Here is a 130,354-nt window from a genome sequence, read left to right as displayed (position 1 = left end):
ATCATTGAGTGGGTAAAGAAAATCTGGTATATATATACCATGGAATACTACTCAACCGCAAAAAGGAATGAAATCATGGCATTCACAGCAAGCTGGATGGAATTGGAGACCATTATTCTAAGTGAAGTAACTCAGGAATGGAAAACCAAACATCGCATGTTCTCACTTGTAAGTGGCTAAGGAGGGCGGGCGCGTTGGCTCACGCCTGTAATCCCAGCACTTTGGGAGGCCGAGGCAGGTGGATCACGAGGTCAGGAGTTCAAGACCAGCCTGGCCAAGATGGTGAAACCCCGTCTCTACTAAAAATACAAAAATTAGCCTGGGGTGGTGGCACGCACCTGTAATCCCAGCTACGTGGGAGACTGAGGCAGGAGAATCGCTTGAACTCGGGCAACAGAGGTTGCAGTGAGCTGAGATCACGCCACTACACTCCAGCCTGGGCAACAGAGTGAGACTCTGTCTCAAAAAATAAATAATAAATAAATAAATAAACAAAAATAAGTGGCTAAGCTATGAGGATGCAAAAGCATAAAATTGATGCAATGGACTCTGGGGACTCTGGGGGAAGGGTGGGAGGGGGGTGAGGGATAAAAGACCCCACATGGGGTACAGTGTACATGGTTCGGGTGATGGGTGCACCAAAATTCAGAAATCACCACTAAAGAACTTATCCATGTAACCAAACACCACCTGTTCCCCCAAAACCTATTGAAATAAAAAGAAAAGAAGAATAAGACAAACTTGCTTTTCGACAGTGTGAGTGAGAGATTCATAAACCAAAACATTGCAGCATTTGAGTGTTAATGCAGGAAATCTATATTCAAGCATATGGCAGAACATATGGCAGGTGCGCTGGGGATCCCTAAGACCGCTCAACACTCCCAGGTCCAGTGATTTGCTTGGAGGACTCACAGAACTCAAAAGTATAGCCATCAGCATGGCTGTAATTTATTACCATGAAAGGATATAAAGCAAAATTAGCAAAGGGAAAAGGCACACAAGGCAAAGTCTGGAAGCCACCAGGGGCAAGCTTCCAAGAGCCTCTCTCAGTGGAATCACACAGGACACGTTTAATTCCTCCAGCAATGCGCTGTGACAAGTGTGAAATGTTGTCCATTATCAGGGAAGCTCATTAGAGACTCAGTACCCAAAGTTTTTACTGGGGGCTAGTCATGTAGCCAACCTCTGCCTAGCATGCACCAAGATTCCAGACTCCCAGAAGGAAAGAAGGTGTTTCACATAAGCCACACTGTTTGCACAAACTGTCCAGGCACAATGAGCCACTCTTATCAGGGAATCATGGGAACTCTCCTGAAACCCCAGCTCCTACATGGCAGCCTTGGAAAGGCCAACCTTCACAGCAGGGCTTTCTAAGGTTAGCAGTCTCAGGCGTGCTGTGATAACTCTCCCCTGCACAGTAGAAATTGCTAAGTGTAGCCTGCAGATACTCAGGAGGTGATGAGAGAAATGATGCTTGGAGTGAACCTTGAAAGCTGAAAAGATCATTAACAGTGTGAAACGAGGAGAAAGGGGACTTCCAGCAGAGGGAAACTTGTTAGCAAAAGCAGAGAGGTGGGAACACCCAGATGCCTTTGGAGAAATGTGTGTAGTTTGGAGTGACTAGCACGTGGATATGGATGGCACGTGGGTGTGAATGACAACCACTGACCTGGTCCAAGTCTCAGTTTCCTCATCAGTGAAATGAGATGGTTGATGTGAATGACCTCTAAGGTCCTTTCCAGCTCCTACTTTTCCAAGGAAAATGGGAGTAGCTGAGTCACATGTCAGCAGCTGAGATAGGCATAGAAGATGTGACTGGACCTAGAGCAAAGAGCATGAATTAAATCTGATCCAAACACTCTGCACTTACTTGATGTGTGACCTTAGGCAAATTGCTTCCCTGAGCTTCCTCTTTCTTATTTGAAGTTGTATATTAATCTATTCTCACACTGCGAATAAAGACATACCCAAGACTGGGTAATTTATAAAGGAAAGAGGTTTAATTATCTCACAGTTCAACATGGCTCTTGAGGTCTCAGGAAACTTACAATCATGGTGGAAATTGAAGCAAACACGTCCTTCTTCACATGGCAGCAGGAAGGAGAAGTGTCGAGCAAAAGGAGAAAAGTCCCTTATAAAACCATCAGATCTCGTGAGAACTCACCCATTATCACAAGAACAGCATGAGGGTAACCACCCCCATGACTAAATTACCTCATACTGCCTCCCTCCCATGACGCATGGGGATTATGGGAACTACAATTCAAGATGAGATTTGGGTGGGGATACAGCCAAACCATATCAGATAGTAATGATATTTTCTTCACATAATTATTTTGAGGATTCATGAGATGCCCTATAGAAGTTTCTGGCAGAGCACCTGACAGTAGGTGCTTAAGGAATGGTGACTGCTAAAAAAATTTGTTAACTTCATTTTGTCCATAATTCAGTTTATTATTATTATTATAATTTAATAAGACAGGGTCTTGCTGTTACCCAGGCTGTCATGAACTCCTGGGCTCAAACGATCCTCCTGCCCAGCTTCCCCAGTAATGACTGCTAAAATTGTAATATTCAGTCTTTCTTCCTATACAGTTCAAGCTCTTGTTGCTGAACCAGTCATCAATGCCTCCAGCCTTTCCAGTTGTAATCTCCAGAGGAGGCTAAAGCACAGCTAACAAATGGTGCGGTCAAAGGGAGGCTCTGCCCCCATGACCAGGCCATGTCTCAGAGCAGCCACAAATGACAGCAGGTCTCCAGATCAGCAATGTTCTGAAAGAGAGGCTGATGGGGATTGTGGAGAAAGGCTTCCATCCCTCAGGGGAAAGGAAGCCAGAAGGTTGACAAAAGGACCCTGTCTCGGTTGGCCTGAAGCAGAGGTGAATTGAATTGAGGAGGACACCTTGACAAGGAGAAAAAAAAATCAAGTCACAGATGGGGCAATCTGGGAGGGCTGACAAAGACAGCCCCATAGTGTGAAGTCACACACATTTCCTCAGGAAACCATCTGTTTGAACAGTAAGTAATGTGTTCCTAAAATACAAAATTTTGCTTCTTTAAACAGAATTTAATGTTTTAAAATATATGTACCACATTCTGTTTGTGAAAATGTATTGATCTGTACGTGTTTTCTGAGTGAATACCATATTTCAATTAAAATGTGTATATATATATTTTAGTGTGCATATATATATATATATATATATGCCAGGAGTGCCTATAATCCCAGCACTTTGGGATGCCAAAGTGGGAGGATTGCTTGCACCCAGGAGTTTGAGACCAGCCTGGGCAACATAGTGAGACCTCACCTCTACAAAAATTTAAAAATTAGCCAGGCATAATGGTGCATGCCTGTAGTTCCAGCTACTCAGGTGGCCGAGGTGGGAAGACCACTTGAGCCCAGGAGGCTGAGGCTGCAATGAGCCATGATTGTGCCAGCACACCAGTCCAGCCTTGGCGACAGAGCAGGACCCTGTCCCTCAAAAAAGAAAAAAAATGCCAGAATGGATGAATATATGGGTAATTATTAATGAATATTTATTGCCAACCCAATAGTTATAATGTCTTATGGAATTTAAATATATGTGTAGAACCAAACATGTATAACAACAACACAAAATGAGGAAGGAGATAAATAAAACTAAAGTTTCCTAAAGTATTAAATGTTTTGGGAACTGGTAAAAGTAATAATTTGTATTACACAGACATAAGTCAAGATTGCATGTTGTTTAATCTCTAGGATAACAGCTAAAGAAAAAGAATATGTAACAAAACAATGTATAACTAACAAGCTTGAAGTAAAGAATAGAATGATAGAAAATATTTTATTAATCCAAAAGAATGCAAGAAAGAAGAAAAACAACAGGAAACAGATGGGTCAAGCAGAAAACAAATAGTAAGAATAAATCTAACTTTATATCAATAATTACTTTACTATTATTTAAATAGACTAAATAATCCAAATGAAAGACTAAGATTGGCCGGGTGCAGTGGTTCATGCCTATAATCCCAGCACTTTGGGAGGCCAAGGCGGGCAGATCACAAAGTCAGGACATCAAGACCATCCTGGCCAACATGGTGAAACCTCATCTCTACTAAAAATACAAAAATTAGCTGGACGTGGTGGCGTGTGCCTGTAATCCCAGCTACTCTGGAGGCTGAGGCAAGAGAATCACTTGAACCAGGGAGTCAGATGTTGCAGTGAGCCAAGATGGCACCACTGCACTCCAGCCTGGGGCAACAGAGCGAGACTCTGTCAAAAAAAAAAAACAAAAAACAAAAAACACTAAGATTATCATACTGGATGAAAAATACAAAACCTAACTCTATGTGACTTCTAAAAGAGACACTTTAAATACATGGAGATAGACGATTAAAGAAAAAGGATGAGGAAAGATAGACTATAAAAGTCTAACAAAAGAAACCAGGCATTCTATAGCAGTATGAAGTAAGATTTTGAAGCAAAAAGCATTACTAGAAATTAAAAGGTACATGTCATAATGGGTCAATCCAACAAGTAGATATCAAATCACAGATCTATATGTACTTATAACTTCAGAATACAGAAAGCAAAAATTAAGCAACTCAAAGAAGAAAGTGACAAATCCACAATCATAGTGGAAGACTGTAAGACACATTTCTCGGTAACTTATAGAACAAGAAAATATAGTAAGGATCTAGAAAATTTAAATAACGCAACTAACAGACTTGACTTAGTTGTTACATATATATATCAAATTCTGTACCCATAATGATAGAAATTTATTTTATTTTATTTTATTTTTTAAGATGGAGTTTTGCTCTTGTTGCCCAGGCTGGAGTGCAATGGTGCAATCTCGACTCAGTGCAACCTCCACCTCCCAGGTTCAAGCAATTCTCCTGCCTCAGCCTCCCAAGTAGCTGGGATTACAGGCATGCATGAATTTACTTTTTAAATATACATGAAACGTATCAAAATTGATCATATGATGGGCAATAAAGAAAGCCTCAACAAATTTCAAAACATTGAAATCATTCAGAGAATGTTGTTTGACCAGAATAAAATTAAGTCAGAACTCAATAATAAAAAGATAATCTCCACTGCCTAGAAATAAAAAATATATTTCTAAATAACTCATAGATTAAAGAAGAAATCCAGACAGATATTAGCAAATATTTTGAACTGAATGTGACCCCATAAAAGACATAACTTCTAAAAACTCATAGGATGCAGCTAATGTAGGGACTAGAGAGCTATTTATAACCTTAAAAATGTATATATTAGAAAAATGGAAAGGCTGAAAGTCAATGATTTTTTTTTTAGTTTAAGAACAAAAAGAACAGTAAGTTATATCTAAGGAAAATAGAAGTAAGTAATAAAGATTATAAATCAGTGAAATAGAAAACAAATCTGCCTGGCGCAGTGGCTCACGCCTATAATCCCAGCACTTTGGGAGGCCGAGGCAGGCGGATCACGAGGTCAGGAGATCGAGACCATCCTGGCTAACACGGTGAAACCCCGTCTCTACTAAAAATACAAAAAAATTAACCGGGCGTGGTGGCGGGCGCCTGTAGTCCCAGCTACTCGGGAGGCTGAGGCTGGAGAATGGTGTGAACCCGAGAGGCGGAGCTTGCAGTGAGCCAAGATCATACCACTGCACTCCAGCCTGGGTGGCAGAGCAAGGCTCCTTCTCAAAAAAAAAAAAAAAAAAAAAGAAAGAAAAGAAATAGAAAACACATATACAATGGAGAAATATCAACAAAATCAAAAGTTGGTTATTTGAAAATATTATTTATATTGATAGACTCCAAACAATACTCATCAACAGAAACAAAAAAGACAAATTTTCAATATTAGAAAGGAATATCAGTACAGATCCCACAAATATAACAAAGATAAGAGAATATTATTGTCTTTACACCAAAATATTGACAACTTGGATAAAATAGACAAATTCCTTGAAAAATACAACTTTCCAAAGCCCATATAAAAAAATAAAATCGGAATAGCCAATATCTAATAAATAAATGGAATCTATTCAAGAACTTCTCACAAAGAATTCCAAGCCCCAGATGGCTTGCTTCATCAGTTAATTTTTTCAAATATTTAAAGAATAATACCATGGGCTGTGCGTGGTGGCTCACACCTATACACCCAGCACTTTGGGAGGCTGAGGTAGGAGAATCACTTGAGTCTAGGAGTTCAAGACCAGCCTGGACAATATAGTGAGGCACCGCCTCTACAAAAAATTTAAAACTTAGCAGGGCATGACAGCGTGCACCTGTAGTCCCAGGTATTTAGGAGGCTTAGGTGGGAGGACTGCTTGAGCCCAGGAGTTCAAGGTTATAGTGAATGAGCTGTGATGGCATCACTGCCATTCCAGTCTGGGTGACAGTGAGAACCTGTTTCTGAAAAAAGAATAATACCAATCTTGCACAAACTTGGACAAATTCTACCAAAGAACAGAAAAACAGAGTATACTTCCCAACTCTTTTTATGTGGCCATAACCTTAATAGAAAAACTGGACTAGGATATTACAAGAAGAAAAAATTACAGACCAATGTCAATCCTTGTGGTATGAGAAAAAATAAATATTCGGGTTTTGTCCCTGGTTCCTGGCACATGGCTCCCAAAACTCCTGAAATCTCCACAGTGGCCAGAGTGTCTTTTGTATACTAATGAAATGACTAGTGGCTGGAGGCTTCTAGGTAGTTCAGGATGAAGGGGTCACCAGAAAGACCTAGACAATAGCTCTTATTTTGCATGCCAAGAAAAATAAATAATTTTTTTAAAAAAATAGCAGAACTAGGCATGATTAGAGGGTTGGAACTTTTAGCCCCACCCACTGACTTCTGGGGAGGGGAGAGGGACAAGGGGCTGGAGATTGAAGTAATCACCAATGTTCAAAGATTCAATCAACCATGGCTATGTAGGGCTCATGCCTATAATCCGAGCACTTTGGGAAGCCAAGGTAGGTGGATCACCTGAGGTCGGGAGTTCGAGAGCAGCCTGGCCAACATGGTGAAACCCCTTCTCTGCTAAAGATACAAAAATTAGTTGGGCATGGTAGTGTCCACCTGTAGTCCCAACTGGGAGGCTGACGCAGGAGAATCGCTTGAACCCGGGAGGTAGAGGTTGCAGTGAGCCGAGATGGTGCCACTGCACTCCAGCCTGGGCGACAGAGCAAGACTCCGTCTCAAAAAAAAAAAAAAAAATCATGCCTATGTAATGAAATTTCCATTAAAACCTCTAAATGATGGGGTTCAGAGAGCTTCCAGGTTGGTGAACACATCAAGGTGCTGGGAGAGTGGTGTGCCCAGAGAGGGTAGGAAAGCTCTGTGCTCATTCTCCCTTGCCTTGCTCCATGCATCACTTCCATTTGGCTCTTCCTGAATTGTATCCTTTGTAATAAACCAGTAATATTAAGTTAAGCACTTTCTTGCATTCCAATAATCATTCTAGCAAATTGTCAAGCCTGCGGGAGGTGGTCATAAGAACCCCCAATTTGTAACCAGTTGCCCAGAAGTATGGGTGGCCCAGGACTTGCAACTGGAGTCTGATTGGGACAGTCTTGTGGGGCTGAGGCCTTAAATCTGTGGAGGCTAATGCTAACTCTGGGTAGTTAGTGTCAGAATTGAATTGAATTGTAGGACACTCAGTTTGTGTTGGAAAATTGGTTGGTGTCAGGAGAGGAAAAAAATCCTCACTTGTGAATATAGATGCAAAATCCTAAATAAAATATTAGCATTTTTGCTAAGGAATTAGAAAAAATCAAGCATCCGTCTAGGGTTTATTCCAGGAATACAAAAGTGATTTAATATTCTAAAATCAATCAAGGTAATTCATCACATTAGTAGGAAAAAATAAGATCATAAAATCATATTGATATATACATAAAAATGATGAGTTGATAGATACATAAAAATGGTAACTTCAGAAAATGTGGTTTCAAGAAGTAACATCAGATTCATTTTTCTTTCCTCCTTCAGAGTTCTGTCTGTCTAGTCTAGATTGATTTGTAGAAGAGAACGGCAGTCTGTTCCACGCCTAGCCTGAGCCATGGCCTGTACTACCTGTTATGTTGTAAGACATAACAAATTTGGTTTATAATGCTTCAGCTTGGGACATGCTTGGGTATTACTGGGTACAGAGCCGTAAGAGGGAAAGTCCAGCAAAGAAATTGGATTATGCGAAGGCAGGACCAAAGGCCACTTCACTGCCTGTTTTATTGAAGTGGATCTAAATTGGTTTCTCTCATCTGGTGTAGCATCTTGAGCATATGTACTGGATCTATGAGTAGCTGCAGCAACACTTAAAGCTGTATTTCTGTGGCCTTTTAAACCCAGGATGTTAGGAAAGCTCTGCTGTATCTCTAGGTCCTTCCAGCCTGAGGACACATCTTTCAGAACAAAAGATCATGTGGATCCAGGTCCACGGGCTCTTAACGTCAATCGCTGTGGCCTACCCAGCCACCAAAACAGCTCATCCTGTTTACCTCCGCCTGCCTGCATCCAAACACGCAGGGATCCTGGCTGGGTGTTCCTTTCCCTCTGGGTGCTTGGGGTATCTAATTGGTGCTTCTGTTGCCAACTATCCCTTAATTTGAGCCTCATGAAGCCTGGCTTCCATATCTCACAAGCAAACATGCTGAGGACAGAGGAGAAATACAGTCTTCTGGATTAAGGACCCCAAGGCTTAGCTTAGGGTTTTGCAAATAGCTTCAAGTCCCCATCTTGCAACAAGGAAACATTCAAAGGTTTTGATGCTAGGTGGCATCACTGAGGCCCAAGACCTGGAAAGGCAGTCAGTCTTGTGTCCATATAACTGATGGTGCAGTGAGCTAGCCCCACTGTCACTGCAGCAGAAAGGGGCAGGGCATTTCTGAATAGAGACAGCCACCAAACCAAAGATACACATTTGATCCAATGTTCCAAGGGGGTCTGCCTACGGCTTAGCTATCATACCACCTTTACAGCTCCCATGTCGACGTTTTTTTAAATCACAAAAAGCATCATCCTAAGTGATCAAGAGGGCGCTAAGGGCATGTCTCTAGGTAGAGTGAATCACAATGATGCCCAGGATCTCAGCTTCCCCAGCGAGATCACCAACCCTCCCATTTTCCTTGGACTCATGGCTCCCTGTCACATCCCACCCCACCCCAGCAACAACATTCTGGCTTGTGTCTTCCAATAAGCGTTTCCAGCTCTGGACTGAGAAACGTGTTACAGGCATCTGAGGACAAGCTCGCGGAGCACAAAACCAGCCTCACCTTTTGGCGATGATGAGAAACAGTGGTGGACATTTCCTGAGGAAGAGGTGCTACAGTTCTGCCAGAGATCAGTTGCGTGTCCATTGCCCACGATCCATTGCTAGAGAGCATCAGATAGATATCCTGAGTCAGGGAGGGAGTGAGGAGTGAAGGAAAAGGGGAAGGAGAAAGGCCCAGGGATGGCGAAAAGCACCCTCATCCACCTAGCCACCCCGCCCACCCCTGCATGGTAAGAGCCAATGTTTTATGACTTAAAAGCACCTTGTAAATGGAGAAGTTCCACATGCACACAGAAACGATTATGTGCAGAGATGTTTACTGTAGTAGAAGGAGCCATGAACTCAACCTAAGACACCTGCGTTCAAGCCTTCTCTCCTCCCAGCATCTCGGGATCATTCCCCAAGCCCGCCTCTCTGAGTCTATTTCCTTGTTTATAGCTCCTGTCAGTCTGATATTATCATCACCAGGCACAATGGAGATACTGTGAAGATGCTTGTAAATGTTAAACTAAGTCACAAATCCCCAACATAATTATTTCTCACAGAGACTAGAAAATCATGCTTACAGGCCGGGCACGGTGGCTCACGCCTGTAATCCCAGCACTTTGGGAGGCGGAGGTGGGCGGATCATGAGGTCAGGAGTTCGAGACCAGCCTGGCCAACATAGTGAAACCCCGTCTCTACTAAAAATACAAAAAAAAAAAAAAAAAAAAAATTAGCCGGGCGTGGTGGCGGGCACCTGTAATCCCAGGCTGAGGCAGGAGAATGGCTCGAACCCGGAAGGCAGAGGTTGCAGTAAGCCAAGATCATGCCACTGCACTCCAGCCTGGGTGACAGGCTGGAGACTCCGTCTCAAAAAAAAAAAAAAAGAAAAGAAAACGAAAAAGAAAAATCGTGCTTACAATGTGCCTTAAATTAAGAAGTGAAAGCCACCATTGGAAAACTGCCTGAATGTCTGTTCATCTTCATCGCCAAGAAAATAACTTTAAGATCTAATGGGCTGGACAGTTTTGTAACAGAAGTTACTCTGATGGCCTGTTCCTACCAGTGGAAGCTTTACTAACAAGGTGTTGTGTTCATGCCATAAAGCCGACATGGGACCTGTGAACTCTTTTCCAGAAAAGCCCATTTTAACTTTCCAATTTCATGTCCTAAAAGGGTGTTTTATAAATTAATTCACCCATCTGACTATGGTTTGGAGGAAAAAAATCATAAATACTCCTCTTCTTCAACTACGCTGCATCAAGAAAAAAAATATTAAACAATCTTATCAAATGAAGGTCGGGGACCCCTAGGTCGGCTCTGAAGTTATTTGGCTTAAATAGAGACCTGCGCAGCTAACCCAGCCCGGCGCTCGCTTCGTTCCTATCACTGAATCTGCTCTCGTTTTCTCAAAGCAACTGGAAGGGGGCAGATTGCCAGAAACTTCCCTGGGACGTCTGAGACTGTCTGCAAATAATACAGTCCTGAACCAGAAGGAGCACGGGCTGGGAACCCAGATGAGGAAGGGCGGGCCGCGCAGGGAGCCTCCCCTCCAGGCACTCACGCTGACGATCGTGGAGACGAACAGCAGCACCAGCACCGCGACGTGGAGGACGATGATACTCAGCAACAGGAGGAGCATTCTGGCGGCAAGTTCTGCTCAGCGGAGTTTCTGCCTGGGGGGAGAGCGCTGGGCGTGAGGCCGAACGCACTGGGCCGAGCGAGGGAGGCGCGCGCAGAGGGAGGGTCCCGCTCACTAGCGGAAGGCCGGGCCTGGCCCAGCGCCCGCAGCCCGACCGCCCGCGCGGGTCAGGAGCCTTCGCGCCGCCTGCCGCCGAGTGGGGGCAGCAGCCGCCTGCAGGACCCGCACCCAGTGCCCAGCGCCCAGCCGGGCCCGCCTGCAACGGAACATCTTTTGCTTTTGGAAACAAAACAAGTGGTTCGCACGTCTAAAACCACCCAGGGAACAGAGGGGTTTCCAGAAAATATGAGCAAAGGCCACTGCACGCTTCCACCCACCCCAAGCGCCTCCCGGCGACCTCCCTGGAAGGTGAGAGGTCAAGTTCTCCGAGACCCCGGTTCGGATGGTGAATTCCCCTATGGGGTGGAGGTAGGGGTGAGGGGAGTAGGCGCCCAGATTTCCGTCTGAGACCTGGAGACAGCCGTGGCATGCGGTGGGGGAGACAGCGGCGAGGAGGCTGGTTTCCCAGACCCCAGTGCTCTCCGCATTCCGTTCGTCTCCAAGTTTCCACCCAATTCTGCTAGAGTAGAGGAACGGTCCCGGCCCCAGCTCAGCCTCGCGCAGACTCTGGCGGCTCTGGAGAGGCGGTGCAGAGCCAGAGTAGTGTGGAAAGGAAAGAATGGCTCGGGAGGGTTGCCTGGACCCAGCGCTTCCCGTCCACCGCGCGCTTCCCCAGGCAGCCCCTGGGGGCAGGGGGCATTCTGCTCCTGCGCTAGACCCACGTGCTCTCCTAGGGGTCCAGTCTGCACCCCAGGCACTCAAAGCCAGGACACGGACCCCATCAAGCCTGAGCTCCGGTCTGGGCGCGGTGGGACAGTAGCCCAGGAGCCTGGACCGAAGGGAGTAGATGTCCAGCGGACGGGAGAGAGAGACAGAGGGTAAAAGGCTGAGTCCGAGAATTTCAGCCGGTCAGAACCGGCAGGACATTTATCCCAAGTAATGCGGTCCTCGCCCCTCATTTTAAACTTTGGGGGAACTGAAGTCTGGGATGACCTGTTAGAGGACATGCATGGCTGTGAAAGATCTGGCTGAGACTCTGGGGACCATTTTAGGCAGAGTCTTGGGCCAGGGAGACAACGTTTCAATAACCCAGTTTGGAAAGTACCCAATCCCAGGCCCCTCCGTTCCTCTCCACAAGCATCACATTCAAAGAAACTCTGGAATGCACTGGAAGAAATAAACAAGGATTTCTGATGACTCCCAGAGGGTTTGAATTAAACCGATGGCAGGAGGCTGGGGAACTGGGGAACCACAGGAGTCCAGCACTCTCGGGATGTCCGCCACAGGGACTGTTTTGCCAGTGTGTCCCAGAGTCAACGCCTCTTCAGCAAGGCGAAAACTGGGCCGCCCTTATCCTCTATCCAGACACCAGCTCCATCACCCTTGCCCTGTAAGGTCTTACCGACCATAAAGGCTCTCCTCGTTGTATTACTCCAAGCCCCATTGGAGGGAAACAGGACACACAGGGGACCCTGTGCCCCTAAGCAGAAGCCCCAGGGAGCTGGCCAAAGCCCCGCGCCTGCTCTGCGCTTTCTGGCACCCTCACTGGAAGATGCCCACGTTTCTCCCCCATCTCCTTCACTCTCCCCACCAAATCACTTACAGCCCAAAGGAACAGCTGTCCCGATCCTCAGGGTGGCCTCAAGCACAAACTCGGGTGCGTTGGCTCCGCTGCTGGCGCCGCCAAAGCTGCGCTGCAGGGCTGCGCGCGCGCGAAGCAAGGGGCAGTGGGAGGCTCCTGGCGTTCCCCTTTAACGGGAACAACGCCCTGTTTGCGTCGCTGCAGTAGGGTGTGTCCCTGGGTCAGCGTGTGCGGGAGGGCGGGACTCAGGGAGGAGAGGGGGCAGGAGAGAGGGAGGGCAGGAGACAGTTACTTGGCCTTAAATGCGCCTCAGGAAAAAGTCGGTCTCTGCAAAACCGCGGCGACTTTTACTCGAAACCAGTGGTAGCTGAATTTTCTCACCTCCCACCTCCCTCCTCCCCTGGCCCCGTGGAGATCATGGAAACCTAGTGTTGACCGAGAAACTGGCTCCTCAGCCCACTCTGGGAAGACCCAGCCAAATGTAGCTCAGCGGATGCGCAGGACTGGGCTTCGGGGCGCGCCGACGCCGACCGCGCCCGCACGGGGCTGAGGCTGGATTCCTCTCCCACTAATAGAGGGCAGCGGGCGCTTGAGAGCTGGAAGAAGTCCCTTTCCTCTCGGGTCCTGGAGCCCTGCCCTGTCCTGGAGTCTTAGCCGGGCACTCCTGCCCCGCGCCGGTCCCCGCTATTACTGTCTGCACCTACGAAGCATGCCGGCTTCCTAGGATTGGCTGGGATTGATCTAGCGGGCTCCGCTTGGGTGCGAATTAGGGGAAGAAAAGTCCGGCCGAATACTGGATAGCATGGTCTGGAATTGGGCTCCTCCTAGCCTGGGCAAAACCAGACTACCACCGAATAAGCTCCAGGCAAAGTGTTCCTGCAGCAGTCGGGCTTGGCTGTCAGCCTTGGCTGGCGTCCTGGGGGGCGGGTGCGAGGTGGCCATTTGAGGTGGGGTTGGAGCAGCCAAGGAAATCAGCTGATTCATAGCCTCCTAACGTGGGCCGCCCAGCGTTACAGGGAGAGAGGCTAGCCCTTCAGTCTCGGCTTGGCAGAGGCGCGCCCAACTGAGACTCCCGTGCGCAGGCCAGCCTTAAGGCACGGGACAGGGAACAGTAATGTGGGTGTTAAAGGTTTTTGCCTGAAAATGCAGCAGTTCACACACGCGCGCGCACGCGCACACACACACACACACACTTCCCTACTTCTAGTGTACTGTGTCATAGAAGCTCATCACTCTCAATGATTCAAATAATTCTATATTATTTTACGATTTGAAAGGAGCTGCTCTTTTAGCTAATTGTATATTCTTACTGTAAGTAAAAATAAATTTGAAAAATCTTCAAACGATGATCTTTTTAAAACTATCGTGTTATCAGATTAAAATGAAGCGTACTTGTAAAAATTGTATTTACAGTGCCTGTTATATGCCAGGCACTTTGCCTGGACTTCATATGCATGGTCTGTGAGAGGCAGTATGGTGCAGTGGTTAGGCACTCTGGATCTGGGCTCCGACCAACCTAATCACCCTGCTTACTTTTGTTGTGAATTTGGGCAATTTCTCAAGTTCACTGAGCTTCAGTTTTCTCAGGTGCAAAAGGAACTAGTAATGCCTGCTTTAAAGGTTTATGGTGGTGATTGAAGGAGACAATATGTACAAAGCAGTTAACATCGTGTCTGCAACATAATAAGGTCCCAGTGCCCAAACTGCCACCACTATTACTATATCACATTTAACTCTCACATCAACCCTTCAGGGAAGACCTGACCACCTCTGCACTGAAGTAGCTTATAACTCTGATAGGTAGGTAGGTAGATAGATAGATAGATAGATAGATAGATAGATATTTATAAATGAAAGTGCATATGCAAGTAGAAAAAAAAGTCTAAAGACATGGAAGTGTTTTCTTTCCTCCATAGGTCATTTTATAGGTTAGATTTGCTCTAGAAATTATTACTTTGTTTTATGCCATTTGGACATTTATTTATTTAACCAACACTTATGTGATCACAACATACTCAGGACTGTTCTAAGTAAGCACTTTACAAATATTAGCGTATCTAACTCAGGGTTTTCTTTCCCTTCCTTTGTGATCTTCAAATAAACTTTTTAATAAAGTCTAATACACATACAGAAAAGTGCATATATTGGGTGCTACAGCTCGCTTCTTCCTTTCTTTTGAACCCAATAGTTTAATCAATAACCACCCAGGTCACAGCCACACCATACGCTGCCGGACAGGTAAACCCAACCCATCTGTCCCTCACTGCCTCTGGCCTCTTGCCTGGTTCTCAATGGTGGGAGAGGAAATGCTACTGAGTGCCTGCTGACCGGGCTTGCCACACCCAGAGCCCGGCTGGCCAAGGCTCTGCCACAAGTGGCAGCTTCTTCCTAACCTGCTTACCAAGGCCACCTGCCAGCTGCGTGTGCACAGCTATTTTCCATGGGGGAAAAAGCGTCTAGATTCCTTTCTTCCTTTCAATCTGGATGTATTAGGGTTTCTAGATGCTCTCAGATGGCCCCCCACCTCCCCAGCCAGAGTGTATATCCACCTCTTAACCAAGGATATAAAAAGCCCTCTGAATCTCCAGTCAATTCCAACACAAATGCACCATCTCTCCTGCAATCCTTTTCATTTGCAGCTTGCAGGGGGTGGGGAATTAGGCAATTCTTGTAAAGCATAGGCACACATCACCCAGAGGCACAGTTTGCCAATAAAACTCACCTGGCCAAACAGCGTAACCCCTTCTTCCAGGCAGATTTCTTTGCAGTCAAATGCAAGGGATGCTAAGGCAAGACCCTCCCCACAGGGCAGCCAGAGACCCGCAGCCGACAGACTAAGCCTGCGGCTTCCAACCAGGCTCCCCGAGATGTTCCCTGGTGGTGCTCCCTGTAACTGAAGCCAGACCAGGAGTCTTTCTAGTTTATTCAGGGGCTGGGCCAATGCTGGAATATGTCATGGTGGCCTGAGAGGTTCTCAGCCTCTATTATTTAAAGAGACAGTGTCCAACTTTGTGTGCTTTCCAGAATACAGTAATCCCAAGAGGCCCTGCAGGTCATGGAGAAACTGGAATCAGAAGGGAGAAGAGCTTTCAGTATGCCTGAAGCCTGTGATGCCAAGGCTGTTCTCTCTGGAAGTGCCAACCTGTGTAATAGCCAAGGGGTCCCACTCTCCCCTCCCCTCCCAGTGAATTCTGCAGAGATTAAATATACTGTGTGAAGGATCTGTGTCCACAGTGTTACATATGTGCAGGTAAGTTTTCTTTTAAATAAACTTCATTTTAAGGAGCCCAAACATTGCACAGCTAATCTCTCACAGCATCACAGCAGTGAGCCAAATGTCTCAAGAGTCACCAAATCAAGCCTGCTTTGTTCCAACCCCTGGTTGGAAAGACTCTCCGTTACCTGCCCTGTCTGCCTAGACCCCATCGCAAATGATCACATGTGTTGTACATTAGAATAAAACTTAGGGAAATGGGTTCTTCCGACTCTGTCTTTAATGTGCCCTAATCAAGCTGAGCTTCATGAGATAATTCAATGCAAGTAAACAAACTCCTATTGAAAACTACTGAAAACTTTCTAACCTGTCAGGCAGGATAGGCTGGAAAAGTGGTTGGAAATTCTTGGCGAGGGAAGTAAAGGAAGTTATGGCATATTTAGGTTCTTTGCAGCGTACCCACGCCAGCTCCCAGAGAGTCCTCCATCCGTTCAACCGCTTCTAGCTGCAAACTCTGACGCAAGGGGACTGGTTTCATTGCATGAGTTTCCTGGAATTCTGGCACTTGGGGCATAAGACTTCCTCTTGTGTCAGGGATCCCCAGTCTGGAGAGACCTGCAGAGTTTGGAGAAGTCCCTCCCTGTCACACACTTTACATTTGGGTGGACTCTCCAGTCACAAGGGCCTCTCAATGGCCCTCTCCCCTGTTCTACCCACAGCCAGCATCTGCTCACAGCCAGCATCACGGCCAGTGCCAATAAAACAGTTTCACCTTTCTCTCTTTGCTGAAATCAGTTTTATTTTTCACAGCAGTGGTTCTTTAGAATCACTCGAGAGATTTGCGAATGACCTAGCCTGGGCCATGGGCAGAGAAGCTGACTCAGGTGGTTTGGGATGGGGCTCAGGTGTGGGTAATTTCCAGTGTCTCTCCCCCGGCTGGATGTTTCGTTGTCCAGCCAGGTTGTCATGTGGAGTTAGATTGTCGCTGATTTCCTTCCAGCTCCCTTCTGTTGTGGAACCCAAATGGAGATGAGGTGCAGTGTGGGCTGCTGCAGTATTATGCAAGTTATAGGTCTGTTCTGCCAGGCAAAACGGGGTGTGTGTGTGTGTATATCTGTGTGAATGTGTGTGTGTGCATTTGTGTGTGTGCATGACAGAGAGAAAAAGAGAGAGAGAGGAGCCTCCCTCAATCCTCCTCTGACATGGTCTGTACGGGGACTGGGAACAGGGAGCCTCTCCAGACAGCCTTTTCCTGGGAACTGCCATGATCAGCTCCAAAGGCTACATGACAGAGGCTGCTGTCCCTCAGGCCAGGATCAAGCCTGAAGACATCTAAGATTATTTCTGATCTAAGAGCTGAAGATTCAGAGGAAAAGTGGTAGGGCCTGGTGAGTGTGGGGCATGGCTTCCGGCCAGATAGGACCAGTCTGATGAGCCCTCCCTCTCTCCTTCCATGAGCTCCACATTCTGAGACCTGCTCTCTTGGCCTCACGTGTCTTTTGCCCAGGTCCTCCATCTCCAGCAGCCAAACCCTGAAGTCCCTGTTGGCTGTCAGCACCAGAGCTGGTCACTGTTGTGTGTCATTGGCCCTGTCTACCAGATGCCAACACACTTGTCTTTACTCATCTGGGCCAGACTCTCTTCCCTTCCCAGAGTCAGGTGAGGAAAACTCCTTCCTGGTCCCCTGTCTCCCATTTCCAATCACCCTGTTCTCACCCAAAAGGGACCCCTATCCCATGCATCTGTGTTGAGCAATGTCTCTGCAAAGCTGTAGGCAATATCCCACTGAGCCTCTTGCAAAATAAACACATAGAATAGTCACCAAATAACATTGATTATTACTTGCTATCCTCCCTTCCATTTATGGATAGGAAAAATGAGAATCGGGATTCTCTGAGGAAACACAGTTGAGTCAATGAGACTGGCTATTTCCAGCACCTGAGCTGTTCTGCTCCACCACGCCCCATCGGCTCAGTAGCATCCATTATCCGCAAGTCCTTGATAATGATGATAACAGGTTATATTTACTTCGTGTTTAGCATATGCCAGGCACCATCTTGAACATTTTATATGCGTCAAATCACTTAATCCTCACAACCATATGAAATAGGCACCCCATCATCCTCTTTTAGAAGAGGGAGAAACTGAGGCACAGCAAGATGTTCAGTCACTTTCTCAAGACACACTGCAAAGAAATGACAGAGGCGGATTCCAACCAGGCATTCTGGCTACAGATCCCGTACTCACAGCCTGGGCTATCTCACATTCTGCCGTGCCCCTAATTGTGCCCAGCACATTCCTAGCATATCTTCTCATCACGCTTCCATAGACACTATCATTTAATGTCCTATTCGTATGAAAGATATTCTCACATTATACATAGTTATGCATTCATGTTTCTTTTTCCATCAGAAAGTAAGAACATATCCTAAGAAATCCATTTGTTTTCAGCACCAGTCACATTAGTACAGCTTTCAAGAATCCTGTCTCATCCTGCCAACAAGGCTTTGTGCTCCTGCGGGGACATTTGCATTCCATATGTCTGTATAGCACCAGCACTGGCAGAACCCTGCCTGTAGGTGACAATTTAATTTCATAAGAATGAAATGTTGTCCACGACAGTGGAATCCCAGCAGACTCTTGAAGAGGGAGGAAGCCCTTCTGCACTTTATAGCTCATAAAATGCTGTTAACATATAGCAGTATCTTATTTAAGGGGAATCATTATAATCATTTTCTATGTGAAGAAACTGAGGCTTGGAGAATTTGCAGTGTTTCCTCCAGGGACTAGCTAGTGAATGCCAGGGCTGGGGCTTAAAAAAGTCAGTTCCTCTGACTCCCAAACCTGTAATTTTTTCACTATGCAGGCTCCCCAGAGAGAAAACCAGAGGCAAGTCTGAATTTGGTGTTTGTCCAAGTGATGAAGTTGTTGTTGGAGCATCTATCCCACCAGGTGCTCAGTCAATATCTGAAAAGTGTTTACACTAAGAATGAAGTCTTTCCTGTGTCCTCATAGCCAGCAGCCTGTGTGGGAGTTCTTGGCCAGCCCTGGACACAGCTGGCCTGGAAGGGTCCTCAAAAGTCAGTCCTGCCTCATCTAAACTCAGCTAGACTATTTTGATGTTGAGTGAGAGCAGCTTGTTGAAAGAACAAGCAAGGCAGACAAAGAAGGCAGAGGGGAAGGAAGGAAGGAAGGAAAGAAAGAAGGAAGGAAGGGAGGAAGGAAGGAAGGAAGGAGGGAGGGAGGGAGGGAGGGAGGAGGAGGGAGGGAGGAGGAGGGAGGGAGGGAGGGAGGGAGGGACGGAGGGAGGCAGAAAGAAAGGAAGGAAGGAAAGAAGGAGAGAGGGAGGGAGAGAGATATAGATAGGAAGAGGGGAGGGAAGAGAAGGAGAAGGGAGAGTAAAAGGAACAGAAGGAGCCAGTTTGACTTCTGTGACAGAATCTTCCACAAATAAGCAAGTTTGAAATTATGTCAGGTCCTAATCCCTAGAAGATATTCTTTATGAACAACATAGATGCAGTCAGAAAACAACATAAAGACACATAAAAAAAACTCACATTGGCACAGGACTGTTCCCTAAATGACATCTTTAAAATACAGAAAGGTATCTTGGAGTAAATTGTATCTTTAACTCCTTCACCTGTGGGAGAGAGAAATCACAGAATTATGTTGTGGCAGTGGGACCAGACCAAGTACAAAGGATTCTCTGTTCACAGATGCATTGTTGCTTAGGAAAGCCAGATTCCACAGAGGCAAGTGGAGGGGGGAAAGCAGTCTTTTCTCTGACATCTCATGAGCTAGCAGCTAGAGGATTCGGGAGCAATTTAAGCAAGAGTCAGAAAGGGATGTGTACTTGGGATTGCAAACTCTAAAACTTTTCTAAGACTGTTTACTGCTAAGTGAAAATGCTTCTGCTCCAGTAGGGCATAGGTTCAAATAAAATGGGGAAGCAGAGCGATCTTGCCACACGGGAATGGACGGAATGGGGAGGAATGCAGGGATTTTCTAGGCCACTGCAGACCAGGCATAGCAATGTCGAGAAAAGCAGCCTTGGCTTGTTGTGAGAGATTGTCCTTATTGAGAGAGGTGCACAGGAAGGCCCATGTAACCCAAGGAAATGCTTGCTTCAGGCAGTCGAAGCCACACCAAGAAATGGGGCATTAATCTCCATCAAGGACAAGGTGAACACGAGTGGTCCTGGATGGGACCCTGGGAGGACAAGCGGCACGATGCATCATAGTCCCCACAATGCATCATTCTGTGTGCACTTCTGAGCCGAGGGAGCACCAGTTGTACTTAAAATGAACTGGAGGCCAGATGTTTTCTTCATCTCCGAGTTCCTGAACCACTTATCAAGTGTGAAACCTCAGCTAAACCAGGGAAGTTCATAGACAAAGGTCAAATCCTTTCGAGACATTCAAGGGAAAGCTGGGCAAAACTTCAAGAATGTTTACTCTTCATTGTTAGACTAGGAAATATCTAATCTAGAGGATTTCAGTGGTAAGCCTGGGCCTCATGTAATTGTTTTACTTTAAATTTTGGGCTCAGAAATTAAAATTCTAGAAATGTATCTTTAGAAAGTCATGGATATGCAAAAATTTGGCTATAATGGTATTTATAGCCAAATAAAGGTGACACGTTTTATAACAAAGAAAAGTGTGAACATCCTAAATCTCGAAGACTAGAGGAATGATTGAGTAACTTTTGGTATAGTCATAAGATGAAATATTATGTAAGTATTAAAAATAATGTCCAAGAAGAATGTTTAATGAAATGAAGAGCCATTTGTGATGGATACAAAATAACACACCTATAATTTGTTGAGCACTGGCTGTGTGCCAGGCACTGTGCTAACCCTCTCATTAAATACCTCTAACAATCCCATGAGGGGAGAACTGCCATGACCCCCAAGACACCCACACAGTGAGAAAATGGTGGAGCCAATATATAAACTTTGACCACTTGAAGCCAAGATCCTAGGTTCTTGACCACTAAATTCCACCAAATGTACAGTCTTTGAGTACCACTGTGACAAAAATGAAAGTAAAACTGAAAGAATGCAAAGACTGAAGAATGCAATACGACAGAATTTGTTCAACACTGTGTTTCCAAGTTCTAACATTACATGGGAGAAACAACTGCATGGAGCTGAACACATAACAGGATTCATTGTGACGAGCGATCGCACATCTCAGCCTCGTGCCTCCATCATAAGGAGTCTGTGACTCTGTAACTTCAGTGTAGGAAATGCACACTGCATCAACCCCAGGGAGGCACTGGGAAGGCCATGAGCCAGGTCTTGCTTCATCTTTTGCACTGACCCCAAGTGGAGTCACTCCAAGCACAGAGGTGGTATGGCAGTATTGGAATGAGCTGTGCATCTTACAATGTTGATGGTAAAATGTAGGCATTTATATAGACCATGAGTTTAATAACTGAACCTTGTACTTATTTAAATACATTGGGAGATTAAGAAAAATAAAAGGAAAAAAGAGAAGTGGTTTTGAAGTTTCTTGATATGGAGGAAGCCTGAATGAGCCAACAGTTCATTGGTTTAGGTATGTGACTTTAAATATGAGAATCCCTCCAACCCACAGCAAGAGCGTGGTCAGACATGTGGTTCGGATGAGTAAAACTGCACTGATATTTATGGTCAATTTGACCGAGGGAGAAAACTCTCGTGGTTGCCAATGGTCTATCACCTACCGCATTGCCTTCTTTCTCAGAATCCCTCTCCCTCTTGCTTTCCGTACCCTCCCTCCCTTTACCTCTTTCTATCCCCTTCCATTTTTTTCCCTCTCTCTTTCTCTCTCTCTCTCTCTCATGTTCCAGCCTCACAATGTGAAACCGTAATGAAACCGCAATCACTTGACTATCTGAATTCTATGATTCCATGACCATAGAGCCTTGTGGCTCTAAGACCCCGAGCTGCTATGGCCCTTCAGAGCTCTCTGACCTGGAGACTCCTCACCACACTGCTGAGTGATGTTGGTATCACCTAGACTAATAAGCCCTGTCTCCACATCCCCCTGCCCCAGGAGTTCCCTTTTCTCTTTAGCTTTCTGGATAGTGGTCCCTGGAAGATCCCCAGCTGTGAAGGATTTTTCCCATCCTGAAACCCTGTCCAAGGCCCACCAATAAAGTTTGTTGTAATTTATTGCCTCTTGTTGTCTTTTTTTCTGATCAGACCCCCTCCTGGAACAAACCCCCACGTATGGACCAGGAAGGGTGGGATGCAGAGGAACCTGGAACTGGACACAGAAGCCCAGCAATGCCGCTAGGATCTGTGCATGAGGGAGGGGCATGAAATCCTCCAGAGAAATGGAAGCATCCTGGTGGCCTCATTACACAGGCCTTCCCAGCTTCTTCACATCACCCAGGGAAGAGTATCTTCCAAAGAACCCAGGGGAAAGTGGTTCATGTGGATTGCCAGGGATACACCCCCAACTGGAAGGCCTTGTGAAAAAACCTTCACCCCAGCAAGCTGAGAACGAAGACCTGTGAGGAGGCTGAATGCATGGACTGCTCAGCCTTGGAGCTATATCAAATAACCTGGTGCCTCAGCCCGTGCATAAGCACAGTGGCAGTCCACGTGATCTGCTCCCACTCAGGGGACTGAGAGACCCATTTTCACCCAACAATTTCAGCATCTGATTATCAATCCTTACCTTTTCCACGCAATGTTATATGCGAATACCTCAGTAGAACCCAATCTGGCAGGTCTCTTCTTAATAATTGCACATTGAAATGTCTATTCATCATCTACGCCAGTGGTTTCTTGTATAAAGGAAACAAAAGTCATATAATTCCTTTTACTAAGGTCACTGACCTTTGCAGCTTCTTCCATGATGAGAGAGTAAACAGAAGATGACTAAGTGTTTTTGACATCCAAAGTCACCCACAGCCAGAACCAGAGTCTGGGAGAAGTGTATTTTGGACATTGTGACCTCAACTATGTGAAAGAAAGGAAAGCTGAAGTCCTCTTAAAATAATATTCATTCAATAGATATTTATTGAGCAACAGCTACAGGCTAAAAGCAAACATCACACAGCCTCTTCAGTCTTCATTAGCATGCAAAAGTAGCCCCAAATGCTCCCCATCCCTGTATGCATGCCCCCTTGCAATGTGGCATTTCTGCTTCCCTCATCAAGAGGTGAAGTCTGATTCCTCCACTCTTTGAGCTTGGACCTGGCCATGTGACCTCCTTTAGCGAATGGGACATTAACAGTGTGACACAAGCAGAGGCTTTAAAAGAACATTCTCATTGGGATTTGCTCTGTTGCTCCTGGGGATCCTTCCACCATCATCTGAGCAAGCCTGGACAAGCCACTGGGTATTGAGAGGCAACACTGAGAGAGATCTGAACTGCCTGTGCCATCCCAGCTAAGGTCCTAGACACATGAGCCATCACAGCAGAGAATAGCTGTGCCTGACCTAGATGAGAATGGATGCCAAATAAAGCCCAGCTACCCCTCAATGTTGTGAAAAGGAGTAATTTGTTGTGTTAAGACACACTAAGTTTTGGGGTGGCTTGTTACACGGCAAACACAAACTGATACATTAACAATCCTGGACTTGGAATTAGACACCAAATGCATTAGATTTACAAATAGGTCTCTATGCCAGCAGGGGTAGAGGTGATTATCCCTGGCAGTAGCAAATTGACTTCCACTTGTTCCACTGGTTGTCTGGGACCTGAAAATGGATTGTAATAGTTGGCTCAGTTTCATCTCTAAAGGAGGAGAGTGGTTAAGGCCAGAGAGATTGAGAAGATTCCTGGAATTCTTTGGGAGTTGCTTGACTCTATAGAGACTCTCAGGCATTTTCTGAGAGTCTTGTGGTTCTCTGGAGAATGCTATGGATCTGTAGAGAGTCCCATGGATTTGTGGAGTGCTCTGAGGTATAGTGTCGAGGAGGACTTCTCAAACCAACTGGGGTGAAGCACCATGTTTGTTTGTTCTTTATTTCTAATTCATCACAGTCAGTGACATGACATACAAGTGGGCCATGGGAGATGGAACATGCCCACTATCATGCACTTGGATGCCACGACAACATCAAATTTCTATCAAGTGTTCTAAAGTTTTATTCTCACTGTCTGTACTCACTTCACCACAGCCCTTTAAAAGTTTGTGAATTGGCACTGGTCCCATGTGGGGACAACACTTTGAGTAGCTTTGCTGTAGAAAGAGTTGAGGTGGGTCCTCTAAGTATACAGCCCCGGTCCCAGAACCACAAACTCCCAAAAGCGAAATGAGCTTGACCGTTAACATTTTTCTTTGAACACTGAACCAATATGGCATTTCTTTAGTGCCCAGTGCAAGGCCTATTGAAAATCAGATAACAGGTGTATTTGTCTGTTTTCATGCTGCTGTTAAAGACATACCGAGACAGGAAAATTTACAAAAATAAGAAGTTTATTGGACTTACAGTCCACATGTCTTGGGAGGCCTCACAATCATGGCAGAAGGCAAGGAGGAGCAAGTCACATCTTACGTGGATGGCAGCAGGCAAAGAGAGAGAGCTTGTGCAGGGAAACCCCCGTCTTTAAAACCATCAGATCTCGTGAGGATCCATTCACTATCATGAGAACAGCATGGGAAAGACCCACCCCCATGATTCAGTCATCTCCCACTGGGTCCCTTTCATAACATGTGCGAATTATGGGAGCTACAAAATGAGATTTGGGTGGGGACACAGAGCCAAACCATATTAACAGGAAAACTTGTATAAAGAACAGAACACTTACTTCGGAAGGGCACTGAGTAATAATAATAACTCTCATTATTTAGCACCTCATTGGCTAGAAAAAGTAGTTGGGGTAGGAATAATTGTCCTGCAGCCATCCATGAGCCACAGTCTTTTTTTTGGATAATATTTTTAATATATACTATTCTTTTGAGTGTGGATATATTTGTAATCCATACAAATGATATCGTGCTCTAAGACCTCATTGTTTTTCATTTTTATTCAACACTGCTTCTGAAATCTAACCATGTTGCTATGTGTACATCTAACTCAGGGTTCTTTTTTTCTTTTTTTTTATACTTTAAGTTCTAGGGTATGTGTGCACGAAGTGCAGGTTTGTTACATATGTATACATGTGCCATGTTGGTGTGCTGCACCCGTTAACTCATCATTTACATTAGTTATATCTCCTAATGCTATCCCTCCCTGCTCCCCCCATCCCATGACAGGCCCCGGTGTGTGATGTTCCCCACCCCGTGTCCAAGTGTTCTCATTGTTCAATTCCCACCTATGAGTGAGAACATGCGGTGTTTGGTTTTCTGTCCTTGCTATAGTTTGCTCAGAATGATGGTTTCCAGCTTCATCCATGTCCCTACAAAGGACATGAACTCATCCTTTTTTATGGCTGCATAGTATTCCATGGTGTATATGTGCCACATTTTCTTAGTCCAGTCTATCATTGATGGACATTTGGGTTGGTTCCAAGTCTTTGCTATTGTGAATAGGAGCCACAGTCTTGATGGCAAGGTTGATCAAGTGCCAGTTTGTCCCTGAAAGCTGGTACAAGGAGTGCTGCTGAGGGCTGCTCAAGGAGCCACAGGAATGACCCCCCAGTGCTGGGTGGAGTTCTCATCCACTTTGTTCTCTGTACTCCAGCTGAGCACTTTCACCAATATGGCTCTACCCTCTCTGGGCTCCATGGGCCACACTAAGTACTTGTCAGGGAGGAAAAAGGCCCATTGCAGGATTTGTTGATAAACATATAAAAGGACTCCTAAGGGTCTAAGAAGTTGTGCAATAAAAACAACAAAATAGAACAAAATAAAAACCTGTTTATGGCCTGTTTCTTAGCCAATTAAGATCCTTTTTCCCTGTAACCCAAAAGGTAGCATGATGGTGCTTTGAACTATGTCCCAGTACATTTTCCCTTCTAGGTGATGGGTAGGTTACTACTCACAGTTTCTCTACCTTCAGACCCTGGCACTGGTGTTCTAACCCTGGAAATTCTCTTGTGACCTCCATCTGCTCTTTATCTCCCTGACTCTCATTTGTCCTCCAGGTCTCAGGTTGTTATTTTTTGGAAAGTTCTTAAACTCCCTGAGAGGACTGGTTACTAATCTGTCTCTTGTATTCCTACAGCACGCCACGCTTCCCCACAAAAAGCACAGTGTATTAGGCCTGAGTTGTCTTTTTCTTTGTCTGTCTTCTGCACTAGTCTCTAAATTGGGCAAAAACACCAATTCTGACTCATACCACATGCTCCATAGATGGCTGCAAAATCATAAAAGTAAATTTTTACCTTATAGTTCTGGGCAGAAGGTAAGTGGCTCAGCATGTCACAGAAATAAACCCTTGGCCAAAGTTTTGTTGCGTGTGTTTTCATCCCACAAAACTGCAAACATCACAATCCTGTCACCTGACATGAAAGAGATTGTGTGCCTGGGAGCCTGTGCCAAGCTGTTCTTCACCCAGAGGGAGCCCTCGACTGAGATGCAGTGGGGGACCCCAGGCTGACTGCTGACCTCAGTCATAGCTGGACCTAGAGGACTGGAAGTGAGTGAGATGGAGAGAGCCTCAGGTCGCTAGGTCAATTTTATAATTCCAGTTCAGGTTCAAAGGTTTTTTGTTTGTTTGTTTTTGTTGTTGTTGTTGTTGTTGTTTTAGACCGAGTCTCACTCTGTTGCCCAGGCTGGAGTTCAGTGGCGTGATCTCAGCTCACTGCAACCTCCGCCTTCCGGGTTCAAGCAATTCTCCTGCCTCAGCCTCCCAAGTAGCTGGGATTACAGGCATGTGCCACCACGCCCTGCTAATTTTTGTATTTTTAGTAGAGATGGGGTTTCACCATGTTGGTCAGGCTGGTCTTGATCTCTTGACCTCAGGTGATCCACCCGCCTGCACCTCCCAAAGTGCTGGAATTACTGGCCTGAGCCACTGCACCCAGCCCTGACATACCTATGAATGTCATTGCTGGAGATTTCTGGTTACATACATTCCACCTCTCTACCTAACTTTTTCAACTTGAATTCAGTTATACTAACCACTTTAATTTGCTTGTCTGCTAATTCTGACATCTGTGTAAGCTCTGGGTTTGTTTCACTTGATTGATTTTCTTCTCATTGTGGGTCATTTTTCCTATTTCTTTGCACGCCTGGTTATATTGATCAGATGCTAGACACTGTGAATTTCACCTTGTTGGGTGCTGGATATTTTTGTTTTCCTACAAATATTTTTGAGCTTTGTTTTACAGTACAGTTAAATTACTTGGAAACAGTTTGATCCTTTCTGATTTTGCGTTTGAGATTCGTTAGGCAGGTCTAGGGCTAATTATTGCCCACTACTGAATCAAGGCCTTTCCGACTAGCCTACTTAATTATGAGTTTTTCCAGTTTGGATGGTGGAAACAGGTATTACTTCCACCCTTGTGTGAGCACAACGTATTGTTCCCTCAAATTCTTTTGACTGGTCCTTTCCCTGGGTCTCACGTTGTTTTTGTTCTTACACAAGTGGACCAATCAGTACTCTATTGAGTTTTCAAGGGCTCTCTCTCTCTCACTCTCTCTCTCTCTCACTGTCTCTCTCTCTCTCTCTCTCCTCTTTGGTACTTTGGTCCTATGACCCCTAGCATCCTTAGACTGCCCAAACTCAGCTCTTTCTCCTCAACTCAGGGAGTTCACTGAGTTCTTCCTGGATTTCTCCTCCTTGAGTCATGAACTGGAAACTCAGTGGTGTGAGCTGAGGCTATTATAGGATTCATCTCATTCATTTCTTGTCTCTCAGAGATCACTGTTCTTTGTTGTCCAATGTCCAGTGTCCTGAAAACCGTTGTTCTGTATATTTTGTCGATATTTGTTTGCTTGTTTGTTTTGTTGTTGTTGTTTCCGGCCAGAGAGTCAGTCCAGTCCTTATCACTCCATCTTGGCCAGAAACACAAGTTCCTTTGGTTTTTCAGCCTGTATTTTCCAAACAGGTCAGGCACTTTATTAACACTTGACCTTAGTCAGAGGGTTAGCACGTGACTTATCTTCCAAGAATCTGATCCAAGACCACCTCCTTTATGAATTGTCTCCTGACATCTTTCACCTACCATTGCACAAGGCACATGGAATAAAGTTTATCCTATTCATGAGGGCTACACTCTGAGCACTTCATGATTTTCCATGGTGGTGTCCAATACAGCATTATTCTTCCTCTCAAAATGCTTCTGTTTTCTGGATAAGAGCAATTGCTTCCTTAGAAGAATTTAATTTTTCCTCATTTCCATCATCAATAGCATCTGGCTTTTGTATCAAGATTGTTTCTTCCAGACAATACTGAGAAAGTATTTTATCACAAGAAGGCAGCTGTGCTGGTGGCTACCATGGAGAACCATGCATCTCTGAGACACGGGCAACGAGAAGTCAGCTGGTCTGTTTTTGTTTGGTGCCTTGTTTCTGCTTATTATTCTCAGCCCATCAGTTCATTCAGTGCCTCAGCAGAATTAAAATTACCGCACGTCACTGCATGACTGCTCACAGACTGCTGACATCATGAATACCAAATCGAGTTGTTATGGATCTAATTATGCTTTATTGAATTTATTTCTTCATTTATTTCTTTACTGGACTCCTTCTAGGCTATATATATGGAGCCCATCGAAGGCTGGGACTTGTCTTACAATTTTTTATTCCTCTGCCTAATTACAGTCTCTGGCATAAAATAGGTATTTGCTGAATGAATGAATGAAAGCATAAGAAGAAAAACGTACAAATCTCCAAACCTCTGTGTATTACTAGAATGCCTGCACTTTGATGACCCTGTGTTTATATTTGTCACATTTTGGCTGTTAAAACATCACTTTCGGCTGTTTGACAACTCACTTGTTTATGTTGCTTCAAATGTTTTAAATTTCTAACCTAATGGCTCATCTAGTGTCATTCTGCCACTTAGACTTCAAGACTAGAAAACAAGAAAGAGTGCAGCACGGTAGTATCATAGAATGTCTCAAGAATCCCTAGTGCAGGGATAAACGCCTCTTAGAAGAGCTATCAGGACATTATCATTTTACCACCATCACCCCTGAGGCTTCCTGAATGCTTATTATGTGCAGGGACTTCCAGAGCTTTACTGTGGCAAAGTCAATCCCTTTTTGCTTTTGAAACTGATAAAATACTTAGAGGCCATGCACCAAGGCACATTTCTTTTCTTTTCTTTTTTTTAATTTTTTCCAAAAAAACATTTATTTTTATTATTTTTATAATTTTTGAAGCCAATATCCAAGAGCTGGTCTGTGAAGTAAATATGGGAATAAATGCAACTAGCTTCTCAAGTCCCCCCTTTTCCCTAGAAGTCCTGGGAAATGATGTTTGATTTTCTAGCTTTTTAGAAAGAGGCTCTGTCAATATCTACTTAAATCACCTTTGGAAAATTATTTAACATCTCTGAGATTTATTTTCTTTCTTTTTTTTTTAATTTTAAATCTTTCATTTCCGTTTTCACGTATTTCTTCTTGCTTCCAAAAGGAAAGGAGTGAGCAGCTCTGTTGCCTGTACATGGTCCACAGCCCCTGGGTCGGGGCGGGGTCCCCTGGGCCGCCCGGGGGTCCACATGCAGCCCCTGGGGTGCCGGCGCGGGGCGAGGTCCGGGGGCCGCCTTACTGCTGAGGTCCGGCCGGTTGGGGCCACCGCTAGGCGCGCTGGCTGGGCAACTCCTGGGAGATGAAGTGACGCAGGCGCTCCAGGTACAGGCTGTGGAGCTCGATGTCGTTGTGCCCGGCGTCCTCCACCCACAGCGGCTCCACCGCCTTGGGGCAGCTCTCGTAGAGCGCCAGCCCGTGCGAGAAGTCGATCACCTCGTCCTCCGTGCCGTGGATGATGAGCAGGAGCGACGTGATCTTGGACACCTTCTTGATGTTGGGGAAGGCGTCGAAGCAGCAGGTCTTCTTGGTGTGGGGGAAGGCGATGCGCATGCCCGAGGTGAGCGGCGAGTGCAGCACCACCGCGGCACACTCGTAGCGCGAGGCCAGGTCCACGGTGGGCACCGTGCCGATGCTCTGCCCGTACAGGATGATGCTGTCCGGGCTGATGCCGTACCTGGCGGCGCCGGAGCAGGGTCAGCGGCGGCCTCCGACGCGCACGCACCCTTCCCGCCAGCGGGCGTCCCCGGGCCCAGCTCCGGGTGCGACCCTCCAGTCTCCCCATTCAGCCAAGTCAGTGGGTCAGGCCCAGGCTCCACACCAGTCCCCCAACACCGCGGCAGTGGGCGAAGCCAGCAGCCCTGCCCTGTTCCCTGGCGCTGCCGTTCACTGGCGTTTCCTAGCTAGGATCTGCAGGGATCCTGCCTACGGAGTGCCCCTGGGGCGGGTGTAGGGGAGGCCCTGACGCCTCTCCTCCTCCTGGTCACCCCTAGGTGCACACTGGGAACTGTGTGCCCCCCACATCCTGAATGCTTCACGCCTTTATGCCCGGGTTAGAAAGCCGTTCCTGGTGCACTGGCCAGGACAGCTGACACTCTTCCTCCCTGTAGCCCTTGCCCACCCCCTTGGCCATGAGGAATTCAGGCAGCTGTGTCCCCATATGTCTCCACCCAATTTTGGACTCTTGGAGTCCCCACGCCCAATGAGATGCCAGTGCAACCCAGGTCAGCATTGAGGGTGGTGGCTGCAGAGGTGGCACCCCCTCCCACCAGCACCTTCCCTTGAGAGTGGACAAGACTTCGGCCACCTCAGCACCACCAGCTCCCACCCAAGGCCACCCCCACCCCCAGGTCACTGGTGTGTGGCCCCTGACCCAGCTGATCCAGCACCAGTTACAAGGCCTCCTCGTGCCCAGTCCCAACCACGCGGGACCCACCTGCCACCCTGCCCATGCTGGGACCCCACAACTCTCCTCCCACACATTCCAGGCTCTGATCCCAGGCAGATGCCCTCTTGCAAGGCAGGAGCATGGGCAGGTGTGCGTCCCCTCTGCCTGGCATTCGGACTCCACCAGCAGGGCTGTCCCCGTCCCTGGCCTGGAATCCCAGCCTCCCGGCAGCACTCCACAGCTCACCACTCACCCATGCCCCAAAGGATGCTGCCTGGCTTGTGCCTGTGGCCCCAGCTCTGCCTCAGCCTCCCTGGCCTGCTCCCTGGCAGCCATGGTCAGTAGTGTGCTGAGCCAGCCCAGCACTGTCACCTGCTACAGGCAGGAGCCCCCAGCTGCCACCTGGATGTCACCACTCAAACAAACAGGACACATCCCCAGTGGAGGCCCTGGGCACACTCTGGCCTCCCCCTCACAGCTCTGGGCCTAGGTTCCTGCAGGACAAAGTGGCAGCAGGACAGATGGCCGAGCAGACAGAGCTCAGAGCTGGCCATGGCGGGTGTGACTCTGCCAGTGGCCCGGGCAGTAGAGACAGGAGGGGCCGAGGAAGTCGCATGAAGTGGTGGTTGGTGTCAGCGCCCCACACTGCCGGGAGTTCCCCAGAGCCAGGGTGGTGCCAGGGACCAGCTCCCAGGCCCACAGCAGGGACTGCCTGCGATATCACCAAGGCAACGAGGACCCCACCTCCCCAGGGCCTCTGACTTCTCAGAGCTGTGCCTGGTCCCTGCGGGAGCAGGTCAGACCAGTGGGCTGGGCAGGGCCAGGACGAGACAGCCCCAGTGGATGGCAAGCAGGAAAGGCCACCAGAGGCCTACCCGGGTCTCCTCGTCCAAAGCAGCACTGGCCCGGGCGGTGCTCAAACACCGGTGAAAGGCCCAGGCAAGCACAGGGCTGGGGACCTGGATGACTAGGAGCGCTGGATCTGGAATTGAGGCTGGCCCAGACCTCAGGTGTGTGCTGGGGGTCTGCACCTGACCCTGCAGGCCCTGCCCCGGGATGGCCAAGCTCCACAGCCACAGGGCCTCATGGGCCAGGCCTGGGGACCTGGATACAGCAGCCTCGCCTCACTTTGCCCCAAGTGCTGCCTCGGCCGATGGGCTCCCAGCCACACGTGCACAGACCCCCAGACACCACCCACTCCCTCCCGCCGGGTGGCATCCAGGCCCCTGTGACAAGCTCAGCCCCTTCCCGTCCTCAGGCCAGGGGTTCCCAAGGAGCCTGGCTCCACAGGCCAGGGTGTGGGAGGATCGCCTGGCCACAGCTCAGCCATGTGGAGGCGGCACCCGCACACCCAAGCTCGCCTGTCCGGCTCTCTGGCCCTGTGCATCCACTGTGGCTCCCCTCCTGCAGGGGCGCCCACCTTCCTCCCAGGGAAGCCCGCCCCCCGGCCCCAGGCCTGGTCCCCTCTTGGGTGCGCCCAGGCTGAGCTGCTCCCAGGGTCGCCCTCACCCGGTGCGCAGGGCCTGCCAGGCGGTGTCGATGTCGGCATAGAGGTTCCTCTCGGAAGGCCTGCCCGAGCTGGCACCGTAGCCGGAGTAGTCGTAGGAGAAGATGCTGCAGTGGAGGCGGGAGCCCAGGCCAATGTAGAAGCTGCTCATCTGGCCCAAGTCCACGGCGTTGCCGTGCGAGAAGAGGACCGTGTACCTGGCGCCAGGCACGCAGCGAACATACATGCAGGAGACGCGGTTGCCGCAGGCGCTCTTGGTGGGGAAGACCTCGATGGTGTCCAGCTCGCGCTGGCTGTACTGGAAGTCGGCGTGTTCCGTCAGTTGCAGCTTACAGCGCCCGGGTGCGCCCGAGGAGGCCCGCAGGGTCCCCAAGGGGGCGGCCCCGGCCCCACAAGGCCCCGGCTCGGGCTCAGGCACCAGGGAGTAGGTGGCCTCCGGCGGCAGGAAGGCGAGCTTGGCAGCGATGCGGCCGGGGCAGGGCGGGCAGCAGAAGAGGCAGCAGAGCTCACTCAGCGACAGCCCGTTCTTGGCGGGCGCCGCCCGGGCCGGGCCTCACCGGGGCCCCCGCCAACAACGCCGCCCGGCCTGGCCCGGCAGGGGAGGGGTGGGGGTGCTCCGAGTCGCGGGCAGGGGGGAGGGCGCCCCCCCAGCTACAGCCCCAGACGGCAGCCCCGTTAGGAGGCCAGGGCCCAGCCCCATCGCGGTCCAAGCCGAGCCCCAGGGAGCCTCGCAACCACAGGTCTCCATGCCGTGCCGTGGGAAGCCCTGCGGGGGAACAGTGACATGTGGGGTCCTTTGGGGGTGCCACAGTCCAGCTGGGCACCCCCGGGAGGCGGGGCATCCACCCGTGCCAGGGAGTGGCATGGGCCCGTGGCCTGTCGGTCCCCATCCCCTCAGCCCTCCCCACGGCCTGTCAGGCACTGCACCCTACAGCTCAGGGGACCCCAATTCAGCCCCCTCTCCACAGGAGGAAGGAACCCCCACCTTTCCTGAGCTGGCGATCACCACCTCTTGCCACGTGAGCACAGCCATGGGGTGCAGGGCATGCAGGGGATATGACCCCAGCCCCCCCCTCCGCCAAACGCCCGGCTCCAGCACCAGGGAAACCCCATGCGCCAGGAGTCGGTCCGCACTGCTGCCCACTCCCTCCCCCGGCCCATCTCTGCCACCCTACGGGTGACGGGCCGCTGAGGCAAGGACAGAGCTGGGACTGAAGGGACCCATGAGGGACCCAAATAGGCCCCACTACGTGAGCGCGCACAGGCGCGGGGCCCCACCGGCCTGCAATGTCTGGAGAGGGAGGAAATATAACAAACAAAGGCTCTAGAAACAAAGGCAGGATACATCCCAGGCTCCTAGGGCCCCAAGAGCAGCGACAATGGCTCTTCTCTGTGCTGGGGCCAGGCCTGCTGAGGGGCAGGGGAGGTGGGCTGGGGTCAGGGGGATCTTCTCCACTCCTGACTTAGGGTTCCGTGACCTTGGGCAAGTCACTTGCCCTCCTGAGGCCTCAGCGTTCTCATCTTAAGCGCAGACACCACATACCCCACAGGAAGTCAAGTGAGCGGGGAGGGGAGCGAAGGTGCCTGATTCAGAGTGGAAACTCGGACCTTCTTCCTTGCTGCAGAACGTCATGAAACGCATTAAGTCGACAACAGCTAAGTTGCTAAAGCAACCATGATAGTGTAAGGAGCTGCCAACAGACAGATGTGAAGAAAACGCAAAGGTCTGAGACATCTATCTACCGACCATGCTTCTCCTTCAGACTGGAGCGAGGACGGAGACACACTCACAACTCAATTTCAGCAGCAGAACACCCTGGAATGCTCGGCTTTTGGGTCACAGCATGAGAAAACCGTGGGGCCAGGAAGATGAGGCTCAAAGGCAGATGTGGACACAGATGGACATGCAGGCAGCTGCAGGCGCCACAGACACGGCTCGTGGGGACACCCTCACCACCAAGGAGCAGCCCCAGGCCCAGAAACACACCTGCTCCCTCGGGACCTGATGTGAGACCCACGTTCCTGTGAGCCCGACTCATGGGCACACAAGGAGGAGAGGAGAGAGCTCTGAAAGCCAGGGTGGGGCAAGGATGGCATCCCAGTGCCCCCAGACTCCCAGGCGGGAGGCAAATTGCACATGCAAGCACTTTTCAGGGGGGTGGTAGACTGTCAGGCTGGTTCTGCTTCTCAGATGGAGGCGAGTCTCCCCCTGGGGACACCTGTCAATGTCTGGAGACAGTTTTGGGTGTCACCACTGGGGACTGGGTGGAGGCTGCTTAGCACCCTGCAGTGCCCAGGACAGACCCACCCCAAAGAATGATCAGGCCCAGCATCCACAGCGTCGAGGTTGATGTCAGCTTTTCAACATATTCTCAAAGAGGCCCAGGCCCTACCGCTGCTGCCCCGCTAGTGCTGGGGACTTGGAGGGCCCTGTAGTTTAGGTGGCATCCTGCAGCTGGGTCCTGAGAGCCCAGTGGGCAGTAGCAGGCCCCTGGAGACCCCGGAGACGAAAGGGCACACCGAGATGGCCAGGGCCCCACTAACTATGCCAGAAACAAAGATGTTATCCTTGACACCTCCTTCCGCCCACTGGATCTGAGCCAGTCCGTCACCAGCCCGGTGGCTCTGCCTGTCTCCCATCAGCCACCGCCCGGTCCCTGCCTCCATCACCTTTCACCAGAGTCACAGCAACAGCCTCCCTCCTTGCAGATCACCTGCTCCAGGACATTCTCCCACAGCAGCCAAACAATCTTTCACGACACAAATGCAATGGAGCCACTTCCCTCTTGGGGTGTCCTGGGGGGCCTCCCGTTATTCCCTGGGTAGAGATCAAAGCCCTCCCCACAGCCTGCCAGGTCCGAATTCCGGCTCAGACCGACTTCTCCAGACTCACCCATCTCACACCCTGCCACCCCTGGTTCCCCCAAGACAAGCCACATTGCCCCTTCCTGCCTCTGCTCCTCTGCCGGGAACTCCCCTCCCCAACCTCACTAGACAACCTTGCCCATCCCAACCACCCTTTGCACCTCACTGCCAACGCTCTCAGAGTCCTCGAAGCTGGGACAGGACCCCTTACACGCTCTTTCCACAGCTTGTATTTTTCACACGTTCGGCCAGATCTCCCCCCACCTCCAAACCAGAAACTCCATGAGAGCAGGACCATGACCTGCCACTCACTAAAGGAATGGGCAAGTGGTAGGCAGCAAAGAATTAAGGAGGAAGCACAGGAGGAAAAGAATCCCCAAGCTCCGCCAGCTTTGACAGGGAAGGGAAAGTCTAGTCTCCTCTCCTCTCCAGCCACAGGTACCTGGAACCTCCTTAGTGTCACTAATGGGCGTGGACTGGGGAGTGCAAACCCAGACGCCTCACTCACTGGGCACACACCCCTGACACACTGAATCTCACCAATTCCGTTCCCACGCACTTAACTGGGCACTCCTCTGCAAGCTAGAGGTGTTCTGAGGACCAGCAAGCAACCGAGAAGCCAAAATACTGGAAGATGACCTACATATGGGAGACGGTGACTGCACCTCACTCAACCAGTCAGGGTGGGAAACCCGCCTCGGGGGAGGCGCGGCCATATCAGAGGGCAGACAAACGGGCCAGGGGACAGGGGATGGGACAGAGGGACAAGCAGGGGCAAAAGCCCGAAGGTGACAGAGCAGACTCCTGGCTAGAGCAGACCCTGGGAGGAAGAAGTGAGCAGAAGGGTCCCAAGACAGAGCCTGGGACGGGTGAGGTCGCGCCCCCGAGAGTTTGCACTTCATCCTGGGAGAAATGGCGGGGCCACGAAGTAGTCCCGAGCAAGCGATGGACAACATAGGAGAAGGGCTGCATCCCGGAGAACGGACGCAAGCGGAGGCCGGGAAGCCTGCCCAGGAGTCAGGGCGGCAGGAAGAAGCCTGACAAGGGAAACAGCGACTGGGAGCTGCTTGGGAAGCAGGGCTCGGGAGGGCCCCTGGGAGCTGCCATGGGGGGCCAGAGGACGAAGAGTTTGTCGGGCTGGGGGCAGTTTCGGGGCAAAAGAGCGGAATCCGCGGCTCGGACGGGCGCTCCCCGAAGGCAGGGGCTGCGTCCGCAGGAGGGTGGGAGCGCAACCCACGCCGGAGGGCTGAATGGATGGGGACAGGGCTTTCCCAATCACAGACGTTCACCCGCGGTCCGCGCCCTTGCTCTGGGCTCCTCGGGCAGGACCCGCGGCAGCCCTGGGACTGCAGGGGTCTCGGGGACGTCCAACCGGGCTGCCAGGCCCTCGAGGCCCGGCCCGGGTCCCCAAACGGCTGCGGCTGGGACCGAGGCCACCCCTCGCGGCCGCGCCCGCCCCCGCCCCCGCCCCCGCCCCCGCCCCTGCCCGGCACTCACCACCCCGGCCAGCGCCCCCGGGCCCTGGCCAGGGCCGCGCTCCATGGCTCCCAGCCGCCCGCCCGTGCATCCGTCTGTCCCTCCGCGCCCCGGCCCGGCCTCCTGCGCCGCCCACCAAGGCACATTTCTATTATCACACTTGGCCCTCCACCATATCAATGGGTTCCACATCCACAGATTCAACCAACTAGAGATTAAAATGTTCAGGAAAAAATAAAATAAAATAAACCAATACAACAATAAGTAATACAAATAAAAATATAGGATAACAACTATTTACATAGCATTTACATTTCACTGGGTATTACAAGTCATCTAAAGGTGATTTAAAGTGTACTGGAGGATGTATATAGGTTGTGTGTGAATACTATACCCTTTTATATAAGGGACTTGAGCGTCTTCAGATTTTGGTATACACAGGGGGTCCTAGAATCAATCCCTGCAGATACTAAGGCATGACTTTTTTTGTTTTAAACATCAGGAAAATGAGGATCCCAGTATAAAGAAACTTTATTAGCAAAGAAGACTGGAATTGGACCCTCCTGTGTAAGCAGTGTGGTTCCAGCAGCTCAGTGTGAAACTTTAACTCTCTCACTGGTTCGCTTTTATCTCTGAAGGATAAACTCTCCAAGGTGTTTGGTTACTAGAGCAGTGGATCAGATAACTCTTCACTGGCCACTGTCTGGGACAGGATCAGGATTTAACGTGAACTATTTGAAGGCCTCGGATGAAGGGCCTTGCAGCCGAACATTTAGTCATGTTCAAAACATCTGAGGGACTGAACTATGTTTATCCAGACCTGGCAATTCCTGCGTCCAAAACCATTTTCCTGGAGCATCTTGGAGGATTAGTCTTTGCCAGAGAGCATTCCTATAATCTTTCTCACCATCGCTACCCTCTACGTGCAGATGATGAGATGGCACCTGCCTGTTTGGCTGCACGCAGGGACCGGAGCACAGGGACATCAAAACACACAGTTCTCATCCAAATGTTTACAGACACTTCTGCACAGCGCAGCCCTCCCAGCATGCATATGGGGACACTATGGCCATTTGAAGTCCCTGGAAGTCCAGACTGGTTTCTGGAGAATTCTGTGGCTGTGACACCTGGGTTCTATGGCTCCTTTCTCGGTCACAAATTCCAGGCACAGGCCACTTGTGGTTGTGCATGCCAGCTCTGGTCTCAGCACATGTGAGCATAAGATTCCATGGCAAAATACCCATGGCCATATTGTAGGGCTTCCCCCTTGTAGGCATAGAGGAGTAGGAGGACCCAAAGGCTTCCATCCCTGGACAGACCCTTTATGCCTGAGATGGGTTGTTAGTTTTATCTTAGTTTGTGAGTTTGGTTCCCTGTTGCTGTCTCTCAACTTTTACAAAAGACTATTTTATTTTATTTTTATTTTTATTTATTTTATTTTATTTTATTTTTTAGAGACAGGGTCTCACTCTGCCACCCAGGCTGAAGTGCAGTGGTGTGATCATAGCTCACTGCACCTCAAACTCTTGGGCTCAAATGATCCTCCTGCCTCAGCCTCCCAAATAGCCGGGACTACAGGGGCGTACCAACACTCCAGGCTAATTTTTAAATTTTTGGTAGAGGCAGAATCTCACTATGTTTCCCAAGCTGGTCTCAAACTCCTAGGCTCAAGCCACCTTGGCCTCCCAGAGTACTGAGATAATAGGCATGAGCCACTGTGCCTGACCCAAAAGCCTATTTTAAATGTCTTCCCACGACCATGCTATAAGACATCAAAAGAAGGGTCATTTTTTTATACACTTTGTATGAGTTTGCTAGGGCTGACATAACAAAGTTCCACAAATTGGGAGGCACAAACAACAGAAATTTGTTTTCTCACAATTCCGGAGGCTAGAGTTCAAGATCAAGGTGTCAGCAGGGCTGGTTTCCACTGGGCCTCTCTCCCTGGCCTGCAGATGGTCGTCTCTTCCCTGTGTCTTCACATGGCCTTCCTGCTGTATGTGTCTGTCCTAGCTCGTGGTCTTATAAGGACAATCATCATACTGGATTAGGTCCCACCCATATGACCTCATTTTCCCTTAATTGCCTCTTTAAAAGTCCTATCTCCAAATACAGTCACATTCCAAGGTACTGAGGGTTAGGACTTCAACATACGAATTTTGTGGGACACAATTCAACTCAACACTTTACTACACAGAAAGTGTGGTGGGACCTTAGCAATTAATAGAGGATCTCCAAAGGAAGGAAAATTTCAAAGAAAGTCTGGCTTCCCCTCCCCAAAAATAGATCATCCTTCCAGGGCAGCTTGGAGTTTCTGGTTTCCTCTTTATTCATAAGAATTCTATTTCTCTGCAGTCTATCTCTTAGCCAAACTCAGTTTCAGCCAAACCATATCCCACCCATACCTAACTCTCCTGCCGCCCTGAGCCCTCCCTTTTTCCATAGACCCCACACAGAACAGCTCAAAGTGTCTTCCCAAAGCACAGCTCCATCCTTTAATGCCCTCTCATGGACTGGTCATTGAAGTTTGAATTACTCCACCATATGCCCCAGTATTCGTTCCCAGCCATGTCCTCCACAACTTTCCTGGATCTTTTTTAGTTGGGTTGTTTCTGTTTTTTGTTGTTGTTGTTGAGTTGTAGGAGTTCTCTATAGATTCTTGATATTAACCTCTGATCAGAGATATGACTTGTAGATATTTTCTCCCACTCCATGAGTTGCTTTTCAGTCTGTCATGCCCCTTAATGCACAATAATTGCTAATTTCCATGTCGTCCAACTTATCCAGTTTTTGTTGACTGTGGAGTTGCTGCCCCTTGGATGTAAGCCCAGCACCACATCCAAGTTGTTCACTGCTGCCACTGTCTTCTGAGTCACTAACACTAGTGTCTACTAGAAGAAATATTTTTCTTTATCTTTTCATATTTTGGCCCATAGAAGAGTAGATTTTGCTCTCTCTCCCATCTAGAGAAATGGTGAAGAGAACATATGCAGGCTTTCCCTCTCTTTCTTCTTCCAGGGTCCTTCCTAGGGCAGGAGAAGGGACTGTGCGACTCATCAAAACTTGACATTCATTGATTCTACAGGCAAACAGGGCCATGGAGTCAGAGCAAGTGCTCATGTGCCACCCACCTTTTCTGGTGTTTACAGTGGCTTCCTGAAGCAGGCCATTTATCGCAATCCTGAGTGATAAAGTGAAAGTGTTTCTCTGTTGCTTAATGAGAGTTTTGTATATATTCCAGCAGCAGAAAGAGAGAATGGCCTCCAAACCTCTATTGGTGCCATGGAAATAGATAGAAAGTTAAAAGGGAAGGAAGGTCAATTAAATGATTGAGGTAGCTCTTGCATAAAGTGGGAAAATGTAGTCAGGGGTATTGAGAGGGACATTGTCTGATTGCACAGAGAAAAAAATCTGGTTCTCTGGAGATTCCAAGTTTTCACCTTTTCAGATTATACCTCATTTTCTGAGAATCAAAAAGGTAAGGTCCTATGCATGATCTATCTCCAGGGATATGGAGTTTTGCTTATATTTTTTCACAACACAAGATCTCTGGGACACATAATCTACTTCGCCTCTAAATACTTTACTCAGAGATATTCTAAATTTAATTTCCTGGTATATGCCTTCCCAACCCACTTGCCCAGTGGGAAAACATTTTCTGTTGAACATTGTAGAAAAAAATTGGTGTATTTTAAAATCAACTTTTGTCAAATATATGCATTCTCTACAATAAAGTCTACCTTAATTCATTTAGCACAGTTTTATTTTCTTTGCAAATAATTTCTTTTTTTAAAAAAAGTTTCTTTATTTTGTTGTCACTATTCTGTTGGTGATGAGCAGCAGCTTCACCTCCTTTGTGCTTTCGGTTAGCCCTGCGTACAAAGGGAAGGAATCTGCCCGTGTTTTTGGTGCAAAACAAAAATTATAACCTAAAATCAGACCCCACACGTCAGCTATTCACAGCATGAACTCAGGACTCAAAAGTGCCAGGTGAGGTGTTTATGACAACACTCTCCGGAGACATAAATGGAAATTACTAAAATTATAGGTGACTCGGTTATTTAGGGCAATTACACACATTTCTAAATCTGAATGATGCTTGGGTAAGTGGAAGCCTTTGACATTCCAGCAGCCCTTCTTAAAGCCACATGATAGTAAAGATAGTTTGGGCTTAAATAAATAAAGCCAGATCATGTGCCAGTATTTGTAGTCCTAAGATTCTTAAACAAGACTACATTTCTGAGCCTTGGAGCTCTCGGACTTCAGCATTAGAATATTTACCCTCCTGGAGTAGCTGCAACATTTTAGATGAGAAACCAAATGTTTATTCGTGGAATTTAGCCTTGCCCACGGTTTACCAAAATAACAAAAAAACTTTCTATGTCTGAATTACATTTCCTTCCCATCACAGTCTTGTAATGCCAGGAATATATATGCCTCAGTAAAAGGACTACATAAGCATATATTCCTAAAAAAAAATACAGTTCATGAAAAAAGTCAGAAAGGTTTTACCCCAAACACATAACAAATAAGAGATATGCTGAATTTATGTTTATTCCTACTATTGTCTAAAAGTCATAACTACCAACATTTGGTTACTCTCATTGCTAAAAATTTTAGTGGAATTTATATAACTTTGTTTCCATTTGAGGCAAAAACAGAACAATTAAACCTACAATTTGATTTCTAAAATGATACACTGAGACCACAACATGACACCAATACAAGCTTCTCATCTGAACGTCCACTCTTCTGGCATTCTGAGATGATTTGTGAAATTGACTAACCAAGGTCTTAAAACACTTTTAAGAAACAGAGAGAGAGAGAAGGAAATGGAGTTGGGGTTAATGGACAGTGGTTAAGGCAGAGCAAGGAGAACACAAGGATACAAAGAGAAATGCTAATAAGAGAGAGAGACACACAAGCGTGAGAAATAAGAGAGAAAAGAAAGAAAACCTTGCTTCCCTCCTGGTTCATCTTCCCATTTCAGAGCTCCCAGACCAAAAGGATTCAAAACTAGCATGCTTTCTACACCATCTAAACATACATTCCAGGTGATTAAATGCCACTTTTAAACATACAAAATAATTAGAATAAATTATAAATAAATTATCTTGGGATACAGAAGTGCTTTCTGAGCATAATTCCAAAGGCATAAATCATACAGAAAACATTGACACATTTTTACTTCTGTACTTTAAAAAACCATAAACAAAATGTAAAGGTAAGTAACATATAAAGAATATATGGTCAGTACATAGGACAAAAGTGTCACAGATGAAGAAATACAGTGGGCAAGGTGCCTGGAGAAGTGGGGCAGCGGGTGTTCAACTCCAGGTTCAGGGGCTGGGTGAACTGAGGAGTCTCTCTGAGCATGGAAATGCCTTTATGAAAGCAATGCTCAAGTAATGAAAGTTTGAATTGGAGAGATGAGAGTGTAATAAAAAGAGACGTGCAGAACACATTATGAATTATGCATTATGAATCACAGCCAAGCTGGCCCTACCTACTATTGTTCCAAATGCACTCTGTATTTCTCTACCTTTGTTTCTGATCAAATTACCCCAACTACCTCATACCCAATGGCCTTTCCCCTTCTCACTGTGGATCCTTTAAAGCAAAACTCAGAAACCACCTACTTCGTGATTCCTGACTGCCTCCGAGAGAATACAGTCCTCCTTTCCAGCCCATTCGGATTACACATAGAATGACAAGAATCACACCAGTTATCCTTTTTACCTTCTCTACTAGATTGATTATATTTCTTCATATCCTTCCCATAACCCAGACGCCTAGTAAATAGAAAATTAAGGTTTGGATGCAAACAAAAGGCTTTCCGAGACAGGAGGGTGGTACATTTCCATCAGCATAATCCTTTAATAAGTGACTATATTAGCACTTGGTTCAAATGCTGAGACAGTGCTGTGGCTCAGCCTTAACTTAGGGTTATCAAAACCACACCCGGTGGGGTCCCCAGCAGAAGCCGACCAGCCGGAGGGTGTTGGGTAGCTCTTGCGCATGCTCATGCATTTTTCCTGGTCGATGTACAGGGAATTGGCTTTGACAACTAGGTCATACTCGAGGGTGGCTTTGGTGTTGACCAGCCCCTGCAGGCTGTCCTCTGCATCCCTCAGGCACTGCTGCAGGGTCTGGATGGTGTCGTCAACCTCGTGTACCTCGTTAACAAGGCTGCAGCATAAAGGAATCAGCGTGGTTAGGTCAGCATGTAGCTTACGCAACTCCAAGTACATCACATTGTAACCAGTGATGCAAAGCTCACATTTTCTTTACTTTAGGATATATTTATCAGCAAATGAGAGGTGCATGAAATTAATAAAATATAAAGAAATATAAAGAAATATAAAGAGAATGGTGACAATGAACCAATGGGAATGTAGATGTCCCAGGAGATAGAAAAGCATTTCATAATTATAAAAAAATATCCAGACCATTTTAAAATCATTATGCCAAGGCAATTCTACAGTTTCACAGAAATTCACAACTGGAAAACGAATTTAGAGAGGTCACCAAGCCCAGCTTCCTTGTTTTACAGACTAGGAAATAGAGCCCAGGGGTTCATAAGCTGCCCTTTCCATCGACACAGGGCCCACATGTGTTTGTAAGCTGCACCTGCTTATCCAGGAAGCTAAGAAGGAAATACAGAGATTCTGTGGCCATAATAAGAAACTGGGTCCCATTTCCTGGCCCCATTCCCCTCTCAGCTCCATGAGACAGAAGAGTAGAAGCAGAGACCCAGGAAGACCCATCTCATCATCCGCAGACACATCCTGGAATATGTTTGCAATTTCTCGGACCTCAAGGGCTTCACTCTTGCTGTCCCCTAAGCTCAGAATGCTCCTAACCCATTCTTCATCCCGCTAATTTATCCCATCCTCAAATCCTAGGTGAATTAACACTTCTTCCGGAAGTCCCTCCCTTAACCCAGAGACCATCCGCTGCCCAGTGTTGTGACTTCCAAGAGGACCAAGCCTTTTACGGCACTCAGGGTCTTGTGATTGTCTGCTTGCAACATCTGCTGTCCTTGCCCAGGGCTGCATCTACAGCCGCTCCTGCAAAAATACAGGCGTGCAAAAATTAGTTATTGGGTGAAGACCAACTTTCATGCCCTAGGTGAAACGGAGGACGTCTTGGGAGGCAGGGAATTGCCCAAAGGTCTGAATCCATGGGATCTACTAAGAACAAGACCCAGACCCAAGGCAATAAAAAGGAAGGAAAGGCAGGACGGAGCCTGGAGCATTCGCTTCCAAGCCACTTCTAGGTGGCCTAAGAAGAGGAAGGCGCTGGTAAAGGCCCCCATGCGAGCTGATTGAAGCAACAGGCCATGGGAACATATCCACGCTGTGCAACACCTTTCATCTTACAAGCTCTACTGTCTCCTGCTTTCCAATGGGGAGGGGAAGAATTAAAGTTTAAGTGCCAAAGTTTGGTTTTGTCTGGGGACGGTAAACACAAAATCTGAGAACTCATCAGAAAGCAAATTTCTTGTTATTGTTTAGGTCAAACCGAATTAAAAAAGAAAGGCTTTTGAAAGATCCCAGGGTATAAAATATCACTAGCAAAGAAACAGATCTTCGGCGAGGCTGCTGCAGATGGCTGGTATTGGGATTTTTGATGGTGGATTGTTTACAATCACACGGGGCCTGCCCCTTGTCTCCCACCCTCCCTGGCTTCAACAGGAACCCTGAACCCCAACGTAGGAAACAGAGCAGGATGATATATGTGTCTTTACTCCTTTCAGCCAAATACGAGTCTAGTGGAAATTTTATCTGGGAGGGAATGTTTGAAAATATACATGTCAAAACATCGATGCTAAAAAAGAAAAAAAAATCAAGAGATATAGAATGTAGGCAGTTAGAATACTTGTTTTCACACTGCTGCATGGACACAGCTAGGGAATAACACGCTTCCACTTCTCTCAGCATTGATTAGAAATGTATTTTTCATCATCTTCAAGGCCCTATTTCACTCCCAGTTTCCTTGTTCTTGGCTGATTGCAGACAGCTGTTCTGCTGAAGTCACTCTTTCTCTTTCTTTCTTCTTTTTTTTGGAATTACAGAACCACAAAATGTCTTGCATTCAAATACAAATAAAGCTACCACAGTTTATATATATATATATATATATATATATATATATATATATGCATATATGTATACATAAAGATTATTTAAGCAGAGCAGAGCCTGGTCTGTCTGGCCTGCCACCAAAAATGCCAAGAATGTTTAGAATCACTTTTGAAATAACTCGTTTAGAACATTTTTAAATAAAAGTGAGTCTTCAAATGAAAACAGCAATTTTTCTCAGTCCCCACTCCCCTTAGTTTATGATCTTTATTTTTTCTAAATCTAGACCGCCAAAGGGCTGCTCTCAGAACCATCCATTTAAAAAGGAAAGTAATCCCCTCCCCCAATAATAATCCTAAAGATTTTTGGCAAGGATATTTTAACCAGAAAACTTGACAGAAACAAAAGTAGGTTTTGTTCAAAAGTCAGTAAAGGAGCAGAGGAAATAGACATACCATGAAGTCGGCAGGAAGTGAAAGAAGCAAATTCTGTTTAGCAGGAAAAGGAAAAAAAAAAAAAGAGTAAAAATCATTCAGCTCCTCAGGAGAAGCTGTGAATGCCTCATTGTTTGATAATTCCAAAGTCCTATTAGACCACTACCCAAAACCCATTTTAAAAGCAACCCTGTGTTTGTCTAACGGCAGTATAAACAATTTACTTGTTCCCATCTCCACTTTTGATGACTCTGCAGAGATTTTTGGAGAATGAAACATCAGCTCAGCTTCTCCTAATAACATTTACATAAAGTCAAAACTGGTGATCTAACTCTAATAGGCCAAGTGGGTGTGCGCTCACTGCTGGGTTCTTCTAAAGCAGAGAGGTGCCTCCAGCTGGCTGTCTAGGGGCCCATCTAGTCTCTGGAGTGGAGAGCTGCTTATCCTAAATAATGAGCTGTGCGTGAAGAGGGGTTCTATGGAACCCACTTTGAAAAACATGCAGCCTGAGTGATCTCTTCTGTGGCTATGGCCTAGATAACAGCTCCACCAGGAGAAATACAACTCATCCTAGAAATGAAGATCCTGTGCGTACAACCTAAAGCACGCTTCATGGCACTCAACACAGACAACATGCGTGCTATACACGTAAGGTGTTTCATCATAATGATCTCTGTGACCTTCAGTTTCATCCTCTGTGTGAGAGAGAGGAGAATGCAGCATTTACTTTGCCAACTCTTCTCAAATGAGATCAGGTACCTGACAGTGGGATGGTAAATGCATTACATGACGTAAAAGACAGGAGAAAGAGAAGCAAATGGCTTGGTGGAATAGAACTCTGGGGTGAGACAGGCAAAGACTCAAACTGCAGCTCTCTCACCACTAAATGTGGCCTGCGCCAAGCCACTCACCCACTCCTGCCTCGGTTTCCTCACTTGTAATATGAAGGTAATGAACGAGATAGTATAAAGTGCTTAGGGCAGTGCCCAGCATCAAGTCAGGTTAAGAGATGGTAGCAGCTGTTATTATCATTGCATTGATTATCCTCATCATTATCTTTACTATTATTATCATCATCAATGTTGGCCTCACAAGATCCCCCTTCCTTCCATTTCAGGAAATCCACTGTCTCAAACCACCACTTATTTCTTTATTTTATCCTTAGGATCAATCCTTCAAGATAAGAGAATTTTATTGTGGAAGCAGAGCAAGTGGCATCTCCCCACTGCACCAGAAAGGCTTCTGGAGTTCACGTACTGCCACTTGGCTCCTCCCGTTGCTATCAAGCTGATTTACTTCTGCATGGAGCATTTTAGGACCTAAGAATAGCAATGATGAAACCCAGAAAGAAAAGGCAGACTCACAGGTATTGGGAAATTGGAAATGAAGCCAGATTGTGGCGGGGGTGGGGAGGGAATCTTGGCCAGTTCCTTACAAGTCCATCCCAAAATGAATCTTCAAAGTGAAAATAATAATAAAATCCATGTAGTGTTTAGTAGATAAACTGTGGGGTCAGATTCCTCCTGCTGTGTATATATAGGAGCTGTGCTCGATGAAGACCAGCTGGCTTTGATTTCTACTGAGAATGAAACACATTGAAATAAACTTAAATGAGACCCTCAGTCACAAAGACAGCAAATGAGTAGATAGGAGTCAGTGGAATTGGTACTGAAAGTCCCTTTTCTGTTGCATTCCCCATGCTGAGAAATACACAGAAAGTCACAAACTGCTGCTTATAAGACAGGAGTTCTGGGAACTCCGAAGACTCCAAGGACGTGCGAAGGAACCCGAACACCACACTGGCCTCCCTGAATGAGTTAAAGGCTTAATAGCACTTTTTTTGTGTGTAGCGTTGATGTCCTTTCCTTTTTTAAGGATTTGTGGTAAAATACACATAACATAAAACTTTAACCAATCTTAAGTGTACAGATCAGTGGCATTAAGTACATTCACACTGTTGGTGCAACCGTCACCGCCATCCATCTGCAGGACTGTTTCATCATCCCACACTGAAACTCTTCTGCATTCAACATCTCCCCATTACTACCATTCTCACAGAAGGCTCCTACACCATGTGTATGGCCAGAAAGCAGCTTTCTAAAGAGCCTGGCGCCACAGTCAGTCTGGTGGCCCTCCGAGCGAGCCCCAAGCCGTCCCCTCCCACCTTACCGTAGCTGAGCCATGTCTCGGCACAACTCAATATTCGGCCACCGCGTACGCTCGTCCAGTCTGGTCTGAGCCACCTTCAGGAAGGCAGTCTTGTCCTTGATGGCCTTCCTGATGGATTCTATGGCCCTTTCAGTCTGGAAAACCACTGGCTCGGTCTGTGACAAAGAGAAGCAACTGCCTGAGGCTTTGGTGTAGTCCCTTCAACAACCCGCCTCCCACTTCTTGCCTGTCCACTCCATGTCCAGCACCTGCCTCGACATCGCTGATGAGGAGGTCGCTTCACCTATACCCTCTATGCTTCCTAGTCCTGCCCCAGGGAATCCACGTGTCTCACTGGAGCTGGCATGCACCTGCTCCAGAGAGCGGGCAGCACCTCTCTCCCCAACCCTAGGCTCAGCGACCTCATTCTGGTAGCTGGAAATCAGCCAGGGTGGGAGTATTTCAACCAGAGAAATTGGCAAATGCTACAAATCAGGGGCTCCCTGCAAGCCGCCCCCAATGGCCGTTGTTAATTACTGACCAGCACACATCTGTGTTCTGATAAAAGTGAGGCTTTGAGTGGCCCTGATCTCCCTCCTCACATCCGTCTGTCCGTGCGTCTCTTCCCACTTCCTCTTCCTACCAACTTGAGCGTTGCTTTCCTCCTCACAGAGGATTTCCCTTGCAGCAAATCAGGCTTAAGTTTCAGGGTACCTCACTTGCAACAGAGGAGCTGGCAGTTTTGTATTCCTGATTTTGTATTCATTTTTTCTTAAAGAGGCCACTACCCCAAATTGCATAAACATGGATCCCCTTTTGGTTCTCCCTCCTCTTTCTCTGTAAAGAGAGTCCCTGTCCTATGCTCTGAAAAGCCTCCCTTCTCCTCGCATCTTGATCTCTGCACTCCCATAGCTCCACATCCTCCCCATTACTGTCCCTCTTCCTGGGTTCCCTTCCGTGGCCTGGAGACACAACCAAGAATCATCTTTTTTCTTGAAACCCTATGTTTTTACCACCACTCTCCCATCCAGTCCCAACTGAGTCCTCTGCCAAATGTATTCAACCATGGCTGTGCCCACTCCCTTCACTTCCCACCCACCCAGTTTCTCAGTGGCCCCTGGATCCTGTCTCTGGCCCTAGCTGCTATTATGAAACTTCAGTTTCAAAGCTGACATCGAGGCCTCTCTGACACCTCCCTCTCCTTGAGACCGTCATCTTGTTTTCTCTAGCCAAGTGCTGTTCCAACTCCCTCCTTTCCAACTACTCCTCATTCCCTTCCAGTGCCAGGCTTTGTCCTTGGGTGATGTCTCTGCAATATCCTTTGTACACTACAGAGACCTCATGCAATCATAGATTTAGCACTTGTGTCATCCAGGCACTCTTCAGTCTGTCACTTGAGCTTTGACCTCTCTCCCAAGCTAAAAATCATTTCACTGTTTCTATCACTAAGGCCTTCTTCAGATACTGTGTGCTCCACGAAACCATCTTGATCTCTTGCCAGTGGAAACAACTGCTCCTTCTTGTAAACTGTGTTCACATTTCATCTGTGTTTCCAAGTTCTTTCTACACCTTTCTGATGCAACTTCCCGTTTTCTATGTGCATGTCTTGTCTCTAAGACATGAGATGTATGTACATCCCCGAGTGCCTAGAACAATACCTTGGGTGTACCTGTTAGGGCTGAATAGTGCCTCTTCCCCCAAAATTCCTGTGTTGAAGTACGAATCACCAGTGCCTTAGAAGGTGACCATATTTGGAGATAGTGTCTCTGTGGGGGGTGATTAAGTTAAATGAGGTCTTTAGGGTGGCCCTAATACAATACAACTTTGGTGTCTTTATAAGCAGAGGAAATTTGGACACAAACACACACAGAGGGAAGATGATGTGAAGACACAGGGAGAAGGTGGCCATCTACAAGCTGAGGAGAGAGGCCTCAGAGAAAACCAACCCTGCCGGCACCTTGATCTCAGACTTCCAGCCTCTGTTAATTAATTTTCTCTCTCTCCAGTGAGAAAATTAATTTCTACTGTGTAAGCCACACAGTCTGTGGTACTTTGAGTTAGGGCAGCCCTAAACTAACATATCAGTAAATAAAAATTTGTTGAAGAAGGAACTCTGTCACACCGGCCTTCTAAAAGGCCTTTAGAATGTCTTGTTACAATTGTCTGACCCCATTGACCTTCTCATCAGCATCTTCTACAACCTGTCTTCAACCTACTTTTCCACGTTCCTCTTCCAGGGCACAAACCATCTACACCAGCCACACACCAGACTCTTTACAGACCTCAACTCATCCTCTGATTTGCTGTCTCCAAGGCTTTCTTCAAGATGTGGCCCCACCTGGAATGTTCACTTCTCCCTCCAAACCCCCAAAACACTTTTTTGTATTTGTTATTTGATAATCATGATTTGCAATATTCTGTTTGTATTGTTTATGAGCTTTTCATATGCAAGTATTTCTTCCCTGTAATGTAAACTTCCTAAGAACAAAAACTACATTTGATGCTTCTCTCTGCCCTTCACAGCATGGAGCACACTGTCTGGCTCAACTAATATTTGTTGCCTAAAGCAGGCACCATGAGAAGGAAAGGCAAATCACTGCAGCCTGAGAAAATGTGGCACCCTCAACTGGGTAAAACCATCATAGGCAACATGGCTCACGGTGCAAGGTTCTTAAAAATAAGAAACAGCATTGCTTGCTTCAGCAGCACATATACTAAAATTGGAATGATACAGAGAAGGTTGGCATGGCCCCTGAGCAAGGACGACATGCAAATTCATGAAACGTTACATATTTTTTACTATAGGTAACAACACTACATTATATAGTTTCAAATAGCTAGAGGGAGGATACTGAATGTTTCCAACACAAAGAAATGATCGGTGTTTGAGAGGATGGATATGCTCACTCATTACCCTGACCTGATCACCATACATTAAATGTATCAAAACATCACTGTCCACCCATGAATATGTACAATTATTTTTTTGTCAATTTTAAAAAATAAGACACAACAAACTATATGTAGCATAATCCACAGAAACAGTAAGAGCTCCAAGACTGATATTAAGGAAAGGAAGAGCTCCTTGTTTATCTTGAAACATATGAATTCTGCTGGACTCCTTCATTTTATAGTCATTGTAAAACTCTTAGGCTTAGAGCACTTAAAATTTTTCAATATCAGAAACACTTTGAACTACCTAACAGTTTCCTGTATTTGGTTGTGTATTCCAGAAAAGGGGTCTGAAATAATTTAACAGAAAACATTTCTACCATACGTTCTAATAATAAATTCACTTCCTAGTTATATACACTGATTCATTAAACTTTAATAATAATATTTTTGTTTCTATTAAAGACTAAGAACCTTTCATTACATAGTGCATTCTTTGTGTTCCAAATACCAGTGGATTCCAATTTCATTTTGACACCTGGCTACCTGGCTGAAATAAATGGCATGCTTTGTGCTGTTTTAAATTTTTCTTGCTCTGTGTGGCCCGGCTGTCACATGCCTGTGGTGCCTCTCTGGGAGTGATGAGAGATTTGTGGTCCCAGAGCACACTGCTCTGTCCAGGTCAACTAAGGGGTACCACTGGCGGTTGATTTACCTTTGCTAAGTGCATCTGAATCTTATTCTTAGCATCTGCAGTCTCAGCAATGCGATTGGTGAAAGACAAGTTCACTTTGTTGAATTGACTCCACACCTCATTGGCAGTCACAACCAAGAGGTTTTCAATGTCATCTCAGAAGCTTAGTGGAAGCTGACCATTCACTCTGGAAGCGGAGTATATTGTCATCTGTAAATTTGGCCCAGGACTCGGGCACTGAGACACTGAAAAAGAGAAGCAGAGGCAGACGACGGTGAGAGTGATGAATCAGCCTACAGGATCGCTAGGCAACTATTTATCCTGTGAGAGAGAAACCCCCAGGTCGCTGATCCTAGCTTCATTATATAAATGTAAATATCAGAGTGAGGCTTATTTTAAACTTTCCTTAATTATTCCTTATTTTACTGCTAATCAGTTTTCTATATATCTAAAGCATAAGCTAGTTCTTCTGCCAGTTTCAGGGGCAAAAGGATTAATGAATGATGTGAATGTGTAGGTTCATTATAAATGTGTCACACATCACATCAATAAGCATATGACAAAATACTCAACCTCAGGGGTAATCAAAGAAGCATTAATGAAAACAGCCTACTAAGGAAATATTAGCAAAAGTAGACAGAATGATCATTTGCAGTGCTGGCGAGCATATTTAGGAAAAGTTTCTCTCGTATCCTACAGATGAGAATGTTGAATTGGTACAATCTTCCTGGAGGGTAAAGAGGCAACACAAACCAAGAGCCTTTCATTCAAATGTGGAAAACCCAGAAATTCCACTTCTAGAAATGTATTATAAGGAAACAATGTACCCAAGGATATACGTGTGAGGATATTCCTTTCAGCCATATTTATGCTGATCCCTGAAAAACGAGAAACAACCTAAATGCTCAAAAGTTTAAAACAAAAAGGTTGATTATGGTACATTCAAAAAAGTAATCCATATACCAGGCAAATTCATGTTAAAGTAGAATATTTATTTTACAAACAATGTTACTGAAAAATCAGACAGGCTATATTTCAACTGTGTGCATTGTATGGTATGTGAATTTCACCTCAATCAAGTTAACTTTTTTAAGGGACTGGCTGGAAGAGACCATGGATCCTGCCCAAAATTGCTTCCAGGGGCCTGGCAAAGAAACCACTGATGGGGTAAGTTGAACAAGCTGTGGTAGGAAAGGTATCAAGCTGTTTTCAGCCTGTATCCCACAGCATCCAGGGCATGCTATACAATGGCAATGTGTGGCTTGTCTGTGTTTTTTTTTCTTTTTTTCTTTTTTGGAGACAGAGTCTCACTCTATCACCCAGGCTGGAGAGCAGTGGCACGATCTAGGCTCACTGCAACCTCTCCTCCCAAGTTCAAGTGATTCTCCTGCCTCAGCCTCCTCAGTAGCTGGGATTACAGGCACCCACCACCACGACTGGCTAATTTTTGTATTTTTAGTAGAGACGGGGTTTCACCATGTTGGTCAGGCTGGTCTCAAACTCCTGACCTCAACGGATCCTCCCACCTCAGCCTCCCAAAGTGCAAGGATTACAGGTGGGAGCCACTGCGCCCGGCCTTGTCTGTGTTTTTCTAGGACTTCTGCATCAGGTAGGGTTATTTTCATAGTTAGAAAATATAAACAACAAATATTCCTTTACAAAAGAATCCAGGATGCAATTATCAAGGCCTGACCACAGAACGTGCTTGCTTACTGGAGACTTGTCCAAAGCTGGGTGTGTTTCTCATCTTCAGATGTCTTACCATGCTTTCCCTTCTAACCTGTAAGCTGTGTGCTTTCGAAAGGAGAAAGAGTTAAATGACATCGAAATCATGGCAGTGGCACGTGCCTGACTTAGGTTGCATTGACCCTCTCCACTCCGCGGAAGTAGCCGACACCATCTGACGTGTTGTGCAGGTGGTGGCATTTGTTGTCGATCTGGTAAGCCACTGTTTGTCACTCAGGTCGTTCTCCAGCTCATGCTGGGACGCTCTGTCGGCCCTGTAACACAGAGTCAGGAAGTGGAGCTTCACACTCACGTGACAATGTCCTGCAAGGACACATGAGTGCCCTTCCATATTGGGACCTCTCTCACTGTTGCTCTCACTATCTCTCCCTCTTCACACAATGTTCAATTTCTCAGTCAAAACGAGTACTCTCTGGACATGCCCATCCATGTACGTCGCTGGGACCCTAACTCCCACCTTGTCTACACTTCTCCTTTCATAGGGTGGGATGGAAGTGGGTAAAGCAGGTGAAGATAAACAGGGGTCCATGATCTGCAGCCCCAGCTGGGGCCCATCTTCCTAACACACACAAACTCTTCCAGACAGAACATGGGTTCAAAGTAATCTGTCCACATCTGTGCCTTCCATTCCTTCCTTTTCCTTTTCCTCTTCTATATCTCAGCTCCCTTTTCCTCCGTTATTTGAACGTAAATCCCCAAGAAATCATGAGGCCTTTATAGCCGAGCCTCCTGCCATCCATTGGTAATCTTGGTTTGTGGTCATGCTATGGCTAAGAAGTTTGCCAGGAGATAAAAAACAAGGATCAAAATTAACCTCCAGGGCAGAAGTGAGAGAGGACTTCAGCAGAGATCGGGAGCTAATGGTCCACCCAGGCTCACACACTCCAGCAACCACCCTGCTGGAAGGAAGAGGCCTCGGTGAGCTCTGAGATGTGTGGTCTTGCCTGTACTGCCAGGCAGACAGGGGACCCATGGCTTATTACCAAAGACAGACCCTGGGGGCAGGCATGGGTGACAGGTGAGCCACGTGGAAGACTTTGTTGGACAAATAATTACTGAGTGCCTCCTATGTGGCAGACACCATTCTGCGAGCCCAGGATGCATCAGTGGACAACACCAACATCTCTTCTCTAAGGAGCTGACATGCTTCTGGGAGGAGACAGCACATTCAATGCATCGGCAATTTGTGTGGTTCGAAGAACAATGCTAAAAACAAGGCAGGAAAAAAGAGACCAGGACTGTGGTTAAGATTTTAAAGAGGATGGCCAGAATAGGTCTCAGTGACATTGAGCAAAGACATAAAAAAGGGGGAATCAGATCATGCAGGGCCCTAATGGACATGGGAATGAGTCAGCTTTTCCCTTGAGTAAAATTGGAGGCCATTGACTTACAATTTAAAAGGATCATTCTGGTGCTGGACTGAGAACAGACTGCCGGAGGCAGGAAGACCCATTAGGGGGCCACTGCAGTTACTCAGGTGAGAGATGAAGGCAGCTTGGACCAAGAGGATGAAAGTGAAGGAAGCAAGAAGAAGTAATAGAACCAAGAAAATCTCCTACGAAATTGAACACCAGTGAGAAAAGAAAAAAAGAGCTTGAGTCGTTGGAATAATGGAATTCCATCGACTAAGAGAGGGGGTTGGCTGGGGAGGGAGAAGCTAGGGGAGAAGATGGGAAGTTCAGTTGACATAGTAAACTTGAGTGTTCACTGAACATCTACATGGGAGACATGAAGGAGGTTGTTGGAATTTGAAAGAGAGGTCTAGGCTGGAGATAAAAAGCAGGGAGCCACTGGCAGATAACTAGTATTTGAAAAGGTAGGATAGCTGAATGAGCTTGGGAATTTCTATATTCTCAGCATCTAAAAACGGTTTTGGTAAAGCAAAGCCGTTCACTCAGTAAAGGCTGCATTGAATGGAATGAGTCAATTCTAGCTGCAGTTTCCCTTCAACTTAGCCGGTGCTTTCGAGCAAATCACTTGACCTCTCAAAGCTGCTTTTCTTATTTGTAAAGTGTAAATGAGAGTAGCAGCATGCAAATGATCTGCACTTTGTGAATTCTAAGACAGTATACATGTGCGAAGGATGAAAATGAAAAAGCTCCCTTCCCTTGCCACTTCTGTGCTGAGACTCTTGTCTTAGGTGATTATGTTGAAATTCTAGGACTAGAAGGCCTTTCTCCTTTGGTCTGGGACCAAGACATCCCACAAGCTTCCTGTCTTAAGCTGAGACCCTGTTAGAGAAGGGGCTGAAATGTTCATGAAGCATCTGTTGTTACAGTTCACCTCTTGGGAGGTGGGGCTTGGGGAGGTGGAATAGAGACTTCACAGTCTTTTACTTCCCATCACCTCAAGGGAAAATCCCTTCTTGTGCACACTCCCAGGTCGTGGCTGGAACGGTGGTTGAAAACACATGCTTTGAGAGTGTGGAACGATGAACAGTGGGACTCAAAGGAGGTGAGGGAGGAGGGTGGGATGTTGGAAGTTTGCTTAGTGGTTGCAATGTGCATTGCTCCAGTGATAGATGCTCTGAAGGTCCTGATTTCACTACAGTGCAATAAATCAATGAAGCAAAATTGCACTTGTACCCCATGAATATATACACATTTTTTACAAAATTAAAATGTTAACAAAAGCCATACGCTTCAGCATCAGACAGCCCTGGTTCAAATGTCTTTGCTACTTGCTAAACCTGACCAGAGGCAAGTTATAAACTAATGGTAATAATACCCGTCTTTCCAAGCTGTCGGGAAGATAATTATGTGCCTAGCAGATGCTAAGTGCTCGGTATTAGGTCTCGTAATATTGTCACATGGGTGATTTTTATGACTTTAGAACTGGGGCACCCTCTGAGCTGGCCTCAGAGTCGGCTTGGGCAGGCATTTAAGGCAGCATCCCATCACCACGTCTTGCAGCCCAAGATGGGAAGACCTTGGCTGCCCTGTTAGTGCCTAATGAGATTCTATTTTCAGCTGAGATCCAAGCTGAGGGTTTCATTGCTCCTTCTGAAACACGTGTAGTTGATAAACTCTTCCAGTCACCTGCCCTGGACAGAGCACAGTGGCCCCCCACAAATCCTGGAGAAGCCATCCCAGGAAGTGAGGTAGGCATTATGCCCACTGTGTATTAAAGGAAAGCCAATCTCCTTAAAGGATCAACAACAAAGATTCCAAACAGGTACATACACACAGCACTTTCTGCAAAGGTCTGCAGTGCAGCCAGTATTGAGGCAATTTGTAACAGGGATTTATATGAGATGAGGCTGTTCCACGGTAGAACAATCTAGGCCAAGAACACAAAAGATGGGCAGCAAATTCCAGACTACGAAATAAAATGCGAATTAGGAACTAGAACCAATGCTTTGAACCACACTAAACATGTTTCTAAAATTCCTAGGGAGCAGAAACCATGTACAGTCATTCTTAACTACTCTTTTGCTTCTCCTCACCAATTTCAAAATAAAAAACCCTTCCAGTCACAGCTCGAGAGAATCTCAGCATACAAACCTCGCCAACCTTCGTGGTGTTCAGATCCTGACGCACGGGGTGGGCAAATTAAGTGAGCAGCACGGACGCTTTTATAACACACATAATCATCTCTTTTACTGGGTGGCATATTCGACACCACTTCCTTCTGTGGCCATAAGCAAATGGCACTGTTCTTTCTACTTAATGTTCGCCAACAGTCTTGGCCAATACTTTTCCTATGCTGACAGCTGTGATCATTGCCTGAGACCTTCTTTATTATTATTCTTCACCCTCCTCATTCCTCATCCCACCACCAACCATAAATATTAAGTACCTACTATCGCCAAGAAAAGAGAGCCCATCCCCTGGAGGAATGTATATTCTAGTGAGGAATAGGATGGGTTAACAATTACAATGCTGTGGGATGCAGGGAGCATTGCAAGGGTGTAATCATTGCAGAGGTCAGATCTTTTCTTTGTTTTCTTTTTTTTTTTTTTCTGAGACAGAGTCTCGCTCTGTCGCCCAGGCTGGAGTGCAGTGGCGAGATCTCGGCTCACTGCAAGCTCCGCCTCCTGGGTTCACGCCATTCTTCTGCCTCAGCCTCCCGAGTAGCTGGGACTACAGGCGCCCGCCACCAAGCCCGGCTAATTTTTTTGTATTTTCAGTAGACGCGGGGTTTCATCGTGTTAGCCAGGATGGTCTCGATCTCCTGACATCGTGATCCGCCTGCCTCGGCCTTCCAAAGTGCTGGGATTACAGGCGTGAGCCACTACGCCCCGTCGCAGGAGGCCGGATCTTTAAGGAGGTATGGAAAATAAACATTCAAGTAAACCACCACTCATTACCTTTTCAAATGTTAGAGCTGAACAAGTATATAAGTCAATTTCTTATATTAAAAAATGCCAGTCTTTTGAGTTAAAAGAAATCTTAGTTACACTCAAGTGAGGGCAAAAATCCTTCCCACAGCATCTCAGAATTATTTATTTAAATAAAAATTTAAAGCAAGTACTCCATGTACTTATTTTTTAAAAATATATATTTTTTGAGACAGAGTCTCTCTCTGTTGCCCAGGGTGGAGTGCAGTAGCACAATCAGAGCTTATTGCTGCAGCCTCAAACTCTTGGGCTTAAGCAATCCTCCCACCTCAACCTCCCAAGTAGCTAGGACCACAGGCACCCGCCACCATGCCTGGCTAATTTTTATTTTTTAACTTTAGAGATGAGGTCTCATTATATTGCCCAGGCTGGCCTTGAACTCCTGGGCTCAAGCGATTTTCCTGCCTTAACTTCCCAAAGTGTCTATTTGTATTATTTTAAAAAATGTTTATGGGTACATAGTGGGTATATACATTTGTGGGGTACATGTGATTTTGATACAGGCATACAACGTGGAAGAATCACATCAGAGTAGCTGGGGTATCAAATAATCATCTTAATTTTTGAATAAAAATATGTGTATATGCCTGTGTGTGTGTGTTTGTCCTTATAAGAAATTTGAATGAGAGGCATGAAAGTATAGTTCAATGATAGATTTAGAATTGTATAGAGACATAAAGCACTTCCGCAAGCTGGGCAATAGCCTTATCCAAATGTAGCTTCATTGTTTCTTGACAACACAGAATAGTATCAACTTCCTACTCAATTGGAAAAAAAAACACATTAATGTTTTCATTATTGAATATAACACTCAAAATCAGCAATGTAACAAAACGTCAGTGAAGGAAAATTTTATCTCTTATAATACTATGAAGCTAAACAAGAAAACCATTTTGCTTCCACTTATTTATCTACATGCTCCGTGATACTGCAATCTAGATATCAGACTAAGATGCAGCCTTTATATGTCGGTCCATGGGGAAATTATATTATGGAACAAGTGGGGACACGGTTAAAATTTTAGGATTTTTCTCTCTTTTTATCCCTGTCCTTAATTAAAACAGTAAAAAAAAAAATTCTGGTAATATACAAGGTCAAATTTAAATGCACGGCTTCATCTATAATAGCTATTATTCCAAGACAAAGTAAGTCAGGGAGGAAAAAAGCACAGCCAAAAGAAGCTTCTCTCTGGCAGTACATGTATCCTCCAGATGACAGTGCTTGGGTCCAAACATGGAGGCTGACTTCCACCCTGGGAGGTCGCCCTCCCGTCCTGGTTGTGTACTGCAGCCCAGGGCCTGTCCTTGTACAAACACCTGTGCGAGCCAGGCCTCTCTACTGGACCACACACGTTGCTTTTGATGCTGCTGGGATGTATCCACTAGCCCATAACATGTCAGAGACTATTAAATCAACATTTATTTCCCCCTTGGAATTTCTATGCACATTAGAAAATGTAGGAACTCAGAATAGCACCAAGATATTTAAAACGTGCACATCGTTACTGTTATTTTCTCAGCCAAAAAGTTGTCATACTATGCATACTGCTTTGGGACATTTTAAACTTAAACATTTTCCCATGATATTAAAAAATACTGTGATGAATGACCTTGATCAATATTTAGACACCACGGAAGAGTATGCCTTTTTCCAAAGTTTTGACAAGTACAGCCAAATTGCCCTTCAGAAAAGTGGTCCCCATTTACAACAACAAATGAATGTAGGGGAAAAAAGAGAGATCAGACTGTTACTGTGTCTATGTAGAAAGGGAAGACATAAGAGACTCCATTTTGAAAAAGACCTGTACTTTAAACAATTGCTTTGCTGAGATGTTGTTAATTTGTAGCTTCGCCCCAGCCACTTTGACCCAACCTGGAGCTCACAAAAACATGTGTTGTATAAAATCAAGGTTTGAGGGATCTAGGGCTGTGCAGGACGTGCCTTGTTAACAAAATGTTTATGAGCAGTATACTTGGTAAAAGTCATTGCCATTCTCTAGTCTCAATAAACCAGGGGCACTATGCACTGTGAAAAGCCGCAGGGACCTCTGCCCTGGAAAGCAGGGTATTGTCCAAGGTTTCTCCCCATGTGATAGTCTGAAATATGGCCTCGTGGGATGAGAAAGACCTGACTGTCCCCCAGCCCGACACCCATAAAGGGTCTGTGCTGAGGTGGATTAGTAAAAGAGGAAAGCCTCTTGCAGTCGAGATGGAGGAAGGCCACTGTCTCCTGCCTGCCCCTGGGAACTGAATGTCTCGGTATAAAACCCGATTGTACATTTGTTCAATTCTGAGATAGGAGAAAAACCGCCCTATGGTGGGAGGCGAGAGATGTTTGCAGCAATGCTGCCTTGTTATTCTTTACTCCACTGAGATGCTTAGGTGGAGAGAAACATAAATCTGGCTTACGTGCACGTCTAGGCATAGTATCTTCCCTTGAACCTAATTATAACATAGATTCTTTTGCTCACATGTTTTTTGCTGACCTTCTCCTTATTATCACCCTGCTCTCCTACTACATTCCTTTTTGCTGAAATAATGAAAATAATAATCAATAAAAACTGAGGGAACTCAGAGGCCGGTGCTGGTGCAGGTCCTTGGTATGCTGAGCGCCGGTCCCCTGGGCCCACTGTTGCTTCTCTATACTTTGTATCTTATTTCTTTTCTCAGTCTCTCGTCCCACCCGACTAGAAATACCCACAGGTGTGGAGGGGCAGGCCACCCCTTCATCGAACATGTGTTTTCTTGTCTTGCCCAGCAAGTGGCCACTGTCACTCCTTTCCATCTTCACCAATGTGATGGAACCACACCCCCACCGCCCCACCAAAAGCAGCAAACCGGCCTAAATTTGCAAGCTGATATTATGAGTATTCATTTGTTCACCATTTGCCTTTTTTGCTTGTGTCAACTGCCTGTTCACATGCTTGTCCGCTTTTTCTGTCATTTATTTTTTCTTTTTCATTTGTGAGGGTTATAAACATGTTTAAAATTCAATCTTTTGTATTATATATGTCACAATTTTTTTTATCAATTTGCCTTTGCTTTTATAAATGTGTGTGGTGCTTTTGATATAGATGTTTCTGATTTCTATGATGTCAAATCTATCAAATATATCTCCTTTTGGTTTCTGCCTTTGTTACTTAGATAATAAAGGCCTTCACCACTCCAATATGAAGTATTACTCACCTATGTAGTGTTCTTCTTTTATTGTTTAATCGTTTAACATAAAAATATCAAATACGTCTCGAGTGATCACCCTACTGTCTGGTTGTTTGGTATCTGAATTAATGGAATAAAGGAAGAGCTAAATTCCCTTCACACATTGACACCAACCTTCTCCCCGCCTTGATAAGCAGGCAAGATTTCCCAGCCTCACAGTAGGTTGCGCATCAGTGTTGGTATTTTTGTGTTCAGTTTTTATCTTTCTCAATGCCTCGTGTGTATGTGTACCTGTGTGTACTTTGATGAGATTTTAACAAAAGATGCATGGAGTCCTGCTTAGAAAGGACCATTTAAAACCCCAAATTGTGTTTTTATCCTTTGTGTACACAAAGCACAGAGTGGAAATTCTTAGGACTTTTAGTGGGGAAAAAAATGCATTTAATGAGACTCTTGCCGTAAAAAATTCCTACAGCAATAATTTTTTTTTTTTTTTTTTTTTTTTTTGAGACGTTGTCTTGCTCTGTCTCCCAGGCCGGAGTGCAGTGGCGCGATCTTGGCTCACTGCAAGCTCCACCCCCTGGGGTTCACGCCATTCTCCTGCCTCAGCTTCCTGAGTAGCTGGGACTACAGGCGCCCGCCACCACGCCTGGCTAATTTTTTGTCTTTTTAGTAGAGATGGGGTTTCACCATGTTATCTAGGATGGTCTTGATCTCCTGACCTCGTGATCCACCTGCCTTGGCCTCCCAAAGTGCTGAGATTACAGGCGTGAGCCACCGTGCCTGGCCAACAATAATTTTTATATGTGAATTTAAATAATGTCATATGATGAATGTCAGATGGTTGGGGGCAGACGGGTTCGTGAGAATACAAAAAGCCCAAAGCCAAAGACTCCTGGGACTGTCCCCAATGCCATCTTTTCCATCCATCTGTCCCCATACATGGAGGTGGCCTTGAAATACCACAGTACAGCAAAAGAAGGACAAAGCATTCCCTCACCTGCCCATGGGAAGAAAGTTTGCAAGAAGGTGGTGGATACACACAGAAAGCAGAAGCATAGGAAGAGCCTTCATCTAACTAGATTTCTGGCTGCTGCCTCACACCTAAAGAAGTGAACTGCACATTTAGGAGCCTGGAAAATGGGTCCAACATTTCCAGATCCCGGACTTAGGGAGAAATTACAGGCCCCATGAGTTACAGGGTCACACTGACTTCATTGAGATTCTCAGATTGCAGTGACCAAAGTGATTAAAATGCAGTTTCATTTGCAGGGCTTCGGATGAAAACAAAACATGGAATCATGTCCAGTTACTTGAAGAACCTTGAATGCATCCTACTATTTGAGCGGCTGAAATGTTACAGTTCACCTCTTGGGAGGTGGGGCTTGGGGAGGTGGAATAGAGACTTCACAGCCTTTTACTTCACGGCCTTTTACTTCCCATCACCTCAAGTGAAAATCCCTTCTTGTGCACACTCCCAGGTCTTGGCTGGAACAGTGGTTGAAAACATATGCCTTGAGAGTGTGGAATGATGAACAGTGGGACTCAAAGGAGGGGACGGAGGAGGGTGGGATGTTGGGAGGTTGATTGGTGGTTAAATGTGTGTTGCTCCAGTGATAGATGCTCTGAAGGTCCTGATTTCACCACAGTGCAATATATCAATGTAGCGAAATTGCACTTGTACCCCATGAATATATACACATTTTTTACAAAATTAAAATGTTAACAAAAGCCACAAGCTTCGGCGTCAGACAGCCCTGGTTCAAATATCTTTGCTACTTGCAAAACCTGACCAGAGGCAACTTATAAACTAATGGTAATAATACCCATCTTTCCAGGCTATTGGGTAGATAATTATGTGCCTAGTAGATGCTGAGTGCTCCGTTAAGTATTAGGTCTCGTAATACTGTAACATGGGTGATTTTCATGACTTTAGAACTGAATCCTCGTGTAGGATGTGGGCTCTGCTGTACTCTCAGCTGAGGAATATGCACCACATCACAGAAACATTGAGTTTCAGCCACAAATGCGGATGAGTGCTGATCCTGCGTTGTGGCCTGAATTGTGGATATAAAATCATTACTTGGATGTCCTTGTTAAACTGAGACCCTGCTCCCACAAGTTGAGGCTTTATATGTGGTTCTATTTACCTGTGTTAATTGAGTCTTTTTAAGTTTTGGGAAAGCGGGTAAACCGCCTGTCTAACAGGTGAACGGGCTACTGAAATCAAATCTTCAAAGTCAAGCTGCAAGCCTGCATTGAGTCTAGCTAATAAGCGAACACCACCTATAGGTGCAGATATTTCGTTTCCACATACAACGTTTTTAATGATAGATTCACCAAATATTCTTGTCTTCTCACTTATCCTTGAGTTTAGTGAGCAGAGGCATTTCCTTTCATTAGAGATCTGCATTCTCAGTATTTGTTCCTGAGTTCAGCCAAGATGACCCATCAGCTACCCTTTCTGGCATGGCTGCTTGTGAGAAGTTTCTGGTCCCACAACCTGCTTAGAGGCAGAAACCTAGGTGAGGAGTGTAGTTCTTATTGCTGGGGGTCACAGCCCACCCAGATCCTCTTTCCATGCTCGTTGCAGGTTTTCTATTCAATCCTGTCCTTAGAGGAGAACCCCCTTGGGCTGGACTGGGCTGAAATGCTGAAATGTCTCTCCAGCAGCAGGTCTGACATCTCTGGAACTCATTGGTTGCATTCTCAACAAACCTCTGAGGCTGGAGTATTTTTGCTTTCTGCTTCTGCAACACGGAGGAAGGAAAAGCCTCTTGTGGGAAGGAAGCTGGCCAGCTGGGGCCAGGCCCAGAGCCTCAGCCTGAGTTCTGAGCAGCTGTCTCAGTCCCCATCCCAGAGCCAGACCAGGGCAGGCTGCAGGGTAGACGACTTTGCAGGTTCATTTGGCTCTGAAGTCCAAGGAGTCAGCATGGTCTGAGAGTGCTAAGAAGATAGTACCATGATTGACTCCTCAACAGAAGCCATTCTGTAATAAGTTATCAACTATCACTGACTGAATGTAATAGTCAACAGAATTCAAAGAATTCATAAGAAAATATTTCGTTGCATCCATGTTTTTCAAAAGTAGGCCTTTTAAGGTTACTTCTTTCCTTTGCTAATACACAATTAATTACTCTAAAAATTAAGACCTATTTTGGTAAAAAATAAAACATATGCCAATATCACTACCTTGAATAAGCCACAGAATACATTCACTACTTGAATTAATTGGCAATGACCGAAGCACCTCCCTCAATTCATGAACGATTACTCTAATTGCACATTCAGTTTTTTGAGATAAAGCCACCCCTGTCAGTTTTTTGAGATAAAGCCCCCCACTGCTACTGACCTAGAAACTAGAAACCTCTAATGCAGTGGTTCATGTTTTTAAGAAACAGCTTTGTTGAGATAGAATTCATAGACCATATATTCACTTGTTTAAAGTGTGCAGTCTGATGGCTTTTAGTATATTCACAGAGTTGTATAATCAGCACCGGAACCAAATTTAAAACATTTCCATTACCTTCCAAAGAAATCATGTGCCCATTAGCTGTCACCCACAATTTCCAATCCCCCAAGCCTCCTTTCATAATAATCAACCACAAATCTACTTATAGTCTCTATAGATTTCCCTATTCTGGAAATTTCATATAAATGGAATTACCATATGTGGTCCTTTGTGATGGCTTCTTTCATGTAGCATAATGTTTTCAATATTCATCCATGTTATAGCAACAGATCAGCACATCATTCCTTTTTTTGGCAGAATAACCTATTGTATGGCTATCCTACATTTTACTTTTCCATTCATCAGTTGATAGACATTTGGGTCGTTTCTACTTTTTGGCTGCTATGAATAATGTTGTTATAAATATCCATGCACAAATTTTTGTTTGGGCATATGTTTTCTTTTCTCCCGGGCTGACGCTTGGGAGTAGAACTACTGGATCCTATGGATCATACAGGGTCATTCATGCTTAACCATTTTCCAAAGGATCTGCATCATTTTACACTCCCACCAGCAATGTATGAGGGTTCTAATTCCTACACATTCCAGCCAACTTGTTATTTTCTGTATTTTTTATTATAACTATCCTAGTGGGTATGAAGTCATATTTCATTGTGAGATCCTTTGCCCATTTTTAATCGGGTTGATTTTTTTTAATTGTGAGAGTTATTTATATATTCGAGATACAACTCTTTTCACTTTATTGCTAGTGTTCTTCAAAATACCACATTTTTAATTTTGATGATGTCCAGTTTATCTGCTTTTCCTTGTGTTGTTTGTGCTTCTGATATCACATCTAAAAAACCGTTGCCTATTCCAGTGTCATGAATATTCATGCCTATGTTCTTTTCTAAAAGTCTTACAGTTTTAGCTCTTATGTATAGGTCTTTGATCCCCTTTGACTTAACTATTTTGTATGTTGTGATTTGGGATCCAACTTCATTCTTTTGCATGTGGATATCCAATTGTCCAAATGCCATTTGTTGAAGACACTCTTCCCATTGCATTGCCTTGGCACCATGTCAAAGATCAATAGATGGTAAATGTGACGGTTTATTTCTCAACTCTCAAACTGTGTCTATTGTTATGCAGGTACTACACTGTCTTACATATTGCAGCTTTATAGTAAGCGTTGAAATCAGGAGGTGTGAGTCCTCCAACTTTCTTCTTTTTCAATATTATTTTGGCTATTCACTATCCTTTGAATTTCTATATGAATTTTAGGATCGGTTCACCAATTTTTACAAAAAAGTCAGCTGGGAATTTGATAGGAATTGTGTTGAGTCTATGAATCAAGTTGAGAAATACTGCCATCTTAACATGAACATCCATGTTTATGGATGTTCCCATCCATAGACACGATATGCCCATTTATTTAGATCATCTTTAATTTCTTTCAGCAATATTTTGAATTTCTGAGGCACTTGTTCTTAACTCTGCCTAGTCATTAAGATTACCTGGGGGATATTTTAAAAAGATCAATGCCTAGTCCCCACTGCAGATTTGAATCAGCATCTCTGGGTGTGGGATCCAGCCATTGATATTTTTAAAACCTTTGCCAGGTGATTCTAACGTGTAGCCAGGTTTGAGAGCCACTACTAAAGTAATGGAAACACTAAATGTAGCTAAGTACCAAAAAACTCTGTTGGAAATATCATAGTGTGTTTGTGGGCAAGCTGATGAAGTTAAGCTGTTAGAACTGCCTTGTAATTTATTTCATACAGAACGTCTCAGGATTAGTGAGAACAAAAGGCCACGGGAGAGACGATGGTAAATTCCTATCCAGTTAGGATGACAAAGTAGATGACAGATTATTTTAAGACTTGTGAGATTCATCAAAGGCTGGGAAAGAAGAACCAGAAGCGTGGAGACCCATCACTGCAAAACTATTTCATTCACAATGTTCTCCTTCTAACCACTCCTGTCCGGCAATAGGGACAGTGACTTTTACAGTAGATTACGAAACCTTTCTGTAGTAGCCAAAGCTTTCCTGAGTATATTATTTCAACTCAGGGTTCTCTCAGAGAACCAGAGAGTAAAGGAAAGGAAACAGCAAAGAAAAAAAGTCTGCTTGTCATGTTTAATGTCATGGGTCACTAAGAAAATTTAAGCGATGTTAAAGCAGGGTGTTGATGCCGTGTGGGGATAAAATTACTCTGAGGACTCCGCTGCTACCTTGTCATACTTACCTTCCTACCAAGGACTCAATTCTCACCAAGGACCAATTAAAAAAAGGCAAAGAGGTGGGACCCTGCAAAGCTTGTGCAGGGACAGAGAAGATGGATTCACTGCAGCAGAAATTCTGTGAAATCAGGCAAGGAAATGGAGCTGAGAAACGAGGAGGGAGTCAGACAAGAGAGGAAAAAAATCCTTAGTGGATTTTTCTCCTGCAGAAATTAGGAAGTCAAGGAAGAGTTCGTAGCAGAGGGAAGAAACTCATGTGAATGTACAGGTTAGATCCAAGGGAAACTTGGGGAAGGAAAGGTGCTTTGGAATTTCTTATTAACCAGGTATTTTTTTTAAAGAGCTGGAAATGGATTAAAGGAGTTTGGGAGACAACGGGCAGCAAGCCATGGTGATGAAGGAACACTGGTACCATCAATAGAAAGGGACAGGCAATAGGCTAAGCAGGCTTTATGAATGTGAACCAGAAAAAAAAAAAGTTACCAAACTAAAAAATGTTTGGCAAGTACTTAGGAATGAAGAACTAATGCTCTATAAAGTGCCTGGGCTGAAAAAAGAGATTGGGAAGGGCTCCAGGTACATGATACCTGAAATCCTAAGAAATGATAGAGATCTGTGGTAACAAGTCTAAGAAGTGAAGATCAGAGAAATTAGAACTAAACCAGATTTAATTGGTGGAAGGTGGAAGAGAGATCAGTGGGAGAATCAGCGGAGTAGTGCAGATGCAACTGTAAGTTTCTGGATGGCAATTTGGCTACACATCAAAAGCTTTCAAATGCATAGAACCTTTGGCACATCAATTACACTTCCCAAAATATATTCTAAGGAAATAATCAGAAGTACCTACAGTTATCAATAATAATATTTTTGTATACTGCAGTGCTATTAAAATAGGAAAACAAAGGAGTGGGATAGCGAAGCAACCTAACTATGTAAGAGAGGATAGATTGAAAAAAAAAAAAAAAGATAGCACCTTTACATTGTAGAACACTGCGTAACCATTAAAAATCATGTCTTAATATCTAGGCTGGGTGCAGTGGCTCATGTCTGTAATCCCAGCACTTTGGGAGGCTGAGGCAGGCAGATCATGAGGTTGGGAGTTCAAGACCAGCCTGGCCAACATGGCGAAATCCCATCTCTACTAAAAATACATAAATTAGCCAGGCATGGTGGCAGGTGCCTGTAATCCCAGCTACTTGGAAGGCTGAGGCAGGAGAATCGCTTGAACCTAGGAGGTGGAGGTTGCAGTGAGCCGAGATTGTGCCATTGCACTCCAGCCTGGGCAATAAGAGCAAGACTCCACCTCAAAAAAACAAAAAACAAAAAACGTATCTAATGATATGGTAAAAATTACCCCAGTATAATTTTAAATGAGTATACACTATTCAAATTTATAAATACAATGATTTGAATCTTGGAGACATATCTGAGCATCATTGTGTGAGTTAGGTGGTGCCTATCTAAGAATGATTAATAAAAAGACTGAAATACTCCAAAATTAATAGTGATTTCTGTCTAATAAAGCTTCAAGTGATTTTTATCTTTATTTACTCTTGTTTGCATTTTCATATTCTCATTGAATATATATTATAACCGAGAAAAACATGTCTTTGCTAAATGCTATCAACATCTGATACGATAATGCTTTACTTATAAGTCATTTTATGTAACATCCTTTTTTGCTTCTACATATTCAACACACATTTACAACTAAGCTGCCTGTGACTGATGCATTTCCCCCATATTTACTGTCATGATGTTTTTCAGCTTCATCGTGAACTAGATTGATTCCCATTCTCTTTTCTCGCTGAAATAGACATTCTCTGGCTACCTACAGATACACAGATAATGGAAAGCACTAATAAAAACTGACAATCCATGACTAGCAGCTCTAATAATTTGTTTCAAAAATAAGTCAATAGATACTCCCAGTACCAACTTTTCCAGCCCTTTTGTGAAAATCTAGCCTGAAACAGACTGTAACAACTAAATGAATCTCTGCTGCTAGTTAAAAGGTAAAGAGGTAGCTCTTCAAAATAGTTTGAAAATATTCCTAACTTGGAAAGTTGACAAAATGAAGCAGATGGCATTTACTTGATCCCCACAAATTAGCATTTGAGGGCATTAGTTGGCATTACTTTCTTCAGGTGAGACAGTTCAATAACATGAGACACAAGTCTTCAGGATATTATTTCTAAATATTTTCTACTGAGAATAGGAAGAAATGAATGATTACCTTTAAAAAATGCCAAAATATTTGTGTTGCCAAAAGTCCCAGTGATTATTTTTAAAGTGTCATTTATTGTTTTCCCAATTATCAAAATAATATGCCTTTACTCACTAAAGAGAAAAAATATAGAAAAGTAGAAAATATGATTTAGCCATACTCCTATTACTACTTTGCCCATTTTAACAAGATAGAGGTTATAATGTTCTTACAAGTTTATATTATGCTTTTTAGTATTGACATTAAATAGTAGACCCAAATCATGAAATATTCTTTGAGATAAAGTATGTTAGTGGCTCTAATGGAAAACAGCTTAAATTTCTAACAATAAATTATGTATGAAAGAACATTATGTAGCAGTTAAAATGCTTTTCTCAAAGACTATTCCATAACATAGGACTCCCAAATAATATTAAATTTTTAAAAGCATAAAATATAATGGTATGTATATTATAATCCAGATATACTATCATTGAACAAAATCTTTGAGTGAATCTCTAATTGTTTAATAGTATCACTTACCAGAAGAAGAATTAACGGGTAGAGTGGAACTGATTATTTTAATATATATTACCAAACTGCTTTCCAGGAAATTTCTACCAATCCATAGCCCCACCAGTAATATATGAAAGTGCCCATTTTCTGTTCTTATGCCAGCTCTAAATGTTATGCATTTTCATTATTGCAAGTTTGATAGGCCAAAGGTAGTTATTTCATTGATTTAATTTGTATTTTATCATTAAGCTTTAACATTTTTTCTTATATTTGTTGATCGCCTGTATTTTCTCTTTGGAGGCTTATCTGTTCATGTGACTAATTTTAAAAAGGATCCTCTAATACTGTGTTGACAATAAATTTTCGAAAAATGGTGCTAGCTGCGCTCATCAAAGTGTATACTTCTAAAATAATTTGTATAATTTGCACATCTTCAAACATGGAAAGTCTTCGTTCAATGGAGGAGGCTGGAATGGGGTTGGAGGGCCCATCGCATAGCCTGAGGGTTAGAGGTGATCTGAGCCCATTCAGAAGCCTGGTCAGAGGCCAGTAACCACCTGAAATGCTCCCTACATTACTATGGCAACTGGCCTAATCTCAGCCCCATTTTTCTATTTAATCAAGCAAATTCCATGTCCTAAGATGGTCTCATTTGATAATGTCACTACATCATGAAAGGGAATCATAACATATACACAGGAGGCGTTTCATGATACAGACTAAAAAAATTAAGTTTTTGGTCTCAAATATTGTTTATTTTAATTTAGTGACAGCAGTGATGAAGCAGCCTATTTAAGAGAAAAGATGGTCATATGGTTGGGATCTGTGTCCCTGCACAAATCTCAAGTCAAATTGTAACCCCCAATGTTGGGGGTGGGGCCTGGTGGGAGGTGATTTGATCATGGGGGTAGATCCTTCATGAATGGTTTAGCACCCATCCCCTCGGTGCTGTTCTCAGGATAGTGAATGAGTTCTCTGGAGATCTGGTTGTTTAAAAGTGTGTGGTACCTTCCCCCCTTCTTTCTTGCCCCTGGACCCTTCATTTAAGATACCTGCTCTTCCCTTGCCTTCTGCCATGATTGGAAGCTTCCTGAGGGCTCCCCAGAAGCAGAAGCCACTATGCTTCCTCTACAGCCTGTAGAACCAGGCGCCAATTAAACCTCTTTTCTTTATAAATTACTGAGTCTCAGGTATTTCTTTATAGCAATGTGAGAATGGCGGAATACATATGGCATGTTCACCTTAAAACATTGTGTGTCCTAATGGTGTCTCTTTAATTGGCCTTCTTTGCTTTGCATTCAGAATTATCTCTTCAAGTGGTTGTTCTTAAAGTGTATAATGCATTAAAAAAAAAATAGGCAGTGGTTTTGCCATTGCTGAAGCCAGTCACAGATTTATTGATAGGGGCTTGGCTTCAACAGATGAAGTAGAACATAAGTCAATATATAAACAACCACAGTAACTCAACCAGTGGGTTATAATCATAAAACTTCAGTGCATTCTAACATAAGGTCTTACCTGAAGAGGGGCTTCAGTCTCCATCAAAGCCCGCTCCAGTCTTTTCTTCACATCAGTAAGTGCATTTGTCTCTCCAATCATTTCATCCAACTCATGAATGATTTCAGATTTCCAAAACCCTATGTCATTGACACGTTCTCCCAGATTTTGGGTTGTGTCTGCCTGGGTTTTTCTTGTTTGTTGATATTTGTCTCGAATCAGGCGAGATGTATCCACTCTTAGTTTCTCCGAATTATGTCGGGAAGTGTTGGACTCTTGATAGTTGGTTAAATTGGACCTGTACCAGTCATCCGGTGTGTATCTTGGGAAGAAAGTGGTTCTGTTGGAAACAAAGGGAAGCGTGGTATTCTCGGACACCCTCTGTGATCTGGTGCAGTACGGGGCCACGCTTGGGGAATTGGAGGTGACTTTGTAGTATGTGCTGGGTCTCCAAGGAAGGCTCAGGCTACGGGTCAAATTGGAGTGGGGAAAGCGGTCCCTGTAGCTTGAGGCCATGGTACTGATGGCTGGTAGAAAGTTGGCTGGTGTTGGTCTAGGGTGGGCGTAAGTTGCCGTCAAAGTACAATCTACACGTTCCATGATGCCAAAACACTATTCGTAAGTCTCTCCTGTTAAAAAATAAAAAGTAAAATAAGACAGTCACATAAAATAATCTCTGGTGAAACATACAGATAAAAGGCCACATCTGACTTAGTTACAGAGGCCCCAAACACATTAGATGCTTGTTCTCATTTGTTATCCACATTCACCATTGATAATATATTCCAACAAAGTTTTTTTTAATCTCTATGTCTCTAGAATGTATTAAGATCACATTTTTATTGGTCATTTGAACCTTTGAATTTTTGTGAAAATTATGAGAGTAATATTGTCTTGTTGTAACAAATTCAAATTAGGAGCCTAAACTATGCATCTTAATGGATAGGGATTCAAAATAGATTTCTCACTTGAAGTCAGGAGTTCGAGACCAGCCTAGCCAACAAGACGAAATGTCATCTCTATTAAAAATACAAAAATTAGCCAGCCATTGTGGCAGGTGCCTGTAATCCCAACTACTCAGGAGGCTGAGGCAGGAGAATCGCTTGAACCTGGTGGCAGGGGTGGGGGGCAGATAGACTGCAGTGAGCTGAGATCGCACCACTGCACTCCAGCCTGGGCTACAGAGAGACTCCGTCTAAAAAATAAATAAATAAATAAATAGATTTCTGTCTCAAACCATGATAGACTAATAAAACTAGACTTAGCCTGTTATATCTAAAAATCTAGACAAGAAACTACTGATTTCAGACATTGGACAATGGACAGCACAGGACTCTGAGCCATGAGAAAAGAGAAACTAGGTGAGCCCACCTATTTACTGGCTATGTGACACTGGGCAAATTACTTAACCTCTCTGTGCCTGGGTTGCTTCACTTAGAAATAATAGGGAATAATAATAGCACTTCCTTCTTTGGACTGTTGTGAGCAGTGGTAGCAGCAGGGGGTTGCTTGGCAACTCCCCACCCCTGCCCCCACAAGTCATCCTAAATAAACACTCCATCTGGATAACAATGGTGTAGTTGATATGCAAACGCAGCTCGAGGCAAGTACCTGGATCTCCTTTCCTGGCAACCTACAACCTGTAAGCACCTCCAATGTATAACAGAAATCCTAGGGAAGCCATGGGGTTATGAGGGCTAAGACAATGCTAAGTATTTAGAAAGCTTAGCACAGTGTAGGACACATAGAAAGTGTGCAATAGATCTTAACTTTTTAAACTGCTACCTCAGAGAAGTAGATAAAGTAAAAGAAAAGTATCCTTCCTCCCTGCAAAGGTGAACTCCTCAGAAGTAGCCACTAAATAGTTCATTAGCCGGGCGCGGTGGCTCACGCTTGTAATCCCAGCACTTTGGGAGGCCGACGCGGGTGGATCACGAGGTCAGGAGATCGAGACCACGGTGAAACCCCGTCTCTACTAAAAATACAAAAAAAATTAGCCGGGCGTGGTGGCGGGCGCCTGTAGTCCCAGCTACTCGGAGAGGCTGAGGCAGGAGAATGGCGTGAACCCGGGAGGCGGAGCTTGCAGTGAGCCGAGATCGCGCCACTGCACTCCAGCCTGGGTGAAAGAGCAAGACTCCGTCTCAAAAAAAAAAAAAAAAAAAAAAAAAAAAAAATAGTTCATTAATAGTTGTATCTTTCCAGATTTTTCCTATTCATATACCAACATGTGTATTATTTATATTTTATATACCTCTACCGATATACCATCTGTACCTATATATAAAGCTTTTTAATACAAAAGCTGAATTATCCTAATCATTGCATATATCATTGTAGATCATGGTTTTTTTTTTAACTTGAGTATATTTTCTGGGCCACTCCCCCGGTTAGAACACACAGATCTACTTCATTCTTTTTACCAGTTCCATTGTCTGAAACTTTTGGTCATTATTATTCCAGAAAGCCAAGGATGCCACAGACCATTACATATCTTTTAGCATTTAAATGTCATTCTGTTTTGGGGTTAATGTCTATAGACTTTTTTTTTCTTTTTTTTTTAATTAATTTTTTTTTGCACACAAAAAAATAAACATTTTCTAAAAATACATACAAACAAAAAGATGCATATCAAACATATTAGGAAGGTTGCACATGGGAAGACGGGGAATAGAAATGGGGGGTAGGAATTAAAGAAAATAAATGAGAGGGACTTTGTATGGATCAATGATATAACTCAATCCTCTATTTGACAAAGAAGAAGGAGAAGGAAGAGGAAGAAAAAGAAAGTGGGATAAAGGATCAGAAAGGGAGGAAAATAGAAAAAATTAGAGTATGACTCCAGGGTAGACCTGTTTTGTTGTTGCTGGGTTGGTTGGTTGGTCTGTTATATTTTTCATATGTTTCGCCATGTTGGCCAGGCTGGTCTCGAACTCCTAGCCTCAAGTGATCAACCCTCCTCGACCTCCTAGAGTGCCAGGACTACAGGCGTGAGCCACCACGTCCAGCCCCCACATTGCGTCTGGCCTCCGTGGTAGACCTCCCAGACCGGGCGGCCGGGCAGAGGTGCTCCCCACTTCCCAGACAGGGCGGCCGGGCAGAGGCGATCCTCACTTCCCAGGTGGGGCGGCCGGGCAGAGACGCTCCTCACTTCCCAGACGGGGCGGCGGGGCAGAGGCGCTCCTCACTTCCCAGACGGGGCGGCGGGGCAGAGGCGCTCCCCACATCCCAGACGGGGCAGCCGGGCAGAGGCTGCAATCCCAGCACCCTGGGAGGCCAAGGCAGGCGGCTGGGAGGCGGAGGCTGCAGCGAGCCAAGACCGCGCCACCGCACTCCAGCCCGGGGAACACGGAGCACCGAGTGAGCGAGATTCCGTCTGCAGTCCCAGCACCTCGGGAGGCCGAGGCGGGCAGACCACTCGAGGTCAGGAGCTGGAGACCAGCCTGGCCAACATGGCGAAACCGCGCCTCCAGCCAAAGGACGAAAAGCAGGCAGGGGTGGTGGCGCGCGGCGGTAATCCCAGGCAGCCCGCAGGCGCAGGCAGGAGAATCACGGGAGCCGGACGCAGGGAGTGTGCAGCAAGTATTCCTTCCCCACGGAGGGAAGAAAAAGAAAGAAAGAAAGGAGAGAGAGAGAGAGAGGAGGGAGGAAGGAAGGAAGGATGTCTATAGACTTTTTTTACTAAAAAGCAAAAATACAATCAGATCCAATTCTATGCACTGCTCAGAAAAACAAAAATTCTTTAGTGACTACTTAAATAGCTATGTCTTGAGGACTTTGGTACCCAAGTACAAAATAATCTATCTGTAGAATTGCGTTCAAGTCAAAATCCACACAGATCACATGATAAAATAGCTGCCCATGGCCCTGTGCTTATAGAACCCCAGTTCTCTTTCTGCTAAATTCTTCCTTCCTACAGCCCCCAAACATGTTATACTGGCCAAACTTACAGAGTGATGGTGAAAACAAAAGCCTTAGTTACCACTTGCAGTTCTTTGCTTCAATTTGAAACTTAAACATTACTTTTTGAAAAAGGAAATTTAAAGTACTGAGGCCTTAGGGTTCTTAAAGTTGTCATTAGTTCCAACCCCTTCCCCATGTCAGATCAATAAATAATCTGGTTTACTTCTAGCAAGAAACTTCAAGTGGTGATGGACCACTCCTACTGGGCTTTGGTTTATTTTATTTTACTTTATTTTATTTTATTTTATTTTTTTATTTTTTATTTTATTTTATATTTTATTTTATATTTTATTTTATTTTTATTTTCTATTTTTATTTTATTTTATATTTTTTATATTTTTTATATTTTATTTTATATTTTACCTATTTTATCTATTTTATATTTTATTTTATATATTTTATATATTTTATTTTATTTATTTTATTTTATTTATTTATTTATTTTTTTAGATGGAGTCTCGCTCTGTCGCCCAGGCTTGAGTGCAGTGGTGTGATCTGGGCCCACTGCAAGCTCCACCTCCCAGGTTCACGCCATTCTCCTGCCTCAGCCTCCCAAGTAGCTGGGACTACAGGCGCCCGCCACCACGCCTGGCTAATTTTTTTTTTTTGTATTATTTAGTAGAGACGGAGTTTCACCGTGTTAGCCAGGATGGTCTCGATCTCCTGACCTCGTGATCTGCCCGCCTCTGCCTCCCAAAGTGCTGGGATTACAGGCGTGAGCCACCGCACCCAGCCAATCAATTCTTAAGAAAGCATATGCAGCACATACTAAGATCATTAACTGATGCTATAAATATCTCATATTCGCAAAGAAACTGAGCAAATTCTTTGGAAAAATGACTGAAAATAGCTATGGAAAAATCCCCTAAATTAGGCAATTGCTTATTATACATTTAATCATGATGTTTTGGTTTGAATGTTCCCCTCTAAAACTCAGGTTGAAATTTAATTACCATTGTGCAGTATTAAGAGGTGAGACTTTTAAGAGGTGATTATGTTATAAGGGGTCTGACCTCATGAATGGAATAATGCCATTATTGTGGGAGTGGATTCGTTATCACAGAAGTGGGCTCCTGATAAAATAATAAATTCACCCCCGTTGTCTCTCTTTCATTCACTTGTCCTTCTGCCATATTATGATGCAGCAAGAAGACCCTCATCAGATGTAGCCCCTGGATCTTGGACTTCCTAGCCTCCAGAACTGTGGGCCCAATAAATCTCTGCCTTTATAAATCACCCAGTCTCGGCCGGGCGCGGTGGCTCACGCTTGTAATCCCAGCACTTTGGGAGGCCGAGGCGGGCGGATCACGAGGTCAGGAGATCGAGACCACGGTGAAACCCCGTCTCTAATAAAAATACAAAAAAATTAGCCGGGCGTGGTGGCGGGCGCCTGTAGTCCCAGCTACTCGGAGAGGCTGAGGCAGGAGAATGGCGTGAACCCGGGAGGCGGAGCTTGCAGTGAGCCGAGATCGCGCCACTGCACTCCAGCCTGGGCGACAGAGCGAGACTCCGTCTCAAAAAAATAAATAAATAAATAAATAAAATAAATCACCCAGTCTCTGGTATTCTGTTATAGCCTCAGAAAACTAAGACATGTGCCCAAACAGAATTTTAAGAAATGAGACATGGGCTACAAAGTCAAATACAATGTTTGACTAGGTGCACTTAATTTACGGTCAACAGTTATTTACATACTGAAAAAAATGCTAGAATAGTCTTCTATAAATATTAACATACTAAATATAGAATCAATCACACAGAGATTTTAAGAACCGGAAAGCTCCATTTGCAATCCAAAAGTTGGCTTCATATTGGGTAAACATTTTATTAGCATATTTAAGCAAGACTTGAAGATCATAAATATTTTAAAGTACAAAAGTCTACAGACCACTTTCTGCAGAAGACACAAGTTTACATGACTTGCCCCGCACCCTGCCTTAGATCAGGGGCAAGCATAGGCTTGAAGGGCTCACGTACAAACCCCTTTAATTCCTTTGTAGCCACTTAATTACGGTCTCAAATTGGAGCGGAAATAAAACAGTGCTGCCAATACACTAACAAATACCAGAAGTAGAAGAAATCATATGAGACATCAATGTTTAATTTCTCTTTATGCATATATTACATAAGAATACAGCAAAACTTCATCTCTTCAAAAAAAAAGTTTGGTTAAGGAACTCTATTCATTGATGGTATATAAATTATCACACATTGGAGACATACATGGTGGTATCCAGTAAAGTTGAAATGGCAAATTACCTGTGACGCAGCAATTCAATTTCTTGGTATGTACCGAGAGAAATTCAAATATGTTTACGATTAGAATGTACAAGAATTCCTTTCTAATATTTTTAAAGGGAGCAAACTAAAAGTCCATCAACAGGAGGATGCATACATAATATGTGGTAAATTCATGTAAGAATCACCACACAACAGTTCAAATGAATGACCTGGAACATGTACAGCATAACCATTCTACCAACTTAAAAAGTAACAGTAGGCCGGGCGCGGTGGCTCATGCCTGTAATCCCAGCACTTTGGGAGGATCACGAGGTCAGGAGTTCGAGACCAGCCTGGCCAACTTGGTGAAACCCTGTCTCTACTAAAAATACAAAAAAAAAAAAAAATCGGCCAGTTGTGGTGGCAGGCGCCTGTAATCCCAGCTACTCAGGAGGCTGAGGCAGGAGAATCGCTTGAATCCGGGAGGCGGAGGTTCCAGTGAGCTGAGATCATGCCATTGCACTCCAGCCCGGGCGACAAGAGCAAGACTCGGTCTCAAAAAAAAGTATACATTGGTTTGGGATAAACACATGAGTAGTAACAGTATAAAAATATGCAGAATATAAATAAATGCTAAATTCTGTTGGTTAATGGGGATAGGGAAGGAGAGAGGGGAATGGGATTTCCAAAGGTTACATAAAAGACCTCAATCGTGCCTGTAATCGATTTTTTGTTGGTTTAAGTTTGTACTGGGTACATGGATTCACTCCTGGGTTCACTCTACTTATTGTGTGAAGTATTTTATTTTAAAGAAGAAAAAAGTGGAATATTTTGTCAGTTACCTCAAAACATTTTCGCCTATTAGTAAAACTATATATTTTTTTCACAATAATCAAACAAATAATTTTACCCATTTCCAGGATGTTTATTTCTCTACAATACCATATACATCCAGGAGAAAACATAAAGGGGTTTGGTCTAAACTGCCCAAACACAAGCAAAAGCTTTGCAGCCAGAGCTAAACAGAAACGGCTTTGGGCGGTGAGAGAATGTCTTTGATCTGAATTTCAAGAGCTCTGTCTACAAGACCAGGTGATTGAACTCTCCTCCCCGCGGCTGCAGATCTGAAGGCTCGGCTATTGAAGCAGAGGGGACGAGGAACAGCGTGCGGGGCGGCCAGCACCGCAGTGGAAAGGCACAGCGCTGCTAACGGGTAATAATTAGAAATAAGAAATTAAACGAATTAGCACAGTACCGGGGGTTTGGATGCCCCTTCCGTGATTCCACATTTAGAAATAACTTCTCAACCCTTGAAAAGCATCAGAAAGGTAAATTACGAGGAAATAGACGTCTGGGTGGGAGGTGCCTGTGGATTTGTACGGTTTTCATTTGGAAAGAAAAGTGAAGATAGCGGGGAGGAATTGCAGGGTGTCCGCGACCTCCCGCGATCCTGAGGCCAGAAGTTGGAATCCTGATTGGCGAAGGGGGATCCTTTGGGGTCTTTCTAGAGGCAGGCTGACTCGAGACCACTCACCTATCGGCGCATGCCCGGCAAGGGGCGGTTAGGGGCGTTAGGAGGAAGCGGTCGCAGCCCAGACCAGTACGGCCTTGGCCCCGCCTTTCCTATCTGTGACATCGCAGCACCTGAGGGCCACTCAGCGGCCGCCCCGGCCGGCTCGCCGGAGCTGATTGGCCAGTTATAGGAGAGGCGGGAGCTGATAGGCCAGGAGGGAAAACAGTCGGGCGGCGGTTACTATGGTCGCGCTCACGCTTAGTAACCCAGGCTCCCCGCCCTCCGGGAGACCTGCTTGGTTTGGGAGGTGAAAGGGGTGAAGAGTAGCCCAAGGGAGAGGCCTCGGTGATTTCCCCGCCTCTCCTGTGAAGCCTGATTCGGAACTCTTCCAGCTGCAAATAACTTGGCCGATTCTAAGGCACATGAGGGCTGCCTGGAACCTTAACACCTGCCTAGGTGTTGACAAGCCCCCACCTTTCTTGACAAGCCTCTCCTCTCTCCAGCAGCGCTTCTCCTGTGACAGAATTATCTAGTGTTCCTTCCCTCCTTCCTCACTCTAAGAAAATGGTTTGGGCTTTCCCTCTCTCTTCAGCAAATATTTCCGCAAACAGCAGCCCTTACTGTTTCTTCCAGGTGCTGGCCCACATTTTTACATACATACATCATTGCTCATCCATGCAACCGCTTTCCAACCCTGTAAGAGGGGTTTATATTGTACAGATGAAGAAACTGAAGTTCGAGAAGTTAACTGACTTAGACAATGTGACTCAGTGGCAGAGCTAACACTAAAACTCAAATCGGTCAAACTTCAAGGCATCTTTCCATGAGGCAGCAGTCTAACCGTGTGAGCAGCAAGAGGATTCACTGAGTTACTTTGGTAACTAGTAATGCTAAAGAAAATAAAGCCCTCCGTTAATTATTTTTGGCTTTTCTGGGAATCACTGTGTGGCACTCCACCCAAGGCTGAGGCTGAGGGACTTGCCAGGATCAGGCAGGCTGCTCGGCCCCTAAGAGACCTCAGTGAAGTGACTTCAAGTTGGGGGCTGGTCCTCAGCTTTGCCAATTCAGACTCTTGGTTATGCCAGTGTCCTGGGTTTATTAGCGGCTGACTCAGGCCAACCGAACTCATGGGAACCTAATCCAGAAAAGTTGGAATGCTGCGTCAAGTGTTTACATTAAGCAACACCACCCCTCTAACTGTGGAGATCAGCCCAGGGTATTTTCCCCAAGGAGGAAAACCACAGAAAACACCCAGTGCTCAGAGGCTACTCATTTGCCTGGACACAAGACTAGACAAGGCTCCCATACCCCACACCGGGGCACTGCAAATCCTGACTCGTTTTCCCACTATGTTCCTTATCAGCAACTTTTTCTACATTCGGCCTAAGAAACATTTCACTCTGAGCTGTCTTTTTTTACTTTTTTCTCATGCACAGTGTTCTGCATTTTGTATTTTCAGTATTCAGGACGGGCTTTGCAGATGCCTAGAATCTGCAGACAACGCAGCAAATGATGCCATGTTTGTTCTTTGGGCCAAAAGACTGGCAACTGTTCTACAGTAGATCTAATTGCCCGCAAACTCTTTAAAGATGATGAGCAGTCTTTGTAGTTTGCACACATCAAGATGCCCAATAGCATTGCTAATTGAAGATGAAATTCATTCAATGTCTGATTTAAAAATAAACAGGTGAAATTGTAGCCAAGTTTGATCTTTTCAATGATACATTGAGTCAGTGAATTTCAAAAACCTCCTAATTAAAATTTCAGGTTAAATTGATCAACTCTGTTCTCCACAGAAAGGATTGAATGATGTTTTGGAAATAATTTAGATACCCTCTCAAAAAAAAATTGTTTCATGATTATCAAGTATTTGCCGGAATTAAGAGGTTAATGCTCACCCTTCAGTTTTACGGTACGTTAGAGACCTCCTACAATGCTTATAAAAAAAATAAAGCAAAACCACTAGGATTCAGCTATTCAACCTTACTTTCTCAGCAGCTCCACAAGTTCAGGAATGTGTGTTTCAGTTCATCTCTGTATCCCCAGCATGGGGCTTCCTACCTGCCATGAAAGAGGGACTCAGTCAATGCTTGTTAAATGAAAGCATGAAGTGTGATGTTTAGTGGGGTAGGAAACTATCAAAGATACAGAAGTGGAGAAGCAATAAAGCAGACTTTGCCTATTTTATAACTTTGCCTTAGTCATTTTCATAACTTGAAGTCATTTTTATAACTTCCTTAGCTGCTACATTTTCACTCTATTTAGAGCCACCAAACCTCCTCTCCAGTCTTTCTGAGTCTTCCTATCACTCAACCATCACCCTTCATCAAGATGCTATCAGCCCCTTTCAGCTGTCTGTCCTTATCAGAAATCAAGTGTGGGCCTAGTCCACCCCTGGACTTCCACCCCTGTTCCCATCCTCACAGTGACTCACGTCCACAGCCTGCTTTCTCCATTTCTCCTCCAGCACTAAAGTTAATCATTGCATTCTTCCTATTCCCCTGACCTCACCCCATGCCTCTCTCCCCCTCACTCACTGCGTACTAGCTACACTGGCTTTTTTTTTGTTTATTTTTGAGATGGAGTTTCACTCTTGTTGCCCATGCTGGAGTGCAATGGTGGTGTGATCTCTGCTCACCGCAAATTCTGAGTCCCAGGTTCAAGCAATTCTCCTGCCTCAGCCTCCCGAGTAGCTGGGATTATAGGTGCGTGCCAAAACATCCAGCTAATTTTTGTATATTTAGTATAGAAAACTCCATTGTAATTTGATGACAGTTTCCTTATTAAGCATCTTGTCTAGAAGTGTGTGTGTGTGTGTGTGTGTGTGTGTGCTGGAGATTGAAGTAATCACCAATGTTCAAAGATTCAATCAATCATGGCTATGTAGGGCTCATGCCTGTAATCCCAGCACTTTGGGAAGCCAAGGCAGGTGGATCACCTGAGGTCAGGAGTTCAAGACCAGCCTGGCCAACATGGTGAAACCCTTTCTCTACTAAAGATACAAAATTAGTTGGGCATGGTGGTATCCACCTGTAGTCCCAACTGGGAGGCTGACGCAGGAGAATCGCTTGAACCCGGGAGGTGGAGGTTGCAGTGAGCCGAGATGGTGCCACTGCACTCCAGCCTAGGTGACAGACGAAGACTCCGTCTCAAAAAAAAAAAAAAAAAAAAAATCATGCCTACGTAATAAAACTTCCATTAAAACCTCTAAATGATGGGGTTCAGAGAGCTTCCAGGTTGGTGAACACATCAAGGTGCTGGGAGAGTGGTGTGCCCGGAGAGGGTAGGAAAGCTCTGTGCTCGTTCTCCCTTGCCTTGCTCCATGCATCACTTCCATTTGGCTCTTCCTGAATTGTATCCTTTGTAATAAACCAGTAATATTAAGTTAAGCACTTTCTTGCGTTCCACTAATCATTCTAGCAAATTGTCAAGCCTGCGGGAGGTGGTCATAAGAACCCCCAATTTCTAACCAGTTGCCCAGAAGTATGGGTGGCCCAGGACTTGCAACTGGAGTCTGATTGGGACAGTCTTGTAGGGCTGAGGCCTTAAATCTGTGGAGGCTAATGCTAACTCTGGGTAGTTAGTGTCAGAACTGAATTGAATTGTAGGACACTCAGTTTGTGTTGGAAAATTGGTTGGTGTCAGGAGAGGAAAAAAATCCTCACTTGTGAATATAGATGCAAAATCCTAAATGAAATATTAGCATTTTTGCTAAGGAATTAGAAAAAATCAAGCATCCATCTAGGGTTTATTCCAGGAATACAAAAGTGATTTAATATTCTAAAATCAATCAAGGTAATTCATCACATTAGTAGGAAAAAATAAGATCATAAAATCATATTGATATATACATAAAAATGATGAGTTGATAGAGACATAAAAATGGTGACTTCAGAAAATGTGGTTTCAAGAAGTAACATCAGATTCATTTTTCTTTCCTCCTTCAGAGTTCTGTCTGTCCAGTCTAGATGGATTTGTAGAAGAGAACTGCAGTCTGTTCTATGCCTAGCCTGAGCCATGGCCTGTACTACCTGTTATGTTGTAAGACCCTCTGATTTCCAGGATCCTCTGGCTTTGGATTTTGGTCCCCATCTTTGGTTCTGCATGTTTTTTACTGATGTTTCAACCTGCAAAACAAAAAAGAAAGAGGCTGGTAAACAGGTATTATTTAACATAATTATTGATATATGTAATATAATTATTGTGTCAGACACTCTGGTAGGTTCTGGAGGGACAAGTGTGAACCCAAGTTCTGGAAATCTAAGTAACTCATCAAAAGTCCCACTGCTGGTAAATGACAGAGCTGATATGTGAACCAGTCAGTCTGGCTTTGGAATTCATACTCTTACTCATTCTGTCACTAACTCTACATGACCAACCATAATACTATTTGACATTAAGTGTCAAATAGACATAAGTTACACAGGCTGTGAAAGCACAAAGAGAAGACGTCAATTCTGGCTAGGGATGGGTTGGTTCTGGAAGGCTTTTAAAGAAAGAGTATTTAAGCTGATACTTAAAAGATAGAGATTTTTATCTGGCAGAAAATGAGAATGTATTACTCAGGGTAATTTAAATTATGCTGTGGTAACACAGGTTTAACCCAACAAGAGTTTATCTCTCTTAAGAAAATGCTAAGTCAAGTTGGGCAGTGTCCAGGGCCCTCCCTTGATGTCTTGACTCAGCTCTCTAGGCTGCTACTATTTATGGTTTCTCATTCCATCACATGTGCTCCATCACTGTGCAGAGGAAGAGAGAAAAACATGGAGAATTGGTACTTGCCCTTCAAGGCTTCAGCCTGAAAACCCACACAACACTTCTGCTCATGGCCCATTAATTCTAACTCAGAGAACATGGGCTATTTGGCAGGAAGTTGTTGCTTCTGCTCCAGAGAAAAGGAGCATTCCAGGCTGAGGAACAAGCATGTGCAAAGGCATGAATGGGTAAAACTGCATGGCATGCAGGGGGAGAGCAAATAGATCCAGGACACAATAGGTCTTCAATGTCATTCATAGACAAATGGAAGCTCTCATGGAGGAGCAGCAGAGTTTGCCTTGTTTTGCAAAATTATAGATGCAAAAAGGAGGGTATGCAGTTATAGCCATGCCCTTGGACTTCCCAGCCTCCATAATTGTGAGCCAAATAAGCTTCTTTTCTTTGTAAATTACCCAGTCTCAGGTATTCTGTTAGAGCAACAGAAAATGGACTAAGACAAATTATCAAGAAATACTTCCTAGAGGAAGTGAACTTGGAAGGAAACCCATGGTATGGCCAAGTAGAGAAAAAGGAGGAGTAAACCTTTCTGTATCAGAGGAAATAATCATGCAGGAGAGAGCACAGTTCAGGCAGAGGCAATGAGGAAAAGTAAGAGAATATGGTCACTAGAAGCACTACAGATGAGTCTCTTGTACTTAGACACTGCAATCCTAATTGCACAGGAGCTCAAATGGGACAGCAATCATAGGATGGTCCTGTGGTTTGAATGTAACTCCCAAAAGTTTGTGTTTTTTTTTATTATCATTTGGTGAGGCAAGAATATTAGATTTCTACCTCTGCACAGTGTTAGTCACTATTTAAATAAACACAAAAGGTTTTGAAAGAATGACTTTTTTGTGCCATGCTCTGGAACATATACACAGAAATGTGTAGCAGACAACTGGAAATACAGCCTCAAACTCTGGGGTGAGGAGAGGCATCCCAGGATGAAGGTACAACAGAAGCAAAGGAATGGAGACAGGAAATATCAGGGTATACAGGAGACCTACAGTAAGAATGAAGGTCATTCCTCACCCATTTACTCTGTCCTTGCCGCCCTCCTCAGAGTCATTTCCCACTGCCTGCTACACATCTGCACCTGGAGGGCCCCTCAAATGCAATCAACTCTTTGGCTCCTATCAACCAAATCCAGAGCCATCCATACATACTGCTCTGTCTTCATTGAACTGTTTCAATCTTGCAGTATCTATTTTTCTGCCATTAATCATAATACTTTTTTTTTTTTTTTTGAGACGGAGTCTTGCTCTGTCGCCCAGGCTGGAGTTCAGTGGCGTGATCTTGCTCACTGCAAGCTCCGCCTCCTAGGTTCACGCCATTCTCCTGCCTCAGCCTCCCAAGTAGCTGGGACTACAGGCACCCACCACCATGCCCGGCTAATTTTTTTGTATTTGTATTTTCAGTAGAGACGGGGTTTCACCACGTCAGCCAGGATGGTCTCGATCTCCTGACCTCGTGATCTGCCTGCCTTGGCCTCCCAACGTGCTGGGATTACAGGCGTGAGCCACTGTGCCCGGCTGCCATTAATCATAATTCTATGCACCATTGTATGAGCTCTCAGCTCACAAAGTCCTCTTAGCATATATGCACGTAGCCATCCTCAGAATGAGACCACTGGTTTTTCTAGCCTCAGTGAAGCTGAAAAATAGATTATGTCAGCTCTGTGACACTGGACCAGTTAATTGACCTCTCTGAACCTTAGTATTTTCATCCACTAAGGAAAAAAAATCTAATATCTGCCCTATCTATTTAAAAGGCTGAATAATGAATAAAATATTCATTATTTTCATTTGATTAGTGATCAAATGAAAATAATGAATGTGAAACAGTTATGATCCTAGGCATATAGAACATACATAGTATGTATGATAGACATTATCATGTCAAATATGCTTCTAGGACAGACAGTAAAAAAAAAAAATAGCTAACAACTAATCAAAAGTGAGATTAATAATATTTTATGATCAATAATGTACAAATAAAAAATAATCTTGTCTTGGATGAGTTAAAAAAAAAAAAAAACAAAAAAAAAGTGTTCATTGAAATACAATCTAATTGAAAGTAAAAGGACTGTGATCACAGATTTTTTTTGGTGTTCAATATTGTTGGAACTTAGTTGCTAATGTAACAGTATTGAGAGGTGGGGCCTTTTAAATGGCAATTAGGTAATAAGGGTAGAGCCCCATAAGTGGATTAATGCTGTTTGTGAGTGAGATCATTTCCAAGGGACTGAGTTAGTGCCCTGAGGTCTCTTTTGCGTGCACTCACTTGCCCTTCTGCATTTCTGCCGTGTTATAATGCAGTATGAAATCCCTTACCAGGGGCCAGGCGCGGTGGCTCACGCCTGTAATCCCAGCACTTTGGGAGGCAGAGGCGGGCGGATCACGAGGTCAGGAGATTGAGACCATCCTGGCTAACACAGTGAAACCCCATCTCTACTAAAAATACAAAAAGTTAGCTGGGCATGGTGGCAGGTGCCTATTGTCCCAGCTACTAGGGAGGCTGAGGCAGGAGAATGGCGTGAACCCAGGAGACGGAGCTTGCAGTGAGCCGAAATCGGGCCACTGCACTCCAGCCTGGGTGACAGAGCGAGACTCTGTCTCAAAAAAAAAAAAAAAAAGGAAATCCCTTACCGAAAGCTGTCACCATGCCCTTGGTCTTCCCAGCCTCCATAACCGTGAGCCAAGCTTCTTTTCTTTTTAAATTAGCCCATGTCACCCATTCTGTTATAGCAACAGAAAATGGACTAAGACAGATGGTCAGTGAATGCTTCCTAGAGGAAGGAACCCATGATATGGCCAGGTAGACAGGAAGGAGGTGTAGACTAACCTGGATATATCAGAAGAGGGCTGAATCAGAAAAATCCTAATTGCCCCCTCCCTCTCAGCCAGCCTGCTCCTGAAGCTAGGAGGCTCCAATCTTCTCAAGGAGGGAAAGAATATGGAACAATGTCTTATGCCAACACTAAGGAAACAGATTTCCTGTTTCAATCTCTGTTGCTAAACAAGCATTTGCAGCTGAACCACAATCTCAAGAAATGGGCCAAGATCAGGTGCACAGGGAAGGCTCTGAGGATAGCCTCACCACTCAGCATTCCAGGCACAGCGCCAGCCACTCAGACAGCATGCAAAACACGGCTGGGGCTCCTTGTGCAAGACTGACTGCAAGCTTTATCTGCATGGACACTTTCTTGGCTCACAGAATTGTTTTGGAACAAAAGCTATTCATTTCAGCTTGATTTGGAACCACAATCCTTGGCTTTCTGCAGTGTCAGGGCTTGGCAGTGTTTCTGGCCACTGGGTCAGCCATGAGGCCAACAGCAGACAGGGGAGCAAAGACACAACCCCACACTGTATTGGGGGATGCTGAGAGGTGGTCCTGCTCTTCCTGAGATGGCCAGGGGACTGAGGAGCCATGGCTGCTGGAGTGATTCTTTTCAGCAGCAGCCAATGGCCCCCTCCTCCCCAGCACACACACACACGCGCGCGCGCACACACACACACACACACACACACTGTTATGCTAGTTTCTGATGACAGGGCTTAAAGCAGCCTTGTCCTTTCAGTCATAACTTTGCAGATTATAAATACAGTACTTCATCGGGTAAAATAACCATCTCCTTAGTAGCGAGGCAGAGGGAGCTAAACGGCAGATGGCGGAGTTGTACCTACTTTGCCAGTTAGAAATTTAAACTTCTCTGATAAAAATGACGGTCACTCCATTTCTTTCCCTTTGTGTTTAAAAAAAATAAATAAATCTCTGAAGAATTTGCAACTACCCCTCAAAGGAGATTAACAGGAGTTATTTCTAAAAGCACAATCAAGAGGGGCTTTCCAGCAATGAAGTCTCTGCACAAAGGAGGGATTTTCTGGGAAGAGGGGAGTCTGTGTCTTGAACATTTTTAGGGGTCTTCCCATTAGGGGACAGGATAATTTTCCTCCGACCTTTTCCCCTGTAAACTCACTTAAGGGATTCCTTTTTAAATTGTAATAAATCTAAACTACAAAAAATATGACTGACTCCTTGGGTCCGGAATGGTCTTGGAGAGGTGGTCTTGGTGTCCACTCACGACAGGAGAAAACCCACCTTGATTTTCAAGCTCCCCAGAAAGGGTGCAGCTGTGGCCTTTCTCCCGGCTACCCCTTCTCCTTCTGTCCAGAGTGCATCCCTTCTGAGCTATCTCCTTTCGTGAGACACATTGAAGGCCCCCGGTCCTTCCCCAGACCGTCACCTCCCCACCCCACCCCACCACTGTTGACCAGGCCACAGCTGCCCAGTTCTCCCAGAATCCTGACTTCTCCACAGCTGTTTCCTGAGGCCTCAAACAAATGCTACACAAAAGGGTCATCACTGGGCTGGGCACGGTGGCTCACATCTATAATCGTGGCACTTTGGGAGGCCAAAGCGGGTGGATCACCTGAGGTCAGGCATTCGAGACCAGCCTGGCCAACATGGCAAAACCCCATCTCTACTAATAATATAAAAATTAGCCAGGCGTGGTGGCAGCCACCTGTAATCCCAGCTACTCAGGAGGCTAAGGCAGGAGAATCACTCGAACCCGGGGGTGGAGGTTGCAGTGAGCTGAGATTGCACCACTTCACTCCATTGGAAAGAAAAAAAAAAGCATCATCACTGGACTCTCTCTGACCCCATCACAGGCCTGGCATTGCCCCTCTCAGATTCCAGCTAAGTGAGGTATGACATTGAACATTTTAAAGAACCCAGACAGTCACTGAAAGTATCAGAAAGTGATAGTCTCAATATTCCATCCACCCCATGGTCACGATTTCTTCTCATAGTAAGTGGCTGTCACTCTCTACAAGATTTCAGGGACTGGAATTTCCCTATAATCCAGAGCAAGCTTCCTGGAAGACAATCATAATTATGTGTTTGCTGTGCAGAGATGTAAGTAGTGACCCCAAACCATTGTGTTCTTTTTTTTAGTAGGCGACTCACATCCCAACTATAGCCACAGTCCAAATGCCCAAGTCTAATATGCCCTGTTAACTGTACCCAGCCTCAGAAACGTCCTTCATTTCTATTACATTCTCAATGACCAGTTTAATGTGTCTCCCAGGTTTTTCAGGCCCTGCCTCCAGACACAGAATTGCCTACTGGACATCACCATCTGGCTTTGACCAACAGCTGACACACAATAGATCCAAGCCAAGTTCATGTTCCTCTTCCACTTTTGTCCCAGCTGTCTTCCTGGCACCCCATCTGCCCTAAGAACAGCCTCACATCCTCCAGACCCAGAGAAACCACCACCATATCTTTCAGAATGCTTTCTTGACATTCCACCCAGGATAAAATAAAGGCCCACACTCAAGCACCTCCTTTACCCTCCAGCTGTCTGCACGGCACCTGAGCCATGCCACTGAGTTGATACACGTGGCCATCTCCTACCACTAGACTACAAGTCACTTGAGAACAGGGACTGTGTCCTGAAGTCTGTGTTATTACAGTGTCTAACAATATCTGACACACAGTAGGTGCTCAGTAAATGTCTGTTACATGGAGGAGTGAACAAATGATACAAGCAATTCTAAATTCTGCCCAAGCCTCGTTAAGATCCTTCCTTCTTGTAGCCCTCGTCTAAGCTCAACTGTCTTCCTGGTACCCCATCTGCTGCAAGAACACCCTCACATCCTCAACTTTTCCTTAAGTCAAATAAGAAAGCATTTTAGAAGTCCAGATGGAAATTTGTTCCACCTCACCCCAGGTGGTCAGGGCTGCCAGAACACAGGAAATGAGAAGCTAGGCTGAAACAAGAGCCCTGCGTGTGCTGGAGGCCACAGCAGGTTGCCCAGCCCTGCTGTTTAGTTCACTATGTGTCACCAGCTAACACCCCCCAGGCAGAGCCGCTGGACAGGGGAATTCTTCATCTCCTTCTACACATTAAAAAAAAAAAAATCTACCTATGTATTTTTTTTTTTTTTTTTTTTTTTTTTGAGACGGAGTCTCGCTCTGTCACCCAGGCTGGAGTGCAGTGGCGCGATCTCGGCTCAATACAAGCTCCGCCTCCTGGGTTCATGCCATTCTCCTGCCTCAGCCTCTCCGAGTAGCTGGGACTACAGGTGCCCGCCACCACGCCTGGCTAATTTTTTGTATTTTTAATAGAGACGGGGTTTCACCATGGTCTCGATCTCCTGACCTCGTGATCCGCCCACCTCGGCCTCCCAAAGTGCTGGGATTACAAGCGTGAGCCACCACGCCCGGCCTACCTATGTATTTTTGAGACAGTGTTTCACTCTGTCGCCCAGACTGGAGTGCAATGGTGCAATCACAGCTCACTGCAGCCGGGACCTCCTAGACTCAAGTGATCCTCCAACCTTAGCTTCTCGAGTACGTGGGACTACGGGTGTGCACCACCACATCTGGCTAATTTTTTTTTTTTTTTTTTTTTGGAGAGACAGTATCTCACTCTGTTGCCCAGGCTGGCCTCAAACTCCTGGGCTCCAGCCATCCTCCCGCCTCGGCCTTCCAAAGTGCTGGAATTATAGGCATGAGCCACCATGCCCAGCCTCCACCACATTTTCAACAAATCCAGGCATCAGAGGTGGGCATCAGCTTGGCTGGTTGGCGTCAGCTTGGCTGGTAGACATACCTACACAAGGCTGCATCGAGCCTGGGACATCACAGGAGTGATGACAGGTGTGAAAGCCTCGACAGTCACAGGAGAAGAGCCCTTCTGACCAGGACCACTCCCTCTGACCCCATGAAAAGCTGTCATTTCCTAGGTGACTGGAGTTGCAGACAGCACAGGAAGACCCTGAGTGAATTCTCTTGGCTCAGGGAAGGAAATATATCCCATCCATTCCTCTGGCTTACATTAGAGCCCTCATTTGAACCTAAATCTGACCACTTCACTCACCTGCTCTTTGGGGAAAAATAGCACCACCTTTGTAAGGCATAGACCTTTCCTATTCATCCCTGCCTGCCTGTCCCACCTCACACTCCCCTTGTACTATATGCTCAGCGAACAGCAATCAGCATGCCCTCAGACACACCAGACTCTCATACATCCCTGTGCTTCGGCAAGGGCTGCTTCTGCAGGTGGGGTCTTCCTTCCTCTGCCCAGCAGAAGCCTCAGGATCCTCCAAGCTTCAAGGCTCTCTCTTCAGTGATGACTACCCCCACTCTTCACGCAGAATCGGAAGCTCCCTCTCACCACAGTCTTAATTTTATGTTTCTCCTGGCTGGGCACAGTGACTCATGCCTGTAATCGCAGCACTTTGGGAGGGCGAGGCAGGAAGATCACATGAGTTCGGGAGTTTGAGGCCAGCCTGGGCAACATGGCAAAATCCCATCTCCATTAAAAATACAAAAAAAAAAAAAATTAGCCAGGCATGATTGTGCCTGCCTGTAGTCCCAGCTACTTGGGAGGCTGAGAAGGGAGGATCACTGGAGCCCAGGAGGTCAACGCTGCAGTGAGCCGAAATCACGCCACTGCACTCCAGCCTGGCCAACAGAGCCAGACTTTGTCTCAAATAATAATAATAATAAAATAAATAATTATGTTTCTACAATTGTAGTGAGACCAGCTTTTCTGTATCATGTCAACAATTCTTCTAGTGTTAGCCCTTACCAGCCTCAGTTTCCTTACCTGTAAAATGGAGATAATAATTGAACTAGCCTGTCGCAAGGGTGGGAAGATTGATCCCCGAAAGCGGCTGGTGCCTGGGGAGGTGGGACAGGGTAAGTAAGGTGGGCAATACAGGGCTCATTCATGAGCAGCAACCCCTGTGGGCCACCTGAGTTCTGTCCTACTGGGAGCCTCTGGGAGAAACAACATAGGACACCCTCAGAAGAGCCATACCCGGGGGGGAGGAAGCTTGGTACTTTTCATCAAGCAACTGTCTTTCACTATCAGTTGCAGGCTGATCCAGGGGGCATCCACTCCCTGGCACTCTGGCCACATGTGTGGCAGTCATGTTCCTATGGCCAGAGAAAATCCCCTGAGCAGAGAGGCTCAGGCACTTACAGTAGAAGTCCCTGATGTTGGGTGGGATGTCAACACCATCTGATGTCATTCACCTGCAGCTCTGCCATTGGCTGGCTGAGGGAGCTTGGCTCCTCTAGAAAGATGTATTTGGCCGGGCGCAGTGACTCATGCCTGTAATCCCAGCACTTTGGGAGGCCGAAGGGGGCAGATCACTTGAGGTCAGGAATTCGAGATCAGCCTGGCCAACATAGTGAAACCCCGCCTGTACTAAAAATCCAACAATTAGCCAGGTGTGATGGTGCACACCCGTAATCCCAGCTACTCGGGAGGCTGAGGCAGGAGAATCACTTGAACCTGGGAGGTGGAGGTTGCAGTGAGCCAAGATCGCACCACTGCACTCCAGCCTGGGCAAGAGAGTGAGACTCCGTCTCAAAAAAAAAAAAAAAGTAGATATATTTGACTGGGGGCCTTGTGGTGGGCCCAGTCCTCCATCAGCCCACATCCCCCAAGGCTGGGCACTATTAAGCTGCCCTTGGGTGGGCCACTTAGCCTCAAGGGACTTTGAGGGCAGGGGCCATGCTCGTTTTGCTCATCACTGTGTCCCTGGTACCTCGAGCAGTGACCAGCAGATGCCAGCCTCCAAGTCCACATGGGCTGCCTGGCTGACAGAGAGTACCTGGTGCAGAATGAGGTTATGGCAAAGGAAACCCTGATATTCAGCCTCAAACCCAGCCCCAGGACCCCAAGCAATGGAAGACCATGACCACTGCCTTTGCATCTGTGAGTAGGTTGTGGTGTAAGATACGTTTTAAGATCTATGTGTGTAAGATGACGTTTTTAACTTTCAAATATCACACTTCGGATCCAGAAAGGGCAACTTATAGGAGCTTTAAATTCGTAGGTGGCTGCCTGGGTTACCTTATGTGACTCGGAGCTGGGGCGGGCCGCCTGCACTGCAGTCCGTGGATCTCTGTCTCAGTCTCCAGCCAGGCGCTTGGACTACGGAATGTCTTATCACTCCATCAGTCACTTATGTGGATGCACAATCGACCCAGGGCCCCCCCCCCCACGTCCCGCCCCCATGCCCCGCCCCCCACCCTAGGCCAGGGTTACCTTTTGGAGAAATGCCATCCTCAGCCCGTACTGCCGGCGTTGGTATCGGATTGTCATCCTGGCCCCTGGATGGATTCACAGCCAGAGCACCAGTGGGAGACAAGAAGAGAAGCCCCCAAGTTCGAAAGGCAGCCTGGCTCGCCCCAGCCCTGGGTGGTCGACTGGGAGGCGGTTGGGCGGGGAGGGAACGGGCCGGGCCTCCCTGACCCTCACTAGGCGCCTCCGACTTGAAAGCAGCGGGAATCCGCGCCAGCCAATCCGCGAACGACGACGCGGGCTCATTAGCATGCGCTGCGCTGGCGCCCACCTGCCGCCAGGTGGCGCTGTCCGGCCCCCGCCGAGACCCCGCCGAGCGGCAGGTGAGACCGGCAAGGCAGGGCCCCGGGGGGGGGCGGGGGGGTGCGGGGGAGAAGGTGGAGGGAAAGGAGGAGGAGGAGGGAGAGGGGGTGGAGGAGGAGGTAGAGGAGGACGAGGAAGTGGAGGAGGACGAGGAGGTGGAGGAGGACGAGGAGGAGGAGGAGCTGTGGGGAGGAGGGAGAAGAGGATCTGTGGCAGAGGGCGAGCCTTAGACCTCACCACTAAGGCGTGGGGAAGTGAAAACAGATGCAACACGCTTTGGCTCCCTGGCTAGCCAGCCCCCAAGTCATTGAATGGCACTAAGCAAATTATTCGGGTTTTGCCATTAAAATGGCAAAGCCACAATTGCTTTTGTACCAACCTAATATTTAAACTTTCTCAGCGTCAGTTTCCCCATCTAACCGAGAGAAAAGCAAGCGGGCAGGAAATGACTCCTTTATATCATGTGCTGTGAGGACTGAATGAATAACTGGGTTAAGGACTGGCAGAGGGGTGTGCTTGGTGGTGAAGAATGCTGCTCACGGGCCAAATGGGCTGGCTCTGAGCCCTGGATTTGCCACCTAGCTGTAGGATCTCAAGCAAGTTATGGAACCTCTCTGGGCTTCCTTTATCTCATCTGATGAGTGAGAATCACTGCACCCTCCCCAGGGGGCAGGCGGCGGTTTGTTTGGTTCTGGTTTTGGTTTTAAGATTACTGAGCTGATTCATGTACAAGCACTTAGAACTATGACTGACACTTGGTGAATGTCCAGTAACCAATAGTTTCTCTCCTATGTCTCTTGGGACCTTTAAAAAAAATTACTAGGCTTAGTGGTTCCATTATATACATAGTCTGGTATATATATATATATATATATATATATATATATATATATATATATGATTCTGAGAATAATTCTCAGAATTCTCAAAATAATATGAAAACTGTTGGAGTCATAAATGGAGGTAAAGTATAATCTCTGGAATCAGATTACTTGGGGTCAAATATCAACTCTATTACTTACTCTCTGTGTGGCTTTGGGCAAGTTACTTAACCTCTCTGTGCTTTGATTTCTGTAAAATGGGGATGGTGTAATGACAGAGAACAAAGGAGTAAAGAATCAATAAATACCAGTTGTTGTTACTATTATCAACATTAAAATCTTTAAAGATAGTTTAAATATGGAATGCTAGCTACATCTCCGGCAGGAGGAGATTTTCCAGGTTTAACATTCAGGATCAGGGACGTTCCTATCTTTTATTTCTAGAGCCAGGTGGCCTGAGCATGGCAGACAAAGCTGATGTCAGATGGAGGCATGTGGGCATTTATCATAAGAGGTATGCTCAGGAGATATGTCTTCAGATCATCTGTGTCTCATTCCCATGGAAGAGCCGCGTTCCCACCAAGCTACCAAGACATCTTAGCTCTGGGTTAGAGTACTGGAATAAAAGTTTCAGAAATGAGACTCTGAAGTCTGGTTGACTCACAGGGAAATTACTAGGCAGAAAGCCATGAGATGTAGCTTCCAGCCCTAGCTTGGCCACAGCCATGGTGAATGACAACATGGAAACCAGGTTTTCAAATTTGGTTGAATGGGTTCAGCAAAGCAATTTCAAAATCATTTCAACTTTGTTTGTATCTGTGATTGGTTCCCATATTCTCTTATTTTGCTAATTTGGGCTTTCTCTCTCTTTTTTCTTTTATTCTTTTTTTTTTTTTTTTTTTTTTTTTTTTTTTTTTGAGACGGAGTCTCGCTCTGCAGCCCAGGCTGGAGTGCAGTGGCGTGATCTCAGCTCACTGCAAGCTCTGCCTCACGGGTTCATGCCATTCTCCTGCCTCAGCCTCCCAAGTAGCTGGGACTACAGGCGCCCGCCACCACACCCAGCTAATTGTTTGTATTTTTAGTAGAGACGGGGTTTCATCCTGTTAACCAGGATGGTCTTGATCTCCTGACCTCATGATCTGCCCACCTCAGCCTCCCAAAGTGCTGGGATTACAGGTGTGAGCCACTGCGCCCAGCTTCTTTTATTCTTAATGAGGTTAGATCGTTTTTTTTTTTATTATAATGAGATACATGTATTATTTTTCCTTGAGAACCAGGTTTTATCTGAAAGTTAGAACTTTAGGTTGGACATGGTGGCTCATGCCTGTAATCTCAGTGCCTTGGGAGGCCGAAGCAGTTGGATCATTTGAGGTCAAGAGTTCAAGACCAGCCTAGCCAACATGGTGAAACCCAGTCTCTACTAAAAATACAAAAATTAGCTGGGCAGTAGTGGCGCATGGCTGTAATTCCAGCTACTTGGGAGGCTGAGGCAGGAGAATCACTTGAGCCTGGGAGGCAGAGACCATGGTGAGCCAAAATAGTGCCAGTGCACTCCAGCCTGGGTGACAGAGTGAGATCCTGTCTCAAAAATAAATAAATATAAATACATAAATAAAAGTTAGAACTTTAAAATTATTTTGTCATCAGATATTTATGTAGTTTAGTTAACAAATATGAGGGGGCCCTGTAAACTAGAAATATCTTTAGGTATATAGAGTGACCACTTATGTCAGGTTGCATTTATTGTCCTGAAATAGCTAATGGTGCCCTCTTGCACTCTCAAAAGTGACTATGTTTAGGCCGGGTGTAGTGGCTCATGCCTGTAATCCCAGCACTTTAGGAGGTCAAGACAGGTGGATCGCTTGAGCCCAGGTGTTCAAGACTAGCCTGGGCAACGTAGTGAGACCCTGTCTCTAGTAAAGAAAATTATTTTATAATTAAAATAAAATAAAAAAAAAAGTGACTATGTTTGGATGATAACTCATGTGGTCACCCCAATCACATGCTAATTTCCTTCTCTAACAATGGTCAAATCAGGCCTCCTTGTTCTCTAGATGAGGCAGATACCCATAGTGTGCTGGGAAGTTAATATGACTAGGACTCGTGACACTTGGATTCAAATCCCAGATCTGCTACTGGCTGATTAGGGAACTTAGACAAGGCACATTACTTCTCAGAGCCACATTCACTGATCAGGCTTGTTCAGTGTTTCCCAAAGTTTGCTCTAAGATCAATGCTTCTCAACATTTAATGCAAATGTTAGTCTCCTGAGGATCTTGTTAAAGTGCACATTCTGGCCGGGCACAGTGGCTCATGCCTGTAATCCCAGCACTTTGGGATGCTGAGGCAGGAGGATCGCTTGAGGTTAGAAATTCAAGTCAGCCTGGGCAACGAAGTGAGACCTCCCTTTCTACAAAAAAATAGAAATAAAAATATGAGTTGCATGCTGTGGTATGTGTCTGTAGTCCTAGCTATTCAGCAGGCTGAGGTGAGAAGATCTCTTGTGACCAGGAGTTTGAGGTTGTAGTGAGCTATATTCACACCACTGCAGTGTAGCCTGGGCAACAGAGCAAGACTCTGTCTCAAAAATAAATAAATAGGCTAGGTGCAGTGACTCATGCATGTAATCCCAGCATTTTGGGAGGCTGAGGTGGGAGGATTGCTTGAGGCCAGGGGTTCGAGATCAGCCTGGGCAACAAAGCGAGACCTTTTCTACAAAAAATAAAAATAGTAGCTGGACGCTGTGTGTGCCTGTAGTCCTAGCTACTCAGGAGGTTGAGGTGAGAAGATAGCTTGTACCCAGGAGCTTGAGTTTGCAGTGAGCAATGATCGAGCCACTGCACTCCAGCCTCGGTGACAGAGCAAGAACCTCTCTCAGAAATAAATAGGCTGCGCATGGTGACTCGTGCCTGTAATCCCAGCACTTTGGGAGGCTGAGCTGGGAGGATTGCTTGAGCCTATGAGTTTGAGACCTGGGCAACATGGCTGGTCTCAAGCCAGATGAACACCTCGTCTCTATTTTTTTTTCTTCTTCTAAAAAAAAAAACAGGATACATGCGCAGAACATGCAGGCTTGTTACATAGGTATACGTGTGCCATGGTGGTTTGCTTCACCTATTGATCCATCCTCTGAGTTCCCTCCCCTCACTCCCCACTCCCCAACAGGCCCCAGTGTGTCATGTTTACCTCTCTGTGTCCATGTGCTGTCATTGTTCAACTCCCACTTATGAGTGAGAACAAGTGGTATTTGGTTTTCTATTCCTGTGTTAGTTTGCTGAGGATACTGGCTTCCAGCTTCATCCATGTCCCTGCAAAGGACATGATCTCATTCCTTTTTATGGCTGCATAGTATTCCATGGTGTATATGTGCCATATTTTCTTTATCCAGTCTGTCACTGATGGGTATTTGGGTTGGTTCCATGTCTTTGCTATTATAAATAGTGCTGCAATGAACATATGTGTGCATATGTCTTTATAGTAGAATGATTTATATTCCTTTGGGTATATACCCAGTATTGCTGGGTTAAATGGTATTTCTGGTTCTAGATCCTTGAGGAATTGCCATAGTGTCTTCCACAATGGTTGAACTAATTTACATTCCCACCAACAGTGTAAAAGAGTTCCTATTTCTCCACAGCCTCATCAGCATCTATTGTTTCCTGACTTTTTAATAATTGTCATGCTGACTGGCATGAGATGGTATCTCATTGTGGTTTTGATTTGCATTTATCTGATGATCAATGATGATAAGCTTTTTTTCATGTTTGTTGGCCAAATAAATGTCTTCTTTTGAGAAATGTCTATTCATGTCCTTTGCCCACTTTTCGATGGGTTTTTTTGTTTTTTTCTTGTAAATTTGTTGAAGCTCCTTGTAAATTCTGGATTTTAGGCCTTTGTCAGATGGGTAAATTGCAAAAATTTTCTCCCATTCTATAGGTAGCCTGTTCACTCTGATGATAGTTTATTTTGCCATGCAGAGCTCTTTAGTTTAATTAGATCTCATTTGTCAATTTTGGCTTTTGCTGCAATTGCTTTTGGCATTTTTGTGATGAAGTCTTTACCCTTGCCTATGTCTTGAGTGGTATTGCCTAGGTTTTCTTCTAGGGTTTTTATGATTCTGGGTTTCACATATAAGTATTTAATCCATCTTGAGTTAACTTTTGTATAAGGTGTAAATTTCCGATTTCATTAAATTTATTAATTTAAATTTATAAATTTATTAAATTAAATTAATTAATTTAACTATTTTAAAATAATTAAAACTTTTTAAATTTTAATAAATAAATAAATTAAGTACAGTTTCTGATGCAGTAGTTCTGGGGTGAGGCTGAGATTCTGCACTTCTAACAGGCTGCCAGATGATGACCAAGCCAACTTCAATCTGAGTGGCAAGATGTAAAAGCAATAGCATGTTAGCTACTAACAGCTGATATAAATAAAGAAATATAAGAAATGGGGCACAGGGGGGTGTATTATAGCCACACACATTCAGAAGTCTATGTGTTTGGCCGGGCGCGGTGGCTCACACTTGTAATCCCAGCACTTTGGGAGGCCGAGGCAGGCGGATCACGAGGTCAGGAGATCGAGACCACGGTGAAACCCTGTCTCTACTAAAAAAAATACAAAAAAAATTAGCCGGGCGTGGTGGCGGGCGCCTGTAGTCCCAGCTACTCGGAGAGGCTGAGGCAGGAGAATGGCGTGAACCCGGGAGGCGGAGCTTGCAGTGAGCCGAGATCGCGCCACTGCACTCCAACCTGGGTGACAGAGCGAGACTCCGTCTCAAAAAAAAAAAAAAAAAAAGAAGTCTATGTGTTTAATACATTTAAAAAGGATTATTGCTGGACACGGTGGCTCACACCTGTAATCCCAACACTTTGGGAGGCTAAGGCAGGTAGATCACCCGAGGTTGGGAGTTCGAGACCAGCCTGGACAACATGGTGAAACCCTGTCTCTACTAAAAATACAAAAATTAGCTGGACATGGTGGCAGGCGCCTGTAATCCCAGCTACTCAGGAGCTGAGGCAGGAGAATAGCTTGAACCTGGGAGGCGGAGTGAGCCGAGATCGTGCCATTGCACTCCAGCCTGGGCAACAAGAGCAAAATTCTGTCTCAAAAAAAAAGTGGGGGGGTATTTTTTAGTGCAGGGCTCCCCAAAACCTCTAACATACTTCCAAATAGAATGACTTAAGCAACTCAGAAGAAAAGTTTTTCAGAAAGACAAAAGTGTTTATTTGCAATAGAGGCAAGAGGGCAACTGGTTTCCCCACACTCCTGCTCAATCCGTCTCCCAGATGAACAGATGATGTCTTGCCGTACTTAAACTTCATTGCAAAGAAATTGGTTTCATCCGCAGCTCCCTTCACGTTCCCACCCAATCCCTTAGCTTCCATTTTGGACCATGGGACTTGACTCATAGACTGGCTATCAACCTGTAATACGGCCAGGTATAAAAGGATGACCTGAGCCTGGGCAATGCAGTGAGACTCTGTCTCTGCAAAAAAAAATTTTTAAAATTAGCCAGGCGTGGTGGTGCATGCCTGTAACCTCAGCTACTCAGGAGGATGAGGTGGGAGGATCACTTGAATTCAGGAGGTCAAGGCTGCAATGAGCTGTGATTGCACCACTGCATTCCAGCCTGGATGATGGAGAGAGACCCTGCAAAAGAAAAGAAAGAAAAAAAAAGAAGGATGACCTGGACCAATCAACTACATGATCACTCTTGGAAATAGCCAGTTGAGCCAGTTGGTAGAGGTGGACAAATATGAAAAGGGTGGAATCAGGCCCATGGTGAGGCAAAGCCACATGAGAGCAAAGTTATGAGGGAAGTGAACTCTGAGCGGGCCGTGAAAGCCCGGGGTAGAAACAGAAGCAGAATGTTCTGCTCCAGAATGGAACAGAAGCACAGAGCACTGCAGAGATGCCCCAAGAGCTCTTAGAAATGGAAGTTGATATGGTGTGGATGTGTGTCCCCTCCAAATCTCATGCTGAAACGTGATCCCCAACGTTGGAGGTAGACGTGGTGGCAGATATTGATCATGGGGGCAGATTTCTCAAGAATGACTTAGCACCATCCCCTTAGTGGTAAGTGAGTTCTCCTTCAGTTACTTCACATGAGATCTGGTTGTTTAAAAGTGTCTAGAACCTCCGCCTTCTCTCTCTCTCTCTGCCTCTCTCATGTGACATATCTGCTCCTGCTTCACCTTCAGCCATGAGTGAAAACTCCCTGAGGCCTCCCCAGAGCTGAAGGGGATTCTGGCACCATGCTTCCTATACAGCCTGCAGAACCATGAGCCAATTAAACCCCTTTTCTTTAGGAACCAACACAGAAGGGAAAGCCACTGGGGGCTGGGTCAAAAAGAGCAACTTAGTTTTTCATGATGGTAACAGGCTACAGACTAGAAGAATAGTACAATTATGTTTCAGTAGGACTTTTTTTTTTTCTTTTTGAGATGGAGTCTTGCTCTGTCGCCCAGACCGGAGTGCAGTGGTGCCATCTTGGCCCACTGCAACCTCTGCCTCCCGGGTTCAAGCGATTCTCCTCCCTCAGCCTCCGAGTAGCTGGGATTACAGACGTGTGCCACCACACCCAGCTAATTTTTGTATTTTTAGTAAAGATGGGGCTTCACCATTTCCAGACCAGAGGGGAAAAAGTGAACTTTGCCCCCTTCCCTCTAGGAAGCCCAAAGCCAATTTGCAGCCAACTTGAAGCAATAGTAGAGGTTTATTGCATTTATATCTTCATTCTCTCCAACCTCACCCTATATCCACCCTGGTCTTGATTCCATATTTAATTTGTTTTTCTTGTACCGATTTTTAATTTATACTTTATCATTTTATTTGATGCATCTCCTAAATGCCTTGTTGACTCACTTGTGAAAAGAGACAATGGCTGGGCGCGGTGGCTCACGCCTGTAATCCCAGCACTTTAGGAGGCCGAGGTGGGTGGATCACGAGGTCAGGAGATTGAGACCATCCTGGCTAACACGGTGAAACCCTGTCTCTACTAAAAGTACAAAAACAAAATTAGCCAGGAGTGGTGGCGGGTGCCTATAGTCCCAACTACTTGGGAGGCTGAGGCAGGAGAATGGTGTGAACCTGGGGGGGTGGAGTTTACAGTGAGCCAAGATCATGCCACTGTCCTCCAGCCTGGGCGACAAAGCAAGACTCCGCAAAAAAAAAAAAAAAAAAAAACAAAGAAAGAAAAGAAAAGGAGACACAGAGACACAACATAAATAAGTAAATGTACCAAATGAGAGCTAAGTTAAGTGATTTGTATCTGAATGACCATAATCCCAATTCCTCCTATTAATCATCATCACAGGCGCAGAGATAGGTCTCTAGAAGCATGTCACAGGATTCACCCAAAACTGCCTCCTGTTAAAAATTAAAATGACTTAGATAACAACATTGATGACACACTGTTTACATTTTCAAACAAAGATGCGAATGGAAAGAATGACTAACATGTTAGAAAATAGGATTTGCTTCCAAAAGTTCTTGCCAACCTAAGCGTAAGCCATTGTGCTTTCAAGAGCTTATCAAATCTCCACTGTGAATCAGCATCTCTGGGCTAAAGTTCAGTGTTACAGTTTCCCACTGTTACCTAAAATCATTATGAGAATTAGTTGGGCCGGGTGCAGTGGCTCAGGCCTGTAATCCCAGCCCTGTGGGAGGCTGAGGCAGGCAGATCTCCTGAGGTGAGGAGTTTGAGACCAGCCTGGCCAACATGGTGAAACCCAGTCTGGACTAAAAATGCAAAAAAATTAGCTGGGCGCAGTGGCTGTAATCCCAGCTACTGGGGAGGCTGAGGTGGGACAATCGCTTGAACCTGGGAGGCAGAGGTTGCAGTGAGCCGAGATCGTGCCACTGCACTCCAGCCTGGGCAACCGAGTGAGACTCCATCTCAAAAAAAAAAAAAAAAGAATTAGTTTTGTGAATTTCTCTTTGGAAAAAAATTGTGATTTGATACCAAATCAGATCCAAACACTGTTGTCAAAGAATTACCCATTCTATCTCTCTACCATGTATAATAAGAGAAATTTCTTTCAAAGTTTAGTACCAAGAAAAACTTAACTTTCCTTAAAAAAACTCACAACGTTTCTCTGCTCAAGAGAGATGTGTATCATGTTTCTTTTTTCATCTTGATCATCAAATCACTTCAGATCTGCCATCAGGATCCCTTGGAATAAACATTTGATTTATAATATTTTCTCCACTCTTTTCCTATTTTGATTCCTATACTATTGGCTTTTATTATTTGGGCTTTTATCTACTGGTAAGCCACAACAACTTTTTTTTTTTTTTTTTTTAGAATAACGGGATATAAATAAACTAAATATATCCCATTTGAATAATAAGTGGAAGACAGCTTGATGAATTGGACAAGGTAGGTGAAAAAAGGGTGAAAAGGAGCAATCTCAACAGTTTTCAAGATAAGTAACTATATCAGACTGATTTTTTGAATCTACATTGTTTTACTTTGGTCCAAGACATCTGCTGGAGGGACAACAGTCTAAGGAAGTGTATTCAGCTTTGATAACCTTGCTCCTTCTTATCCTTACATTCTTTTGCATCTTTGTTTGAAAATGTAAATACTTTGCTTAGAGCACCTCTCTCCATCTAAATCAATTGGCTTTGCTTGACAGTAAAAGGGTGTCTTGTTCCCGCAAGCCTGGAACTCTGTTCTTCTCCCTGCACCTCCATCATTTCCAGGCAAGATGGGCCAGTGAGTAGGTGAGGAAGGGAGAAGTGGGGAGGAGAGTGGGTTTTAGGGATTTCATGGAGAACGATTTGACCTAAGACAGACCTCCTGGTCATCTCCTCCATATGCTACCCTACAATAAGAGATGTTTCCTCCTTTCCATCCTAAGGAATGGAGTTCCTGCAATGATAGAAATTTCCCAGAAACACTTGCTAGAAATTATCAAAGACAAATATGGCAATACCATCCTGTCTTCTGATACCCCACATGCCTCCTTTAGACCAAAGTCAGATGAATTCTGTTTAATAATACTGGTGTCTCTGCTTTTGCAAGTCTCTTTTTCCCCACTATAAATATTATACATGTCCCCTACTGAAAATTTAGAAAACAGAGAAAAGCAAATTTTTCAAATGTAGTAATATCCACACAAGGCATAGTGGCTCACATCTGTAGTCCCAGGTACTCAGAAGGCAGGCAGGAGGATCACTCAAGCTCAGGAGTTCAAATCTGCAGTGAGCTATGACCTTACCTCTGTACTCCCACCTGGACAACAGGGCAAGACCCCCCATCTCTTAAAACAATGAAACTGGGAAAAGAAGTCTAAAAGATGTGAAATTGAATGTATGGTAGAAAGGGATGTGCTGAGAGTCAGAAGACTTGGATTATAGCCTCATGTCTGCCATAACTATTAATAGCTGGGGTGATCTTGGGCAAGTAACTTATCCTTGATGATTTTGTTTTCACTTGTAAAAGGAAAAGGTTAGGCTGGGCAAACCTGCTCTTTTAGCATTCCAGGATCACAGAATGGTTCAACAGGAGACATAATAACCAGACTGTCAGGGTTTATATTCCCAGCACTGCCACTTATGAGTTGTTTGATTTTGGGTAAATTTCACAGCCTCTCCATGTTTCAATATCCCCATCTCTAAATGAAAAATGATAATATCTCTCATATATTGATGATTTGGTGAATGTTGGCTACTGTTATCTTTTTCTTTCTTTCTTTCTTTCTTTCTGCAATAGGGTCTTGCTCTGTTGCCCAGGCTAAAGTGCAGTGGTGCTATCTCAGCTCACTGCAACCTTCACTCCCAGGCTCAAGCGATCCTCCTGCCTCAGCCTCTCAGGTAGCTGGGACTACAGGAGCACGCCACCATGCCTGGCTAATTTTTGTATTTTTTGTAGAGATGGGGATTTTCCATGTTGCCCCAGGCTGGTCTTGAACTCCTGAGCTGAAGCAACTGCCCACCTTGGCTTCCTAAAATGCTGGAATTACAGGCGTGCTATTATTGTCTTAAACATGGCCCAGTCTACCTTTCCAGCTGTATCTCATGTCACACAAGACCTCTTTTCTGAAAGCCATGTGTCCAGTGCTATCTACCCAGCAACACCATAACCTCTCATGTCATTTGGGATCTCAATTTTGTGATATCCAAAACCAAGTGAATAATTTCTATGCACCTACAGCCCATGTCTCCTTAACTGTTTCCTATCACAGCAGATAATACCAACACCTACTCACTTGCTCAGCTCAAAGACCTGGGAGTCAACCAGATACCCCTTTCTCCCTTACTCCTGAGAGCCAATCAATCATTAAATTAACCAACTCTGTCTCCTTAATGTTTCTTTAGTACATCAATTTCGGTCATCTTCACTGCCACCCACCCTACCAGTATCTCTTGCCTGGGCAACTCCCATGGTGCCTTATTGGTCTTCCTGCATTTGCTCCTGCCCCACACCTCCTTCTAGCTTCCAATTCATTCCTCCACTGTGGCCGGAGCAACTTTTTTTTAACTCTATATTTAGACATTCCACTTTTCTGCTTAGAGGCCTTCAGTTGTCTACCACAGCTCTTAGAAAGCTGCCCATTTGTAATGAGTCCTGAATGACCCCTCAATCTGGATGCTGCCCACCCCAAGGATCCCCCCCATGCTCCTCTCTCTATGGATTTCTGTGCCCTGGTCACACTGCTCCCTTTCCATTTCTGGAACAATCTAAGCTTCTTTTTGCCTCAAGGCTCTTACATGTGGCCAAAACTATTCTTCACTTACCTTTTACCCAGCTAACTTCTCATCCTTTGGGCTCCAGCCAAAATAGAACTTCCTCAAGGGGAAACCTTCCCTCTCTCCCCCTACTAGGTTAGATCCTTCTATTATGCCTCTTTTTAGTCCATTTTCCTTAACTATACTTTTTTTTCACTTGTAAAAGGAAAAGGTTAAATGTACCCCCATGTTCATAGCACCACGATTCACAATAGCCCAAAGGCGGAAGCATCCCAAGTACCCATCAATGGATGGCTAGACAAATAACATGTTATATACATGCAGTGGAACATCGTTCAGCCTTCAAAAGGAAGAAAATTCTGACCCATGCTGTGACATGGATGATGTTTATGTGATTCTCCATATTGTCTGTCTTGCTTATTGGCTTGTCAGTCCCTCCAGGGCAGAGATTTTATTATTCACTCTTTCTTCCCAGCACTTGGCTCCATACCTAGGATACAGCAGTTCCTCCATCAATATACAAAAGAAGAAGATTCAGAGAGAGATGCAGAGACCAGAGATGGGGAACCACACAGCCCCAGGAGCCTCCGTTTCTGCCTGCTGGGTTCCAGCCCTGGAGAAGCTTAGCCGTCCACTCTGACACTGTCCACTGTGTCAGAGGCACAGACACGTCATTTAAATTCCTTTACTTAAGGTGGCATGAGGTCCTTTTTCTTCCTGGAGAGCTGGAACTTTGCTTTTTTCCTCTTCAAAAGAGAGGCTGCAGCGAGCCTCATGGGCCGGGTGTGGTGGCTCATGCCTGTAATTCCAGCACTTTGGGAGGCTAAAGCAGGAGGATCACTTGAGCCCAGGAGTTCCAGACCAGCCTGGGCAACATAGTGAGACACCCCCATCTCTACAAAAAATAAATAAACACAATTAGCCAGGTATGGTGGTACACGCCTGTGGTCCCTGCTTCTTGGGAGGCTGAGGTGGGAGGATCACTTGAGCCCAGGAAGTCAAGGTTGCAGTGAGTCAAGATCACGCCACTACATTCCAGCCTGAGCAACAGGGTGAGACCCTATCTCAAAAAACAAAAAGCAAAAAAGCCCTCAAGGCCTTTCATTTAATAGCAAGGGTAATAACAAACACTCATAGATCTATCTGTAAAACATTCATTTAAAGACCACTCATTTAATCTTCATGACCAGCCCCTGAGGGGGATATGGTGATAGGCTCCTCATTGTTCAGGTGAGAATCTGGAGGCAGGTGTGGACTTGGCACAGAACTGGGAAGTAGCAAAGGTCAGATTCAAAACCTGGGTAGTCCAGCTCCAAAGTCCATTGCTGAACCATTATACTGATTGCAATGCCCTGCCCCAAGTGTGGCATAAAAGTGTTTGTAGAATAGACGTAAGAGACATGGAGTAGCTGAGTGTTAGGCGAAGGCTTGCTCCCCATTCCCCTTTTCTTCTTTGAGTTTGCCCTCCCCCCAACAACTGCTGAGGCTTTGCCCCTTTGCTGGCTGGGCCCTAGAAGAGATGGAATGACTCACTGGATTAATACATTTGGGAAGAACTATATAATGAAAAATAAATATTATAAATCTAATATAAACTGGCCGGGCACGGTGGCTCACGCTTGTAATCCCAGCACTTTGGGAGGCCGAGGCGGGTGGATCACGAGGTCAGGAGATCGAGACCACGGTGAAACCCCGTCTCTACTAAAAATACAAAAAAATTAGCCGGGCGTGGTGGCGGGCGCCTGTAGTCCCAGCTACTTGGAGAGGCTTAGGCAGGAGAATGGCGTGAACCTGGGAGGCGGAGCTTGCAGTGAGCCGAGATTGCGCCACTGCTCTCCTGTCTGGGAGACAGAGCGAGACTCCGTCTCAAAAAAAAAAAAAAATCTAATATAAACTATATTCATATTAATAAAATATTTAATATATTATAAATATATATAGCTTATATAAATATTATTTTTATATTATATTATATATGACTGTTAAATTTATTTATTTTATTTTTTATTTTATTTTATTTTATTTATTTATTTTTTTTGAGACGCAGTCTTGCTCTGTCGCCCAGGCTGGAGTGCAGTGGCGCAATCTTGGCTCACTGCAAGCTCCGCCTCCCGGGTTCACGCCATTCTCCTGCCTCAGCCTCTCCAAGTGGCTGGGACCACAGGCGCCCGCCACCACGCCCGGCTAATTTTTTTGTATTTTTAGTAGAGATGGGGTTTCACCGTGGTCTCGATCTCCTGACCTCGTGATCCGCCTGCCTCGGCCTCCCAAAGTGCTGGGATTACAAGCGTGAGCCACCGGCCCGGCCTTTTTTTTTTTTTTTTTTTTGAGACAGAGTCTCACTCTGTCGCCAGGCTGGAATGCAGTGGTGTGATCTCAGCTCACTGCAACCTCCGCCTCCTGGGTTCAAGCAATTCTCCTGCCTCAGCCTCCCGAGTAGCTGTGATTACAGGTGCCCGCCACCATGCCCAGCTAATTTTTGTATTTTTAGTAGAAATGGGGTTTCACCGTGTTGGCCAGGATGGTCTCGTTCTCTTGACCTCGTGATCCGCCTGCCTCGGCCTCCCAAAGTGCTGGGATTACAGGCGTGAGCCACTGTGCCCGGCCATTAAATTTATATATAATACATGAATATATAACATATTAATATTAATGCCTTTCCTCTTAGGCATTGAGCTTCCTGCAGGCAACATCTAGTCTGCATTACTCCACCCTAGGCCAGCCCCTGCCTGGGGCGAGTGTGGCTGTGACCAGGTGGGAGAGTCCACCCCACTCTGACTTTAGGCAGGCCCGTTTGGCTCTCAGACTAAGCTAAGGTGTTCACTTTGCCTTTATCAGAAATAAAAGTGTAGGCCAGGCATGGTGGCTCGTGTCTGTAATCCTAGCACTTTGGGAGGCCAAGGTGTGAGGATTGCTTGAGCTCAGGAGTTTGAGACCAGCCAGGGCAACATACTGAGACCCCGCTTGGGAAGGGAAGGGAAGGGAAGGGGAGGGGAGGGGAGGGGACGGGAGAGGAGGGGAGGGGAGGGGAGGGGAGGGGAGGGGAGGGAGAACAGGAAGGGGAAGGGAAGGGAAGGGAGAACAGGAAGGGGAAGGGGAAGGGAAGGAAGGAAAGAAAGAAAGAGAAGGAAGGGAAGGAGAGGCAGGCATACTCCACACCCATTAGGATCTTAAGGGAGTCCTGAGTGGTCTGGGTGGAGGGCTGGGGTTCAGTGCCAGGCCCCTCTGACTCAGACACCCCAAGCTGAATTCCCAGTGGCAGGCACTCAGCCATGAGCTAAAGGATCATACCCCACCTTTACTGGGTGTTTGGGGTCCCCACCTTTCAATTCATTTAATTCTCACAAAAGCATCCCTATGAGGAAGCAGCAATTATGATCCACATTTTACAGATGGGGAAACTGAGTCACAGAGGCTTTAAATCACTTGGGGAAACTGAGTCACAGAGGCTTTAAATCACTCGCCCGGGTCCTGTAGCTTTGAATGGTAAGTGGCAGCACTGGAGTTTCACCCTCGGCAGGCTGGTTCTGGAGTCCACGCTCCTAACCTTTCCCAATCCCTGCCTGGGCTGCTTTGGCCAAAGAGACACCAGCTGATGGCCCTCAGAGACACCAGCCACCAAGACCTCCTGAGGGGTCTTAGCATCCCTAGTGTTCCTGCGACTCAAGCTCAGCCTTCCAGACCCCCAGCCCCTCCTTCTGCTTCCAGCAGGCATCTCCCGTGAGCAGCAGATGGGGGAGCAGGAGCCGGTGCATCCACCCAAGACCCTCCACAGCAGGGACTTTCCAGTTCCCACCCCCGCTGCTCTCTGCCCCTGATTTTCCTGGGAATGGCAACATCTGCAAGGGTGCAGGAAGATGACTGAGACAGGATATGCAAAGGAAATGAAAACGGGAGCACCTGCAAGGATTCTGTTTACTATTCCACAAGTTCCACTTTCTTTCTTTAGACAGGGAGCTTCAAATTCCATATCCTTCACTCTTCGGGTCCTCCCACCCTGGTGTGAAGACTCACCCTCAAGTCCCCCAGGTGTGGGACCATTTGTGTTGTGCTTCACAAAATATAACTGTGACATCACATCAGGACACTCCCAAGGCTCACCATCCAATTGGGGTCCCCAAACTGTTCATCCCCCTCTTGAACTTGACAGCTCCTTCTGTGGCTCTTACACATTAGCCCATCTTCTCAAGCTCCTGACCAAGCCTCCACTCCTCTCATTCTTGGCAAGTGACAATGCATTTGCTAAGCTAAGCAGCTGGCAGCCTTGACTGCTACCTCCCCCACCACAAATGCATCTTCATCTGCCCGTGTTAGAGGGTGATGTATCTCTTTCCTCTTCAAGGCCACTTCCTCCAGCTGTGTGTGCTCTCCTCCTATCTCCTTTTTGACCTTGCCCACCCCTATTCTTTTGATCTATAAATATGCTAAAGCCATTTCTATCCTTTATTTTTATTTTATCTATTTATTTATTTATTTATTTATTTATTTATTTATTTATTTATTTTTGAGACAGAGTCTTGCTCTGTCGCCCAGACTGGAGTGCAGTGGCACAATCTTGGCTCACTGCAACCTCTGCCTCCCAGATTCAAGTGATTCTCCTGCCTCAGCTTCTGGAGTAGCTGGGACTATAGGCGCCTGCCACCATGCCTGGCTAATGTTTGTGTTTTTAGTAGAGATAGGGTTTCACCAAGTTGACCAGGCTGCTCTCAAACTCCTGACCTCAGGTGATCCGCCTGCCTCAGCCTCCCAAAGTGCTGGGATTACAGGTGTGAGCCACCGCGTAATTTTTCTATCTTTTAAAAAAATGTGGTCCTCCCTTCCCTGCCCTCAGCTACCACTTTTGTCTGTTTGCTACCACTCTATCTGTTTTCAGCCCTTCTCTATGCCTTCTGGTGAGTGGTCATCTCTTGCACTCCTCCCATCTACTCCCTAATCTGGGGCAATCTGGAATTGGTCCCATTCCCGTTTCATTTAAACTGCTCTCTTCACAAATGTCCTGCCAAATGTCAACTGCAAGAGACACCCTGCATTCCTTTTTTTTTTTTTTTTTTCTCCAGTCAGGGTCTTACTCTGGATCATGGCTCACTGCAGCCTCAACCTCCCGGTCTCAGGTGATCCTCCCTCTGCCTCCTGGGTAGCTGAGACTACAGGTGCGTGCCATCCACTCCCAGCTAGTTTTTGTTGTTGTTGTTGTTGTTGTTGATTTTTTTTGTAGAGATCAGGTTTTACCCTGTTGCTCAGGCTGGTCTGGAACTCCTGGGCTCAGGCAATCTGGCCACCTCAGCCTCCCAAAGTGTTGGGATTTGCAGCTCCACAAAAGAGGGCCACTGTGCCTGCTCCCCTTTTTTTGTTCTATCTGCAACATTTCACACTGCTCACCTCTCCCTTCTTGATGGCTCTTCCTGGGTTTCCGGGACATGACTCTATTCTAGTTCTTATTCTTCATCTGATAGCTGTTTCTTGGTCTTCTTTGCTGGCTCCTCGAGCTGCCCAGTAAATGTGTGTGTTCTGCAAAAGTTCACTCTTTTTTTTTTTTTAAATACTTTAAGTTTTAGGGTACATGTGCACAACGTGCAGGTTTGATACATAGGTATACATGTGCCAAGTTGGTTTGCTTCATCCATCAACTCGTCATTTACATTAGTTATTTCTCCTAATGCTATCCCTCCTCCAGCCCCCCACCCCATGACAGGCCCTGATGTGTGATGTTCCCCACCCTGTGTCCAAGTGTTCTCATTGTTCAATTCCCACCTATGAGTGAGAACATGCGGTGTTTGGTTTTCTGTCCTTGTAATAGTTTGTTGAGAATGATGGTTTCCAGCTTCATCCATGTCCCCGCAAAGGACATAAAAGAGTTCACTCTTAGTCCATCTCTCTTCTCATTCTTCGTGCTCTTTAAGCTGACCTCACTCATCCCATCATGGTTAACCACCCTTACGTGTTGATGACCTCCAAGTCTCTCCTTTCCAGCCCTACCTACTCTCCAATCTTCTAGATGAGTGCTGTGCAATAGACCTTGCTGTAATAATGAAAATGTTCTCTAAATTGAGCTGTCCAATATGGTAGCCACTAGCCACTACATGTGGCTACTGAGCACTTGAAATGTGGTTAATGGCCAGGCATGGTGACTCACACCTATAATCCCAGCACTTTGGGAGGATGAAGTGAGAGCCAGGGAGTAGAGACCAGCCTGGGCAACATAGTGAGACCTCATCTCTATATACTATAAAAAAAAAAAAAAGAAAAAGAAAAAAGGAATGTGGCTAGTGTGTTTAAGGAACTGAGTTTTAGATGTTATTTAATTTTAATTTTAATAGCTACAGGGCCGGCTCAAGCCTGTAATCCCAACACTTTGGGAGGCTGAGGCAGGTGGATCACAAAGTCAGGAGTTCGAGACCACCCTGGCCAACATGGTGAAACCTCATCTGTACTAAAGATACAAAAATTAGCTGGGCATGGTGGTGGGTGCCTGTGATCCCAGCTACTCAGGAGGCTGAGGCAGGAGAATTGCTTGAACCCAGGAGGCAGAGGTTGCAGTGAGCCGAGATTGCGCCACTGCATTCCAGCCTGGGAGACAGAACAAGACTCCATCTCAAAGAAAACAAAAAGATTAAAAATTAAAAAAATCAATAGCTACAAGTGGCTAGTGGCTACTGTATTGGACAGTACAGTTGTAGACCTACATTGCCAACTGCCTGGGGACATCCTGATTAGGATGTCTCTCCGGATCCTCAACAAGTCCCAAACTGAGCTTATTAGCATCACACTCTCCCCTACCTTCGCCTCCATGCCCTTGAGCAAAATGAAAACCTTCTCTTTCTCTTGATTTCTCTTCCTGAATTGACAGCATCAACACTCATGCCTTTACCCAAAGCCTAAACTTCTAGACTTCCAGGCTCTTCCTTTTCACTCATCTTCTATATGTGGTCAATTCTCCCTCCTAAATTTCTTGTAGTTCCATCCTTGCCTTTCCAAACCTTCTCAGAGGCTTGAGTTCAGAATCAAAGCTTCTCTTGTCAGGCTATTACCAATTCCCTGCACCCAGCCTCCGCCAAGCCACCAGCAGACCTCTGAGCTGGACAGCTTTCCTTTGCTTCTCCGGATGCCCTCTCCATCTCCGCCCTCTCCATCCTGATGCCCTAGTAGCTGGCTTCTATAGACTCTGTCACCTGGACTTCTTTGCTCTTGGACTTCCAACTGGGTCAGGAAGACTGGGGAGTGGGAAGAGGTTGGCGTTATCTAACCACTGAGCTCCTAGGGTTGTCGGTAGCTGCCTTCCTCTACCAAAGCCCATGTCCATGAGGTGGCCACTTCTACAGCTACAGGATTCTGGTTCTCAGTCTTTTCACTTGCTGCTTCCAGCCTAGATGCAGTAAGAGTTCCCTGCTGTGGTTCTGCTGGGGCACTGCGCTGCCTTTTGTTGTTTCCCTAATCACGTCTCAATCCCCCTGCGCGCCACCCTCCCAACTTTTTTTTTTTTGAGACAGGATCTCACTCTTGCCCAGGCTAGAGTACAGTTGCACAATCATGGCTCACTGTAGCCTCGACCCCTGGGTTCAAGTGATCCTTCCAACTCAGCCTCCCAAGTAGCTGGGACAACAGGTGTGTACCACAACACCCAGCTGAGTTTTTTTGTTTTTGTTTTTGTTTTAATTTTTAGAGATGAGGGTCTCACTATGTTTCCCAGGCTAGTCTCGAACTCCAGGGCTCAAGCAAGCCTCCCACCTTGGCCTTCCAAAATTAGAATTACAGGCGTGAACCACCTTGCCCAGCCCTTCTCGAGCCTTTATTCATGGTCCGTTTATTAAACTCTCCTTGTTTGCCCAGATTGACTGTGTTATCCGTTTCTTCTGGGACTTGATTGATATTTCCAAGCCTTGAAATGCCTCCTCATCACCCACCCAGGAGATAAATAAAGCCTGTGGGTCTTTTTTTTTTTTTTTTTGAGACGGAGTCTCGCTCTGTCACCCAGGCTGGAGTGCAGTGGCGCGATCTCGGCTCACTGCAAGCTCCACCTCCCGGGTTCACGCCATTCTCCTGCCTCAGCCTCTCCGAGTAGCTGGGACTACAGGCGCCCGCCACCACGCCCTGCTAATTTTTTTGTATTTTTAGTAGAGACCGGGTTTCACCGTGGTCTCGATCTCCTGACCTCGTGATCCGCCCACCTCGGCCTCCCAAAGTGCTGGGATTACAAGTGTGAGCCACCACGCCCGGCCTAAGCCTGTGCGTCTTTGAAGAGCACCTGAAGCCACTTATGGTCTTTTTCCTGCCTGCTCTTTCCGCTTCATCTCTCGCCTCTCCTTCTCTTGCACTTTATAGTCCTATAATGCCAGATGGCTTATGATGCCCGGAAGGGGCCCTATTGTTTTCCACCTCCATGCCTATGCCTGCCAAACTCTTGCTTAACCTTTAAAACCCTTCTCCAGATGTTGCCTCCTCTGGGAAGTCCCCCAGGCCTTCCTTTCTACTTCTACTGTATTTTGTAGGTATTTCCATTATTTATGACATCATGATATATTATAATTTCCTGTTTAGGTCTATATTGTCTTTTCTGCCCATAGCGTGCCTCTTAAGGAAAGGACTAGGCCAGATGTGGTGGCTAACAACTGTAATTCTAGTGCTTTGGGAGGCTGAGGCAGAAGGTTCACTTGAGGCCAGGAGTTCAAGACTAAGCTCAGCAGCATAGTGAGATTCCACCTCTACAATAAAATTTAAAAATTAGCTGGGCAGGATGTCACACACCTGCAGTCCCAGCTACTCGAGAAGCTGAGACAAGAGGATCACTTGAGCCCAAGAGGTTAAGGCTACAGGGCTACAGTAAGCCATAATCACACCACTGCACTCTAGCCCAGGTAAGAGAGTGAGATCTTATCTCTTAAAAAAATAAAAAAGTAAGGATATAAATATAAATATATATATATACTTATTTAACAAAATATTTATTGATCCTGGCATTCTAGGTGCTGGATAGCTAGATATATCAGTAGTGACCCCTTTCTACAAGCACTATGAGGGAAGCACTATTGTCCCTATCTTAGAGGACACCCAGAAAGCCAAGGTTGCAGTTACGTGCCAGGTTCAGAAAACTGGCAAGAGGTTTGGATTTGGTGTCAAACCAAGTCCTTCTAGCTGCACAGTTCATACTTTTGGCCACAGTTTATGTTGCTGTGGGTCTTGCCAAGAATAGTTTTATTGGCTGGGTGCAGAGACTCCCGCCTGTAATCCCAGCACTTTGGGAGGCTGAGGCGGGTAGATCACGAGGTCAGGAGATCGAGACCATCCTGACTAACACGGTGAAACCCCGTCTCTACTAAAAATACAAAAAAAATTAGCTGAGCATAGGCCAGGCGCGGTGGCTTATGCCTGTAATCCCAGCACTTTGGGAGGCCAAGGCAGGCAGATCACGAAGTCAGGAGATCGAGACCATCCTGGCTAACACGGTGAACCCGTCTCTACTAAATATACAAAAAAATTAGCCGGGTGTGATGGTGGGCGCCTGTAGTCTCAGCTACTTGGGAGGCTGAGGCAGGAGAATGGCGTGAGCCCGGGAGGTGGAGTTTGCAGTGAGCCGAGATCGCGCCTGGGGGACAGAGCGAGACCCCATCTCAAAAAAAAAAAAAGTTTTATTAAGACTGGCGTTACGGGTTGAATTGTGACCCCCTCCCACACTCACAAAAGGATACGTTGAAGTCCTGACACCCACTGCTTCAGAATGGGCCTTATTTGGAAAGAAGGTCTTTACAGAAGTAATCAGTTAAAACGAGGTTCAGGGCTGGGTGCAGCAGCTCACACCTGTAATCCCAGCACTTTGGGAGGCTGCGGCAGGAGGATCACTTCAGCCTAGGAGTTTGAGATGAGCCAGGGCAACACTGTGAGACACTATCTCAATTATATTTATAAATACATATACACACATATATGTACATATTGTTATATATTTATTTAATATATATTTATAGTTTATATTTTAATATATGATATTTTTATAATATATAATAAAATATAAATGTAAATGTTATATATTCATGTATTATATATAAATTTAACATTTATATATAATATAATATAAAAATAATATTTATATAAGCTATATATTTATAATATATTAAATATATTAATATGACTATAGTTTATATTAGATTTATAATATTTATTTTTCATCATATATATATAAGAAAAATAAAAATATTATATTAGATTTATATAATTATATATATTATTATATATTATATATTATATATATAGAAATATTTATTTTATATATATACATATATACAAGAAAAAAATGAGGTCGGGGGCCCTAATCTAATATGATTAGTGTCCTTGTAAACAAGGGAAATTTGGATACAGAAATACAGAAGGAAGGTGGTGTGAAGATGCAGGGAGGAGACAGCCATGTGAATAGAGATGCCAAGGATGCTGGCCAGCAACCGAAGCTGGAAGATGCGAGGAACCGTTCTTAACCCAGAGCCATGGGAGAGAGTACGGCCCTGCTGACGCCTTGCATTTAGACTTCGAGGCTCCAGAACTGGGAGATAATAAATGTCTGTTGTTTTAAGCCTCTCAGCTTTTGGTTCTTTGTTATGGCAGCCCCAGGAAACGCATACACCTGGGGAGGCTCAAGCCCCTCCTCGCTGGGAAGTAGGGGGGTGTTGGAATACTAACTGGATTCCCCCTGGGGCTCTACTGAGAGTGCCAAGTGGATCCTGGCAGTCACTGAGTAGGCTTCTTTGTGTCATTTTGCTCCAGCATTGACCTGACAACTCAACAATTATTTTTCTTTTTCTTTTTTTCTTAGAGACAGACTCTTGCTATGTTGCCCAGGCTGGTCTTAAATTCCTGGGCTCTTGCTCTGCATATTCTCAGTGCAATAAAAAAAAGGAAAAAAAAGTGGCAGTCACCAATTTTATTTTTTGTTTTTTGTTTTGTTTTGTTTTGTTTGTTTGTTTGAAATGGAGTCTCGCTCTGTCACCCAGGCTGCAGTGCAGTGGCGTGATCTCAGCTCACTGCAACCTCTGCCTCCTGGGTTCAAGCGATTCTCCTGCCTCGGCCTCCTGAGTAGCTAGGATTACAGGCTTGCACCACCACACTCGTCTAATTTTTGTATGTTTAGTAGAGACAGGGTTTCACCATGTTGGCCAAGCCAGTCTCGAACTCCTGACCTCAGGTGATCTGCCCGCCTCGACCTCCCAAAGTGCTGGGAATACAGGCATGAGCCACCATGCCTGGCTGCCTGGGTGACCCCATAAGTATGTGACATGCAGTAATTTGTAAACCTGAGCCCCCCGCCCCAAGCATGTGATCCTCACTCAGCATGCTCAAATCCCCAGCTCCCAGCGCAGGGCCTAACACCCCACAGGCTTCCAGTGCTGGGCACTGAGTCAGTAAATGCTGCTCAACTAAGGCACCAGGAGTCCGTGGAGTGCTTGGGATCTCGAAGGGTGTCGAGGAGCCTGGTAGAGCTATTGTGCCCATTCCCACAGGCCAGCCCCCAGGACATATTCCAGTCTCATGACATGGTCAAAACAAACAAGTCAAGTTTCAGGATGCTCTAGTGGGTTCTACTGACTGTTTCCCAGGGTGAGTCACTGCTGCAGGGAGAGAAGCAGGCTGGGACTCAAGTGCCTGTGCTTTCTTTTTCTTTCTTCTGTCTTTCCAGGAAGCCCTTGGAACAGGATGTAAAAGCAGCACTTTCCATCCAGCACTGCCATCCTGCTTCCAGATGCAGAAGGCTGAGCAGGCCACCAGGATCACATTTAAATGGCTGTGGCCATGATGTTCCAATTTGAAACCTGGACTCCACCAACTTCCATACTAATCCCTTGCTCTCAGCCCTCTCCCTCCCCTGTCCAGGTCCTCAGGATTATCTGAAAAATATGTTACACTTTTCTTCCTCGCTAGATGTCAACACGTTGGAAGGCAGGGACCTTGCTGTATTAATCCTTAGGGCCTTGGGTTCTGCTGTAGTAAAGACTCAAAAAGTGTTGGGTAAAATTAATTTTAAAAACAACTGGTGGCCGGGTGCGGTGGCTCACGCCTGTAATCCCAGCACTTTGGGAGGCCGAGGTGGGTGGATAACCTGAGGTCAAGAGTTCGAGACCAGCCTGGGCAACATGGTGAAACTCTGTCTTTACTAAAAATACAAAAATTAGCCTGGCCTGGTGGCAGCACCTGTAGTCCCGGCTACTTGGGAGGCTAAGGCAGGAGAATCGCTTGAACTTGGGAGGCAGAGGTTGCAGTGAACTGCGATTGTGCCACTGCACTCTAGTCTGGATGACAGAGCGAAACACTGTCTAAAAAAAAAAAAAAAAAAAAACTGGAGAGAGTCAGGCATAGTGATGCATTCCTGTGGTCCCGGCTACTTGGGAGGCTAAGATGGGAGGATAGCTTGAGCCCTGGAATTTTTTTTCTCTTTTCTTTTATTATTATTTATTTGTTTGTTTTTTCATTGAAACAGAGTCTCACTCTGTCACCCAAGCTGGAGTGCAGTGGCACAATCATAGCTTACTCCAGCCCAGCCTCAATCTCCCTGGGCTCAAGTGATCCTCCTCCCTCAGCCTCCCAGATAGCTGGGACTACAGGCATGCACCACCATGCCCAGCTAATTTTCGTATTTTTTTGTAGAGACAGGGTTTCATCATGTTGCTCAGGCTGGTCTTGAACTCCTGCCCTCAAGTGATCCTACTGCCTTGGCCTCCCAAAGTGCTGGGATTATAGGTGTAAGCCACCATGCCCTGCCATATTTTTTTCTTTATTGGACTGAGAGTATGTAGAGCAAGAGTCCAGGAGTTTAAGGCCAGCCTGGGCAACATAGCAAGAGTCTAAGAAAGAAAGAAAGAAAGAAAAAAAAACAATTGTTGAGTTTTCAGGTCAATGCTGGAGTAAAATGACACAAAGAAACCTACTCAGCTGGGGGTCTGCTGGCCACCCATCCTATCAGGGTCCCACTAGCACCACCCAGCTAGTGATCATCTTAAACAAGGACTCCACAATTTTACAGTCTCCTCATCCTCTTTTTTCCCAGGTTCTCAAAGCTCCAACTCCCAGAGTAGGAGACAGGAGCTGAAATGAGCTGATGTTTACATGGAACATGACTGATTGTGCTGTTAAGTGAAATAGATGCCAGAGGTTTTTGCAAGTGTCTGACTAATAAAGGGAAGGGACTTTTAATGTCCCCAGGTCCATGGTGAGAGCTGAGCACCCCAGAATGGGCAGGATAGGAGCGTAGAGGATCAAGGAACATGAGTGACCACAAGTCAAATCCCGTGGCCCAACCCCGGCCTCACATTTGGTAGCAGCCTGTTTGGGTAAACCCATCAGGGTGCGATTCCTCGTGGCTCTAGCTAAAAAATACATTTATTCATGCAGTGTTGTTCTCTGGGCCTCTGTGTGGCAGCAGTTCTGCTTGTGCCAGGAAAAAGGTTTTAAGAACTTTCCAGGTGAAAAGTGCCACAATGGCACTATCATTCAACCTGTTGAATGACAGTACTGAGCTAGGGGATGCATCTGACCATCAGGCATCTATTGAGCCCTTATTGGAAACATTATTATTATTATTATCATCATCATCATTATTATTAATATTATTATCATTATTATCAATATTATTATTTCATTATTATTATTATCAATATTATTATTATCATCATCATTATTATTATTTTGAGACAGAGTGTCACTCTCGTTGCCCAGGCTGGAGTGCAATGGCATGACCTCAGATCACCGAAACCTCTGCCTCCTGGGTTCAAGCAAATTTCATGCCTCGGCCTCCCGAGTAGCTGGGATCACAGGCATGCACCACCAAACTCGGCTAATTTTTGCATTTTTAGTAGAGACAGGATTTCACCATGTTGGCCAAACTGGTCTGGAACTCCTGACCTCAAGTGATGTGCACGCCTCCGTCTCCCAAAGTGCTGGGATTACAGGCGTCAGCCACTGCGCCTGGCCAGGGCCCGTATTATTAAGCCCTTAGGAAACCTGGTGGTCCCTTGCTCCTGGGAGGCCATCTTATTGATACTGAACTTAGTGCAGATGTCCAGTTGGCATAGTGCACTACAGCCCAGAACTCCAGGACTCAAGCAATCCTCCTGCCTCAGCCTCCCAAGCAGCTGGGACTACAGGTGCATGCCACCAGACCTGTATGCATGAATACCAGGCATAGAGTCACATTGGGGCCACCCTGGAGGCTGGCTACTGCTAGTACTAAATTGTGTATAGAGACCAGGAGCTCCACAGGAGTTCAGATGAAAGGGAGAAAAATGAAAATTAGAGGGCTCAGGGCATGTTCAGATTATTATCCCGTCTATAAGCTAGATCTTGAAGGAATGTCTTTTCTCGTTTCTTTTTCTTCATATTCCTCCCTTCAGCGAAACTTGGAAAGAAAGGAGGATGGAGGACAGGACTGTCACAGTCAGAAGGGCAAGAAGGAAGCAGGGAAATATGAGGAAATGTTTAAAAAGAGTCGAGCAAGGCCTGATTTGCGGGCAGTGAAGAGTAGACTGACATTGAAAAGCATAAAAAGTTTGGAAATAATGAAGATGAGGCCAGGAACGTTGGCTCACACTTGTAATCCCAGCAATTTGGGAGGCTGAGGTGGGCGGATCACTTGAGGTCAGGAAATTGAGACCAGCCTGGCTAACATGATAAAACCCTGTCTCTACTAAAATAAAATTAAAATAAAATACAAATACAAATACAAATACAAAAATTAGCCTGGCAAGGCAGCACACTTCTGTAATTCCAGCTACTCGGAAGGCTGAGGCAGGAGAATCATTTGAACCCAGGAAGCAGAGGTTGCAGTGAGCTGAGATCGCGCCACTGAACTCCAGCCTAGGGGACAGAGCAAGACTCTGTCTCAAAAAAAAAAAAAAAAAAAAAAAAAAAAAAAGACATAATAAGATGAAAGAAGCTGAAAGGAGCAGTGGACCCATCAAGGAGGGCCCAAAAAGCCAAGAAAACACATTTTAACTAGCTGGAGTAGAAAGTAAATGTTCAGGGCCTAAGGCTTTGAAAACAAATTCCTGCAGGTTTGTTTAAAGTGGAGGATTTGAGGCTGGGTAATGGATGGGGAGGGGGGCGGGGGTGTGTGAAAAACTTCTCCTCTAGAGGACATCTGCTTCCACACAAGTTAAGTCCTGATGGGGTCAAGGCAATACCAGGAAAGGGACTTTAATAGCTTCCTTTTATCAGAATAGGAAACACAAGTTGATAAGAAGTTGGAATCCAGTATCCCAACTGGAGGGGGAGCCTCCCCAAAGGAAAAGCTGCAGTGGGAGATAGTCTGTGTTTACACAGCACGCCAGCAATGTCTGCAGTTTACACAAACTGTATCCTCGGGCCAGCCTGAAGATAGAACTGCCTGACCTAGAAAAGCCTGGGTCTGGGAGCGGTGCCCAGACAGCTCTGGGAGGAAGCGCCTGCCCAGACCCACCCAGCCAGGGGGCTCTAAGCTGCTGGGACATGCTGGGGGCTGTGGGAGAGGGGCGGGGGCTGCCTGCACACTGCTGGCTTCATATTGCAGGCTGAGCAGAGCCATGACAATAGCTTAAGTATCCCTTTCACGTCCTGCACCTGTTCAATTCTTCCAGTTTATTCCAATGAGAAATAGGGAGTACCTCATGACACCCCTACTTCATGACTTTTGTCCACTCATCAAAACCATAATAAAACCTAGTTTTTGTAGACCAATGTGGGGTTCCCCAGTACTCCCAATGGGCTGCTCAGTGGTTTGCAGATCTGCGCTGCTTTAAGAAGTGGACATGAGGCCGGGCACGGTGGCTCACGCCTGTAATCCCAGCACTTTGGGAGGCCGAGGCGGGTGGATCACGAGGTCAGGAGATCAAGACCATCCTGGCTAACACAGTGAAACCCCGTCTCTACTAAAAATACAAAAAATTAGCCGGGCATGGTGGTGGGCGCCTGTAGTCCCAGCTACTCGGGAGGCTGAGGCAGGAGAATGGTGTGAACCCGGGAGGCGGAGCTTGCAGTGGCCAAGATCGCGCCACTGCACTCCAGCCTGGGTGACAGAGCGAGACTCCATCTCAAAAAAAAAAAAAAAAAAAAAAGAAGTGGACATGAGTTAGGCTTTTACGGGTTTGAATGTGCACCATTCTTTGAGTATGACCTTGGACAAGTGCATTTTACTGTCAGAGCTTCAGTTTTTCCCCTGAGCAATGAGGAGAAGGCTAATAGATGAGAACCCCTTGAACAGTGCCCAGCATGCAGCAAGAGCTCAGCAGACAACAAGCACCATTATCATCTTATTATGGTTGCATTATTATTCCACATCTCTGTGTCTTTACCCCATGTGGTTCCCCAGCCCAGAACGCCCTCCTTCCCCTCTGTTGCCTAGGCTGGAATGCAATGGCCCGATCTTGGCTGCCTCCCGGGTTCCAGGGATCCTCGGCCTCCCAAGTAGCTGGACTACAGGTGAATGCCACCATGCCCAGCTAATTTTTGTATTTTTAGTAGAGATGCGGTTTTGCCATGTTGGCCAGGAGTTGGCTGGTCTCCAACTCCTGACCTCAGGTGATCCATCCTCCTTGGCCTCCCAAAGGGCTGGGATTACAGGCATGAGCCACCGTGCCCAGCCTCTTCCTCTTCTTTTGAAACTCATGCCAAGCTCCAGACTAGTTCTTACTCTCAGAGTCCTGGGCAGCTATCCCTGCCCCCATCATGGCACAGAGCACTTAGCACTGTAGGAGCTGGGTGACACACTTGCCTCGCCCAGGTTGACTGTGATCACCCCATAAACTCTTACTCCCGGCATCTAGCCCAGTACCCAACCCAGGGCAGACACTCCTCACATATCTGAACAAGGCAGTGTTGGGCTTGTTTTACATAACAGAAAGCACAGTCTGTGGGTCAGTCGCTGAGTGCCCGCAGCCTGTCTGAGTCCCAAGAGGCTTGCTTTTGACCTGGTCTGTCTGCATGTGGCTACTGGACATTGCAGAGACTCAGGGGAGTGGAAGATTAGGGAAGCTGAGGGGAAGAGGAGGAGCAATTTCCCCAGCAGAGCCTCCTCCATAAGGCACAGCAAAACCTAAATTCACATTAGAAGTAATGCATTTCCCAGGGAAGATGTCGGGGTAAGAAACAGCAAGCCAGACAGCCCAGGGGTTGCTGCCTAGCCTTTTTCTCTCACTTCTGAGTTTGAAGCACCTTTAATTCGAATCCCGTTTGGACCCAGCACCTCAAAGAGTTCTCTAGAACAAAGGAGTGTCTCTGAACAATCTCAAGAGACTCAGGGCAAAGTCCAGGGTCACTGTGATTCAGAGGGTGGGGTGGGTGTTACACATTTGACATTTACTTTTTAAAAATCCATTAAAAAATTACAGATTCCAGGGTCTGGTTTCAGTTATCTGTCTTAGGGAGTCATGTCCTAACCAACAGAATCACCCTGGTTCCTTGAACTTTTCAGTGTCCACCCAGTCTCCCAGGCACGTAGGCCCCAAGCTTCCTGCCCTCTCTGCCTCTTTCCTCTGAAGAGCTATCTCTAAATAGCCTGGCTGGTTTCTAAGTCCTTTGGAGTATGGCTTTGTAAAGCCTCTGAATGGTTCTATTGGCTCACATGCTAGCCAGGTGCTTTAACCACATACCTGAATCACTGCAGCCATCTCCACCCTGCTCTCACTGGATGGTGTCTCTTTTTTCTCCATCCCCTCACGGGCACTGGTGCCAGACAGTTAACCTAAAACAGAGCTCACATTGCCTGCCCCTTGCTCAGAAATATTCCTGTTGGCTGGGCGCGGTGGCTTATGCCTGTAATACCAGCACTTTGGGAAACCGAGGCAGGCAGATCACTTGAGGTCAGGAGTTTGAGACCAGCCTGGCCAACATGGGGAAAACCTGTCTCTACTAAAAATATGAAAATTATCCAGGCATGGTGGTGCACGCCTGTATCCCAGCGACTCGGGAAGCTGAGGCAGGAGAATCGCTTGAACCCAGGAGGCAGAGGTTGCAGTAAGCCAAGATGGCACCACTGCCCTCCAGCCTGGGTGATAGATCTCTATCTCAAAAAAAAGAGAGAGAAAAGAAATATTCCAGGGGTTACTGTTTAACAACAGAACAAAATGCTAACCGCATAACCTGAGGTCCAAACCCTTCCCAATTTGACTCTACCCTGACTCATCAGCCTCAGCTTGTTGGTCCTAATCAAACTGGCTTCCACACTGTCCCAGGCTCACGCCAGCTGCATGCCAGTTCTCAGGCTATTCCATCTGCCTTTCCCTACTCCTTTCCTCACATCCAATCATTCAAGGCTCCTGCCCACTTTCCATGGACTAGCCCAGGAAATAACTGCTAGCTCCAGGTGACTACTGAACACTTGAAATGTGGCTAGTGTCACTAATTGGAATTTTTATTTTATTTAATTTTAAGAGTGATACTTAACTCTGACTAGAAATTGTATGACTACATTTGGAGCAGCTTGGTTTTGTGAATCTACTTTTTCTACTGCAAATTTTATGAAATCTAAATACAGATGAAGTATCTCTGATGAAAATTTCACATCTGAACTGAGATTGCTGCAAATGTAAAACACATGCACTGGATTTTCTTTTTTTCTTTCTTTCTTTCTTTCTTTTTTCTTTTCATTTCTTTTCCTTTTCTTTTCTTTCTCTTTCATTTTTTCAGAAACAATTCTTCCTCCAGACACACAGGTTGTTGGTTTTTTTTATTTTTATTTTTTGAAATGAAGTCTCACTCCGTCACCTAGGCTGGAGTGCAGTGGTGCAACCTTGGCTCACTGCAACCTCCACTTCGCAGGTTCAAATGATTCTTCTGGGTCAGCCTCCTGAGTAGGTGGGACCACAGGAACGCACCACCACACCTGACCAATTTTTGTATTTTTAGTAGAGATGGGGTTTCACCATGTTGACCAGGCTGCTCTCGAACTCCTGATCTCAGGTGATCTGCCTGCCTCAGCCTCCCAAAGTGCTGGAATTACAGGCATGAGCCACCTCGCCTGGCCCAGACACACTGGATTTTGAAGACTTAGTCTTGTATCTCTTAAATGATCTTTATACTGATTACATGTTGAAATAATACCTTAGAGATATTGGACTTGATAAAATGTTATCAAAATCAATTTCACTTTCTTTTAACATTTTTATTTATTTATATGATTTTAAGTTTTAAGAAACCTCACCTGGACTTTTAACCTTTCTAATGTGGCTACCAGAATATTTAAAATTATCTAGGTGGCTTGCATTGTATTTATATTAACAGTGCCCTGGTCTCTGCATTCCTGAAGCAATGATCAGCACACCTTCTTTAAAACTCAGTATATGCAACTTTGTGCTGGTTTTTAAAATCTTCATATGTATATAATGACTTCATTGTTACCACTTTTTATCTCCAATACCTAGCAGCAAAGGCTACTATTTCTGGACTCCTGTTACGGGCCAGGCACTTTGCTAGATGCTTTCCATATGTTATCATACTTAACCCTTTCAGCAACCCTGAGGTGTGGGCATAATTGGCTCCATTTTTCAGATAAGGTAAATGATGCTCAAAGAACTTAGGTGGGTCATGACCGGGAACCGATAGATACACGAGGTGCCAGAGCTGGGATTTGAAAATGCCAGCCGACTTCTTTCTGACCCCAGCTCACATCTAATAGGAGTGGGAATCCATGAAGTATCTGCTGTTGATATTGATGGCTGAAGTTCGAGTTTACCCTGGCCTACACAAGGAAACGTGACTGTCCCACTCACCCATCTGTGAGCAGGCTACTAGACTGATGTCTGTTGTATGCTGTTGTGCCCCAATCTTCCATCCCCACCCCAACATACATACATCCTTAATTAGATCCACTTACTAGCCCACAATGTGGTATTATGTGCAACCTCCCCCTCCTGGGTTCACGCCATTCTCCTGCCTCAGCCTCCCGAGTAGCTGGGACTACAGGCATGCGCCACCACACCCAGCTAATTTTTGTATTTTTAGTAGAGACGGGGTTTCACCATGTTGGCCAGGATGGTCTTGATCTCTTGATCTAGTTATCTGCCCTCCTTGGCCTCCCAAAGTGCTGGGATTACAGGCGTGAGCCACTGCGCCCAGCCTATTTACCCATTTCTAGGTAGCATAGTATGCAGTAAGACCCAGGACTCTGGTTCTAACCAGTAGAGATGAGCCAAAAGTCTCTTTTCTAGCCATTGCATAGTTCCCTACAGTTCTGGTGGACAGCAAATCCAGCTCCCAACCCTCAGAAATGCAGGAAGAAGGGTGGTTGCCTGGAGATGGTGCATACTCATTTAAATTATGTTCAACTATTGTGTCTTGCCCAGGTGTGGTGGCTCACGTCTGTAATCCCAGTGCTTCGGAAGGCTGAGGTAGGTAAATCGCTTAAGGCTAGGAGTTCGAGATGAGCCTGGGCAACACAGCAAGACCCCATCTCTAAAAAAATATTTTTAGCCGGGCGCAGTGGCTCATGCCTGTAATCCCAGCACTTTGGAAGGCCGAGGCGGGTGGATCACAGGGTCCAGAGATCAAGACCATCCTGGCTAACACGGTGGAACCCCGTCTCTACTAAAAATACCAAAAAAAATTAGCCGGGCCTGGTGGCGGGTGCCTGTAGTCCCAGCTACTCCAGAGGCTGAGGCAGGAGAATGGCATGAACCCGGGAGACGGAGCTTGCAGATCATGCCACTACACTCCAGCCTGGGCAACAGAGCAATACTCCATCTCAAAAAAAAAAAAAAAGAGGAAATTAGCTGGCTGTGATCACACCACTGCACTCAAGCTTAGGCAACACAGCAAGACCTCATCTCTACAAAAAATTTAAAACTTAGCCAGGCATGGTGGTGCACAACTGTAATTCCAGCTATTTGGGAGGCTGAGGCAGGAGGATCACTTGAGCCCAGGAGTTCAAGGCTGCAGTGAGCTGTGATGAGGCTGAGGCACAAGGATCACTTGAGCCCAGGAGTTCAAGTTTGCAGTGAACTGTGATTGTGCTGCTGCACTCCAGCCTGGGTGACAGAATGAGATGCAGTCTCTAAAAAAGTAAAAAATTTTAAAAAACACTATTGGGCCTTTATTATACGCCATGCTAGGTGCTGAAGATACAGAATAAGTTAGCTGGTCCCTTTCTTCACAGAAACCATATTCTGGTGTGGTAGGCAAGGAAGGGGACAATTACAATCTAGGGTGACAAGTGCTGTGATGGAAAGAAGCGAGGATGCTATAGAACCTCAGAGGCAAGGTATCTTGAGCAGCCTGGGAAAGGAGACTAGGGAAGGAAGGGCTGGGAGGGAGGGGGAGGAAGGAAAGGATGGGAGAGGGGGCAAGATGGACTGGAAACCAAACACAAGGAGAACTTTGTGTGTTTTCTACCACTGCTGGTGAAACTCGAAAAATGGCTGGCACCGTTGGGATGGACATAAAATTAACCAAGAGAGTAATTTGTCAAAAAAAAAATATTCCTAAGAAAGTGCTGTCATTCTGACCAGCCTGGCCAACATGGTGAAACCCCGTCTCTACTAAAAATACAAAAATTAGCCAGGCGTGATGGTGGGTGCCTATAATCCCTGAGGCTGAGGCATAAGAATCACTTGAACCTGGGAGGTGGAGGTTGCAGTGAGCCAAGATCATGCCACTGCAGAAAGAAGGAAGGAAGGAAGGAAGGAGAAAGAGAGAGAGAGAGAGGAAGGGAGGGAGGGAAGGAGGAAGGAAAGGAAAGGAAAGGAAAGAAAAGGAAAGGAAAGGAAAGGAAAGGAAAGGAAAGGAAAGGAAAGGAAAAGAAAAGAGCCGGGCATGGTGGCTCACGCTTGTAATCCCAGCACTTTGGGAGGCCGAGGCGGGCAGATCACGAGGTCAGGAGATCGAGACCATGGTGAAACCCCGTCTCTACTAAAAATACAAAAAAATTAGCCGGGCGTGGTGGCGGGCGCCTGTAGTCCCAGCTACTCAGAGAGGCCGAGGCAGGAGAACGGCGTGAACCCAGGAGGCGGAGCTTGCAGTCAGCCGAGATTGCGCCACTGCACTCCAGCCTGGGCGACAGAGCGAGACTCCGTCTCAAAAAAAAAAAAAAAAAAAAAAAAAAAAGGATAAGAAAGGAAAGGGAAAATGCTGTTATTTTAAGAGAAGACTAGGTTGAGGGATGGAGGGAAAGGTGTTGTAGAAATACTTCATCGTTTCTGCCTATTGATAAAGTGATCACTACTATTATTTGTTCCCTCATTTATGTCAAGGATTAAGTAATTAAGAATAGGACCATTGAGGGTCAAATCTTTCAGGAAACAAGACATAAAATTGTTAAGTATGTAGTTTGTTTAGATTTTCCATCAGAACTCATTTTGCTCTCCTTGGTGAGTCTATTGGGTGAACAGTGTTTGTCCCAAGAGGAATTAAATAGCATCCCTTTTCCCAATTCCTTAATTGTTGGAACAAATTAGCCCACAGTCTCTGTGGATCTGTGATCCTTAAAAAACCATCTAAGGCAGTAGGTGTTAATTTTGTCTGTTTCTTTTTTTTCTTTCTTTTTTTTTTTTGAGATGGAGCCTTGCTGTGTCCCCCAGGCTGCTCTCTGCAACCTCCCTTCCCAGGTTCAAGTGATTCTCCTGCCTCAGCCTCCGGAGTAGCTGGGACTACAAGCATGCACCACCACTCCCGGCTAATTTTTGTATTTTTAGTAGAGACAGGTTTCACCATGTTGACCAAGCTGGTCTTGAACTCCTGACCTCGGATGATCCACCCTCCTCGGCCTCCCAAAGTGCTGGGATTACAGGCATGAACCACTGCGCCCGCGCCCGGTCTGTAGATGTTAATCTTTATAAATCTGAGCACCTTGCACCTTCCACTCTTCTGAATGCCTACACTTAGCTCATAAATCATGGAGGAGGAAAAGCCTCAGGGGCTTCACACCCTACCTCAGAGCAGAACTCTCACCTCCTCTTGAAGTGTGTTTAATTCCTTGAGGATAACTTTCTTCCCTTAGCAGAAATCCAGGGTGACAGAATACCTGAGGGATAGTCCAAAATGCATTTTGTATCTGCTGTTCTATAAAGTGCCCTTTGGGTTCTTGCCCCGGGTAGCCTTGGGAAGGAGAGTGACAACAGGAGCCTCAGCAGGCTCCCACGGGAAGGGCACAGACAGTCCCCTGCCAAGCTCTGGCTACTGCATGAATCCAATGCAGTGTTTCAGCCGAGCATTCAGTGTCCCTATTGGGATCCATTTCGAGAGTCTGGGAACTTGGAGGTCTAGTTCAGCCCCTGTCAAACAGGGGCAATTTAGATGCTATTGCATTATGTCTTCCCAGCCAGTACCACTCTTAGCTCCAGGCAACAGAGGCCCCTGCCCGCCTGTGCTTTAGAGGATCCTGCTGTGGCCCTCGCCTGGTGCTACCTGTATGCATGGAGCAAGGCCAAGGGACTTACCAGAGCCTGTACTTCCCCTCAGACCAAACCCTAGGTACCGGGGACTACAAGGCTATTCATTCAAGCAGGCCACGGTCTGGGTGTAGGGCTGTGCTGAGGGAGGACTGCACCACTGATGTGCCCATCCTAAGCCTGACGGCTGTCCAGTGGCAGCTGCTGGGGGTGAAGTAGTGCACAGAGCATGGACGTGCGGGCTGACTCATCCACATTCATGCCCATGAGGCACCCCCCATTGCCCATGACCTTGATGGCATAGATACCAGTCCATCAACTGGACAATAAGCACTTCGATGGAAGAAAACGTGGTAACATGGATAGCCTGCTCTTTTATATAACCCCTACAAAACCCTCTGAAATTATGATGTCCAGTTTCCAGATTAGAATACAAAGCCCAGACCAGGTGCAGTGGCTCACGCCTGTAATCCCAGCACTTCAGGAGGCTGAGGCGGGCAGATCATTTGAGGTCAGAAGTTCGAGACCAGCCTGGCTAACATGGTGAAACCCCATCTCTACTAAAAATACAAAAAAATTAGCCGGGCATGGTGGCGCACATCTGTGATCCCAGCAACTAGGGAGGCTGAGGCAGGAGAATTCCTTGAACCCGGGAGGCAGAGGTTGCAGTGAGATGAGATCGTGCCACTACACTCCAGGCTGGGCAACAGAGTGAGACTCCGTCTCCAAAAAAAAAAGAATACAAAACCCACTCCTTTTTTTTCCCCCTTTTGCACAAGCCCCCCACCCGCTCAGATAAGAGCTCTTGCTCTTACTGTATGGTGCCAGCATCCCTACTCGAACCTCTGCTCTCTGGCTGAAGAAGTGATTCCTTAGGCTTGTGGGAATTAGTAAATCCTTCCTCTCTTCAGAGTAGAGATTCTGGATACAACTCCAAATAGGCATTTTTTTTTCTTATTGCTGCATCAGGCCCTTTCCACCAGAAACAGATCCTGTTTGGGGACACACCTGTGGCTGTGAGTGAGCCTGAGCATGAGAAAGAGGGCAACTATGTTTATTTTTTTATTTATTTTATTTTTTTTTGGAGACGGAGTCTTGCTCTGTCGCCCAGGCTGGAGTGCAGTGGCACAATCTCGGCTCACTGCAAGCTCCGCCTCCCGGGTTCACGCCATTCTCCTGCCTCAGCCTCTCCGAGTAGCTGGGACTACAGGCGCCCGCCACTACGCCTGGCTAATTTTTTTGTATTTTTAGTAGAGACGGGGTTTCACCGTGGTCTCGATCTCCTGACCTCGTGATCTGCCCGCCTCGGCCTCCCAAAGTGCTGGGATTACAAGTGTGAGCCACCGCGCCTGGCCGAGGGCAACTATGTTTAACCCATAAAAGGAAGGGCTTTGGAAAGATACAGAGAGAGCATTCTGACAATGACAACATTGCTAAACCTTCAAAGGGCTTTTAAAGAAGTTTTGTTGTTCCTTCCTCAAAAGATCTAAAACTGAACCTCCCATTTATGGACAAACACTGAGTCTGGGGGTTCTATAATTTAATCCTACAATAAATCTGTGTGTGTAACTCCCAGTTTACAGATAAGAAAGGCAACGCTCTGTTCTATTAACTAGTTCTCCCTGGGGTTCTCCCCACTGTACTACATCCTTCTCTGGAAGACCAAATGAATAGCAAACAATCTGATATGGGCTGGGTGCAGTGGCTCAAGCCTGTAATCCCAGCACTTTGGGAGACCGAGGCAGGCGGATCACAAGGTCAGTAGTTTGAGACCAGCCTGACCAACATGGTGAAACCCCGTCTCTACTAAAAATACAAAAATTTGCCAGGCATGGTGGCACACGTCTATAATCTCAGCTACTCAGGAGGCTGAGGCAGGAGAATCGCTTGAACTCGGGAGGCAGAGGTTGCAGCGAAATGAGATCACACCATTGCACTCCAGCCTGGGTGACAGAGCAAGACTCCATCTTAAAAAAAAAAAAAAAATCTGATATGATCCATACTGGTTTCCACAGAAAAGTCGATTCCCTCGCTATCTTTAAAAATATATTATACATATACATATATATACAGCTATATGCATATCTGTATATATACATATACGTATATATTTGATATAGAGATGGGATCTCGCCATGTTGCCCAGGCTGGTCTCAAACTCCTGGGTTCCAGTAATCCTCCCACCTTGGCCTCCCAAAATGCTGGAATTATCGGCGTGAGCCACCACACCCAGTATCTCACTGTCTTAAGGGAGCTTTTCCTATTATAGTTCTGTTAATTAGCAAAGAAAGGGGAAACAATCACAAATACACAATTGCTTGCCACACACCCAGCACCTTCCTTTGTTTTTATTTTCTCCTCTTCTCCTCTTTGGGCCTGGCATAACCTTTCCACAACCAGGAGAAAGCTAATAACTAAAGTAAATGAGGGCCAGGTGCATTGGCTCATGCCTGTAATCCCAGCACTTTGGGAGACTGAGGTGGGCAGATCACTTGAGCCCAGGAGTTCAAGACCAGCCTGGGAAACATAGTGAGACCCCGCCCCCCCACCAATCCCTACAAAAAATTTAAAAATTAGCAGGCATGGTGGCATGTGCCTGTGGTCACAGCCACTTGGGAGGCTGAGGAAAGAGGATTGTTTGAGCCCAGTAGGTAAGGCTGCAGTGAGCAGTGATCTCACCACTACATTCCAGCCTGGCGACAGAGCAAGACCCTGTTTCTAAATAAATAAAGTAAATGAGGGACCTCAGCTACAGTGCCTCATCTGCTAAGCCCTTTAATTCTGTCATTCTGACTCAGCAGTTGCTGCCTTTCCCTGAATCCTATCGTGAACAGGCCTTTCTTTTCTGTAGCAGCTGACACAGGAGTTTAAAGAAAATTTATGATATTATTTGCACTGGGAGCCCATGTGTTATGGTCTGACAAAGGCTGCATGGACCATTTCTCAGCACCCTCTGAGCCCTTACTGCTTGATGATAAACTCAACCAGCAGACATGCCCTGGCATTTTGCACTGAGGCAAAGGCCAGGTCTACAGGCCATGACATGTGATGCTACCTGTAGACAGAGCAAGCTAGCCAGGAGTGTGGCTGCTGGCAGGGGCAGGTCCAAGCTTGCTAATCCAGTGTTCCAAGGGAAAGAAAACTGCTGTCTGCTGCCGGGTCGCAAGCAGAAGATCTTTACATGGAGGAATGAATTGAGACTGCCAACTTGAACTTCACTGGAGAAACAGAATTTACATTCAAACATCCTTAGGCCAGGCACAGTGGCTCTCCTCTGTAGTCATAGCACTTTTTGAGGCCGAGGTGGGAGGCTCACTTGAGGCCTGGGGCTCAAGACCAGCCTGGACAACAAAGTGAGAACCTGTCTCTACAAAAAATAAAATAATTAGTCTGGTGTGGTGGTCTGTAGTCCCAGCTACTTGGGAGGCTGAGGTAGAAGGGCCCCTTGAGCCTAGAAGTTGGAGGCTGCAGTAAGCTGTGATCATGCCATTGCACTCTAGCCTGGGTGACAGAGTGAGACTCTGTCTCATAAAAATAAATACATAAATAATTTAAAAGTATCGTTATCTGTTTCTGGCAAGGCGCAGCGCATTGACAGGCAATAAAATACTAAAAATGTATCCCTCTGCTTTAAAAGCTGTAAGTAAAAATAAAGGAGAGGGGGTGAGCACGATGTTTTGAGTTTTTCCGAATCTCGGATTTACAGGCAAAGCCTTGTGATGAGTGTTACATACAGATTGCCCTTAAACCTATTTGATGCAGTAAGCAAGGTGGAAGGATTTTATGAGTGCCAGTGTGCCTTTAAGACAGTACCAGCTTCTGACTTTGGAGAAGCTGAGGTCTCAGCTGGTCAACAGCAGTCCATAGGTC

At 45.6% G+C, this 130,354-nt stretch overlaps 2 protein-coding genes, 1 long non-coding RNA gene and 1 other non-coding gene across 4 annotated transcripts in view; 1 reads left to right on the top strand and 3 right to left on the bottom strand.

Annotated features, from left to right (window-relative positions):
* LOC115831532 overlaps window positions 1-12,689 on the bottom strand; it is a 14,034-nt gene extending 1,345 nt beyond the window's left edge. Inside the window, exons 1-4 of the long non-coding RNA XR_004027033.1 lie at window positions 12,575-12,689; window positions 10,795-10,906; window positions 9,250-9,349; window positions 1,670-1,821 (exon numbers count right to left, since the gene is read on the bottom strand). This is a non-coding gene — a long non-coding RNA (uncharacterized LOC115831532). The remainder of the gene's footprint in view (window positions 1-1,669; window positions 1,822-9,249; window positions 9,350-10,794; window positions 10,907-12,574) is intronic.
* Window positions 12,690-29,182: 16,493 nt separating this feature from the next.
* Window positions 29,183-34,061, bottom strand: LOC100592644 (alpha/beta hydrolase domain-containing protein 17A-like). Its single transcript, XM_030799794.1, is given in 6 exon segments — window positions 29,183-29,804; window positions 32,025-32,577; window positions 32,580-32,673; window positions 33,008-33,193; window positions 33,566-33,713; window positions 33,814-34,061. Coding segments are annotated over 6 exon segments (1,635 nt in total). The 3' UTR covers window positions 29,183-29,398.
* An 8,251-nt stretch (window positions 34,062-42,312) lies between these two features.
* LOC100592987 (tektin-3-like) lies at window positions 42,313-91,182 on the bottom strand. Its single transcript, XM_030799793.1, is given in 10 exon segments — window positions 42,313-42,365; window positions 42,368-42,552; window positions 47,051-47,205; window positions 50,637-50,771; window positions 50,773-50,908; window positions 52,378-52,409; window positions 53,445-53,567; window positions 69,794-70,401; window positions 81,497-81,592; window positions 91,102-91,182. Coding segments are annotated over 8 exon segments (1,398 nt in total). The 5' UTR covers window positions 70,373-70,401; window positions 81,497-81,592; window positions 91,102-91,182.
* On the top strand, window positions 49,724-49,826 carry LOC115831688. The gene has a single exon (XR_004027194.1). It is a non-coding gene; the product is annotated as a U6 spliceosomal RNA (small nuclear RNA).
* Window positions 91,183-130,354: the final 39,172 nt, after the last annotated feature.

This window comes from Nomascus leucogenys, chromosome 19 (genome assembly GCF_006542625.1).
Source record: "Nomascus leucogenys isolate Asia chromosome 19, Asia_NLE_v1, whole genome shotgun sequence".
Classification (NCBI taxonomy): Eukaryota; Metazoa; Chordata; class Mammalia; order Primates; family Hylobatidae; genus Nomascus; species Nomascus leucogenys.
This window is presented reverse-complemented; position numbering and strand designations above follow the sequence as displayed.